Consider the following 143,774-nt stretch of genomic DNA (forward strand, 5'->3'; position numbering starts at 1 on the left):
CTTTGGGGCCCGGGCGTTTTGCGCGGCCCCGCCTCTCGCTTCCCGGGATGTGGTGTCGGCCGCCTGTGCCGTCTGCTGGCTTTCCGCTGGCTCGTGTGGGTTCGGTGCTTCGCTCGGGGTGTGGGCTTGTGCGGGGACGTCATTGGGTGGCGCGGGGGGCATAAGCGCCTGGAGCATGGTCCGGAGTTCCGTCAGCTGAGCCCGCATGGCCGCGAGTTCAGCTCGTGCCTCCTCGTCCACAGCCCGCACCGCCGCTGGGGCCGGTTCCGTTGGCGCGTCCTCGGGGGGGGGGGGTTCATCGTCCCTCCGCCGCGGGTCCGCTTCCTCCTCCGTCTGATGGGTGTCTCCGTCGTCCTCCTCCGTGTCGAGCACCGTGGGGCTGTCGCTCCACGCCCGTTGCTGGGGTGCGATGTGGGGCGCGGGGTCCTCCGCTGGTTTCGGAAGTCGTGCTGCTCCCTCCCGCGGTCGGGTTGCCTCCGTCGCCATCTCCCCTTGGGGTTGGAGCTGAGGCTCGGGTCGGGTGGGGCGGGCGTCCATGGCTCCGGGAGTCCGCGGTGCCTCTGGCCTCGGTCGGTCCTCCTCTGTCTCTTGCCGCGCGGCTCGCCCTCCTTGCCCGCGCCGTTCCGGCCTCATCTTGCTGGTCTTCTCGCCGTCTACTCCTCCCGCGGCTCGTTGTCGTCCGGTGGGGCTCGGCGAGGCTGAGTTTATGACTCTCAGCTTTATGTCATGCGCTGCCTACCTCTGAATAACGTTCAGACACTGGGTTGCAAAGCAGGCTCTGGTTTATTTCAGGATAGGTACAACGTTGTTAGAAAAAGCTGAGAGTGACAGGAGCGCGCCGGTGCGGGGTTTAAATACCCCGCGCCGGTCAGCGCCCCCTCGCTCTCGGTCACGTCACCCCCCTTTGTCCCATGCGTTGCCCTGCCATTGGTTGAGGGTTTCTAGGATCGCCCATCCTCAGGTTTTCATTCTTCTGCTGATTACTTTCAGCTGGGCGATCCTCGTGGTATTGCTGCTGATGGCTTGGGTGGCTCCGTGATCCGTTTATCTATTGTTTGTTAGCCGTTAGTCGTTGTGGGTTGATGGCTACTTAACTTGTACCCCTTCACCTATTTCCTTGTCATTGTCATGAGTGCCATTGCGCTGATTACTTTAGCTCAACGGCACTCATGACAGTTTTCTCCTTGAATTCAGCAATACTCACCCATTGAGGAAACTAGTATACACTAGCTTGCAGCATCTTAGGCATTCTGATCTCGTAATCCATAAACATACTTTCCAAACACTTCAATCTCCTGATGACTAATTCAGTATCTTGCATATTCTATTCAAATGAATTCAAGATGGATTGCAAGTGGTGCTAGCCTCTGATCAGGGGGAAACCACTTCAGGATGATGGATGTAATTAAGCCTGAGTTTGATCCCCCACATCTAAAGATTTAGAAACTATAAATTCCAACCTTCAGCGTTACACCCAACTTTTCTCACCCTTCCAAATTTTTGCATCCTGCCTGAAGAAGAGTTCTAATGCAAAAGAGTGGGTCCTGATTTTGTGTCAATTTTAATTAGGCTTCATAGAAGTATTACTATTACATATTACTATGTTTTGTTTGGGTTTTTCATTATAAAATTGCATGATTCTGAATGGAATCAACGTGAGAACTTGTCTAGGTTGCAAAACAATTGATCAGCGAGAATGAATTAAGTCTCATTAAGTTATCATGGGAAGATTGTGTTGGTGAGCTGGTCAGATATTTTATTCTGCTGTCTGTCAGATCAATATGACCTGAATTGCATTTTTAGGAACTAGCTTTCCTGCATGCTGAAGTTAACTCAAATTGCTTTCTGTGTGGGATTTTGCTTTCTCTTTGGGCAGAGTGCCAGAGTGTTTGTTCATTCACATTTACTTTATGGCAGTATCCATATTATCACATGAAAAGCTCTAAGGTCTTTGGAATTAACGGCTTTTGAGGGTTGCAATCAATGATACAACAAAGTGTTAAAATACGCACATTTCTATTTCTGATGTTTCACATGAACAAAGTATACATATATTTATAAGTGTTGGACTGCAAGAATCTACACCGATATAAACAGACATATTCGTTGATGGCTACAGACCTCTGCCTGTACCACCAGTCTATTTTTATATAAATCTGTTCAATCATGTCCGATTCTCGGAGACTGCCTGGACAAGTCCCTGCAGTTTTCTTGGCAGATTTTTCAGAAGGGTTTGCCATTGCTTTCTTCCTAGGGCTGAGAGAGAGGGACTGGCCCAAGGTCCCCCAGCTGGCTTTCTGCCCAAGGTGGGACTAAACTTTACGGTCTCCTGGTTTCTAGCCTGATTCCTTAACCACAACACTACGCTGGCTCTATTTTATATATAATTAAGTGTAATTAAAACAGAAGAACTTTTTTGGCCTGGAGACTGCACTTAATTTTTTCCCTATTATTTTGGACTCCAATGGCTGCAAGTTTCACTAGTGGGGGATTGAGTCAAAAATGTTCAGACCATTTTCTGGCTTGGTTGGTAACTGAGAGAACAACTAAATTTGTGTGTTAAGCTTCTGTAAGACAAATGTGAAAACTCATGTCACTGAAAATTGGAGATCTGGCCACCCAGAGCAATCTTGGAGTGCTCCAATCACAGCAGAATTTGGGCTATGAAACTACATGTGGCTCTGTTAGAGAAAATAGCTTATTATAATGCTAAGTGGCAGCTTCAGAATTATATTTATTTCCAGTAATGCCTTGTAAGCAATCTTAGAAAACAAAAATTGAGGGTGATTGCAGATGAATTATTTATGTCCACTGTGCCCCCCCCCCCCATGAAAGGTAGATTGTCTTGGAGGACTTAATATGGGATGGAATGCTTTGAGCTACTGGGTGAGAATTGAATTACTGTTAAGCAGGTAAAATTCCAATCAATTAGGGTAATTCCCATTTCCTAATCCACCTATACGCATCAGGCACTCAGTGACCTGAGTCAGGTCCATAGTTGCTATGGTGGCAATGAATTCCTGGGCCCTCCAGACCCTCTATCACACAAGGGCATTTAAGTAGCTCAGGCAGGGATGGTGCTGCACAGCAGGGAAGCCAGTGATAATAAATCTCTAGAAACCATTTCAACCAAAGGGTCTCACATCCAGTTATCTGCACTGCAGAACTTCTGAAAGTGGTCAGGGCTTCTGAGACCACAACTGTCACCTCACTCCCTTACCCCTGGGTCATGGCTACTGCCAGACTCAAAACTCAAGTGACCATACCTCAGAGAGGAGGCTAGCAGGTCTAGATTATCCATGCCAGGTCAGCTGCCTCATCCACAATCAAATCATAGGGTTTAGTAGCAACAGCCAGAGACCAGGCTACTCGCCCCCTCCATCTCAACCTCTCCCCAAACCCTGCTCTCCCCCTCCCAGGCCATGACAGTCCCCAACTTCATATTCCACTGCACACCTCACCTCCATCAGAACACAGCACCTCAAAAGCTGCTCCTACTTAGGCACTCAGCAGCACTAGGGATGCCTGTTATTGTAGGTTTTCCAATCACTTACTTAGTCACACAGTCCACTTCAACCCTGCTTGCTCCAAACTATCAGAGCCAGCAACTGACACAATTATACTTCTACTTCCCAATCCTCATCCCCAGTCCAGTCCAGGGTGTGTTCCAGATCTAACAACTAGGCAGGCAACCCAAGAGAAGATCCTAGCTGTCAGCACATTAACATAGAACCTCCAGGGTGATTTTTAGAAAGACATAGGTTTGGACAGAGATGATCTACACCTGGAAGCCACAAGGTTAGGATACGGTACCAACCTATGCACACGTGTCCCACTGCCCCAACTTCTCACTGCCATGCCTCAGGTCATTGTTCTCAGGTCTGCTGGAGGGCTGTATTTCAGGAGCCAAAATTCATGCTAGTGCAATTCCCAAGCAGGAAAACCTCTGTCTGGGCCTCCTCTCCTGTGATGCCAATAACTCCTGGGTCAAAGTACCATTCAGGTCCACCCAGGGGATTGCCTCAGTGCAGCCAGCGGGCTGACATATACCTCCCAGTACTTCAGCCGGGTAGGCCTCTTTCATCCAACCTCTGTTCCAGTCTGCAATAACTCAGTGCTCTGTTGTAACTTGCTCCCAGGAGAATACCACCATGATCATTTCAACCACTGACTCAGCTATCTCCACCACTATCACTGAATAACATTTAGTAACATTCAGTTCCCATGGGGCATCACCTTGAAATAATGTGGGTGTGTATGTGTGTATGTATGTATCCATCTCCCCCCTGCTCTTCAGTCAGAAAGCATTCAAGAGTAGCTTTCATGTTAATATTACGTCTTTTAGAGCCAAAGGTACGTCAGCAGGAAGATTCCAGAGGTTTCCATTGCTGTCCTTAAATAGATTAGTTTTCAGCACTGAACAACTTTAGAGCAAAACATGCTTGTTTTAAAAAATCAGTTTCTGGAGCTATAGTATTACTTGCATAAATATTGCCATCAGTGCAATTCAAGAGTTCTGGATTAAATTAATTCAACTATTATGACAGCGCTTCAAAGTTTTTGGAGTTTTTCTGTTTATTAAAATGCCCCTGCCTTTTATTACTGTATTGCTATGCTTGTAATTTGTGACTGTGTTGATTCTTTAATGTGATTTTATGCATTTGAATTTTATTAATTTGCTTATTAAACAATTATGAGAGTTTCTTTGCATACCTGTTTCATTCACTCACTGTTTAAAATATTTAAAAGGTGTTAATGAAGAAATAAATCTTGATTAAAATTCAGCTATGACATACTTTCAGGTATTGTTACTTTAGTTATCTGAAAGGATAAAAATTCACAAAAAAGCTACTTACTGTATCTGGAAGGAGCAAGTACTAGAGAGAAAGCATTGCATTTACCTGAATGCAAATGCCAATAAAGATGTCCACAGTGCATTGTATAATTTATGTCCCATCATGCTAAGAAAGTAATGCCTGATCTAATAAAGGACAATTTTGTTTGGTTGCAAACAAACAAACAATTGTTCTTCTATGTGAATTCCTGACATCCCTGAACATGCACTCCAACATATGATCTGTGCCAAAGATTCCATCAAATGGCTAGTAATAGCCCCTTACTAGAAATGGTTAAGGACAGGCATGTGGAATTACTGTCTAAATTGACATGCATAGGATTGCTCGGTGGATTTTTTTTTCCTGTCTCAGGTCTTAAGAAAATAACAAACTTAGATCACTCTGTTCAGTCCACAGAGTAACACTATTCAGAAAGTAATTGTCATGAGCACTGATGGTGAGCAGGAGGGGGCCCCTATCCAGGGGGGAAAACGCATGCGTAGTAGCGAGAATTGGAGCTGTCATTCAGAGAGACACAGAACAGACCCGCCTTGACTTTTGGGGTTTATCTGTATGGGTTTTCTCACGCTTCTTCAGTTTGTTAGGATTTTATGTCTACTGTAGCAGTAATAAAACACTAGAGACCTATTCCTCGTCTCGGCGTGGTTCCTGCTTGTTAGGACAGTAATGTTTCATTCTTTGTTGTTTTTATAATAAATAACAGCCATTTTAAGAGGCCTTAAAAGTGGCATTTCCAACTTTTAAAAAATCTAAGTATTACTAATATTCCAATCTCCAGTCCCCAATGTGATGGCAAGCCATTAATTCTAGGAGTGATGCTTCAACCCATCTGAAAGGCACAAGATTGCAGAAGGCTATGGTATTCTGTCCCCCTTCTCTATAGAACACAGTTCCATGTTAGAGATCACCTGAGAAGCTTCCCTTCTCAAAGGCTTCTGTTCCAAAGTAAATGTAACTACATTATTAAGGATGCACAGACACAAATATATACAGCTGAATCCAAATCAGAGTTTTATAACTCTAGCAAACAGGCTTAAGACACATTTCAGAATTGCTGAAATGTTGCTTTTATTCACTTGCTTAGGTGGGGTGGGAGCCAAGCTTCATCTCCTTTTTGTGCCTCCAAAACCTAAGAAATAGGGATGGAGAAAGAGAAAAAAAGTTGTCATTAATCAATAGCTAATTCTAAAATAACCTATGAAAGAATGAAATAGTAGATAAATATATTCAGCTCTATGAGCTAGTTTACAACAATATTTAATCGAGGAAGAGCCACAGCAAATCAGGCAGCTCCTCCATTTCCCTACGGTAGGGGCTGACAACCTGTTTAGGCACTACGTAATGTAAAGTGATTCTGCAAGGTGGCACAAGTGCTCAACACCCCCCCCCCAATTAAAAATGACTGAAATATGAGATTGCTAAATCTTGCAAGATTTCAGCACTCTATCCCCAAGTCTTTGAAGGTCTCAAGGGAGAATATTTGTGAGAATTCATCCACTGGGGTGGGGGAGTGATTTCTTGCTGGAAGTACTTGAGATGTGGTGAGTGCATTACTAATCCCTCCATTATACTATGCCTATGAAGAGAACAGAAGATTCCACAGCAGTTTTAGAACAAGATATACAGTAGCTTATCAGATCATCAGACCCTAACCCTGTTTAGCATTAGTGGAAAGATATCTGTGTTTTAATGTTATTACCTAGGAAATGGCTCACTGATTAAAATCAAATGTCTTGCACTATAGTTTATATAATAATGCAATCCTACATACCTCTACTCAAACTTAGTTTCACAGATTCCAGGGAGACTTATTTGCAGATAGAGGAGAATATGACTGCTGTCTCAGGGATAGAGACACAGTATATCAGCCCCTGCCAAGGATATAATCAGCATCCACACCAGCTTGCCAGCTCCCTGCACTTCACGTTCCCACTACCTGAATTCTTGAGTGTCAGTTTGACTGTAACTCCAGGTGGAAGAATTCCATCAGGAAGATAGCTATCCGCCACTACTTGTTCCTGAATGGGGAGATGCGCTCAAATCTGAAATCTCAATGGGGCACAATATGAAATCCCCCTACTCCAGGCATAAGCTTTAAGTGAATGGTTCCAGGATTACCAGACCCAAGCTGTCAAGAGTAAGGATGGCGAGCAGGGGGCTCCCATCCAGACTGTTAAGCGCATGCGTAGCACTGAGGAATTAGGTAGCCATTCAAAGAGACACAGACCAGGACCGCCTTAACCTTTGGGGTTTTTATGGCTGGGTTTTTCCCACGCTTCTTCAGTTTGTTAGGATTCCTGTTATGTACAAGCAATAAAACATTAGAGACCAGTTCCTTGTCTCAGTGTGTTTCCTGGCAGTTAGGACACAAGCATTTGTTTATTTACCAAATTTATAGGCTGCCCCAATCTGTGTGATTCTGGGTGGTTTACAAGATACAACAGTAAGAATTATAAAAACACAGAATATATAATCCACAAGAAAAGGCTAGAGAAAAGAAACTATCAAATAACTGAAACATCCCACAAGGGTTCTAACATATATTCTAGCCCAGGGCTTGGAGACAGAACCAGGTTTTAAGGGCTTGTGGAAACACTGCCAGTGGGGGCCAAACAAAACTTGTGTGGGTGGAGTAGGTGGTGATACATTACAAACCCAAACCTGGAGTAATCAAAAAAATATTTTTATTTCAATAAAAGCGAAAGAAAGGAAGAAAGGAAGGAAGGAAGGAAGGAAGGAAGGAAAGAAAGAAAGAAAGAAAGAAAGAAAGAAAGAAAGAAAGAAAGAAAGAAAGAAAGAAAGAAGGGAGGGAGGGAGGGAGGGAGGGAGGGAGGGAGATTTAACTGCAGCAAATTACACAAGGCTGAGATCTACATTCCAAAACTAGTATTCAGTAATCTGTAAATAGTTTAACCGAACAAGAAAAATAGAGGATTGAAACAGATACAAAATCAGAGAAATTGAGCAAACTGCACTGAACAGAAATAAAAACAAATCCTCATATGACTAAACTTTGCCTGCCAACTTTACAATACTAGTTTGGACTCTCCCAGAGTTTTCTAAGTTTAGGCCTGAATCCTGAAACCCTGTTGCATAAAATCTCTTTTCTTAAGGTATCTGTTTCTCTGAGAACAAAATAAATTCCTAACTTCCTCTGCCCTTGAATCTCACCCTCTTCTTCATTCTCACTGAAAAAGACAGTGACAGAGAATACTTAAAGATCTCTCAGCTAGCTGGAAGAGCACACAAAATTAGGACCCTCCAGTTTTGAATTGTTTATAGGCGACTGAAAATGGTTAAGTCCCACTAATACTGTACACTCCAAGTGATCTAAAATTTTGCACTGGAAAACTTGAGTACTCTAGACTGGATTCTATGTTCAAGATCCAACCACAAGAATCAAGTTCCAAGCAGTCATTGCTTGTTGGAGATGAATACCTACTGAACCAAGTTCCATACTCTAAAGCAGGGGTTCCTAAACTTTTTGCCATCACACCTCGCTTTGTGTAATCTTAATGTACACACCTCCCCTAAAAATCCGAACACCAAAATGAACACAAACGAACAATGAAAACAATACAATGAAACTTTGGGAAAGGTGGATTTATTCTAACAATGTCCAACTAAAAGGTTCTTCACACCTCCCCCAGACTCTGTCTGGACTTCCCCAAGGGAGGTACACTGCACAGTTTGGGAAACCCTGCTCTAAAGGATGATTTGTAAATATATGCAAATCTGCTTCTGAGATGTTAGATATCAAAGATGCAGTACAATCAGTTTAATTCAGAATTTTTGCTGCTGTTAGACTACTGGAAGTTAGAAATTTTCAGTGATCTACTTAAAATCACCCAGAGGTCTATTAATAGATCCTGATCTCCCTTCTACACATCTCTTTTGAAACATCTTTAACAATTCAACCAAAATCAAAAAATTTAGCAGCAAAACAAAAACAGGCTGTAGTAACGGCAGAGTTTCATCAGAAGGAAGTTACTGTTCAACTGATTTTCTTTTGGGTAAATAAATATAGGATAGGTTTTTGAAACTGATATTGTGCTCCAGCTGTACTCCAAACATCTATAGAACAGGAATGATTTATTTATTTGTATAGCGAAGTACTAAATCATGTACAATTTCAAAACAAAGAGAAGATTTACAAACCAGATGTAGATCCCCTACCACAATGAGAACTAGGTATAAGTCTGATTAAAAGCAGTGGGAAAAGTTACTATCATTAATCCAAATCAAACTGATTTCAAAAGGACTTTTTTTATTGGAAAGTTGCTGCTATCAGGCACCCTAATGTTAGCCTGAACAATCAAGGAGAACATGGCTTATAACTTACCAGAGGTGGGTCTTGTTTCTGAACTATAAGATGTTTTACAGCTATTTGAAGTGCCAAATGAATCGGCAAATGGAGGTGGAGCAGCTGGACCAGCCCATGTGCTGTAATAAGGAGAATACCTATGATGTGAAGGTGACCTGGAAGAAATTAATTTAAACTATTCTGTTGATCATTTTTAGTGTTTTCGCATGTGTACACATTTAAAATTTTAACAGATGGATAATCTAGAAAGGAAATAGAAGACCATTTAAGGCAAAGTTGCTTATTAGCAATGAGCAAGTAATCATAGGGCAAGTATGTAAAGAATCTGGATATATTCAATTATTCCAGTAAACTGAGAATATCTCTTCAGCAATTTTATAGTTCTATTTCAAAAGGAGTATTTCCAAGAGACATACTGATTTACCATTAAGGTATTAGGAAAAACTATAACAATATTTCAAATTTAGAAAAACAATGAATGTGCTTAGAACTACATCCAAAACTCATACAAATTCAGTACAAAAGTCATACAAGCTGCATAATATATGCAAGAAGCTAAAAAAAACTGTTTTAAAAAAGCTCACTAAAAATAAAGCTCTCCAAAAAAATACAATAAAAATTCAGTGATTCTGGAGGAATATACAGAAGAATTCTCAGGTGAAAAACGGGGGGATTTAGAAATGGAATACTTTGAAAGTAAGTAATAAAAACAAAATTCAATGTGGAAAAGAAATAGTTAAGAGGAAAAACATGATCATATTTGTATACAGAAATTTGGGAGAAGGAAAAAGTACAATACAAAGAAGTGAAGTTATATTTAACAGCATGAAAATAACCAACCTGAGCCTTTAATTCTTATATTTATTAAAATACTGACACTCGTTTCCATTACAACTATTGTCATTAAAGCAAAGATAAAGACAAACAAGACTTTAGAAAAACTTTGAAGAACAGATACTATTGAAGTAGTCACCTTAAAACTGTCACCTATTTATACCTTTATTCTCTGGAAACTGCAGCTTGTATTTTTAAGACTCTTGCAGGAGTTTCTTCACTAATGATGCAACAATAAGCAATACATGGCATAACTGAAAGAGCATTGAATGAGTCAATGACAGCCATGATCTGTATTTTACAAAGATCAATCCATTTACAGATGGTGGGTTCTGAATTCTGCGTACTCTGACAACCTACTTCTCCAATGTTGCTCAGCTGTTCTAGAAAAATCCCTAGAGATACCTACCAATTGGACAACTATTACAAATTTTTAAGGATGGGCCCAAAAATTCTTATCCTAACTAAGGGTGGTGCAGACAGCTAAGCCACCAGCCTATCTTTGTATCTGGCTCTACCCATCAATGCTGCCTGCGTTATAGAAGAGTGGGATTTTATTCTTTATTTTTTATTTCTATTTATACTATTTTTAGTGTATTTTATTTTTTGTATTATTGTGATGGTTTTAATCACTTGCTGTAAACCGCCCAGAGGCCTCCGACAGGAGGAGATGGGCGGGGATAAATTAGATAGATAGATAAATAAATAAATAATTATTTCTCAAAATATTCATAATCTATTCTTATTTGAAAAATCAACATGTAAGCAAAAGTATTCCATATTTACAATTGACAGTATTACTAGTAGCGAACAAAAAATATTTTCCCTTAGGAGAATCAATTCCCCTTTCTGTCAGTCAGGATTGTTGCAAGAAAAAACAAGATTACCTTCGATTGCCAATCAAGTATCCAAGAAGTCCCCCAGCACCTAATCCAGTCCAGAAACCTGGCCCTGAATTGGAATCATAGTTGGACCCACCAGCAGCTCCTTAATTTAAATAAAATTGTATAAATTTAGATCAAATAACTTTTGCTCTTTTATAATTTTTAAAAATTATATGTACGTAGGCTGATTGCCTCAGCAGATAACTGAAGAGTCTGACATGCTCTCCAAAGATTTAAATTAAACATTGCTGCGTAACTCTATGGAATGACTAATATTACTGGAGAAACAGACAATGAGCTATCACTTTTTATCCCCTTATTTTCTAAAGGGGCTGGTATAATATTTCCTAGATTTTAGACTAAAGGGTCAACTTAGAAACCGAAGGAGCCCTCATTTAAATGGCCCCTGGAATTTTTGCAGGCTATACACAAGAGCATGAGCTAGACCTGGCACAAAATTCTACAGAGCAATTCAGTGACTCCATTAACAATAATGAACCTCCTAAAGTTTGATGACATATCAATGTGAGTAAAAAATAAATATTTAAATGTTTTTGTTGTGACATAAAAGTTTACCTGTGAAATTTGATTTCAATCCTGGTGGAGGTGGTACTTGATAATCTCGACTATTTGTTTTAAATCCTGGCGGAGGTGGGCTTTGATAACTTTGCCCATAAGCTCCTGAATGTACATCATCATTAGGGAAATTATGTTGTCGGTTATCACAGAGGAATAGCTTATAGATGCCAAAAACAAAGACAACAAATACTATTATCAGGATCACTCCAAAGCCTGAACCAAATGAATCATGAGAAGTTGTAGAATAGTAGGTCCCAGCAAAGGTGCTAGCTTTTTGCTGCCCTTCCTTAGTTAACTCTAATGTGTACTCCAAGCCACATGATCCTTTTAAAATGAAAGGGTCATCTGGGTAATCGTAGCCTTCACAGGTTACTTCAATTTTTCCAAAGCGGTATGAAGTATCCAAATGTGCTTTACACTCCCACTGAAAATAAAAGAGAATTTATTATTTTTTTCTACAATAAAATATATATAAAATTGAACACTGACTTAAAATTGATATATTATTTTTAGTAATTTTATTAAAATATAATTTTTTCCCAAAAAGTTATAATTAAAGCCTCACAAGTAACCTTTAAAACTTAATAGAGCTTGAAAGACAGCACATGGAAACACTGCCAGACAAGAATGCTGACAAAACCTATTTTTTAAAAGCTGTTTTGAGGGAATATGGATTTACTTTAAAATTTTCTCCTGTTGGCAATGTGATTGGTGCTTCAGGTTGCTGCCCCAACTGTTTATTATTTTTAACTCCTTGCATCTCCCTGGAGTCAGAGAGTTTTCCCTCCATATCTATGATCACTCTTCTCCCCTCAAAACCCAGCTATTTAGTCAATTTGTATTTATACAAAAACATTCCAGAAGATAACACATTTTCCTTCACACAAGGAAACATACCTGCACATCATAGCCATCCCAGCCTTTGTTGTAACACTGAACAACCTCAGGGGTAGATGCCGTGCATCCAGCTGAGCCTCCGGTACACTGCAACTGGGGCACTGGAGATGTCCTCCGATAATTTGTGTATCTGCCCTGGTAGAGTGTCAGGGCTTGGACTTCCCGTAATAGGATTCTCTCTGAAAGAATGTAAGTTATATAATAGATTTAGGAACACTATGGAAGATAATGAACACATATTTTAGGATTTTTGTGAATTTATTAATGGCCAACAAAGAAGTTCTCAGAATAATTCCTGTTAAGTTGTATGATATTATGATTCCTTATACAGTAGTAATCCCAGAAGCCATTTTAACAATAATATATCTGATAAAAAAGTTAACATCTATGCTCTGTAATTAATTCTGCTTTATTGGTTCACCAAATATCCCATGTAATCAAATATTCAAACAGAAGTTTTCAGAAGTTCACAAGCAATGCATAGCCAAGCCCACATAATTCACATCTTTTGTAACCTGCCATAACCCATTGATTCTGGGCAGTGCACAACAGAGTAAAAAAAAAAGCATCAGTTAATCAAAATCCCCTGCGATGGTGACCTGAAACATTTAATCCTGGTTAAAAACAGGTTGCAGAGGTGTTGTTTATGGATTAACTTGACATGTGAACCCAGCCAGTGTGTCTTCGAAGAAATCTGCTGCATTCGGTTGCTAATGTCAATAACTACAAATGGCTTCTAAAATGTCTTCGTAAACAGGCCGATGCCCATTTGTTCATAGCATTTCCACATAAAAAGCTCCTCGGGGACCAGAAAATAACCCTTCCTCCCCAGAAAGCTGCTGTTTCAGGGGCGAAAAACCGTCTGAACCAGCCACGAGCGTCAAGCCACTGACGCTGATACGAACGACCCCTCCCCGACCCTCGTGAATCGAGAGGCAGCCTTCCGAAAGAGGTTCGCCCGCTGAGCCCATTCCTGGCCTGGCCTTACCCTGCTGCTCCCAGCCCAGCGCTAAATGAGTTCCCGTCAGCACCACCAACAGCGGCAAGAGCAGCTGCCCCAGCGACGCCTCCATTTTAGCACTTCCACTGAGAAGCGAAGCGCCACCACCCGAGCATTCTCCGCCTATGGCGACAGCCCCGCGACTCCGCCCTCGGCGACACTGATTGGTTCTCCAGATTGCCTTTCCAGGGTGAGAGACCGTTTCGTCAGCTAGCGATAAGGCCCGACAGCGCCATCTCAGAGGGAGGCGGGTTCAGTGCGCGCAGAGCTACAGAGCGGAAGGAACATCCTATCAGGTCAATGGAATTGTAGGAAAGCCTCGCTCTAGACCAGCCATCCTATTGGGTCATAGGTGAGCTGCACGACTGTTGGCATAACAACAGAGTCTATGTACGACCAGAACAACCAACAGAACTGGTTATGGATGTTTATCATCCATTTGTCTTCTTCGGGTGATTGACCGGGAGCAAAGAATGACTTAACTTCAAAGCTGTGTTGCACTTCTGAAAACAAGTTCATTGTTCTGTAGAGTAACTTGAGAGAACTTGTGTTCTCTGAACACAAACAAGAAAATATATTGCAGCCTTTTAAATTACAAATGCAGGAGCTTTAATTAGCCTAGTGAGTAAAGTGTATGATTTCGAGAGAGGTCGCGATGTTAAGATTGTTAGGGAAAATCGGTCTTATACTTATTAACAGCTGCTTGATTACAGTTTGTTAAATGAACAAAAGCCATTTATTTCGAATTGCTTTCGATTGAGTAATAGATTACTTCTGAGTACAAGGACATTACATTTTAAAAGCATAATCCTTATTTATTTATATTACAATCTTGATTTATTTATTTATCTGTTCAATCGTATCCGATTCTCAGATACTGCCTGGACAAGTCCCTGCAGTTTTCTTGACCACAATCTTTATAACCCACCCCAATTCCAACAGAGTCTGACCAGGGTACAAAAAAAGTGCAAAAGACAAAAACCAAAGTTCAATATAAACAGCTAATTTAATATTTATTTTATTTTATATCCCACCTTTATTATTTTTATAAATAAGGCAATGAACATACCAAATACTCCTTCCTCCTCCTATTTTCCCCACAACAATAACCCTGTGAGGTGAGTTGGGCAGAGAGAGTGACTGGCCTAAGGTCACCCAGCCGGTTTTCATACCTAAGGCTGGACTAGAACTTTCAGTCTCCCGGTTTCTAGCCTGGAACCTTAACATCATAGTTGCCCTTAGAATTAAGCATAGGAGTAGATGGGATCAGATTATTGCTGTTATCAGTCTGAGCTATGCATATTCACTTGAAAGTACTGTAAGCTTTTTTGGATTTCTGAGAAAATAAAGATAGGGCTGTGAAAATTGGGATAATTGCTAGATGGAAGCAAACAAGTTAGGATTTTCTGAATTTCTGTGCTGACATCTAGTGGTTATCTGGATTTTTGTACCCCAGACTTGGTAGCTCTAGTAAAGATTTTGAAACTTTCTATCCTAAGGACTGCGCTTACCTAAAAAGGTTGGATGAGTTTGCAAAATAGCATTTTACTCAAGTTTTGTTGCTTGTTTTGTCATCTGAAGCTGAAATGGACGCTATCTGGAGTAAAATGACAGTTATCCAGGCTTTCTAGTTTTGTGTCATGCAAACTCTGCTACTATGACTTGCTATCAAATGAAAATGTAATTGTAAACAGTAGAAAAAAATCAATTGACATAAGAGGGAATTGATTAAAAAAACAAGATGTAATGATGTATAGCCTTCCAACTTACTCCAACTTACTTGTTTAAAAGATCATTTTTCAATACATGTGTAGCTTTATGACTTAATAGAAGTTATAAAGCTGGGTTTGAAGCTCTTAAAAATAAATAAATAGCTACACCTTCGCTGTTTATTTCACTCTAAATTATTAGTTATACCATTTACATGCATTCATATGTTCTCTCTTACACAGTTAGAATTTGGGATTATCCTTAGAAACTAAATGAAGACAAATTTAACACTGATAAAAGGATATAAAAGGAAATACTTCTTTATATAACAGAGTTAAATAATGGGATTTGCTGCCATCAATTGTGGCGACCACCACCAATTTGGATGGATTTCAAAGAGGACTGAACATATTAATGAAGGACTGTAATATTTAATTTTTACCCCAACTTTATTTTAATCAACTCAAGGCACAGCATACATCCCTAATGCTCCTGCCTTCTGTGTTCTGCACAACCACCACCACCCTGTGAGGTGGGTTGAGCTGAGAGACAGAGATTGCCCCAAATACAGTATATAGCTATGAAGATTGGTTATTAATATGCCAGCTACTTGGGAGCAACCATAAAAGACAATTATTACTTGTGAGCTTCCTGAATACATCTGGCCAAGCTTTGTGTGACACAGAATGGTAGAGTAGATGGGCTATTGGTTCTTATATATATATTTTTTTACAAACTATATTTTAGTCACAATGATTTTACTATTTCAAATAGTTCATTTCTATAGCATTCCTTACAAATGTTGATAACGATTTCTCAACACAAACCCTAATATTTTGATTGCAGCTATTTCTGAACACACAACACCTAGATAATTTATAAAAAATATTTATGAAAATTATTTCTGTATATCTGTGTAGCTACTCCCCAAATTGTGTGGTTTGCTAGAGCAATTAGAATCAGGGTTAAAGGAGAATAAGCAGTATTCTGAATAATTGGTTGCTGAATCTAGCCTTTTCTGGATAAAATAGGTATGTGTGCTTGTACAGTTAATCAGGTTTTCAGAACAGACAAGGGCTTTTTGTGGCATAATAAATACTAGGTGAGAAAGATTAACAAAAGCAATTATGAAAGTAATTCTGGTATTGACTTAATAATATTTGGCTGTTATCTTTAGTTGCACTAATTGATTGTTTTGCAATAAAAAAACAAAAAATTAATCAGTCCATTTCTAAAATGATTGCAACTATACAGGTGCATTAATATATAGCAAATCACTGATGAAATCTCTCCTACTAGTCCAACCAACAGTAAATAAACTTTCCACAACTATTTTTGATGCTGGATATTTTGTCCAACAACCTCAAAAAAGAATTTTAAAAAGATAAGGGCCTGGTTGAAAGAAAGCAAGAAGAAAATGGAGCAGTTTGTCTCTATATGATCTAGATTCAGTATTAAGTTTAAGGACCAAATTAACTTTATATTGAAATCAAAAGGCTCTAATACTGGGAAAGGTGGAAGGAAAGAGAAGAGGACAACCAGCAGCAAGGTGGATGAATTCAGTTACATTGGCAATGATGCACCATTGGGAGACCTGAAAGACCAGGTTAGGGACAGATGTCATGAAGAATATCTATGTGGTCGCTAGGAATTGAGAACTACCTGATGGCATATAATCAATCCATGGGTCTTCCTTCTTTTTCTTAGTTCCCCCCCCCCCTTATGTTTAGTTTATTTTAATCACGGTAACGTCTGTAGGTTCTTACTGTATTATCACTGATAAGAAAAAGTAATAAAGACCGTGAAAGTCATGAATAGTACGTAGCTGGTACTCTAAGAGAACCATGTTAAAACGTCTTTGTCTTGGGGGCTATAAAACGGCACATTATCACTACCTGGTGAGGGGGGGGACTGAAAGAGAATCACTTCCACTGAATTAAAGCTCCCCGAATCTGCTTTCATAGGGGAAAACCCCGCACCAAACTCGCGACTTCGTTTCGAGCGGAGACAACAGTGACCAGCCCTCTGCGTTACCGTCCCAAGATTTTTCTTCTGTTTCGGCAAACATCTCCTCCCTGGGAGTGGGGGGAATACACACACGCAGCTTTGCCTTTTGTTCCAAAGTTACGTCCGCCCTTTCAGTGATCACGGCTCGTCGGAAGTCTTGCCGATGTCTCGAGCGCGCACTTCCGGGGCTTGTCTAGCCGCCTTTTTTCTCCTTGGTGGTTGGTTGGGAGCGGCCTGGGTGACCGTAATACTGTAGCAGCATCATGGCCGGCATCAAAGGTAGCCTTGCTGAGTTGGTTTCGGGCGAGGGCACGGGGAGGAGGGAAGCTGTTTCGGGAGGCAGGAGGGGATCCCCCCTAGGCCAGGCCGCTGGTGGAGGGGAGGGACGTCGCCCCCACCCTGACAGTGACGTATGCCGGTAATGTTGGGGGGGCGCGCTGCGTTTCCATGACAACGGCGGCCTGCCCCGGTGCATGGCTGCTCCGCTGAGGCTGGAGAGCGCGCCTGTGGAGAGCCCCCTATTGTCTCCCTTCCCCTGCCTCTGCCCGCTCAGGCCTGCCCGGTCGGCTCGGCGCTGCGTGGCGAGGCAACTGCCGCAGGGCTGACTCTGTAGCGGGGCCTGTGGTTTTCACTGGACTCAACTTTCAAGCCATTAGGTCTAGGCAGCTCTAGACGGCTGAACTGCAGTTTGTGGCCGGATAGATGTACATGATTATTAGTCATGGCAGCTTGCATAAAACTTCCGGCTGCAGAGACCTATGAGTGTCATATAGCGGCAAACGCGAAGGGTCGTCTTGTCTTCTCAAGGACAGGCTGATTGGCGGATGTTGGGAAGGGAATGAAATCTTAGGGTCGACCAGACTTCACTAAATTCGTACTCCCCAGCAGTATCAGACTACAGGACCCACCATCCCCTTATTTTTCACCTGCCTGAATGTGGATCCTGCTGTACTCATTCTTGCAGCATCCTAAGTTGAAACTGATTTTTGGTGAGATAAGCTTGGCAGGAGTAGAATACAATCTGATGAACTGTCAATGCATATTACTCTTAGTTATATTTGTGAAATAGACTAAGACAGCTACTCTTGTGGAGTTTTTCACTATTCAGTTTGGTAGAAATCACTAATAATTCTAAATAAGTACTATATGTACTTATAGTGACGCTGCGGGTTAAACTGCTGAGCTGCTGAGCGGTTTAGGTTGGTGGTTCGAATCCGCGTGATGGGGTGAGCTCCTGTTGCTAGTCCCAGCTCCTGCCAACCTAGCAGTTCGAAAACATGCAAATGTGAGTAGATTAATAGGTACCGCTTTGGCGGGCAGGTAACAGCGTTCCGTTCAGTCATGCTGGCCACATGACCACGGAAGTGTCTACGGGCAAACGCCGGCTCTTCGGCTTTGAAATGGAGATGAGCACCGCCCCCTAGAGTCGGACACGACTGGACTTAATGTCAAGGGAAAAAAAACAAGACTGAAAAAAAGATAGCACTACTGTACATTTAGCAACTGTATTTTTAAAACATATATTGAACTTTTATCTTGCTTTGTTTGATGTGGTTGAATCATTAACCATAACTATGAACACCCATAGTATTTGGGCGTGTTTGTGTATGTATGTGTATGTGTGCATGTGTGCATGGAAAAAGGCTGAAATAAGTGTGCTAAATAACAATTTAGGGGAATATTACAAGGAGGAACATAAAAATAGCTTAATGTGAAATGTCAAGGTATTATTGTTATTTTAGTTTTTTTTTATCCTGCCTTTATTACTTTTTTATATATAACTCAAGGCGGGGAACACACCTAATACTCCTTCTTCCTCCTCCTATTTTCCCCACAACAACCCTGTGGGGTGAGTTGGGCTGAGAGAGAGTGACTGTCCCAAGGTCACCCAGCTGGCTTTCGTGCCTAAGGCAGGACTGGAACTCACTGACTCCTGGTTTCTAGACTGTGCCTTAACTGCTAAGCCGAACTGGCTGTTGTTGTTGTTGTTGTTATTATTATTATTATTCACTACTTCACTGAACTATAAAGATCTCTGAGGTAATGCCTATAAAGTCTTTGTATCATAGTGTATGCTGTCAGGTGTTTATTGTCCAAAAAGGAAATGGCTGTTTTGGCAGAAGAACTTTAGCCAGGAGTGATACGATTGTATCAGGCAGAACTTGCTCAAGACCAGTTGCAAAGTTGGTGGGAGTGGGGTGCTGCAAAGTGGGTGGAACCACATCAGATACTTAGATGAGAGCATTTTGGGGGAAAGGGTTCTTCTTTTTTAACCAATATGCCTATTTTGATCTGTTTCCTTCCTCAAAATGGCAAGAAACCATGTTGTTGGTTTTCAGTTATCTTACTGAGAGGGATCTTTGAGGGCTGCAGAAAGGTGGCTTGTGGCAGCCCTGGGGCTAAGGATTGTCAAGCCTGCTGTAAAATCTAGTTGGATTCCTCCTGCTGGGAAGTGATGGCACTGTGTACAGGGCTAAACTAAAGGATAGGATGATCCTTTAAAGACTTGGTGGCGTTAAAACACTGATGAAACTGAAGCAGATGTGGTGAAGGTACTTTTTATTATCTTTGGTGGACCTGTAAGAAAGCTAAGAAATATTGGGACCAGATATGTGTCTTAATTCAAAGGATTCTTAAGGTGAATGTACAATTGAAGCCAGAAGTTTTTCTTTTGGGCCCAATGGATAAACATTTGAAAGAAAATTTGGGACTTTGTTTTTATATATGATAACAGCAACAAGACTTTTTTATGTGCAAAGGTGGAGGGACTTACAAATTCCTACAGTGCAAGAATGGATGGTGAAATTAGTGGAATTGGCAGAGATGGCAAAACTGACTACATTGATCAAAGAAAATAATTTGTCTAACTTTGTTTCTACTTGGAAACCACTTTTGGACTTTTTTGCTTGAAACTGAAAAAAATGAAGTTTTGATTTGGGGATTTGACAATTAGGACTGTATAAGAATATAGAAATAATGTTTACTATAGTTAAAAATAGAGTAAGTAGTTAATATATTTTTAGGGTTTTATCTGTACTGAAGACAGTCGGAAGTCACTTTTTTTCTATGTCTCTTTTTATTTCTGCACTTTTGAGTTTGTTCTTTTTTCGTTTCCTCTATCTTCGATCTCTTTCTATCTTTATATATTTTACTTGTATTTGAAATTCAATAAAGTATCTTTAAAAAAAAAGAAACTGAAACAGATGTAATTGTTTGTAGTCATTGGCGATTACAACAGTGAACATGAATTCCAACTGAGAATGTTTGAAGAAAGAAGCTGTATTGATTATATTTCAGCATAGCAAAGTACATACTGGATTCTATTCACTGTGTTACTTCAGAAGCTAGAACAATTAAAGTAAAAATGATCATAAATAGTTGGCTAGCAATTGGTTGGGTTACAGCTAATGTGGTATAAACTCTGTTGACTAACAACACAATACAATCCTTACCTGTCTCCTCAGATGTTAGTCACATAAACTTCAGTGACTCCAGGATCTTGCTTCTTCCATAAATTCATTAGGTAAACTCAGGCAACTCAATTTTTCTCAGTATTCCCTGACCTCCCATCTTTATAACAGAAATATAAAGATGATTGAGGTATTGTCTGTAAAGTCTTTTCAACAGTGAAAAGTTTTTAAGTTTTAAATATTCCTGTATTTATGATACTTAATGTAATATCAATTAATACACTATTTAATAAAATAGGGTATTTCCATATGAAAATCTGCAGCAGTAATGTAACCATAAAACCTGTGGCAACTTAGCAGAAATCAGGTAAATAAAAAAAAAGGGAATGGTTACAAGATCAGTTACCAAAGCATAAATGTGCATATATAAGCTAATTTTCATCTTATGGAATAATTACTTGTATAAATACGATATAGAAAATAACTAAAGTACTATCGCTGATCTAAATTATACTTTTGGAGGTAAGGGCATATTTACATTAATATGTTTTACCCTTCAAGTTCATTGGAGTTTTTTATGGTGAAAATATAAGTGTTCTATATTCTAGTTGTTCAGAGTAGTTGAACAAGTAGTAATGGGTTCAGAAAACAGAAGCAAGACATTGATTTCTCTTTTACCTATAATTAGTGTTTGTTGAGGGAAAACTATCATTCAGTTTTGAGACTGATAAGGGTTTACATCTGCCTTTACAGCTTTAATCAGCTTGTCCTTTGGGGGAGCTGTTGGACTAATGTTCCTGATGCTTGGTTGTGCCCTTCCAGACTACAGGTGTTGTATTTCCTTTTTTTCTTGCAGTTTATAACATTAAATAAACACAGAACACCAATGCTGATTTCAGTAAAAGTCTAGCAGCCCTTTGAGGCTGGGAGAGGGAGAAAGAAGGCAGTTTTTCCAAACTGAGAATAGCCATTTGCTCCTGTTGATTGGTTTTCAGATCATTATACCTAGATTATCCAGCATGTAAATTCAGAATTAGAAAGTCTCCCAGGTTGGCATGTAACAAACAAATCTTTTGAAGATGCATAGAAAAAGTAAGTGACAGCAGAATTTCAGTCTGTTCTATAATTTTCAGCCTGATCTATAATGATATGCAATTGGAAGTATTTGGAAGTATAATATTTTAATGCCACTACCTTCAATTAATCACTTCTGCTATTTTGATTGAGGGACACTTAAAGGACTACGTTCTCATCAGATTTCAGGCTAATCTCAATGTATTACACTTGCCTGCCAAAATCTGTCCTACTGATCAATTTCTTCTTTGTGCTCTCTGTGCAGTATTACATAAGGATTCTTCACCTATGGAGAGCCTATTCCAAAAAGCTACCACAGCTTGATCAGCATTTTAGGTGGGGAGCTCTGTCCCTACCCATCTATTACATACTTAATGCTGTGTATTTGTCTTTGTGTGGTATTTTTGATTATCCTAAGCACAAGTATGTTTAAAACCAGACAAAACAAGAAAAATCTTAAGTTTCTCTGTACATGTGTGTGCCCAATGAATAAACAGAAATGGAAAAATAGATAAAAATATTTATATAAGGGTAGTGTGATTTTTGAAGCAAATATAAGTGAAAGAATATCTATAAAATAAAAATGCTCCTTTTTAATTTGCTTCCAGCAAGTATTGGCCACTGTTTGTTCTGTTCTTCTACACCCTCTCTCCAATTCCATACTGCATAGCAAGAAGAGTTGTTGAAGATACAGATGCTACAAGTAATGCTTGCAAGGAACTTGCCATATTTCTTACCACAGGCATTGTTGTCTCAGCATTTGGACTTCCAGTTGTATTTGCCAGAGCAGAACTGGTGAGTAATTCTTTCTTTTTAACATGTCTTTTCCTTTGGTGTTTCATATTTGCTTCCCGAATTAGATGCACAAGCCTCCAGAGCACAGGTTAACAAAATTTTGTTAACATACGCAAACTGTACATTAAGAGTTGTAATGCAAAGAAACGAACTGTGAAAGTTCCCCAAGTTAACATTTCATAAACCCTTTGATATATAATAGTCAGTGGGGAATGGGGACTACCTGGTAAAATGGAGTTTGAGGGTACTGAAATTCAGAGGATACCAAGTTGTTTACCTTCCCATTAGGTCACTAGGTCTAAATATTAACAAATAATTTAAAAGTGGTTTGCATTAAATGGAACTGCTTTGTGAAAGTAGTTTCCCCCATTCACAGAGCAATTATGTTGGGTGTACCCTTGTAATAACGCAGCTTCTGTTTAGGTACTTGTTTATTTCTTTATGTAAATAACTCCTTCTTTCCTTTCTCCATAGATTAAGTGGGGTGCCTGTGCACTTGTCCTCATAGGAAACACGGTCATATTTGCTACCATCTTGGGGTTTTTCTTGGTTTTTGGCAGCAACGATGATTTCAGCTGGCAACAGTGGTGAAAAGAGTTGGAATGAGAACTGTCGACATCTCACGTCATTCAGTGGCCATCCATACTACAGAAAGAATGGGCAATAAAGTGAATGTACTGTTTCCACAGAGGGGACCCTAGGTGTAGGACACTCTGTAGTCACTTCTCTTTTCACAAACAACGTTAACAATTTGCTTTATTTAAACATTTTTAACTTGTTGATGCCGTCTCATTTTAATACTTTATTTTGATGTGAGAACAGAATGCTTAAATGTGATGTTTAAAATGTCTCTTTTTTGAAGAACATCATAGCTGTGTTTAAATATAAAGCTGAACTTTTGACTATTGACTATTTTAAAACTGTAATGTGCAGTTGTGAAACCAAGAAAAGAAAACAAGAAGTCGAGGACACAACCCAGTCAAAAGTACGAGGCTTTTGACTGGGTCCGAGGCACAGATGTTTGGAAGCGAGTTCCTGAATTCAGCAAAGAATATGGTTGTGTACAGAATTGTGCATATGGCCTGTTGACTTTAGTCAGAGAATTAAGCATGTGTTCAGTACTCTTAATTCTTTTTTGAAAATAAGTAAGATTCTAGAAAGCTGGACTGTGCCCTTAAAGAGCAGGTATGTATATTGTTGTGGGATTTTGGAAAAGAGCTGAAAAGAAAAGCATTCAGCAGCTGGCTGGTAGGGTTTTTTTTATTATATATGTGGCTGAAAATGTGATTCCATTTAGATGAGAATGAGAAAACTTTTGATGATAATGGGATACCTAAGTGTTCATTACTTTAAAAGTTTGTCCAGTGTAAAAATATTTTGCCAATTTTTATTTTTTGATGAACTGAAAGGGGGGAAGGTGGAATTTAAATTTTCTTTGGGGAGTGGAAGACAGGACATTTAATTTTCACTTTTTAAAACCTTTTCTGAAAACTTTGTGTGTATGTATGATGTGCTTCAACATTCTATGTCAATTCTTTTTTAAGTTTTACCAAAGGAGAGGTTAATTAAACTACTGATTATGGTTATAACCCAGCAGAAGGAAACCCTGCACCAGACATGTGGAAATAAGTGGTCCTGCTCCATTCCCATTCACTTGCACCTATTATATTTAGACAGTATAAAAAGATAATTTCTGCTTCCCTTTTTTTTTTTTACTTTATACATGATATAAAAAGGTTTTTCAAATGTAGATTAACATTTCCATTGTAGGTAACCATTTACCTGACAGACTAGTAACTGTATGTATATACAGTCAGAGCTTGGCTGCATTGCAAATCTTTAACTATGAAGATTTTATAGTAATTCTGTTAATGTTTCAGTTTATGCACTAATGTATTAAATGTTAGATCATAATGGTAGTTCTGTTAAAATATAACACATGTAATTTGCGATATTTAATATCAGTTTCATGCCACTTGGGTTTTTTGTTTCTATTAACCATAAATTACCATGTTTTGTAGATATAATTCTTTTGTAGTCATGCTTTCCTGGTAATTCCTTAGTAAGATACCTAAGTGTCTCTGTCTATGCTTGCATGTGATTTTATGCAACTAGGCAAGATTTGATATAGTCTCTTAAACATAGTCCCTTTTTTAAAACAATGTGATTGACATGGTCCTCTCCACTATCAGCCCAGTCCAGAGCGCCTTGTCTCCTCCCTCCTTGGCTGTTCAATGGATATGCATGTTTCACAGTGTGCCAGATCCATGGGATGATAAGGGACAGGCAAATGCATGTAAGGGTGCTGGACACAGGTCTCCAATTGCAAATAGCGCTTGGTGCACAGCAATATATGACATATAGAGAAAGGAAGAAAGAAGACAATGAATTAATTTGCTGATCCCTTTCTAGTGACAGAACTCCATCCAGGGAAGTAGAGCTGAATCATGGCCTACATTTTCAGACATCATAAGATAAAGGGAATGTTTACACAGACTGTAATAGTTATCGTTGCACCACTATATAAAAACACAAGGATGTCCTATGCCCTTCTTTAAAACTGCATGATACAGATTTCAAATAGAAAATTATCTCTAAAGCCCGGTAATCATTACAGCTATATCTGTATTGAATCTTCAAAAATATTTTTTTCTCTGAGAGTTAAAGACAGAAAATGGGCAATACAAGTGTATTTTGCAGAACCTGCACAATTATTTACATCCCAGTCCAAGTTTAAAATATCTGAACAGTTCACACATCAGTCTTGGGGACTAGAAGTGCAACTTCTGCTGCATGATACTGAGACTGATGCAATCACATCCCTGAAACTCCTTTGGAAATTCCTTCCACTGCACTCATGGTGGAATAGTCCTAGCCATCATATAGACAGATGTGAACTCATTTTGTGATCCTCCCAATCCTGTACTGTACCAAAATGGGTTCTCTTCTTCCCTGTACTACTCTTGCTTTGTGATAATGACAGGCTACTCTTCAAGAGTGCCAACTCTGTTATATTTTATAGTAGTGTTTGTCTGCTTAATAATTTCTGGACAGCATTGTGGCTACACAGAGCCTATTAGACATACTGCTGTCTCCAAGGATCACGTGTTAGTTATTTGAGACGTATGTTTTTTCCCATGTAATATGCACTGAGAAGCACTGCCATCCTACAGGCAGAAATTTTGATGAAAAGACAATAAACAATTTAAATATCAGATGGTTTTGGATTTTTTATTAGCACCCCTTAGTAGCAAGAGTTTTCATAAGAAAAAACTGCTTCATTCTTTAGCAGAAAGGTATTTATTTAAGATTACTATTGGTTTTATATCCGGCTCTTGACATATATGAAGGAGTATTAGGTATGTTTGCCACCTTGAGTTATTTATAAAAATAATAAAGGCAGGATAGAAAATAAATAAATAATATTCCATGTGTTTTATTACATGTATGTAATAAACCATTCAAATTCTGCTACCAATGTAGTATTAGTCAGATTTGAATAGTTTTTAAAAGATCAGTAGCAAACAAGGTCTTTCCTACAAGTTAAAAATTTAAAAAACAAAGGAAAGAGGAAAACCACTTTCAGGTGTTTTAAGTGGGAAGTGATACACAAATGTTTTTAATTGATAAATGAGAAAACAGTTTCTGCAATAAACCATTTAAGCCTAGTCCAGGAAAACAGGAGCCAAATACCACAACTCTAAGCCAAACCATGTCCCACTGGTTCGTTTGGCAAAAATACTTCCCAAAGTATTCAAAGCAGATGAAAAATGTAGGAAAGGAAAAGCCAAACATGCAAAATACCTTGTTTATTCTTCATTTTACTATGTTTACATTTTACGTAATACTAGTTTTGCTTGTTCCAATAGACAAAGGGCTCTGTCAGGTGCTAGAGCAGTGTTTCTCAACCTTGGTGACTTTTAGATGTGTGGACCAACTCCCAGAATTCCCCAACAAGCATATGCTGACTGGGGAATTCTGGGAGTTGAAGTCCACACTTCTTAAAGTCACCAAGGTTGAGAAACACTGCTAGAGTGTCCTATCTCATTCAGTAGTGCAAATTGCTTCTGAAATTTCAAATTGCTCACGAGATTCCACAGCATTCTTCCCAAAAGTTAGTATCTCAATGGAAGCTTCCAATTTAGCCACTACTGCAAGGGAAGGTTAAAAAAAAGATTATTGTTTCTTTTTAAGTTTCAAATTAACCAAGACACCTATCATGATAACAGAGCTTCCAGTCTAAAGATGCTGGTATGTATAACAAAGACCAGATTTGGGAGAAATGGATTTGACAGGAGTTTGTCTACCAGGTTAGTTTGTAGTATAATAGCCTGGGACTAGAACTGGGAGGTGGGATTACAGCAATCAGTAAGACTTCTCCCTTAAGAAAACAACAGCCTGATATCTGACTGCATGCAGTGAGAGTGTGGGATGCTGTTAGCTAAATATCCATCTCAATGCCCAGTATTTTCCCTAGGTGGGAAAAATTTAGGGCTGGCCTTGGATGATCCTAGGTTTTCCACATTTGGATTGATGGCTAGTACTAATCTCCAGAACTCAATAGAATATATTAGTGTCATTTTTGAATGCACTTGGGAACTTGGTCCTCTGTTGGATGAGAAGTCCCTGATTTACTTCACACACCGTGTGGAGCCAGATTAGCTCTTTGGGTTAACAGGAAACTGGAAGCAATGACAGTGGGGACAATGGTTAGAGCAGGAATCTATTGGACTAAACACAAACTGGAGTCTAGTAGGAGATGGACTCCATTGTAATGAATGCAAAAAAAGGATAACATCAAGTCTCCAAAATTATTAGGGGTCAGAATGGGTTACAAAGTGTGCTTTTTTCGTTTTGTTCTCTTCAGTAAAAGTTAAGTGCCATGGTTTTGCAACAGGTGCTCCGCAAAAACATTAGAAGGCTACAGATCTGGGCTGTTTTATTTTTTTTTGGAAAATGCAACATGGATCCTGCAATTTAGATAAGAAAGAAGAAATTAAAGCTGGTGACTGGATAAGCTAAATATTTTTCTAATTCCTACAGTGAACTGAACTACATGAAAATGTGATGCCCAAAATCTAAAGGGCTGGGAAATTCATTTGGCTTCATCTACACTGTATTCATTTTGTTTATTTACACAGTGTTAGGAAAACACAGCTACATAGACCCGCAGTCTTGAATTCAATCAGCTTTATTTTGTTATTTCAGTGTTGGGTGAAAAACTTTTATTTTTTAATTTATGTAATTTTCATTAAAGATTTTTTAAAAGGAAGATAAAAACTAATACAAACTAATCTAAAGTAAGAAAAAGAAAAAGAGAAATCAAAGCTAAAAGTGCAAGAAAGGGAGGAAAAAGTAAATGAAAAATAGGAAAGAAAAAAGATAGAAAGAAGTAGCTTCCGATCTTTTTTTACAGCAGTTATAAATTTACCTCTCACTCTATAGTTACAACATAACTCTCTTCTTTCTATAATCTGTCCTGTCTAATCATCAAAACCGTAAATCATGAGTTCATTTAAAATTCTTTTAATTTCCCCATTAATATTTCAATTCCCTTTAAAGGATCTTCCGGACCCAAAACTTGAAGGCTGGAGTTCTACTGCTCTTTCAGAGGCTTCCAGATTGGTGAAAGGTGAAAGGAAAGGGATCACACATACCCCCCACCCCACATACCGTATCAGAAAGTTTTCAAGGCGGAAGACGTCCAACAGCGAACAAGCCAACCCCAGCTCGCTACCACTGAGCACGCTTGCGCCGTAGAACTGCTATGTGAAATCGCGACGCGCCATAGAGAGCTGTACACGACAACATGGCTTGGACCTAGATTTATTTCCGGTGTCAAAGCGGCATGTTCAGCTGTTTCCTCTGCCTCTGAAGTTCGGTTACTTCTCTACCTCTGCCAAGATGGCGGCAGGCGCGGGGAGCGGAAGCGGCTCTGGTGCGGCTGGAGCTGCCTCAGTAGCCTCGCTCTGGAGCGAAGTGAATCGCTGCGGCCAGAATGGGGACTTTGGGCGCGCGCTGAAGTCCGTCAATAAAAGTGAGTGAGCTTTGCCGCCCCATCGGCGGTTATTCCCTATTCTCTCGAGGCAGGGGAGGATCAGTGTGGACCGGCAGCCCTCCGTTGTGGACAGTTGCAGCAACAGGAGTGGCAGTGCAATTGTCTTCAGTGGAGTTCTTCCGACTTTGTAAGGCAGATTGATACCTGTCTTTCCCTTGCCGTAGCTGGAGCAACGCCAAGGGAGTAACAGCTTGCCCTGCCTGGGGTGAAATTTAACTCGGCCTTGTTATTCTGGGCTGCTCCACGTCTCTACATTAGCTTAGAGAGATAACGCACCTGCTTTCACGCTGATCTCGTCATGAAAAAAAGCCATTGCTGAGAATGGTTGCTGGCTTCTTTGGTTTGGCCTTAGTCTATCAATACTTCTTTTTGCCCCAAGATCTGTGTCATAGGAATGATAATAATAATGAGGCTTTTGCTTTCTGGGATTTTGTAAAACTAGTGTGATAGGATGACTCCCACTATTCAAAAGCATTCTACAGTGTAAGTATTGAAATGTTCATACAGCTGGGCAAAGCGTTTGAAATGGGAACTGCCCAAAGTGTGTTAGTGTAACCTTGTGAGCTCAGAAAGCCACAAGAGAATTTGCAGAGCAACAGTTAGCTATATTTTTCAGCTTGAAACACATTTAGCCACCAAATTTCCTGTCAAAACAAAAAAGAACTATTTTATTTATTCATTTATTCCTTGTTGTATAGGAGTTAAATTCCAAAGTGCAGTGTCTATGGCCTCAAGCAAAGAGTTGGACTATTAATACAGGAGTCTGTAAACCACAACATTCATTCTTACTGTATCTGTCTCTTGCCAGCTTGCAAAACTTTTTGTCTCCACCTCACCCTGCCCACTGACCTAAGTTAAGAAAAACTCAACCATGGGGGTTATATTAAGTGCAAGCAGAGCACCTCTCATCTTAATATTAAAGCAGCAGTGTTCTTTGAAAGGCTCACATAGCCACTTCAGAGGCAGTTCCCAGCTATTTGCCAGTTTGTCTATATGGACAACCAGGCATAGCCTTTTACAGGGTTACACAAGCTTCCAAAAACTGTTGCTACTCTAATGCTTCAACAGAGAGTGCTTCATTTGTGTTAACATGCTTTGCGCAAACCCCTTTCTGTGTGTTCATCTCAAGAGAGTTCTGAAGGCTTTAACAGCTGTGTGACAGGGTAGGAATTAATTACGTCTTTCTTGTCATTGCATTAGGAAAATGCTTCCTTTGCTTAATGGCTCCTTGTTATACAGCTTTTAAAGGCATAGGGAAAATAAAGAGTAATAGCCTTTCATGGAAAATGCATCTGTAATTACTGTAACAAGCTGGCTTTTCCTCACAATTGCCCTGAACAGCCATGTGATTGTAATGCTTCCAGATACAGCTTATCTGTAATTAGGCAAAGGAAAGATTTACCAATATTTATGATGATCCCACTCCCTAATAGTATTAGATAGAAAAATACTCATTTGCCCCTTTCATCATATTTTCAGTGAGTTTAAAACACAGTTCCATTTTAATGATAAATTATTTGGGGAAAATCAAGATAGACTTCCTTTCAGTTAGATATAGTAGTTCATGAAAGACAGTAATTATGCTGTTGATGATTTTTGTCCAAAATGAACATTTTCCATCAAAAAAAAATTGCTCTCCAAAAACAAAATTGACCAGTACAAGAGCATAACTTCTTCAGAATGTTCAGCTCATAAACACAACTAAATTTACAAAATGGTAGGTATGAATAGGTAACAGGTGCAGTTTTTCAGTATCTGTTCATACTATAGCTTAATGCATTGAATTTGCTTCTAGTACTACAAATCAGTAAGGATGATGTGACTGCTTTACACTGCAAAGTGGTATGTCTTATACAAAATGGAAGCTTTAAAGAAGCCCTGAGTGTGATTCACACCCATGTCAAAGTATTAACTAGGTAAGTATTAGATATTTTTAGACTGCTGTCTAATACCTTGCTATGTTTTTTTAATTTTTTGAAATATGAAAAATTAAATAGATGTGTAAAAGTAAAAAAAGCACATTTACAGAAAACATGGTAGCTGTTCTTTCCTAGGGCTGCACTTATTTCCAAAAAGATTTGAAGGAAGTGTTGCAGAACTCACACGATTACTGTACCTTTGTTACTTGTTAAAGCAGCCTGGTCTTTTCTTGTGAGCCTTGAAAAAGAAATGGCTGCCTTAATAAATCTACTGATGAGACTGTTGAAGCAATCATGTCTTTTTTCAGGGTTGCTGAGACATAATTATCAAAACACAGACAGCCCTGTTCTCTTATAACATAAGAAGGTGTCTCAGAACTCAGCTGCAACTAGATATGCTGACATATGCTAATGCTACTAAAGTGAGTGTCCAATTGTTTTGAAATAAATCTGCTCATACAAAATGATTTCTAGAATACTAGTAATATCAATCCAACAAGGTCTTGTATTCATTAGTAAGTGTGCTAAATATTCCAGAGTTTCAGGTGCATAAAAACATGAAATTGTCCATGGGGACAGAAATATCTGATGTTATTCTCTATAGTTTTAGTTCCCCTCCCCCTGCTACAGCACACTTGTTTTAGACATTATTTTTTCCTAGCAGGTCCATGGTGACCCCCACCCCCCAACTTGTAGCTTTGTTAAAGATCAAATATAGTGATATCAGCCTTAGGAATGATGAGCTCTTTCTTTCAAATCCTTTATTTTGTAGTTCAAGAACTGTCAGCTGTCCGTTAGAGATAGACATAGTCATCCTCTCGCTAAGCCTTAGCTGTGTTAAATATGTACTTGAGTTAAGAAAGCTCTAAACTGATAGTCTTATTTATTCATTAAACACCTATTAACATCCTTTGCAAGGTTTTTAATGTATATATTTACTCTTCAGGGGGAAAACAGCCGGATTTTGTTAACTTTAAATACTTAACAGTGCATTAAAATGATCACAATTCATAATCCAGTAACAATTCCAGAATGTTGTGATCATATTTCATTAAATTAATATGCTCAACATAGAATATTTTTATCATATTAGGTTCAGATGTGAAATTGCATCAATTATAATTAATCAATTCTTATTACTATTACTTTACATGCTGCAACTTTGAACAATTCCAAAATATGCTTCTAGAATTTCAGCTGTATACTTCATTGTATAGTGTTACGTAAAATAAGTACCCCAAGAGGTGAAACTGTTAAGCGACACAATACAATATGTATCAATACTTTGGGGAAAATGAATAGTGAGAAATGACCTCTGTATTTCATTTATGTGTTTCAGTGACTTGATAGCTTTTGAGAAGGCTTATTGTGAGTACAGGTTGAACAGGATTGAAAATGCTCTGAAGACTATTCAGGGAGCCAGCCAGCAGACAAACAAACTAAAGGAGCTCTATGGACAAGTGGTAATTACTCCTTTGTTTCAAATGCAGAGGCCACCTGTTGGCTTGGTATACATTTAGTGAATATGCAAGTAAAAGAACAGGAGGTCAACTACCAATAAGCCAAATAGCTTGAGTAAGCCAAATGGCTAGGTTTACACAGCACACTAACCCAAACAAGCTCCTTGTTTGCTTAACAAAGTGCATGAACGTAGCCAATGGCAAGACCAATGTTTTGCACGATATAAAGTTACAATTGTGTAAAATATTATATTATCATGAAATTTGTGGATACTGAAGAGGAATTTATCAACTACTAACTGGTTTTTAAAATCAGCTTTAATTTGGGGAAGCTGCTTTGAAACAGGATTTTTTAAAGTTAAAAAATTAATTTCATATTATTAGTGTACATAATTTTAAAGAAAGATCCCCCCCACAGGTATTTTGATTTTTTTCACAAAACAGCTTTTTATACCGGAGTGTTTAAACCCTGCAAATGTAATTATGATCGAGTGATCTTTTTTTTCATTCAGTGTAACATCACACATTTATATCTACATGGTAGAATCACCCTTTTTAACCATAGAGCAAAGAATGACATTTTACTCTTCGATTTGCTTTGAAAAATCTTGCAGGTTGTGAATTGAGGGCAGATGAAAATTTAGCAGCTTTCAGCTAGAATTATTTTGGCTCAAAGTCAGAAGCTAGCTTTGTCCCAAAACTTGTAGAAGCCTTCTCAGTTGCTTTTGGAATTGCTAAAATATTATGCTAAATAAAATGAATTGCAGTAATAGCATATTTATCCAGTGATTTGATCTAATACATGCTTATTCTATATGTTTACATACCTGATTTATCAAGACACTAATTTTTCCTTTTCAGTTGTACAGATTAGAGCGTTATGATGACTGCTTGGCTGTGTATCGGGATCTCATCCGTAATTCACAGGATGACTATGAAGAAGAACGGAAAACCAATCTTTCTGCAGTAGTTGCTGCACAGAGCACCTGGGAGAAAGTGGTGCCAGTAAGTAAGTTTGTAGTAATGATATACAGAATATGTGAATCACCTCCTTTCATGCCTCATTTCTGTCACTCTGCAGTATATTAATTATATAATGCATGTAACAATAAAGAATCCTTAGTCACCAGGATTAAGTCATCAGATCAAATGAGAGTCTTATGCTCTGCCTTTTTATCAGCTCCATCTTGGTAGTGAAATTAAAAAGGAAAAAAAAGACCATGAACATATCCTTTTGCTGCATGAAAGTGCCACGTCTGTATAGTACCTCAAGGGATAGCAGGATTTTTACCCCCAGCTGTGGTATCCAAGAATCTCAGATCCCCATAGCCAAAGGGGAGCGACAAAACCAACCAAGACCAAAAGACCTATAGTAAACAAATTGTACCTCTTATCCAAAAGAACTATGCAATGGCTAGTTACAGTTTTTCATTGTTAATTATTTTTGCTCTGTTCAGGAAGATCTGGGCCTTCAGGAAGCTACCTATGAGTTGTGTTACAATGCTGCCTGTGCTTTGATTGGACAAGGCAGGTTGAATGAGGCAATGAAAACCCTACAGAAAGCTGAAGGTAATGACTAGTAAATTTAATGTATGCTTTCCATATTTAGAACAAAGTATTTTCCCTGTGTTTGTGCTTAGAAGTAGTGATATTCAATTCCTTTAGAAAAACGAATCTGAGAGAGTACATAACAAAAGTCATTCTTATGTTCCCAGTTCATTGATTAATTCATCTGTTTTGCCTAGTTAGATGGTAGTATGTAGCCAGTCTCAAAAATAGGTTGAGACTTGGGTGGTACCAGGGTAGAGACAACCAGGAAATTCCAGGATTTCATCAGCATTGAGTTCAATTAGAAGAAGTCTTTATTTAATGTGCTTGTTAGAGCCACCTATGTATATATACATAGTGTACATATATGTGTGTGTGCATTCATTCATTCATATTCAGGGCAAACTGGTAATTAGATAGAGAATAATGATATCAACTTTCCCAGTCCAGTACCCACCAGATGTTTTCTAATATAATTCCAATTTTTCCAGACCATTGGGTTGGATGTTCAGGTTGAGGCTGCTGCTGCTATAGACCAAAGCATACACTGAGCACCAGCTTGGGGAAATCCTTGGAATCCTGGCCTATCATGAATGAACTGCATTCTGATGTGTATAGATGGTTTGCTTTCTCATTAGTTCTTCATTATTCTTGACATTAGCATGACTGCAAAACAGCAATATCTTGTTCACATATCCAGAGTTTGATTCTTTGGATTTTTTGTTTAAAGCAATCATCTACAAGCTTTTAGCATAGCTCTGTTTCATATGAATCTTACACCTGAATGTTGTGGGGTTTTGGGGGTATGGGTGGGGTTGTAACATTTTGTCTTGTTAGCATTCTACCACTGCCCTTTAAGTCTGATTTGTGGTTTTGTCTGTTCTAAAATTAATTTGTTACACTTTCCCTATAGATTTGTGTCGCCAGTCTCTCTCTGAAGATTCGGTAAGGGTTTTAATCAAACTGAACAATATATTTCTTGTGCCAAATACGTTTGAATATTTGCGGTTTATATTTGCTACATGTATAAACTCAAAGGTTGAATGCTCTTTGAAAGCATTCATTGTGCTGGATGGAGGACACTTAGAGGATATACTTGTAGCCTGGAGGTGCTCCTGGACCCATCTTTCATATTAGAGACCCAAATGGCCTCTGGGCATTATATGCCTTTCACCAGCTCAGGATCATGTGCCAGCTATGGCCTTATTTGGGTAGACAGCACTTTACGACAGTAATTCATGCCCTGCTTGCTTTTCTTTTAAATTATTGTCATGCATTCTGCATGAGACTACTATTGGAGAAGGTTCAAAAACTAGTTAGTACAAACTTCGTACTGATTGGAAATGGGCATTATAAACTCATTATAGGTCAATTCTTTATGACCTTCACTTTTCCCAGTTGATTTCCAATACAAATTCAAGGTACTGTTGTTAATCTGTTAAGTCATTTATGGTTTAAGATCACAGTATCTGAAAAAAACTCTTACGTTCCTACCTATACCTAAGGTCATCTTCAGAGGGTTTGGTCTGGATGCCCTCCCCAGTGCTGACATAGCTGGGAGCAGGCCTTCTCCCATTAAAACTGTTTAATGTTTATTTAATTGTGGGGTGTTTTAGTCATTTGTGTTTTGTATTTTATAACATGTTTTAATATATGTTTTTATTACCTATTTTGTACCTATTTGGAATTTTAAATTAGAATTATAAACCACATCAAGATTTATTTCAATGAGAAATGGCATAGAAATTTAATAAAGAGATAAGCAATTCGTAAGAGTCCTTCCTGAGGCATTCTGGAACAGCACTCTTCCTATTGTGCCAAGAAGTAGCAACATGCCTTATTTGTATGGCTCCTTCACCAAAATGCAGTAGTGAAAATCTAGCTATAGACTTGATAACAAGGTCTTTAATAGATAAATAGTAAAAATTGCTATGATTTTACTGCTTTCTTAAAAGGTCTGAGTTATTTAAATATTATTTGTATAAAGCATAACAGTCAAATTAAATTGAAATTTGGTACCTGAGATGTAGGTGTTTTTGTAGCTTCTGTTGAGATATATGAGATCAACAGTGTAATGACTGCATTTTTACTCAAAAATAACTCTTCATGTGATTTATTCCCCAGTACATGTTTAAAATACTTGCAGTTATTGATTTGTAGCAAAAATATATCTGTTGTGTTTAAATTACAAGCTTATAGGATTTAGTTACCATAAATCATGTGTGGCATGTTATTGGCTTTAGGACGTGACAGAAGAAGACATTGAGGCAGAATTGGCCATTATTCATGGTCAGATGGCTTACATTTTGCAACTCCAGGGTCATACAGAGGAAGCACTGCAACTTTACAATCAGATAATCAAACTGAAGTAAGTGTTTCTATGTATTATGATGGTTGTTTTATCTCCTTTTAAAAATAACATACTTATGAAAGTATATATGTCCTATTGTCTGCAGACCCACAGATGTAGGATTGCTTGCTGTCATTGCCAATAACATCATCACTATTAACAAGGTACCAAATTTTCCTCGCAATATCTCAGATGTCTTTGTCAAATGATACTCTTCTGAGCTACACTGCATTTTTTAAAGATCTGCACTCTGCTTGCAAAGAAGTGAATGCAAACATTGTCATAAAGGGCTTAGGAAATATCGTATTTATGTTAATGAAGCATTCCAATCTGTGCCTTTCACAGGACCAAAATGTCTTTGATTCTAAGAAAAAAGTGAAATTGACCAACGCAGAAGGTGTTGAACATAAGCTGTCCAAGAAACAACTCCAAGCAATAGAATTCAATAAAGCTTTGTTGTCCATGTATACCAATCAGGTAATGTGTTTGAGCCAGTATGGTGTAGTGGTTAAGGCATCAGGCTAGAATCTGGGAGACCATGAGTTCCAGTCCTGCCTTAGGCGCAAAGCCAGCTGGGTGATCTTGGGCCAGTCACTCTCTTTCAGCCCAGGGAAGCAGGCAAGGACAAACCACTTCCAAAATCTTGCCAAGAAAACTGCAGGGACTTGTCCTGGCAGTTGCCAGGAGTCAACACTGATTTGAAGGCACGCACACACACAAAATAAAAAATAAAAAAATGTGATCATTTTATTTGTATAGATGCATAGCTTGACTAAGCTTTGAATCAAATCACACTTGTTATTTCACAATGCTCTGAAGAATATACAACTTAAAAATACAGGCAGTGACTTCTCCACATAAGAAAGTAAACATCCATGCACATAAGAACCTAATTCATTAAAGGAAAACTAGATAAGCAGCTTCTTCCTAAAAAGCAGGGAGTTTATGTTAGAAGGAAGCTTGTGTTACAAGGAAGAATTTACTGATGAGATTTCTATCTTCCCATGCTGAAGTGGTACAATTTTATGACGTGTAGCTTGTCCTAAATAATCCTTTTAGGGATCACTGTTAATTTTAAAAATGGACTAGAATCCTATAAATAAATAAGGATAAGCATTGTAAATTGTAAATCTGGTGCACTGCAACAATACAAAAACTTAACTTTGCAAAATGATTGCAAGCTTCAGCAAATTATTAGAAGAAGTAACCTTCCATGGGAAATGAGGCTGTTCAGATTTTGAAACTTTAATCCATTTGGGGGGTCTCTCCACCAATTTGGAACATGATTGTGAGGCCACAGAAATGTTAACTTTGTAACTAGTCGTCTTCACATTTTCTGGAAGCTTCTGCTCACACTTTATAGGAATTTAACTATCTCTACTTAAAATACATTTACATTAACTTGGGCTATTATAAAAAAATTGTTTCATTGATAAAAACACTTCACCTGTGTGCAGTTCTTCTAGTCCACTGCATTTTAAAATACCTGCAAAGAATTGTTTTCTCAATGGCTTTTCTCTCCCCAGAAAAGCCTTTTAATATCTACCATACAATTCCATGCATCGCAAAGGTCTGTGGGTCATGTTTTAAGATAGAAGTGGGAAACTTGCCCTTCCAGATGTCGCTGAACTAGTTTCTAACAACTCCATCCATCATCGCTAGTGTTGAAGTGGGCAACTTCAGCAACATCTGGAAGACCACATATTTTCCATCCCTCTTGTAAAACTTATACTTTGTCCACTGTGCTATGCATCACCATTGCAAATTTTGTTTCTGTAGCTGTGCATGGAAAATCAGCAGTAATGATAGGAGAGCTGTATTTTAGGGTGGCTGTTTGCCATAACTGCTTTCTTGCTTCAGAACTCTGGTAACTAAACCACAGGAATCCACAGATCCTGGTTAGCTATAAATAATACTGTATTCAAAGATGGCAAGCATAATCAGAGAACAGTTTGCTAATATACAGTACTAGTTTGGAAAATTATAGTGTGTGGTCTGCATAAAATTCACCAGATTCTTTATTATAAGTTCTATATGTATGTTATATTCTGTTTTGAGGAAGGTTGGGAGAAGTTGCTACAAGCTGGATGTGCTGTTGCTGTAGTATTCAAGGTGTTTACTTGTTACCTGTATGTCTAGCCTTCTTTCTATTGAGTTGATTTTCTGAATTTGCCAATTTTTAAAATCTTACCCCTTAGGCAGATCAATGCCGCAAACTGGCATCAAGTTTACAGTCACAAAGTCCTGAACATCTCCTTCCTGTTTTAATCCATGCAGCTCAGTTGTGTCGAGAGAAACAACATACTAAGGCAATAGAGCTCCTACAGGTACAGTTGGCTGCTTGAAAAAAAAGTAGAGTAAATTTCCTCCAAGGGGAAGACTCAACACTCTGATACAATTTTACCCAATACTTTCATGTAAAAAATTCTTTTATTTTGTTATTTCAGTGTACCACTGGAAAAAAAATCATTTCATTCTCTAATCATCATGGCCCAGTGCAAACATAATTCTTAATTACTGTTAGCACTTACTGTATTTGTAGCCTTATTTCTAGTAGATGCTCAAAAGAATCAGTACAGATTTAATGCTGTTAAATGTCTCACAGAGGCCTTTACCAACTGACATATTTTTCCTACCCTTGCTTAATTCCTTTTTACCTTTCTGAGAATGAGCCAGAATTATTTTTCCTGTGGCTTTTAAAATTCATGGATAGCTTTAAACTGTAACTGGTAGCAGTTGCTATCTAGAAGAACATTTGCAGTTTTGATTGATTTTAATTGACAATGTTAGCAGAAAGGTAATACTGCACTTTGGTTAGCTTCAGAAAAGGAGGGGGAAATAATGTTTGTGCTGGTCTATTTCATACTTTATTTGCTTTTATTATTTCTGGCTTAGTATGATGTTTGAACTTACCCATTAGAGCTTAACATTGTCTGTGAACCAGGTCACTGTAGTTTGTTGAAGAAATCCATGGTTTTAAAAGTCCTAGGTTAATGTGTGCGTGAAAGCAGGAGAAGGAAGAGGAAAAAGTGCTTGAATCTCCATTGAATCAAAGCTTGAAGTAATAACTATAAGTCACTGTTTATATAATTATGAACAAATCAAACCACTATTTGAGCTTTATAAGCTTACTTTCCCACAGGAGTTATATACACCAATTAAGAAAGCAATTTCAAGATCTGTTGATGTATTGCCAGCAGTGAGAGGTTAAGAATGGCAGGATAAATGCTTCATGATTATGTTAATGTGCATGCAGTGCTTAAACATAGTTAAACCATCATTTCAAAGCCACAGACAATGATTTTAGATCCTAGTTTACATACTGTATTTCATCCATAAAAATAGGTCAGGGCATAATGGAGAACCATCAGGTGGGACTCTATAAAAATATTGTAATTTAAGACTGGTAAATGACTGAAATAAATTATTACTGCTTCTTATAGAACTATTAAATGCTGTAATGCATTATCATATATCTTCCTATGTTTCCGGATGGCAGACAACCTAAAATTTGAAGCTTATGCCACTTCTTGGAACTTAGGGGTTTTTCTTCTTTCTTTCCATTATGCTTATTTTATTTATTTGTTTCATTTCAAACTATTTTTCCATAAAAGCAGTATTTGCCCTCCAAGTGAAGGAAGTTGGGAAAAGTAATTAGGGATATCTGAAAGAGAAAAAGATGTAGTAATGGGTAACTTCCATTACACTAATGTAGATTGGGAAGGACCATGTTCTAGATGTGATAAAGTCACCATATTTCTAGATACCCGAAATAATTGTGTCTTAGAACAGTTAGTCACAGATTGCCTAATTGTGGTTTAGGATCAAAAACCTAGTTTTTATCTCAGGATCTTGTCCAGGATAGAAAATGTCACTGTATTGAACCAATGGGGAACATAACCATAATGCTGCTATGTTCACTTGCATATTAATGGACATTTGCTAGAAAAACCCTTCAACGTGATCACATTTGACTTCAAATGAAAGAAAAGTTGACAGAAAGTTATAAGGGAAAACAAGAGGATCCTGCTTCTCCAGCATCCTTAGGGATTATTCAAAACTACAATAATAGATGCTCAAGGTGCCATGAAGGACATCAAAGTAGCTAGCAGTCAGACTCAAGTCTCTTATCCACATGAGAAAAAAAACTTAACTTTGGCAAAAGAAATACGATCAGTCCTTACCAAAGAATCTTGATGGTATTCACTAGCAATATCATAACAGGAGAAGAGTTAGAAAATAGCTAAAGAACAGGAGAGGAATAAATCTGAAAAGCAGACCCTGTGATAGCGGGAAAATGCTAGGAGGAGGAAGGAGGAGGAGGAGGAAATGAATAATTCGCAAATGATAGAGGTGTTCAAAGGTTCTTTTGTTGAGACCAGTATTTTTTATGTAGAAATAATTTGTAATTAAGAATAATGTAGTAATGTAGTAAGAATTAAGAGTAAGTAATAATGGTTTTACTACTGTTCCTAGTAGTAAAATCAAAAAGAGATTGAGAAAAGCTCCAAAGGGACCCTCCAAACTAAGTGAATAGGCCTCAGAATGTTAAATGTAATTCAGTCGTAGCATCAGTAGTCCACATATATATTAGTACACTCAAGAAGTGGAACTTGGGTTTATGATGGGTGTAAATGTGTAAATGCTAACTTGGTGTTTGGCTGTTACAAAAACCAAATTTCATGCTTAGATCATTAGGAAGGGAACTGATAGTATCTCCATTAATAATGTAATACCCTCATTTAAATCTGGCCACCAGAATGAAAAAAGATACTGTAGAGCGGTAAAAGATGGAAAGAAGGACAAACAGAATTAATAGAGGTACAACAGCTCCACTACATGAGAAGATCATTATATCTGGATTTTTTTTTAACTTGCAGCATAGGCAATACAGGAAGACAGGATGAAGATACATAACATTACTTGTGGTATGGAAAATGGGGATCGAAATAAGTGTTCCTCCTTCACATTTGAACTTTGAGGGAAATTCAGAGTCTGTAAAAAGAAGCACTTTTTTGCACAGTTAAGCTGTCAGTAATGTTATAAAGGCTACCATTTGCTATCAGTGGCTACCAGGCTTAACACTACTTTGCAACCTCCAAAATCATTGGCTACTGTCTTGGATACTGCTACTGGGAGAAACAGTGGAATAAATCTATTGTGAGTCTTCTGTTCATTTCATTGGCCAATGTGGGGCACAAAATGCTTAACTAGGTGAGCAATCAGCTTGATTCAGCAGAACTGCTTTCTTAGGCCTTTACAGTTAGACTACTTCTCTGTGTATTCACATTTAAGAGTTTATTATCAGGAGGTAAATATTCCCCTGTGTGATAGTCACTCATTATAAGGTTCCTACTCTGTAGATTTTGAAGCTCTTTGGAAGTCTGATTTGAATTCTTGTTTCTGACCTGTAGGAGTTTGCTGATCAGCATCCTGAGAAAGCAGCAGAGATTAAGCTGACCATGGCACAATTGAAAGTTGCTCAAGGTATTCTGCCCCCCTAAAGAATACACTGTTAGCAGCACTGTTATGCTATTATGTTGTTTTCATTCAGTTATTACTTCTGTGAAACTTATTGTTGTTTTCTTGTAAGAATAAACTAGTGTTAGAAGAAAACAGTTAACTGAGCATCTGCTTTTGGGAGACACTTAAGCCAGGAATTTCTTCCTTGTGCTTAAGAGTCAGCTGATTTCTTTGCTCTGTAGAAACATTATAAATTGAATACACTTTGTAGTTGTGCATTTTTTAAATATTTTGCATGACGGTGGTTCTGATTTTCAGGGGAAGGAATACAGAATTATATGAAACGTAACCTGCGACTAACAACATTTGTGTTCTGCATAAACCTCTTGGGCTTCTAAGATCTCAGAAGGCATTTCCTACATGTTTCTAAGGATATTTTTGCATTCTTCAGGGCCAGAAACCTTTTAATTCTTTAAATTAATTTTTGTCTGCTTAAATAATGACTGGTATTCCCAGAAAGCTGGCTTCTGCAGTATTGTGGCACAACCTGCAGTCCTAACTGAAGATTTGTTTGATGTTGCCCTCTTTCTTCTTGTTTAGATGGTAGAACTAATGTCTAGTAAAGGGCTGGATAAAAATATTGATACCTATGTCATTTGTTCTCTTACCAAAGGCAGTGTCACAAAAGCATGCATCATCCTAAGGACTATAGATGAGCTAAGGCATAAACCTGGCATGGTGAGTAATAGATAAAATTAAGCATATATGGAACTTAGTTATACATTCCATGATAAAGCAAGAAGTTCATAATGTTGCTTTTGAAGTCATTCAAGCACAACTGACAACTAATTTCTAAAAGTAGTGACATTGATAATCATGGCCAATATGTTATATTTATTTATTTGATTTATGAATTTATAAACTGTCAGGATGAGTCTAAGTAGTGTATAAGAGCAACAGTTGCAGCCAATGCAATAATAGCAATCACATAGAACAGAAATACAATATACAATTACAGTAAAAAATTACAATATTCCTTGCACTGGGTGCGCTATAGCACTCAACTCCCAAAGGCCTTCGGGATCAGCCAGGTTTTTATGAGCTTCTGGAAGTCCAAGAGAGTGGGACTGCTCCTACCTTGGTATATTATTGGCAACAACAATAATAATAATTGCTTTTTTGTTTATAAAATGTATACCATTTATTTATTTGTTTGATTTTATTTGTGGTTCTGAAGGCTACTTTATTTTCTCGAGTAATGCCATTTGATTCTATTACTCTTTGATTCATTACATTCCATTGTTCATTTTTAGATTCAATTTACCCAGTAAGAAAGTTACAATTAAAATACAATGATACTCTTTGTTTTAGTGTTGACTACTCAAGTAAATGTTATCTTTCTGTTATCACCCCTCCATTTCTGAATGGCTGTAGGTATCAGCACTGGTGACAATGTATAGCCACGAAGAAGATATTGACAGTGCCATAGAAGTCTTGGCACAAGCCATTGAATGGTATCAAGAATTCCAGGCAAGTTATAGAGTGCAAATGTGATGCAAGAGATAAGCTGTGCAATGTATCAGAGTGAAGGGCTTCTTTTCAAATTAAATCCAACTATTTCTCTAAAATTGTAACCCCCCCAGGTGTTTGAATGGACTCTTCCCTCCTGACTTTCAAAAGTCTGCAATGCCTTGGTTACTCCATCAAGCTTTGGGGGCAGATTGAATGTAATGTGTGATCTGGAAAATTCAGACAGACAGCAGAATTACCTGTCACTGAAGAAGTACATGCAGAAAAGTACAGTACTTTCTTTGCATAGATAGATGAAGTGTGCAGTTATAATTAATATTTAAAAATATTGATTAATTTAAAAATATCCCTCAATTACCAGATGTCTTAGAAGTGCTGTTCTATGGCCTGGAATTATGCAGACTATATCCCCATCTCAGTGGATTTTTTTGTTAGGTGTTGGAGTAATTCCACAAAAATAAGTGATTTTTTTTTGGTAGCTATCGAATAGCTATAGCTTTGTTGATTTGGCACAGAATTGCTGAGGAACAGAAATGTGTATTCAGAGAAAAGATTATTGATAATTGGGAGACACTGAAATCAATGCATTATAAAAAAAAAACCCTCCTATCCAATAAGCTATATAATTCCTTGACCTGCTATCATCTGGTTTAGCTATTAGTAGAAACTGCCTGCCTGCTTTCTCTTGAACTTCAGGATTAAAAACTTGAGTTTTCAAAGGTGCAATTCTTCTCAGCGTTCTATAGGCTACTGCATTAAATATTTATGTATGACGAAAATTATATTCAGCCTTTGTAAATCCTTGCCAATTTATGCCAGCTAACAAGAAGTTAAATGTAAGTATAACCGAAGAAGATTAGACATGAACTTCATATTTGCTGTTCAGATAGATACATAACTGACTTTGGAGGCCCCCAAAATTCTGAAAGCCAGAGCATGCACCATTTCACATCAGCATGTTAATTACTTTCAAATTAACTGTAAACAAATGCTGCATTTTTTCAGCCCAAGTCTCCAATTCTTTTGTCACTAATAAGAGAAGCTGCTAACTTCAAACTAAAGCATGGCCGAAAGAAGGAAGCCATCAGTGACCTTGAGGAACTGTGGAAGTAAGTCTTTCTGAAAACCCCAGAAAAAGAGGTTTACAGGAAGTTGCTGATATGCAGAAATCCTTCCTCTGGTGTCAGTGGAAAAAGTTATTTGATTAATTCAGCTCTTTATTTTCACAGACAAAATCCAGATGATGTCCATACCTTGGCTCAGCTTATCTCTGCCTACTCACTGGTTGATGCTGAGAAAGCCAAAGTGTATCTTTCATATGTGGCTGAGGAAGATGGGACTACAGGCGTTCTTTGGTCATTCCATCAAGTAGACCTGTTTGTCACAGTGATGCTTTTTATTATTTTCCTTCCTATACACCAAGTTATTTTTCAGATTATTTACCTTCATGTTCTTTGTTTCATGATTTAAATGATCCTGTTGTTTTTATTTATTTTATCCATTGTTGTTCCTAAACTCTTTCCTTGCAACAGTCTTAGCAAACACTTGCCTTCTTCAGACACAATGTCTTTGAAAGTAGATGTAGATGCGCTGGAAAACTCACATGGAGCGACATACATTCGGAAAAAGGGCGGGAAACCCACAACCGAGAATCAGCAAAAAGAACAAGGGTAAAATAAGCTTTCTAAAATGAATTATGATCTCAAGCAAAGGGGATATGGAGAAGACCAGTTCCATAACCAGAACAAATACATTGGTTAAAAATTTCTCTCTCTTTCCCTCTCTCATTCTAAGTCAGAGTCCTAAAATTCTTCTCTTGGCAACCATTAACTTCACCCTTTCTGATGCATTCCATTTCAAACATTTTCTTTCTTTTTCTAGACAAGGGGATGTTAAAAAGAAGAAGAAGAAGAAGAAGGGTGAGTGTCTTGTTGCTATAGCACTAGCTTGTTGCAAAAAATGCTTTTGGGGACTTGGCTAGAAGGGTCTAAACACTTGCCAGCTAAAAATAGAATTTAAAATTGTACAGTACATTTGATTTGATTTTATAATGCAGCATTAGCTGACCAAATTATTATTTGGAAGGTAGTACATTTCTGAAGTCTAATTGCTGGGCTAAACAAGGAAGACCTGCTGCCCTGCTTCCCAAAGGCAGTAGTTCAGCCACAATTGGAGACAAGATTAGATAGATTTTTGGTAGTTTTTTATGTGTCCTCTGAACTTTTAAAAAGATTTCCATGCTTGAAACAAAGCCAATTTTCACAAGCCAGAGTTTCATTTTGTATAGTATGTTAGTTGTAGTAGTAATTTTTTTATTACTGCAGAAAGGGATTTTAAAAAACTGTGTACATGGCCTACAGTAACAAAGAGTCATTGTCCCATACCTTGAAACTGTCATACAGTTTTGGGTTATATGAGTTTTGCAATGCAGCTATTCTCAAATGGAGCATAAAAGTAATTGTTCCATTCCAAATACTATTTAGGAAAACTGCCAAAGAACTATGATCCTAAAATGACACCTGATCCTGAACGGTGGCTTCCAATGCGAGAACGCTCTTACTATCGCGGGAGAAAGAAAGGCAAGAAGAAGGACCAAATTGGGAAAGGAACTCAGGGAGCCATGACAGCAGCTTCCTCTGAATTGTGAGTAACCAGTTATCTAAACTTGTGGACTTCCATTTTGGGCCTGCTGCAATTCAAGACCTAGTAAAGGAGGATCAAAGGATAGAGACGTCACATTAAGGACAAGAGATAGTTATTCTTTGCCTTGATAAACAGGCACAGAGACCAGGAACCAGAAATAGTTTCACTTTACATATGTAGTTGCACATAGTTAGCATATAGCTAACTACAGTATATGCAGTGGATTGAGAAGAGGAACGGAGAACGAGGGGTTTTATGCTGTAGAGAAGGGGAAAGGTAGGTAATGAAACAACAAGCTGCTGTTCTGAGTTACTTCCTGGAAGTGTTTCATTTGCATGCATAGGTTTGCCACGGAGTACTGGATGGCTACGTCTGTACACCATACTGTTACACATACCCATCTGCAGATGTACTCTTTTAAATACATTATCATTAATGCTATCCAAAAATCGCTTTGCACTGTCCTTGAAAACAGGAGGTAGGGCAAAAGTGTTGCCATTAATATCCACTGACACTTTGCGGCATGAAATTGCTGAGGGATATGATGCTGCCAGTTTGAGATCATTTAGTATGGCTTCCTGAAGATATTTTGTCTACAAATGCACATAATAAAGCAGATGAGGCTTTTGAGAGTTTGCATATTGCCTTTTCAATGTCAGAACGGGGAAAGCAGGAGGACAAGTCTTTATAGAATTCATTGTTCCCAAAGTATGAGCCTGTGAAGGAGGTTGCAAAAACAGAATCTGTGAATGTTTTCACTGCCTGACTTTCTATTCATACACCCCTTATATTTCTATTTCTGCAGCTATGTCTGCTTTCTCCTGAGCAGTTCTGGCAGAAGTTGGAGAGAATGGAAAAATCAACAATTTTTACCTGTGGGGAAAATCTATAACTACCTTTTACAGGAAACTGCATGGGAAATTTTGCTTTTTAAAAAACTTGGAAAAGTTTTTGATGTGTTGAATGGTAGCATCATACCCTGAACTAATCTCCATCTTTAATCACCTCAGATAATGGGGCAAAAACTGCAACGTAATTGGCTCAGGAGCAAAGGATCTGTAAGAAACAAATTTGGCATAACAAGCAGCAGACCGTCACAACTATCCTGTTTACTTTCCCACCTCTTGGTGGGCATTATTAGTCAAGTCTTGTATGTCTCTGAGATAAACACTCTACAACTTAATAACAAAGTTGTTTAGAGGTTGCTTGATTAGATTTGGAACTCAGATACAGATTGTCAAAGATAGTAAGTTGCCAGATAGCTTCATGTATAAATACACTACGGTGCAGCTGGATGGAATTTAATCCTTGGAAAATAGCCATGGCTACTACTTATATTCTTGTCAACCTCATAAGGTAGACTACACTAAGAAACCAATGCCATATTGGTCTAAAACTTCTTTTATTACAACAGCTGTAGTAACAGAATTTTGCCAGTCTGATGGTGCTTCCCTCCTCCTTCACTTTATCTTTGTGTGAATAGGGAGGGACCTGTGTGAAGCGTTTTCTCAAGGTAGTTTCTTGGAAAGGACTCAAGTCCCACTTTTTCGATTGTTGCCTTGGTATCAGCTCTTCCCACTGTCTTTCAAGGCCATTCTCAATGCCCTCTTTGGTTCTTTTGCAAGCAAAAGTTAGAATTCATATGTGGTTTATATATCTTAAATATGAGAACTGTAGTTTCTTTACATGTAATGTGCTGGAGTCTGTTCACAGACTATAAACTAAAAATACACTTTATATCTGAACTCTGACAATTACCCTTCTTCCCCTTTTTTGCAGGGATGCTAGCAAAACTGCTAGTAGCCCACCTACATCTCCACGGCCTGGCACCATAACAGCTGTTCCATCTGCATCAACAAGCAACATGATACCACCAAGGCATCAAAAGCCTCCTGGTGCAGCAGCAACAAAGAAGAAACAGCAACAGAAGAAAAAGAAAGGTGGGAAAGGAGGCTGGTGATCAGGAAAAGCAGCTGAAATTGCTATATTTTTTCTTCTTATGAAAGCTATGAGCTTAATAAAGGTCAAACAAAAACAAGGTGAATTTTTCAAAATTGTGTTTGGTTTCTATAATTTTACAGAGAAAATTCCTTTTTTGTTTTTGTATTAGAATCCATTGCTTTATTTTTGGGTTAACTGAGCACTTCAAAGAGATATTTAACTAAATGAGGACTGAAAGCAATGCTAAGAAGGGGATTGGTTTCTGATTTTTTTTTTACTAAAGATATTTTTTAAATAATCTCTTCAGCCGACTTTTGTGCAAGTTGGTTGGCCAGTAGCAACCAGCATTGATTGCTATCCACCTATCTTTATGGCACTGCGTGAAAAACAAGGAAGCAGGGGACTCACACTGAGATTCCATTCTTTCCTATGGCTAGAACAATCAAAACATTTTGAATTTTATTCTGATTATAACTTTAACCTATTTCAAGTTTTATTTCACTGAATGCAGCCAACTTAGAACATTCTGACAGAACATTTAGACTGCAACTGTTTTGTTCCATGCGCAAAACAAAATGTATTTTCTGTTTTGTGTGCTCTTCTAATTTTTGTTAATATTTCATTTTTTTCATTTTGTTTTATAGTAATACAGAATAGACCTAGAAAAGTGTCTTTCTTCTCTGCTCCCCTGTTAAATACATTTACCTAGGAATAACTTCCACTTAATTCAGTGGGATTTGCTTCTGAATATACATTCATAGAATGTTATCATTCATCCATTAAAGCATTTGTTGATCTACCTAAAATTGCAGTCCTAATTTAACTATACACCTACTGTTTTCAAAGAGTTAATCGTGAAAAAGGACAAACTTAAAGGGAAATAAGATCGTAGGATAATGATGTATATTCATTCATCTGCAGGTCATAGATTTCAAAGAACGGAAGGGTTCAAAGTATGTTTAAGCTCTTCATTTGTTTATTTTTATTGGACATGGAACTAGCATTTCTACTGCATTATTTCATTTTCCACCAGAGGAATTTTACTATACTTCCATTATACTTATATGTGAATGGGGTGAATTCACATATTTGGTATTAGATTCTTTTTTAGCAAGCTAATAATTGCTCCCTAATCATCTGGTTTTCAAGAAGCATTTTTCATTTGGGTCATAGATTTAACTAAATCACTACATACTGCCTGTGCTGAGATAGCAAGTACAGTTTTTTTCCCCCAAGACTTCATTCAGTTTCTCTCTTGGGCTAAAAGTTTAAACCTGATAAACTATAAAAAAGAAGAATCTGGAATGACAGCTCCTTCCAATTCTGTCTGAATCTTTTTTTTTTCCATTTACAAATTAATGGCTTGGGCATAATTGTGTCAACTCCATCACTGAAACTTAACATTTCTCTTCGCCCCCCACCCCAATTTTTTGGGGCACTGTACAATTGTTGCAGCTGGAATCAGAATGTTGCAGAGCTAGCTACACAGGAGTACAACAGATATATGCTGCTAAGGGGAAAAGGTGTTTCTCACCTCCAGGACAGAGTGGTTTATTTATATATCTCCATAGAACATAATTTTTACAGTGTCTCACATATTCAAGGGATGTGGTGGCGCTGTGGGTTAAACCGCTGAGCTGCTGAGCTTGCTGATCGGAAGGTCGGCGGTTCGAATCCGTGTGACGGGGTGAGCTCCCATTGCTAGTCCCAGCTCCTGCCAACCTAGCAGTTCGAAAACATGCCAATGTGAGTAGATTAATAGGTACCGCTTCGGCGGGCAGGTAACGGCGTTCCGTGTAGTCATGCCGGCCACATGACCACGGAAGTGTCTACAGACAAACGCCGGCTCTTCGGCTTTGAAACGGAGATGAGCACCGCCCCCTAGAGTCGGACACGACTGGACTTAATGTCAAGGGAAACCTTTACCCTTTACCTCACATATTCAAGGCTATAGTTGATCTTTGTATAAAGTATGGCCCACTACATTTAGTGATTTGTGCATGCATTAAGAATGAGATATAAGCTTTTATATAAAATATATCTATATAGAGATATATGGTATGAGAGAAAAATGTGCGCATGCATTAATAATGAGATATATGGAGAGAGAGAGAGAACAAACAAGTTGACCTGTCCATAGCTTATAGTAATGTTCACTTTTGTGAACTGTAAAACACTTTAAAGTTCCACTTATTCAGCTTCTATCTTGAGTGTAAAACTTCCCTGAAAACACAAAGTCTCCTGGATATCACATTTTCCAGTATTTTGGTCAGTTGCAACCCAAATCTCAAGCTATCAATTGTTAGATACTACTAAACTACAGAAAACTACTTGCATACCTTTAATAAAAAAGAGAGTCAAAACTGGACACTGAATTCAGATGTCAAATACTCAACATTTGACACCAAAATGAAAAAAATACAATAGATTCCAGCTGTAATATTGACATCCAGCATTTTACTGCAGTAACATTTTAAAGTACTATATCGTGCTTTTCTTCAGCAAAGGATCGTTACCTTGTCATGGTGCTGGAGCTTGAGCACCTCAATGATGCCATGAGCTAAACCGTGAAGGGCTACCCAAGACGGGAAGGTCATGACAGAGAGGTCAGACTAAATGCGATCCCTGGGGAAGGTAATGGCAACCCACCCCAGTATTCTTGCTGTGAAAACTAAGGAATATGCAGTGGAGGTGAAGAATTGATTTAAGGGACTGGACTTAGTAGATAGGGTCCCGGAAGAACTCTGGACAGAAGTTCGCAACATTGTTCAGGAGGCGGCAACAAAATACATCCCAAAGAAAGAGAAAACCAAGAAGGCAAAATGGCTGTCTGCTGAGACACTAGAAGTAGCCCAAGAAAGAAGGAAAGCAAAAGGCAACAGTGATAGGGGGAGATATGCCCAATTAAATGCAAAATTCCAGAGGTTAGCCAGAAGGGATAAGGAATTATTTTTAAACAAGCAATACGCGGAAGTGGAAGAAGACAATAGAATAGGAAGGACAAGAGACCTCTTCCAGAAAATTAGAAACATCAGAGGTAAATTCCAGGCCAAAATGGGTATGATCAAAAACAAAGATGGCAAGGACCTAACAGAAGAAGAAGAGATCAAGAAAAGGTGGCAAGAATATACAGAAGACCTGTATAGGAAGGATAACAATATCGGGGATAGTTTTGACGGTGTGGTCAGTGAGCTAGAGCCAGACATCCTGAAGAGTGAGGTTGAGTGGGCCTTAAGAAGCATTGCTAATAAGAAGGCAGCAGGAGATGATGGCATCCCAGCTGAACTGTTCAAAATCTTGCAAGATGATGCTGTCAAGGTAATGCATGCTATATGCCAGCAAATTTGGAAAACACAAGAATGGCCATCAGACTGGAAAAAAATCAATTTATATCCCCATACCAAAAAAGGGAAACACTAAAGAATGTTCAAACTATCGAACAGTGGCACTCATTTCACATGCCAGTAAAGTAATGCTCAAGATCCAGCAAGGTAGACTTCAGCAATTCATGGAGCAAGAATTGCCAGATGTACAAGCTGGGTTTAGAAAAGGCAGAGGAACTAGGGACCAAATTGCCAATATCCGCTGGATAATGGAAAAAGCCAGGGAGTTTCAGAAAAACATCTATTTCTGTTTTATTGACTATTCTAAAGCCTTTGACTGTGTGGACCATAACAAATTGTGGCAAGTTCTTAGTGGTATGGGGATACCAAGACATATGCCTCCTGAAGAATCTGTATAACGACCAAGTAGCAACAGTAAGAACAGACCACGGAAAAACGGGCTGGTTTTAAGATTGGGAAAGGAGTACGGCAGGGCTGTATACTCTCACCCTACCTATTCAACTTGTATGCAGAACACATCATGCGACATGCTGGGCTTGAGGAATCCAAGGCTGGAGTTAAAATTGCTGGAAGAAACATTAACAGTCTCAGATATGCAGATGATACCACTCTGATGGCTGAAAGCGAAGAGGAACTGAGGAGCCTTATGATGAAGGTGAAAGAAGTGCAAAAGCTGGCTTGCAGCTAAAAGGTAAAGGTAAAGGTTTCCCTTGACGTAAAGTCCAGTCGTGTCCGACTCTAGGGGGCGGTGCTCATCTCCGTTTCAAAGCCTTGGAGCTGGCGTTGGCTTGATTGATAACTGGCAAATAGAGGGAGAAAATGTAGAAGCAGTGAAAGACTTTGTATTCCTAGGTGCAAAGATTACTGCAGATGCTGACTGCAGTCAGGAAATCAGAAGACGCTTAATCCTTGGGAGAAGAGCAATGACAAATCTCGATAAAATAGTCAAGAGCAGAGACATCACGCTGACAACAAAGGTCTGCATAGTTAAAGCAATGGTGTTCCCCATAGTAACATATGGCTGCGAGAGCTGGACCATAAGGAAGGCTGAGAGAAGGAAGATAGATGCTTTGGAACTGTGGTGTTGGAGGAAAATTCTGAGAGTGCCTTGGACTGCAAGAAGATCAAACCAGTCCATCCTCCAGGAAATAAAGCCAGACTGCTCACTTGAGGGAATGATATTAAAGGCAAAACTGAAATACTTTGGCCACATAATGAGAAGACAGGACACCCTGGAGAAGATGCTGGTGCTAGGGAGAGTGGAAGGCAAAAGGAAGAGGGGCCGACCAAGGGCAAGATGGATGGATGATATTCTAGAGGTGACGGACTCGGCCCTGGGGGAGCTGGGGGTGTTGACGACCGACAGGAAGCTCTGGCGTGGGCTGGTCCATGAAGTCACGAAGAGTAGGAAGCGACTAAACGAATAAACAACAAAATCGTGCTTTTGCATTTGATCAGTTTCTATATTACCTAATGTTATTTTTACATACTATTAAAAGTGTAGTTGAATTATGTTTGAATAAGGTATCCATCCAGTTTATAACAATAGTGTGTTGCTCCTGGCAAGTTCCAAGCAAACAAAAAAAGGGAGGTGGGGAGGACAGCAAAACGGACAGACGTTTTTCAAGTGCCAATGCACCCTGCAATTGTTATATCAGTAAAAAACAAGGTGAACCTTGCAGAAGTACTTTCAAAACTTTTAAATGGCAATGGCTGCTTCTTGGGCAGAAAATGTACTCCGAAGGTGTTCAGAGAGAGTCTAGATTTATGTTCTGTATTCGCGCTCAGGCGGTAGCGTTTCTGGAGCTCTTGAATCAAGCCGCATGGAGATTCCTTGCCAAATCAAAAGAAAAAAAAAGGGAAGCTGCATATAGCTACTGCACAGATGGAAAGCCAAACGCCATCTCTTGCCAGCTGCAATCCTTTGGCTGCCCAGAGCACCAGAGAGGAGTGCTCCCTCTCTTGAGGGAGATGGGCGGTGACGAAATGTGAAATTTAAATAAATAAGTAAATTTTATCACAGACCCATCCCGCTCGCTTCAGCGGGGATAACTGCTCCGCAAACGTGCAGAGAGGATAGCACTTTGGCCGCCAGCTCCCGCCCGCGCGTTAACACGGAATAAGACCGTCCCGCTTGAAAGAAACAGAGTAGGATCCCGCCTTTTGGCAGCGGCTGCCGTGGACGCCGCGGGGCGGAGCCCCATCGAGAGGGGGCGGGTCCTGGAGTCGGGCTCTGCCCCCGGGCTGGCGCTGGGCCGGTCGGGTTGTCTCAGGTCCCGCCTGAGCTCTCTTCTGCGGGCTCATGGCGGGCAGCCTGCGGCAGGTCGCGCTGGTGGGCACTGCGGTGGCCGTCACCGGCGGGGTCGCCTACGCTCTTTGGCAGAGTTACTTTTCTTCCAAAGGGCCTCCGGGACGCGAGGATCAGCAGTCTGGGCTGCGGCTCGGCGCGCAAGAAAGAGGCGCGGGCCCGCCGGCGGGACAGGTAAGGAGCGCGTGGGAATTAACTTCAGAGTAGAGTCCCGTGCATTTAGGCCCAGTTCTGGCCAGTAGAAGTCGAACGGGTAAACTCTAATGATTTGTGATTTTTTTTTAAATTGTCCCTAAAGTGTTTGCTACTTTTCTCTTTTTCTCAAAAACTGGGTTAGGGAAGAGTGGCTGTGATTATGGAATGCAGTTGTGGTATTTCTGGGGAATCTTCGTAAGACTAGAAGACCTCCAAGGTGCCTTCCAACCCTATGATTCTGTGATAATCGCAGTTTCCTGTACTGGTTGGGAAAGAGGAAAGCCTTGGGAACAAACCAATTCAACGGCTGTTTTCTGGAAGGCCTGGTAAAAGGTGTTTTGTTTTGTTTTTAATGGCTGTCGGTTTAAAATTTGGTGCTGGGTTGAAATTTGGGACCTTGGCTCCTGAATAAACACAGGTGGGATCAGCCCACACTGTCATGCAAGGTTTTAAAAAGGAGTAATCAAAACAAATCTTGCTGTGTCACAGGCTTACAATCAGCCAATTGATTTTGGTTCCAGCGGACACTTGAAGCAATTCCTGTAGAGGTTTTTGTAAGGTATGATTGGCAGTTTTAAGGATTTCAAGATGGTAGGAATGGCTGGTATAGATCTAACTGGGGAATTGCAGCAAATGTGGCAACATACCACTTCCTTAACAGAAGCGCTCATGTTCAGGATGTCTGCCAATTAGGTCCAGCTCTAGAACAACTGTCAAAAACTGAAGCAAGCAGCTACATCTCAACCCTGCTTTTCCATTATTATTTTCCAATGGGCATATTGCTTTCTGTTACTGCTGGGCGTGCTGAATCCTCATCTGCTTGTGAATTGTTTGGGTTTTGCCCCTGGGCTTTGGAAACCAAAAATAATTCTTCCATCTCAGTGTTCTGCCAAGTGTGGTCATAAATACACTGAGGGAAAAAAGTGGCCAGGGATCTAACTCCAGATTTTCTAACCTTCTGAAACTCTCTAATTATCTGAAGGCAGGCATAAATCTTAACCGTACAGACTTCTTCAGCTCTTTGAGATAAATGGAAGGCTTGGATTAAAATCAGTCAGGTAGAATCCTATTAATGCAGAGCAGAAAGAGATAAGAATAGAAACCCTCCAGATCAGTGTTTCTCAACCTCAGCAACTTTAAGCTGTGTGGACTTCAACTCTCAGGATTCTGGGAGTTGAAGTCCACACAGCTTAAAGCTGCTGAGGTTGAGAAACACTGCTCCAGAGGGCTAGCCCTCCACCTTTATTTTACCTTGGTATCTTAACAATTTGAATTCCAGACCAACTTCGTGGTGAGCCATTTGGAATGGTTTGTTTCACTGCTGTTGTGTACTCATATCCTTTTCTTCGCTTGGTAATTAATGTTCTTAAGAACTGGAATAAAGAGCTGTCCCAATTAAATGAAGCTCCAAAAGTTTAAACTTATATACATGTAAAGAAAGGTGGGATAAAAATATATTAATAAACAATTTTTGATGACTTTTGAAGGAACTTTAACTGACCTACTGTTTGGATGGAAAAAGTACACACTCTGTCAAAAATAGACAAACAAGAGTATTAGCCCAATTGAAAAGCTGGAGATGCATTTTTGGTAGAATTGATGACAGCATCTTCCAGATTAGTGAATAAATTGCAATTTAAATAATTAAATTGAGTCTTCCTAAAAAGGAATTGTAAATTGAATCCACCATTCTTCTGAATAAGAAATCAGACTGTTAGTCTGATAATTTTAATAAAATGACAAGTGCTGGCTGCTTTGTTACCAGTTCAAGAGTATCAGTGCCTCCTTTCTATGCAAGGAAAAATAAATCAAATAACAGCTGTAGCTCAGAAATAGATAGAAGCTAGATTGAGATCTATGATAGTTCCAGACCAAATTAGCAAGAGTTTTCCACCCAGCTTTGTTCAGTTGCTTAAGAAATATGAAAACAATTATATATTTTCTTCTTTGTTAGGTTTTTTTAAAATGTTCTGCAATAACTGAGAAATAATTTTGTATTTGCATGTAAACAAGCCCAGTTTATTGTTCATGAGCAGCTCTAGGTAATTGAGTATGTCTTTATTCCTGTCTTCACTACTGTTTTGGATCTGACTTTACTAGTAGATCTCTAGGAAAAAAAACAGAAGTTACCATCATCAGGTGGCTATCCATACCTCCTGTTTTTGCTGATAGAGGGAAAAACAAAAATCTTTTCTCTTTGTTGGCGGGTACATGCCATGAGGCAAATTAATGATGGAGGCCATCTTTGCTTCAGTTGCCTTTCCATCATCCTAGCATGTTTTAAATATCCATTCTGCATACTTTTATGATATTTGCACTTACTGACTGGGGAGTATGGGAGTTTGACTTAAAGACATATGGAAGGTTATAGATTGAGAAGATTGGTCTGTCTGTTTTGGTGTGAATTGCTGATGGATTTGGTAATCCATTATATTTGGGTGGGAAACATTTGACCCTCTAGATTTATTATTATTTATTGGATTTGTTAAGGTGGCCCAACTCCAAGGAGACTCTGGATTTGCAGAGCTATAATTCGTAGCATCCTTGGCTATATTGGCTAAGACTGCTGGGACTTGAAGTTTAGTAACCACTAGAGGACCACAAGGTACCCATCCAACTGTAAAATTGTTAGCACTATAAATGATAATAACAGTATAATTTTCAGAATACTATACATATTTTAGATAGCTGTTTATAGACTCTGTAATTATAGTCACTTTTGTGTAGTTCTCTAATATTAAGGTTTCCAAGAGAACATTTCTGCCTTCGCTTGTCTGCTGAGAATTCTGAGCATCTGCCCTCCCCCCCCCAAAAGCCACAATTTAAGACTAGAAACAGTCAACTACCATTCAAGAACTGCTATTGCAACATTTGGAAAAATAGCTGTCTCAGTTACTAAACACCTTTTGCTACTTGTAATAGTTTTATGCTGAATTAGCCAAAACAAATCTAATTAAAAAAATATGGATAGGTACAGTATTTATACTGAATAATGTTAACTATGCTGACCTGGAATTCTGGGAGTTGCTCTACCATTTTTTGTATAGTCAATCAGTATAGTGTGTATGGTTAGTCACTAGTAAATGAAGATTACCACCACATTGGTTTTACTCATAGGTCCATGATTTTATTTGATCAAATGTTGTCTTTACTAAATATTAAAAAATGGTTTCATACAGGTTTTATTTTTAATGTATGTATTTGTCTTTACTGATAATTGTTTGGTCTTATATTTTGTAGGAGAAACCGTCCGGCAAGCAAATCTTGGTTCTAGGCTTGGATGGGGCTGGAAAAACCAGCGTTCTCTATTCACTAGCAACTAACCAAGTAAAACACAACACAATTCCCACCAAAGGCTTCAATGCAGTCTGTGTCAATACAGAAGAAACAAAGATGGAATTCCTAGAAAGTAAGCATATATATCTTTATGAGAAATATTTTTTAAAATCAAATTTGAAGGATTAAAATATGGAATGAAAAAAATTCTAGAAAAAAGATGATTTGGGTCAAACAACAAGGAGAAACATATATATGTTCAATTTAAAAGTTGCTTTGTTTTAAGATCCATCCCATTTCTCATTAAATAGAACTCTAACAATATTATTAATTTTTATCCTATTAATAAAATAGAATAAAATTAATTCTGCCTGCTCTGACATCACTGTTTTCCTGCATTATATTGAGTTGTGCATGATAACTGTTGGGAAGATTTTCTATCATGTACTTCAGCTTTTCTTTAGAGTTTCCCTGAAATCAGTTTGAAACAGCTGCCACTTATTGAAAGTTTTAGTAAACAGTTGGGAGTTTTAATTGACAATTGCTGATTCATTGTCTTCCTATATTATTGGTTTACAGTTGGGGGCAGTGAGTCTCTAAGAGAGTACTGGAAGATGTATATGCCAAGAGGCCTGCTGCTGATCTACGTTGTGGACTCAGCAGATCATGAGCGCTTCCCAGTCGCAAAAAAACTTCTTCATCAGTTGGTCCAGAGTAACTCTACTTTGCCTGTAATGATTCTAGCCAATAAGCAGGTAAATATAAGCTGTGAAACCTAGAGCAGAAGTGCTAGTGGTAGCTTCCTGGTGAGTGTGTGTGAAATCCTAATGCTGTAACAAAAGTGTCATTCAGTAATCCCTGTAATTGTTCACTGCAGGAGAAAGAAGATCAGCTTCACCTGTGACATAGAGTAGCAGTCTTTGATTATAATACATTTGTCTTATTAATGACATCACATCATTTATGCTGCCTTTCCTGTAAGCAACGTTAATGGTTTGGTTAAAACAATGACCCTCTGGGTTTCATTTTTAACAAAATATCAGCCCAGCTGCTCTCCATCCAAGTCAGCACTCAAGCTTCTATAGTACTATCTAGTGCTGCACTAGTAGTATATAATGGTATTTTGTGTTTGTTTTGTTTTGTGCTTTCAGGTCAGTCTTGACTCCTGGCGACTGCCTGGACAAGTCCCTGCAGTTTTCTTGGCCAGGTTTTCGGAAGTGGTTTGCCATTGCCACCTCCTCAGAGCTGAGAGAGAGGGACTGGCCCAAGGTCACCCAGTTGGCTTCGTGCCTAAGGCGGGACTAGAACTCCCGGTCTCCCGGTTTCTAGCCTGGTGCCTGAACCACAGCACCAAACTGGCTGATTCTGCTTTTGTTGGCTGTCGTGTAGTTCATAACAGCCATCAGGCAACTCTGAAATACCAGGAGAGCCTCTCCTGATTCAGATGGCCAAGAGAAGTAAGGGTTTAATGTTATCTGAGAACTGATGACATTGAACTCTGAATATCCAAATTAGCATCTCAGCAGCTTCTTGTAGCTGGTGAAGAGTAGCAGAGAAAGAATAGAAACTTGTGCGGCCCCACAGTACAAATGCTGAGTAGAAACTTCCTACTGTCGCTCTGTGGTGTCACTGCTGCAGGTAGGAAGGGATCCATCCTCATCATCTGTATTGTTTTGGTGGGATCCACTGTAAGGGTTATTTATCTAGACTAATTTTCTCTTTAGGAGAATTGCTAATCAGTAAAATTTTAATAGCTGTAGAATCAAAACGTAGGACCTCAAGCAAATAATCAAGGCTCACTGTAGTATTTATTAAACAGTATGTACTGGAGGGGACCCCACCGAAGGATAGTGAGAGATACCCCTGCAAACAAAAGAAATGCACTAATATTTATACATTTAAAAAAAGGAAATGATGCAAGCATACATATTCATATGATGATGCAGGCATATTCATAAGTAAAAGATCCCAAGTTACTTCCTGCTGTTCTGCTATCTACTTCAAGGAAAGCCACTGTCTTAGTGAAAAGACCAATAGAAGAGAAGAAAAGTGAAAAGAAACAGATCAAAAGGAGACAGTTTAGGGTGCCGACAGATTCATGGGTTGCTATGGGAATGTTCTGATAAGAGTTACAGCAAGCTGGCGTGAACTAGATGCTAAACTAGCTTCAAATTATTTTGTTTCAATTTGGCTCAAATGTTCCCATTCATCTGAAAACTTATTTTCCTCACAAAGCAATATGCTAAAAGCAAATCCATCATATCAGGTCACTTCACATGTCATCAAGCCAATAAGTGAAGCAAGTCACCTATCACTTACAAAAAGTCTTATACTGTACTATCCGTAGAAGATTGATCAGGTTTCTCACTTCGGGCTTAGTTTCTCAGCCTCAGAGGAACAGCAGAAAAGGGCTGCCTTTTTGTTTTATAGGTAGGCACAGTGGACTTAGACTGGAGAGACCCAGGCAGATAACCTTGCTCTACCCTAAAGTTTGGTGATTGATCTTATCTGTAAGGAATGCCTAAGACTAAATAAAAGACTCAGACTCTAAATCAAGTTTAAGCTCTGGCTTTTATTTAGAATAGAATGCACACCAGTAGAAAGCTGAGAGTGAGGGGAGCGCGCCAAAAGTTGAATTAAATAGTCTCGCGCCAAACCGCGCTCCACCCCCACACTCCTCGGGTGTGCCCCACGAGTTTCACGGAGTGACAGGTCATCCAGGCTTGCTAGGTGAGAGGTCGTCCAGCCCCATTCGCCCCGGGCATCGCCCCGTTTATCTTCCTGCGAGGTAATGGTCCATTACCGGGCGATTAGACTTCGATATTCCTCGAAAGTGCCCGGACGCGCCCTTCCGAACCTCGCCCTGATCATTTCTTTGGCAATGGTGTCAATGGTCGATTATCGGGTGATGAGTCCTTGTAGATCTCCCAAACCCATTACCTTCTTTGTCCAGTTTATCGCCTGCACCTCTCCAGTCATTGACACGCCTCCGCGCTTTGTCATGTGAGCTGTTACTATGTCGCAAACATCGCAACGGCGATCATGACATACCACCCCCCTGAAGAAAATCAAGCCAAGGGCTTGGAGGGATATGCAACATGGAAGTTGCAGACTAGCTCGGGGGCCTGAATGTCACGGGCAGCGACCCACTCAGGGTGGGGAAAGTGTTTCCAGCGCACTAAGTATTGGAGAGAGCTACGAAGCCTGCGGGAGTTGAGAACCTCCTTGACCTCGAAGTGCTGCTGTCCGTCGATCATGACGGGTGGAGGGGGGGAGTGCGTGGATGCCACCGGGAGGGGTCACTGGCCGGCTTGAGTAAGCTGCAGTGGAACACAGGGTGCAGCCGCTTCAAATTATGAGGTAGATCCAAACGTACTGTGACCGGGTTGACAATTTGTGTAACCTGAAAGGGGCCAATAAATTTGGGGGCCAGCTTCCTGGAAGGCTGAGGTGACTTGATAAATTTAGTGGAGAGGTAAACCAGGTCCCCTACTCGAAAAGGCGGCTGTTGGCGCCTGTGCTTGTCAGCCTGAAGTTTGTATGCAGTCTGTGCCTCCTTGAGAGCGTCCTTAATGACTGGCCAGGAGTCTGCAAGTTTAGCACCCCAATCACAGGCCGCCACTACTGGAGACGGGGGCTGTGGAAGCTCGGGAATGGGGACGAAGTCCCGACCCGACACCACCCCGAAGGGGGTTTGTCCCGTGCTTTGATGCACAGCGTTATTGTATGCAACCTCCGCAAAAGGGAGCAAATCCACCCAGTCGTCCTGGTGGTAGTTGATGTACGAGTGGAGGAATTGTTCAAGGGTGGCATTGAGGATCTCAGTAGATCCGTCCGTCTGGGGATGCCAGGAGGTTGACAACGCTTGCTCGGTGCCAATTAATTTCAAAAAAGCCCACCAAAACCATGAGGTAAATTGTGTGCCCCTATCGGTCACCAAGCGAGAGGGGCAGCCGTGAAGGCGGTACACGTGCACCAAAAAGAGCTTCGCCAGCTGTTGCGCCGAGAGGATAGAAGCACAGGGGACAAAATGAGCTTGTTTGGAAAAGTAGTCTTTGACTACCCAAATGACTGTTTTCTTTTGACTGGGCGGTAAATCCACGATGAAATCCATAGAGATTTTGTCCCAAGGGCGTGAAGCGTTGGCCACGGGCTGCAGCAGCCCCTGGGGTTTACCAGATGGTTGCTTAGACATTGCGCAAACAGGGCAGGATGCCACATACGTTTTGACATCCTTCCTCAGCGAGGGCCACCAAAATTGGCGTCGGGTCAAGTGAAGGGATTTGAGGAACCCGAAATGACCAGCCTGTTTGCTGTCATGAGACCAGCTGAGGATAGTTGATCGTTGCGAGTCAGGGACGTATAAACGACCCTCCACCCAGGCGAGGTCTTGTTCCACGGAGACCTTGTCAGGGTTAGCCAGGAGCCAGGGATCAGACTTTAATGCGAGGGCAAAATCTGCACGCAACCCACCCGGCATCTGTGGTTGCCTGCGGCCCGGAGCGGGCTGCGCTGGAGTTGTTCGTGGGGGGGGGGGAGGCTGTTCCCGAGCGTGGCTCCGGGTGACAGCAGCCAAACCCAATTGAGACTCAGAGAGCACAGTCCCCACGACATTGGAGACAGGCTCCGCATCCTGGGGCAGTCGGGAAAGTGCATCTGCCAAAAAATTCTTCTTCCCTGGAATAAACTTCAGCTGAAAGTTAAACCGGCTGAAAAATTGAGCCCAGCGAATCTGCTTAGGACTGAGGCACCTCGGCGTGCGAAGTGCCTTGAGGTTGCGGTGGTCTGTCCAGACCTCAAAAGGGCAAGTCACCCCTTCTAAAAGGTGACGCCAAGCCTCCAGTGCCGCTTTTACTGCAAATGCCTCTTTTTTCCAGACGTGCCAGCGCCTTTCCATCTCAGAAAATTTCCAGGAGAGATAGGCACAGGGCTTCAAGAGTCCGGCAGAATCCTTTTGCAATAGGATAGCCCCAATTGAAAAATCAGAGGCATCAGCCTGAACGACAAAAGGCGGTTCGAGGTCGGGATCGGATAGAATTGGCTCCGCGGTAAAGAGAGCTTTCAACCGGTCGAAAGCAGCCTGACAGGCGGGAGTCCAATTGAGCACGGCCCCTGGGTTTTTTAACTTGCGCGTCTCCCCGACGCCTTTGGTCCGTAACAAATTAGTCAAGGGCAGGGCAATTTCTGCGAACCCTTTTGCGAAGGATCTGTAGAAATTTGCGAATCCCAGGAAACTTTGGAGCTGGCGCCGGGTGTGCGGGCCTTCCTAGCTCAAAACAGCCTGAACCTTAGCAGGATCCATTTTGATGCCCTTATCTGAAATCCTGTAGCCTAAGTAATCCAGGCGCGACTTGTGGAATTCGCACTTGGAAAGCTTAGCATAAAGTTTAGCATGCTGGAGCTTGGTGAGAACCTGTCTTACCAATCTTTTGTGTTCTCTCTCAGTTTTGGAGTATATCAGGACATCGTCCAGGTAAACCAGTACCCCTTTAAACAAATGGTCATGCAGAACCTCATTAATTAGTTGCATGAAACCCCCCGGGGCCCCTGCAAGACCAAACGGCAGTACCTTATACTGGAAGGAGCCCAAGGGACAGTTAAAAGCTGTTTTCCATTCTTCCCCCTCCCTGATGCGAATGCGGTAATATGCCTCACGGAGGTCAAGTTTGGAAAAAACCTTTCCAGTCGACAAGTGTGCCAGCATGTCTTTCACGAGGGGGAGGGGGTACTTGTTTGACAAGGAAGCTGAATTTAACCCGCGATAGTCTGTACACAGTCTTAGGGTACCGTCCTTCTTTTCGCGGAACAGAATAGGCGCTCCAACCGGTGAGTTTGCCGGTTCGATGAAGCCCCGTGCGAGGTTTTTATCAAGGAAGTCCCGCAATGCCGCCAATTCCTTTTGTGTCATTGGGTAAATCTTTGGCTTAGGCAATGGGATATGAGGGAGCAGTTCGATGGCACAGTCCGTCTTGCGATGGGGGGGTAACTGGTCCACCTCCTCCTCCCCGAAGACGTCCGCGAAGTCTGCGTATTGTTCTGGCAACCCCTCCATGGGGGAAGCGTGAACTTGAGGTTCAACAATCTCCGCCCTCCCTACAGTCAAAGTAAGGGATTTCCCCTTGGCAGGTGCTTGGTAGAACCCATCCTCAAACATTATTGTACAGGTCCTCCAGTTAATGTAGGGATTGTGGCGAGTTAGCCAGGGGATTCCCAGAACCACTATAGACTTGCCCACCGGGGTGACCACAAATTCTATGGTTTCCCTGTGTGTGCCCATTTGTAGGGTAATGTTCCCTGTACCCTGGGTGGCCGGCCCACCCCCCACCGTGGAACCATCCAGTTGTTGGAAGATCAGCGGCTTCGGGAGCGGGAAACAGGGTAACTTTAGCGCAGCGACTAGGTTGGGGTGGATCAGGCATCTGGAACACCCGGAGTCCACCCAAGCCCCGACTTCGATGGTCTTGGAGCAGTAGCTCAGTTCAATTGTTACGGCCAGGATGGGACAGTCCGCACTCACCCTGGTGGTATCGCGCCCATTCTCCACCACCTGTCCAGCGGCGCTGTTTAGGACAGGTGGAAGGCATTTTCTGCCGGCTGCTTCAGGGCGGCCAACCCGTCCTCCGCGAGGTAGACGTCCTCTTCTTCGTCCTGGGTCGCTAGTGCCGCTGTCAGCCGTCGGGGGGGGGGGGTTGGGCGGTTTCTGTGGAGCCTTCTGCGTCGGTCTAGGTGGGTGATCCGCCGTTCTAGCCTTGTGGTATTCTGCCGTACAGTGACCAGCCTTACCGCATTTGATGCATTGCCCACAGGCAAAGCGACGTTGTCTTTCAGCATCCTATGTTGGGCCCGACTGTGGCACTGGCCCTTTCCTGCTGGGAGGAAGCCTGTCCCTCTTAGCCGCTAGCATGAAGGTGTGCTGGGCGTGTTCAGCCTTCCCAGCAAGACAGATCCAGTCTTGCAGTGAGTCTGGATCGTCTCTGTACAGCGCCCATTGCAACACCTCTCGATTGAGGCCATCCTTAAACATGTCAATCAGGGTGGCCTCTGACCATTCAGGGACCTTCCCTGCCAAGACCTTAAATTCTAGACTCACAACTCCCCCTTCCATCGGGGCCCTCCACTCCGTGCTGGGGCTCCAGGCTCCAAACTGGGGTGCGGTGTGGGTAGGGAGGGGGCTCGTGTCCCATCTCGGGAGCGCCGATTCCAGAAGCTGTCTGGTCGCCTCCCCCCCTCACGTTGAGTCCTTCGCGTCTCCGCTCTGAAGCATCGACTCCAGGATCGTCCCCGGTTCAGTCATCGCCGCTGCTTCTCTCGCAAGAAAAAAAAATATTTTTTTTGGTAGAGGCTGGCGAGGTTCGTTCTTGAAAGACTCTCAGCTTTATGTAAGGAATGCCTAAGACTAAATAAAAGACTCAGACTCTAAATCAAGTTTAAGCTCTGGCTTTTATTTAGAATAGAATGCACACCAGTAGAAAGCTGAGAGTGAGGGGAGCGCACCAAAAGTTGAATTAAATAGTCTCGCGCCAAACAGCGCTCCACCCCCACACTCCTCGGGTGTGCCCCACGAGTTTCACGGAGTGACAGGTCATCCAGGCTTGCTAGGTGAGAGGTCGTCCAGTCCCATTCGCCCCGGGCATCGCCCCGTTTATCTTCCTGCGAGGTAATGGTCCATTACCGGGTGATTAGACTTCGATATTCCTCGAAAGCGCCTGGACGCGCCCTTCTGAACCTCGCCCTGATCATTTCTTTGGCAATGGTGTCAATGGTCGATTATCGGGCGATGAGTCCTTGTAGATCTCCCAAACCCATTACCTTCTTTGTCCGGTTTATCGCCCGCACCTCTCCCGTCATTGACACGCCTCCGCACTTTGTCATGCGAGCCGTTACGATGTCGCAAACATCGCAACGGCGATCATGACATTATCCTTGCTGACACCAAAAATCTGTAAATGGACAGTACCACTTAAGATGCAGATGTGAGCTAAGTTGACACAGTGTTCCATTGTGCACAAAGAAAAGGATTGTGTTAAGTACAAGGCCCTTTGAGGATGGGGTCAGTTGCCCCAGGCTTCAGAGACGGAACAGATGGAATATTACTTGAGATGATCTGATACTGTTCAGCAAAGGACAAAGTAATATTACAGCATTTTAATCTGCCAGGATACTCAATTATAGATTTCAATATTGCTGTCTTAGAATGACCAAACCTCTCCAGCATCATAGGGCAAGAGGCTGCTGGATTCATATCTGTCAAAAGGTTTCAGGCTATCTCAGAAAATCTTAACAAACACAGTGGGTTTTTAACCATTTTTGTGTGCATGCTTTCAAATCAGTATTAATTCCTGGTGACTGCTTGGACTGGTCCCTGCAGTTTTCTTGGCAATTTTTTTTGGAAATGGTTTGCCATTACTTCCTTTGTAGGACTGAGAGAGAAAAGGTGCCACCGCACTCCTGATTTTTGTTCATTCAGCAGTAAAGCTAATAAATTTGAACACCACCCTGAGAACTATTTCAGTATGTACTGTCTTTCGCAAGTTCAGTGGAGAAAAAACAATGGGGAAGATTCCATTATAAAAAGATTCCATGTACAGTACATTGATCTTATATGGGAAAGTTAAGCAGAGTCGGATCTCGTTAATAACTGGATGAGAAACGATCAAGAAATCCCAAAGCTGCAAGATGGAAAAAATAATAATGGAAGAAGACAACTGTTTCCATATTGCTTCTGTACCTAAGTGGGAAACAGATATGATAGCTAAGGTTTGGAGCAGCCTTCCTTCAGGTTTGTTGAATTTCTTACACATTTGCAACAGTCCTCCTACAGATCTCCCCCAGTGGGTGCTGTGACAGTCATAAATGCAGATTGGTTGCCAAGCACCCAAATCATGGTCATGTGACTGCGGGGCGCTGCAACGGTCGTAAGTGTGAGGACTGGTTGTAAGTAGTTTTTTCCAGCACCGTTGTAAGTCCAAACCATCACTAAATGAATGGTGGTTAAGTGAGGACTACCTGTACGTGGTGTGAAGGACCCAATTCAGGAAAAGCTTGTATAAACACTGTTAATTCTTTGCCCCAAGTAATATTATTTTTTTATTGTATTACTAGGTGCTTTTATAACTCTATGAGGGAGATTGCAATCCTGCTTTGCAAAAACAGAATGGAGTAGGTTAACACACTTCATTTTTTTTTTTTTGATAGGATCTTGAAGGCGCATATTGTATCACAGACATTCATGATGCTTTGGCTTTATCTGAAATTGGAGATGAAAGGAAGATATTTCTGATTGGTACACACGTGGCAAAAGATGGCTTAGAGATCTCTTCCAGCTTGAAAGATACCCGGGAGCTGATTGCACAGCTGGTGTCAGAAATTCTGTGAGAGGAGCTGAAATGGAACACCATAATAGGACATACAATAGCAACTATGAGTAGCATCACTTCAGATCCTGGTGGCATCCATCCTCAGATACTTGCTATGAAAATTATTTTGAAATTGAAAGAAATCATTTTTTGTTTAAATGTGTTTTAGCAAAAAGAAGACCAGTACGCTCTTGGATTTAGTGCATCTATAGGGGCCCAAAGTTTGTACATCTCAAAAAAAAATCGTATGTATTTCTCTTAAATTGATTTTTTTTACTAGGTTGTTTCATATTTGATCACTCCTTCAATTTAAATGCATATCCCTGCACCAACTTTCTTTTTTTTTAAAAAATACTATTGTGTAGCACTTCAGAGGAGGCCAGAGTTGCTAGGCCTGGCTAAATACTGATTTCCTCTGATATACAGGGCATAGAGAAAAGATTATACCTTTTAAAAATGTTTTAGGGACTAGAGATTTTATATTCAAATAACTATAGGGGTACTTATTTCTTACCTGTGAAAATTTGATGGAGGACATATATAGAGGTATACCTATTCCTGATCTTTCCTTAGGATACTCCAAGGAAAAAATAATTGAACAGAACTACTCTACGGTTTTCTTAGTATTATCTCGGTTTTGTTCATTAACAGTATTGCAGAATTCAATCCTGGCATTTTAAAAAACAGGAGAGTATTGATACTTTTGAACTTTGATGTTGGAGAAGACCTCTGAAAATACCATGGTTAGCCAACAAAACAAACTAATGGATTACAGAACAAATTCAGAGACCTCACTTGAGGCCCAAATTATCAGGCTCAAATCACTATATTTTAAACATACTATATGAAGACTTGGTCTCTTGAGAAGACTATAATGCTGGGAAATGTTGAAGTAAAGAGAAGAGGATGATCAGCAAAGTGGATGGTCTCGATTACAGAAATGATGGGTGCACCATTGGAAGGTCTGAATGTTAGGGACAGAACATCCTGGAGAAGGTCTAGGAGGTATGAGCATCTTAATCTCCACTAAATTGCATGTTCACGTTTCACTGGCTTTAATGTGTGATCAGTTAGACATAGCTTCTCCTTTAAAAATTGGTTCTACCAATTTCTTCATTAATGTTTGTTTACTCCCTCATAGTCATATTTCTCAAATCAACAAGGTTGGGGACTGCCTTGAAAACTGGCTTTTCAACTGAACAGGTCTCCAAGCCCAATATTAATAATAGCAGGTGATTTTAATGCTAGGATAGGAGCCAACAATGAGGCCCTGCTCCAGCATTTTAACATCCCAGGCTTCTCTCTAACTGGGTTGGTTCATTGGACATCTAAGGATAAAGACATTAATATGGGGAGTGGGGATAGAGTGGAGATTGCTTTAATTGGTGGTAAAATTTGGCCTGAAAATTCTCAGTAGATCTACTTCAGGTGACACAGAGGGTGAACTCATCTTTTGGGGCTCCAGAGGAACTTTCATTGTAAACTATATGCTAATTTCTGAAGATTCTGTCCCATATTGCTTAAATTCTAGTATTAGCTTCTACCTTGACAGTAATCATTTACCATTGGTAGGCTCCTTTTCCTTAAGACTACAGAGCGAGGTCAACCACCTATCAGTTTTGCCCCTTATCTGATAGATACCATCAACCAATATGGTCTAGTACAGTGTTTCTCAAAGTGTGGTCTGAGGACCGCTGGGGGTCCCCCAAGACCTTCTCAGGAGTGTGAAATCAAAATTATGTGCCACCTATGTGAAAAATAATACAATATTAAAATCCCATCAAACAATCATGAGAAGCAGTATTAGCAGCAAATGCATCCATTTTTAATTTTTAATATAGAAAAATATCAATAAATGTAACCCATATAAACAAAAGCTCCTTTGGGGTTCTCCATAATTTTTAAAAGTGGGAAGGGGTCCTGAGAGAAAAAAGTTTAAGAAGCACTAGTAAAATGTTAACTACTGCAGCTTGATTTCTTGAATCTTCATAGGTCAACCATTTGAAACAAATTTTTGGTACAATCGATACGAAATTTTTGCCACTGTTCAAGTTCACTCTACTGGGTGGAACTTTTTTCTCTCAGGTTTTTCTCTCAGGTTTTCCTTATCTATGAGGAGGCAGTTTGATTCAGCTCTAACGTACTGTGGCATCTCACTCCAGTGGGTGTTGTCTCTTGGCCTTCATTAAACTCTGACCAAGAAATTATACTCTTTCTTCTGCAAGACCTAACTTGGACAGCCACTACAAAAGTTGCCAAGTTTCTTGTAATAGCTGTGGCTGGCAGAAGCCGGATGATATCCTCTTCTTGTTATTGTCTCAAGGGTTTTTTGTTGTTGTTGTTCTGTATCTTAAATTTTAAATTTGAGTTTATTTGCATACTTTAAATGCTGTATTTGTATGTTTTATTGGTCTTGTTACACACACAAGCAAGCTGCTCCCAAGGTTCAGCTTATAATTAGGGAGACACACAAATCACTTCCAACCGAACACTGAGGCACAACAGGTTCTTTGTAATACATGGAGACCCAGTGAATCTTAAAATTTTAACAGCAAAATTTTACTGGTTGCAAGGTACATTTGCTCCTTCTCACGCACGCACATGCTCATCCACACTTACCCAAGGCCTTCCCACCTAGGCTGCCAGGCACTAGCTAGAGAGACGAAAGCCGCCAAGTGTGGATCCAAAGAGGACTCCAGGAATGGGCAGGCTTTGGGACTCCTTCCTTTAATCCCCCAAAGTCCTTGCTTTGTTAATTCACAAGACTGGCAGCTAGTCTTGCCTTGTTAATCTACAAGTTTAGTAGCTGTTGATGGGATGGGATGGGTGGTTTTCCATGTGCTCAGGCCCAGCTTCCTTTGTCTGGTTCAGGTGACATTTTTCCTGTTTTCTTAACGACTTGCCTCCTCCTTATCCACCTCCCTGAAGGGATCTTTTAGACAAGATTCCTGGCTTTTGTCCTCTCTGCTCACCTGCCTGCTTCATCTTTAGTTATAGCAGCTTCAGCCTAGGTCTCACAGTCTGAAGGTCTATTTATGTGGTTGCTAAGAATTAACACTGACTCAATGGTATATAATCAATCAGAATTTAATTCAAAGAATCTTTCTACAAATAGGGGTTTCTTGAAGGATTTATACAATGTGTGATTATTGTGTAATTTGCCTTCAAGTCCTGAATGAAGTATATCCTTGCTTCTATATTAAGACTCGGGATGCGGTGGCGCTGTGGGTTAAACCGCTGAGCTGCCGATCGGAAGGTCGGCGGTTCGAAACCGCGCGGCGGGGTGAGCTCCCGTTGCTCGTCCCAGCTCCTGCTCACCTAGCAGTTTGAAAACATGCCAATGTGAGTAGATCAATAGGTACCGCTTCGGCGGGAAGGTAACGGCGTTCCGAGTCGTCATGCTGGCCACATGACCCGGAAGTGTCTATGACAACGCCGGCTCCAAGGCTTAGAAACGGAGATGAGCACCGCCCCCTAGAGTCGGACACGACTGGACTTTACGTCGAGGGAAACCTTTACCTTTTTAAAGACTGTAATAAGAAAATTATATGTATTGAGAAGATAGGAAGAGGCAAAGATAGTCACATCATTTGTTTCAGTGAAAAGGGAATAAGAGAGGAGAAGAAAGAATCACTGCAAAATTTGCCCTGTTGCTTTATTTGTGGATATGTGGACAGTTGAAACAACGCAATTTATTTGCTGATGAAAACTCAGTAGAATTTTTTACATGACCTATTCTAGGCTGAGGAGCAGAGACAATTCCTCTTTGTATTTGAAATCTCCTACAGACTGATTGCTTGACTCGAGTTTCTTTAACATGTACTGACATGGAAAATGCTGGACACTGGAATTTTATATCAGTGGTTGCCTAGTCATAATTGGCAGCCAAGAATTCTGACAAAGACTTTCAGGATAATGGTTGAGCTGTCAAAAACTATTTTAAAATGTGCAGGATAGCAGCAGCAACTACTTCATTCCTCCATCATCTTTTCACATGTTCCTTTCCAGCCATTGGCAGGCACCCTGCATGTCCCCAGCATACCACCTCTTTCTTTATATCTAATTCAAGCACCTTTTGAAAGGGTGAGAGGGAGGTTACTAGGCTGAAAGCAAATGTGAGTGAAGGAAGAAAAAGAGGCAATTGAGGATGTAGGCCATGTTTTATTATACTGCAAGTTTTACAGGGACCTACATGCCATCTCAATACCTCCTCTGCTAGATCATCTACCAGGAAGAGAAGATAAGCATCTCATCTGGACCAATGTGACTCAATAGCTAAATTTTGTTCTGCAGCTACAGTATGAAAATCCATGCTTGGCTGACACCAAGACACTGAGGCAGTTGCCAAATCTATACAGGTAGTCCTTGGTTAACAATGACAACTCCAGCACTCACAGTTGCTGTCATTAAGCTAATCACCATGGGCTATCCATGACGACATGTGGTCGCCATTTGCAACCTCCTGCCTGCTTCCCCATTGATTTTGCTTGTTGGAAGCCGGCAAAGAAGGTTGCAGATGGTGAGCACAGAACACTACAACGGCCGGAACTTGGAGAACCGGGCGTACATCCCATTCGTTCAGTGCTGTTGCAAGTTCAGTCAATGAACGAGCAGTTAAGTGAGGAGCACCAGGAACGTTCACTAATCGTCAGTTATCCTGCTTTGTTCCATTTGTAACAAACCATATAGGTTTGGTTCCACACGTATGCCTAGATAAGCTCCCATTGGTGACAGTTTAGTTTAGCTTTACAACAATATTAACAATTTAATTAGATTTTAGACCTTAGCTGGTAGATATATTTTAGATAGCTCATATGGCTTGTATCTCCTAATTTTATAATGTGTTATATAATTTATTTGTTGTGTTGTCTCATGTCTTTGTATTTCTGTTTGTCACATTGATTGGTCATTTAATAATACTAATAGTCTTAGTATAAATTCCCAGAAGAATTGAGATTATTTTGAAAAGTTTAAGTATCGCGCATAACGCTGGGATAGTGACTTTATTTTTCTTCTGGTGTACTTCTTGTTTTTAGTGTTTTTATTATTGTAGTAACTTTGTAGTCCACCCAAAAAACTTGTGGCCACAAGCTGTCTGTGAAAAGATGTGGCCTGGCAAGAATCTGGCTTTGGACATCCAAGTTTTCAGCCAGTTCAGATGTGATACCAAGAGCATCCACAAGCACCTCCCTTTGCCAGTTTTTACATAGCCAGCTCTCACTCTTAAAGCATCAGCCAGAATGACACAAGAGACCAAAACCCTATCTTCAAATATGGGTTGTCATCTTTTAAAATCGGGTGGAAATGCTGTAAAACTGTTCCTCCACCCTGTCTTCCATCTAAGACCAGAAGCCTAGATATTTCAGAGTAAAAGTGGCCCCGGGGAATTGGGGGCAGGAACAGTTGGTGGGAAAGGTCTCAGGGGAAACATCAACAGTGGAGGAAGGTGTTGGTGTTACCCTCTCATTCCTTGCTTCACCAGGTGACATCCTCTTTCACAACTTTCAAGAGTGATGGCTTTTGCCTGGAGAAGCAAGGTGGTCTAATTCCATTCAGTATGGTTGCAGTTTTCACAATAAGAGATACTTTCAGCTCCAGCAACACAACAAAATTCTTTCTCCTTTAAGAAATCTTTGGTGGTGGTAGTAGCAGCATGTTACATTGACAGTGGCAAGAAAAGGCAACACAAGCAGCTTTTTTTCACATTAAAAAAGGGTATATACCTTTCAAACTTTTTGTAAGAATAAAAACTGTACCAGACTTTTGTAGAAATGTTTTCTGCTTGAATGTTAAAACTTCGTTTTATTAAACCAAAATATTTTATCCTATTTAATTGTGCATTTTATGTACATAAAAGTATTGTACCATCTTCTCTGCAATGATCACTTGTTTTTTTTCACTAAGTTAAGGAAGAGTGGATCCTCAAGAAGGTGGTAGAAATGTTTGGCTTCCTTTTCTTGTTTTCAGATTTTTACAGCTGTGTTTCTCAACCTAAGCAACTTTAAGACATGTGGACTTCAACTCCCAGAATTTCCCAGCAAGCATGCTGGCTGGGGAATTCTGGGAGTTGAAGCCGCTGAGGTTGAGAAACACTGTTTTAGAGCACTGAAAACAGAACGATAGTGAATCTTCATATTAGATATAATAACAAAGGAAAGGAAAGCAGAGTCGGTGTTAGTAATTGCGTGGGATCGTTTTGAATAAGAAAGCAATTAAATCGAAGGCCCAGCCGAAGAGAATTTTGCACTGTTAAGAATAGCACCTGCGGATCCTACGCGCCCTCTCGCGGCACAGGAAGTTCAGAGAAAGGGAAACAAACGGGGGTGGGAGGAATTCCCCAAGTTGCCGTGGCGACGGAAACAAAGAAGAACGCCGGGGACGATCCGGATCGCCCGCTTTTCCACAACTGCAAGCTGCGGCGTGAGCTAGGGGAAGCAGGGTCATCCTCGCGCAGCATGGGCGAACCACAGTCAGGTGGGGAAAGGGAAGACCGCATGAGCTGCCCTCGTCTTTCCGGGCGGGACCTGCCCTCTATTGTGCGTTGCAATTATGGCAGCCCGCAGAGAGGTTCAGCTAAGCACAGAATGGATTTCGGCGGGAGGAGAAAACAAAGGCATGATGTCTGACTTGGTTTGAGAGAAAGGGGCTTGAAGGGAAAACTACCATCACGATCGTGCGCTTTGCCTCTACCTGGAAGGGGCTAAATAGGTCACTCAGCTGGCAGAGACCGTTGTCGGGGCGGGAGGGAATCGTGTAACGTTTTCTTCTTTGTTTTAAGAAGTAAGAGAAACAATTGCACTGCAAGGGAGCAGTTTGCACAGCTGGATGGATTTTATGGAGACTTCATCCACCTTTTGCTCTACCGTTTGAGCGAAAATGTCATTTCTCAGTGTTTACAAATTGGGAACGAAAGAAATGCAACAAATTAAGCAGTTGATGTGTTTAACGCTGAACTTAAAAAATTACCTAACTTTCTGAAAATCCTTCAGTAGTTTGCTTATCAATCCATGCAATGCTCAGTTATTTATATATTACTCTTACTGAACTTAGGAGGGCCAGGAAGACTGCTAATGCTTCTGGGCAACAAGCCCTTGTTCTCTGAAATCTAGAGACAACACCTAGTCTTTTTATCTCTTTTGTCTTATTTATACCCATGTATTTTTTTTAATTGTTGCAACAGCTAGAATTCACATTTCACATGGAACTGCCTTTGTCACTTGCCACCAACTTGTATAACTAAATAAAATAGTCCCCCGCCCCCATGGGGCATTTGTTATCCAGAAAATCCTTTAGAAAATGAGTTTATTGGACCTCACATTTCAAAAACAATACTGGAGGAGAGATTTGTGGTGGCCAAAAATCAGGAGACTGGTAGCACCTTTTCTGACTTAACAAATTTTATTAAAAGGCGTAAGGTTTGTGTGCTACAGCTCACTGCAGAATTATTAAAGGAATAAAAACAGTAAAAACCAGAAGAAAAATACATCATTCATAGAACAAAACCACCATCCCAGCATTATGTGGGATACTTGAAAGTTTAAGGTGATCCTAATTCCTAGAATCCCAGAATATGTTATTGTTGTTGTTGTTACTCAATGATCAGTCAGTGTGACGAACAGAAATACAATCATAATAGACAGCACAACAAATAAATTACGTTATCAAACTAGTAACCATGCCAGAAAAATTGTACAAAGGGCACAGAGACAGGGACAGAGGGCTATGGCACTTCTCATGGCCATACATACATGAATCCATAGGGGATAATATGCCTTTTCTTGCATTGTACAGTATGTCCTGTTTACAGTGCTGTATAAGGGAGTCGTGTTAGTCTTTGGAGCGCAAAACCAAAAGGCTTTTTGGTGCCTTAAAAACAAATGATAATCTTAGTTATGATAGCTTATGCAAGAATGTATTTCTTGGCATTCAAGATGCTACAAGAGTCTTGGATGTTTAATGTAAGAAGACCTGGTTGGGCCCTTTGGTCCTCCAAACCCAGAAGTTTCCATGCTGGCCAAGTTCTAAAGTGTGCAATGCCATAAGAAACTGTATAGTTAAGCAAAGCCACATTTTGAGCCCTGTTAGCACGTAGTAGGGATTTTCATCGCTAGGCCTGCAGTTCCTGGTTGCCATTTTGGCAACATTACACACAGGTAGAAAAGGGGTGGAGATTGCATTGTGACACTCCATGTGCCACCTTGCTGATTTAATCCCCCCCCAAACATTACAGAACTACTTACAATATATAATTAACCATGGAATGTGGACATAGGTTTCAGATCAATCTGTCCTTTTTTGCTTCTCTTGCAGCTACTTCCTATGGGTTTAATTCAAGTGAAAGGTAAGATAAAATCATCAAGCCCTCACCTCCGAGTAGCTATACAAATTCAGGAATTCCAGGGTGATATCCAAAGTCAGACATTCAGGCTTCAGTTTACAAAACAGGACATTCCTCTCCTTTTCTGATCTCCCCAATATTTGCTTCAGAGGGTTTATGGAGCTAAGTTTGAGGATATGTAGGGATTCCAAAGAGGACAAAAAAATCATGTTCCCTCTTCTTATGGCCCAAGCCACTCTATTGGTGTGAGAAACTGTGAAGGTGAAAGGTCCCCTGTGCAAACACCAAGTTGTGTCTGACCCTTTGGGGGGACACTGCTTTTGCAACGTTTTCTTGGCAGACTATAGAGCAGGGTGGTTTGCCATTGCCTTCCCCAGTCGTCACCTTCCCCAGCAAGCTGGGTGCTCATTTTACCAACCTCGGAAGGATGGAAGGCCGAGTCGACCTGAGCCGGCTACCCGAGAGAGAATCCAGCTTCCACTGGGATCGAACTCAGGTCGTGGAGAGAGTTTCAGCTGCAATGCTGCTCCCTACCACTCTGCACCACATGAGGCTTGTGAGAAACTAACAATGCATTTATTTATCTTCTTGGGTAGACAGTGGGCTTTCCAGTATGTATGATTTCCATTAACGGTCAGAATTAGTCAATCACTTGCAATTGTTTTTCAGTATCTGACCTGCAGATTATTTAATTTCTATGAAAAGAAATTAAAAATGAGAAAACTAATAAAATACAATGACACCAGTAAAGATATACCAGTAAAGATATACCCTAATATATAACGGCATTTATATGGGTTAAGGAGGTTGGTGATGACTCCACAATCTTTTTTTCGTCAACAAAATGCTCATAGAAGTCAGTCAATGTTAACTGAGCATAACAGCCATTGTAGCAGAAACAGAACTGGAGAGAGTTGCTGACAGTCCTTCTCCATCATTGTCAGCTTATCCATATTTTCCTCTCCTTTAGCTAGTTTATGCATGTGGGACAGGGAGATAGCACAGGAGAGTCAGAGACAAAGAAAAACTATCAATTTCAATATTAGCTTTTAATCGGGATACAACAGCCATATAATCTGTATAAGGAAGGATTCACAGTATCAGTCAAAGCAAAGGGAATGTCAGAATTAGGACCCAGTACCTGTTTGACATAAATTTGGACTTAACTTTAATTGCATAGGTGATCTCTTTGCAATTAAATTGCTGCACGTAAGAAAACCAGAAGAGCTTTCTCAGGTTTAGACATTGGTCAATCTAATTCAGTCTTTTGGTCTTTTGAGAAGCCAGCTAGACGCTATTGGGAAACTGAAGCCTGTTAACTTTGGTTTTCTTCTTCTAAAGACCAGATGTCACTGACAACAGCATACTTTTATTTGCAACAAACAAAGTTTGGCCTAACCGCCACTCTACTATAATGCTCAATATAGTATCTGGAGGCCAACAAGATGGCCAAGAATTTGTCCCAAACAACTGATACTTAGAACTGTATTCCTTTAAACATGAAAGTTTTACCAGGCTATCATAACTGAGGGCTGTTAATAAACCCGTGTGGTATGACTGCCTAACCATTTAAAAAGTCAATCAAGTTAATGGTCATTTTCTTACCTTATGAAGTAACTTACTAGAAATAAGTTGCAGGATCCAGAAGTTTCATCGAAATGATGAAACATGCATAGTGTCATCACAAGTCAAATCCTGTTCTTCATATGTATTTGTACACTATCGCAACATGCATGCAAAAGAGGGAAGCTTACTTTGTGATGTCACAATGCACATTTCATCATTTGCCTCCTGTGGCCTCCTGTGGATGCCCGTGTTAAAAATTTCAGCAAATCCAATAGGGTCCCCAGATACTTCCCACCCAATTATTGTGAAAGAATATTACTGTAATGGAAGGGAATTCTCTGCTTATGAAGCCCTACTATGTCTTCCATCCTTCCTCCTGGTTTTCAGGAAGGCCTTTACAATATAGTTATTCTATCAGGCCTTGAAGACTGGAATGTTGTGATTCTGTTCCCGTTGGTACTGGAAGGTTTTTTTTTTTGATCCTTAGTTATATAGATGATTCCTTGTGGTGCTATATGTACTGTAGGTTGTATGATATTCTTGATGTGTTTATTGTATTATTTTAAATCCAATTTTTGGAGGTTGGGTGTAGGCAATTCAGAATCATTCACAATTGCAGCAGCCTGTAAGTCCAGGAACAGGAAGGAAGGAAGGAAGGAAGGAAGGAGGGAGGGAAATGGCCTTCTATTAGCCACTGAGTTTCAGCTTAGAGGCTTACCCAGGCCAAGGGTTAAGCCCCTGATTGGGCTACTGCCCTTGTAAACATGGCTGTGAAGAGTAGTACAGTTTCCCGGCTTATGCAGTTTTTTTTTTTTTCATTTATTTTTGATAGGTCTATCAATCTGGAAGATCTCCCCTCTTTCTCTCTCTTTTTTTAAATCAAGGAGATTCATGGTCCAATGCAAAAATCTTGTAAGAGGGCAGCATAAACTTAATAAATGAATTTTACTTTTTTTCCTGGCTGTTGTACATAGAGGCATTTTAGAGAGTGGACTTGCACTTTGGGGGTGAGAGATAGTTGCATTTTTGGTTTCTGCCTTTTTTCACATTTTGTACAGCAACTCTTGGTTGTTTTTCCCATTGGGAAGTGATGCTGGGTGGGAGGGAAAAGAGCAAGAGGGAACCCACCAGGGGCTGCTCTGAAACTGTTCCATATTAATATTTGTAAGACTGCCTAACCTTGTTGCTGGAGTGCAATAACACTCATCCCTGGGAGAAGTGCACTGATGTCAATAAACTTGGCTGCTGACTACAGGATGGAAAGTGGGTGTCCAAATGTGCCCTAAAAGTGAGCAACAAATCCAATTCCTTCATGCACTGGAGTGTCCCACATTGTTCCCTGTATTTGATATACAGCCAGGAGCTGCAAGCTTGGCTAGGCCTGATATAAATGCTTCTGACACAACAGCACACCTTTGTGCTGTTATGCCAACAGAGAGACACCCTTAGCAACTAACCATCACTTGCCCTAACTTACTGCCTACGCAACTAATGGCTGAAAAAGGAAGATCTTTCTCTTTCATGATTTCTATCACTGGCTGGGAGAGAGATTCTTCCTCCTCCCATGGTAGTTATTCTCAAGCTCCTCTCTGTTAAGAAAACATTATGAACTTGAGGGTGGTGTTTGGCTTGCAAAAAATGCTTGTCCTTGAACATGTCTCAGCCTGAACTGAAGGCCTACCACCCCAATGCATTAGTGCCTCTCAATGAAGCTTTTGCCTAGAAGCAAGTTTTATACATGATATAATAATTTTGGAGATTAAATGTAATTAGCTAAATGTATTACCTGGGTTTTTGCATCTATTAACCTGCAGTAATAAAACATAATCTCCTTGTCACTTCTCTCTCAGTGTTCCCAGGGCAGATCAGTAGTAATGGAAGTTAAAGATCTGGAGGAATGTAGCTGTGGCATTTACACTTGAGATAATTAGATGCAATGCATGGTTGGAAGTTACTCAGTGAAATTGGGAAGGTTTGTCAAGCTGTAAAATTGTACAGAATTAACTTTCCCTGCACAGGAATTTTCCCCAACAGCGTGTAATGTTTTAAAATTCACATTTTCCAGGTTACAAGAGCTTGCAAAACCAAAGCCAACAAAAGATGTATGGAATTTTCATCGGTGAGCTGAATATCAAGATAGAGCCTTTATAGTGTGTTCTAGGTGAGATAGTTAGAACATTTGACATTTTCCCGTGACTGAAATGGCTGTCATGGGGTCTTGCCTATTCACAGGGTAGGTGTGGCCTAGAGAGAAAGCTCTCATTTATCTGCAGGCAAACCAGTAAGGCTGCTCCTTGTCATGCTTCTGGCTCCCCAGGTTACTCCTTACCACCCCAATTTACTTCTGTCTTTTTTCAGAGCACTCTTGCAAAGAAAGCATTGGGCTTTGTCATTCACTATTACCATTTTCTAAAAGTGGTGTTAGAGTCTATATCTGTGTTTTTCAACCTTGGCAACTTCAAGATGTGTGGACTCCAACTCCCAGAATTCCCTAGCTAGCAAACATGCTGGCTGGGGAATTCTAAGAGTTGAAGTCCACACATCTTAAGGTTGCCAAGGTTGAAAACCACTGGTCTATATGGAGTTCAGATTGCATTTGAGACTGAGGCTTGATTTTGCAGCATGCTCACACTCTTATTTCATTTTAATTAAAAGAATATAAAATAAGGATACAGAAACATGGAGTAGAGAGCTTGGTGGGCATCAGAATAACATATGTGAGCCCCTGGGTGACTGGGGTTACCAGCTTGCCTATCCCTACTTTAGTGGGTACAGTACAGAGCAATTCAGATGCTTTATTCAGTTGTCTCACTTGCTCCCTGCTGAATAATCTATTCAGCTATAAAAGGCTATTTCCACTAGTAATATTGAGCACCAGTAGCAAACAAGCTGGTAGCTACTTCTCCTGGCAAGCTACCATCTTAGTGCAAAGAGTAAGACTCATCAATCTTTCTGCTAAGATGCCTGTTTCAAGACCCCTGCCATCTTGCAATGGCCTCTTATTAGTATAAACAAAGAAAAATAAAATTAGGGTTTCAGTATATTAAAATTTAATTTAGTGAAGCTCCTTATTAGTACATCTTCAAGATCAGTTCAGATCGGTTATTCCAGCGTAAACACAGCAAGAATTGTTTAGTTTATTAGTATGTGGAGATGAATCATACAGTGCTATTGGCAGTTGTTGCTCTTCCTGTGGTCCCTTTCATTTTGCATGATTGCAATGTCATTGACAGGTCTGCTTTTGTGAAGTGTGGGCAGAATTTAACAACTCCCAATTTATGAGAAAGTCTGTTGCTGCTCTAGCCTTTATTGCAGTGTTTTTCAACCTTGACAGCTTTAAAATGTGTGGACTTCAACTCCCAGAATTCCCCAGCCAATCTTGTTTTGTGGGGAATTTTGCTTTGAGGCCAGAATTTTGTTTCTGCCTTAAAATAATATTTTTGGTCTGTTTACATTTTGCTAATACTTGTATGGTGAGGGGGTTACATAACATTTATGAATGAGTGTACATTAATTGTGAGCTGTGTTAGTGAATTTACAACTCACAACAAACTAACCTCATCTTTATACATATCTTTGCCATATTCTCTGCCCAAATAGTTTTAATTTACAGGTAGTTTAAAGAGGAATAGTTACAACAGCATGTAAGTAAAAACACAATCTAAGGATATATATTTTTAATATTGAGGGAGGTAGTTGTAGGTGTCAGGCATAGATCTTATACTCCATAATAAATATAGTATTAAATTACTGCTTATTATTTGTATGTTATCAGAGTATATGGTTGTGTACTCATTTTGACTGGCATTTGCATTTTGAATTCATAATAGCAAGTTAGTCGGGGGAAATCAAGAGACAATATGGCCCCTCTCCTCAAGGACTTTGCTGAGACGGCCAAGCTCAAGAGTCCTGGCTCTAGCAAGACCAAAGGAAAAAGCTGGTAACCAGCAGAGGTTTGTTTTTATGTCTGTCTCTCTTTGTTTCTCTTTCTGTCTTGATTTCCCTCCTTCCACGCCACTTAGGTAAATGCTTTAGTCACATTTCCTAAATAGTAACTAATTAGAAGTAGAAGCAGATGCCGAAAGAACCAAGCAAGAGACTGACTCTCGTCACCCTTTAAACGGATATGCTCCTCCAATTCGTTGACTTAAATCTAGAAAGAGCTTTATGGCAAGAACTAAAACCCTAGAGGGGCCCAAGGAACAGAATCGAATAAGTAAATGGAGGAATGAGCTCACCGATTTAAGAATTCTACCGAAGGAAGAAATGGCCGCAGGAAGCACTCTCCATATACAGTTTGGAGGACAATGGTACCAAAGGGTAAGACGAATTTATTTAAGTGGGGGTTGCTGGCTGGTGGCAATATATTATGTTAATGAGGAGAAATCCGAGATCCAGCGCATCTGATGGTGTGCTGATTATTGCCGGAGCCTTGTACTGTCAATGACCTACAGCAGGCTAATGACACAGTTGTGGCAGTGGCTAAATTGTAGCAGAGCAAAGTTTGATCTGGACATTAAAATAGATAGATAGATAGATAGATAGATAGATAGATAGATAGATAGATAGATAGATAGATAGATAGATAGATAGATAGAAACTGCTTATAGTATATAGCAAATTCCTTTTGAAACCAAGGAAATGTTATCTTTGGTTCAATAAGGACCAAGGCAAGTTCCTGAAATGCAGCCTTTGAGATGGAATGGAGACTGCACAAAAGCCAAATATTTAAGAATTGTGATCTTGCATTCCATGTCCCTGTGTAGCAGAACACAAGGTGGCTGCTACTTTTCTTAGCTGATCTCTTTCGGTTCTACCTCCTCCTGCCCATTGGGGCAATCAGTGGATCAAAAACCACTGTGCAGTTATTCCATTTTTCTCTCCTTAATGGAGTTCTTTGGTGTGTAGAAAAGGGGGGGGGAAGAGTTGGAAGAAACAGTGGAAAAACTGTACTATTAACAAATGGAAGACAACATTATCTAGATCAGCCATTCTCAACTTTTTGACCCTGGAGGAACCCTTGAAATATTTTTCAGGCCTTGGGGAACCCCGGCACATTCAGGCTCAAATATAGGCCGAAAGTTACAAAATGATTACATTTTTTTCATGTGTAGGCCTCCATATATGCACTAACAGTGTTCTTAAACTAAAAATAAAGAATGAAACTTACCTCTTTAATGTGAAGTTGCCCAAATTTGAAATAATTTTTAAAATAAATCCTGATCTCCCAGGGAACCCCTAGTGACCTCTCGTGGAACCCTGGTGGAGGAACCCTGCTCTAGGTACTCCTAAGATTCTATGAGAGATGGAGAACTTCTGTGGAACCACTGCAAGATCTAAACATGACATGCAGTAGCCAGGGAAGGAAGCCAGCAGGAAAGGACCAGGTAGAAGAGGGCACTAGGGAATCCAGTGTTTAGATGCCAGACAGAAGAGATTGTTTGAAATAGCTCTTTAGGGTCACAGGAACACCATATCAGTTTGTAGATTGGGGGATTTAATAGATTGGGGGATATAATACAAAATCCCACATACAAAGGGAATACTTTCCTGCTTCCTAGAGAAAAGTGTCATACTCCCTGATCAAACGTTCCCAGAACATCTTATCGGACTCGCATCCATCTTGGTCAACCCGTGTCAGCCCGTTTCAGCCTGTGAGTCTACTAGTGGGAGGGGGAGCCAGATGGAGTGGGAAACATTTCGTTTGGGCTGTCTTCAGCACCAAGGTCACCACCGTTACAACCATCTGCTGACACAAGAAGGAAGGGGTGCATACCTAGGAGGGCAGTGGGGGGGGAATTGAATCACGTAGTGCTTTTACTTCTAGAATGCATGCGACTTTTCCATTCGCAACTTTTTCCATGTATTGAAACGCTTCGCCCCATTAAAATAGATTTCTAAGCGAAAGCTTATGAGTTGTGATTATTGGGAAGTCGAGCGTGCCAGATCATCACAAAAAGGTTCTTGGCTAAAAGGTCTTGGTAGAAGGATACAGCTGTTAATTAAACAAAGTTACAACTACTAGGTGACTATTTTTTGTTAGGAACTCAGAATGATTAGTTAATGTTTCATCGTCTTTCATCACTGTCTTATTCTTTATTCTTATCATGAGAAGGGCTTGAATAGGGGTAATCAAATAATAAGCTATATCAACCAGCTAGCATAACAAAACTCACTGTTAGTTCAATATACTAAGTTGGATACAGAAGGAGGTACTTCTCAATGAACAGATGTCCCTCCATATAGGACATGGCAATTAGCATGCTGCTTTTTTGCCTGCCCAGTGCTGCATCCTGAGCATGATACTTAAATTGAAGTCAGAAGGACTGGCTGGTTATTTAGAAGAGAACTTGGGCAGCAGGAGCCACACCAACTGGTTAACAGATCGCCCAAATATGAACCTGATCCAACTTAGTGAGGGCCTGACACAGTGCAGTCACCACTGCAGAGCTCCATGGCAATCAAAGAGTGATCTATCCATGCCAAACCTGAAATCTGGGTGAGCAGATTTCTGAAAGAACTCCCTCTTCCTCCCCCGCCCCACCCAGGTTTCAATAAATAGGCCAGGTTTAGTGCTGAACTCGCACTGATTTCAGTGAATGAGCAGTTTAAGCATGAAGTAACCACTCCCCTACTGAAATAATTAGGACTAAAACATCCTTTGGTGTCCACTGTTGTGCATTTGTTTTGTTACGGACATTGGAGGTGTCGGTAGCTTTGCTTACTGTTGCTTCCATTCAATAAATATTGTGTTTGGCCCTAAGCAGATGCTCCTGACATTGCTTTTGTGCTCAAATCAGCATCTATTTTTTCAGGCTACATCAGCACTACTAATTTAAAGGGCAAACCTATCTGAAGTTGGTCGTCACATTCTTTAGGGAAAGACTTACAATATCACTCACCAGTCTAGATATTGCTAAAAAGATTACGATTATCACGTGGCTTTATTTATTTATTTATATTTCAAATTTCTGTCACTGCCCATCTCCCCCCAAAGGGGGACTCTGGGCGGTTTACAACAAAATAAAGAAATTAAAACCATAAAACATAATTTACAATACAGACTATCATTATAAATAGATAAATATAAGATCCATTGTGGCGAAAAGCTCTCATTCAATGGGGAGGGCTCTACAGCACCAGCCACCCCCAGGAAGAGCTGTTGCCCTTCCCATCCCAGGCGAGGCGGCAGAGCCAGGTTTTCAAATTCTTCCGGAAGGCCAGGAGCGAAGGTGCCTGCCTCACCTCCAGGGGCAGAATATTCCAAAGGGCGGGCACCACTGCAGAGAAGGCTCACCTCCTGGACCCCGCTAGATAGAATTCCCTTGCTGACGGGGTCCGTAGCATGCCCTCTCTGCATGACTGGGTGGGACGGGACGAGGTAATGGGGGTGAGACGGTCCCTCAGGTAACCTGGCCCCATGCCATGTAGGGCTTTAAAGGTGATAACCCACACCTTGAATTGGGCCCGGAAGCAGACCAGCACCCAGTGCAGCTCGTGCAGGAGTGGTGTCTCATGTGCACAATAACTACCCACATGGCCACATTCTGGACCAGTTGAAGCTTCTGGAAGCTCTTCAAGGGTAGCCCCATGTAGAGAGCATTGCAGTAGTCTATATGGGAGATGACCAGGGCATGAGTGACTGTTCGGAGGGCCTCTCGCTCCAGGAAAGGGTGTAGCTGGCGCACAACACAAAGTTGTGCAAAGGCCCTTCTGGCCACGACTGCCACCTGCTCTTTGAGCAGGAGTTGCGAGTCCAGGAGGACCCCCAGGTTCCGCACTGGGTCTGAATGGGGCAGTGCCACCCCATCCAGAACTAAAGATGACAACTTCCTTCAACCCACAGCCACTCCATCTTACCAGGGTTCAGCTGAAGCCTGTTGTTCCCCATCCAGGCCCCCACAGCCCCCAGGCACTTGGAGAGGGCAGACACCGCATCACTTACCTCATTATTGCTATAGTTTCAGCTGCCAAGTGCAAAAAGTTGGGAAATATTAGTTTTGATTAAAGATAATGAATTTGTTCAATATGTAATACAGTTTTGGAAAATTGACAGGCAGCAGGGAGGATAAATGAAAAGGGTGTAGGCTAGTTTCGGACCATAACAATAAAGTTTATTATGGTTAACAAAAAGGGTGTAGCATTTATGTTGATTGCCAGTGCCAGCAAGACTGATTCATCAAATAAGCATCTGTTTATTCTGGAATGGCCGGATGTTTTAATTTGAATTCCGGGTCTGACGCTGAATGCTTTTGAGTATCAATACATGTAGCAACAATGGAACAATTCCTGAAAGATTTAAACACAGCTCTGTGAAACAAACAAACAAACAAACGAAGTCTTGGACTTTCTTCTAAATCTCCTATTTACATTAGGGGGCAGAATTATGAAATATAAGTGTATGTATGTATATAACATATATATGTATATGGGACGCGGTGGCGCTGCGGGTTAAACCGCTGAGCTGCCGATCGGAAGGTCGGCAGTTCGAAACCGCGCAGCGGGGTGAGCTCCCGTTGCTAGTCCCAGCTCCTGCTCACCTAGCAGTTCGAAAACATGCAAATGTGAGTAGATCAATAGGTACCGCTTCGGCGGGAAGGTAACAGCGTTCCGTGTCGTCATGCTGGCCACATGACCCAGAAAATGTCTACGGACAACGCCGGCTCTAAGGCTTAGAAACAGAGATGAGCACCGCCCCCTAGAGTCGGACACGACTGGACTTTACGTCAAGGGAAACCTTTACCTTTACCTATGTATATAACATGGGACGTGGTGGCGCTGCGTGTTCAACTGCTGAGCTGCTGAGCTTGCCGATCGGAAGGTCGGTGGTTCGAATCCGCGTGACGGGGTGAGCTCCCGTTGCTAGTCCCAGCTCCTGCCAACCTAGCAGTTCGAAAACATGCAAATGTGAGTAGATTAATAGGTACTGCTTCGGCGGGCAGGTAACGGCGTTCCGTGTAGTCATGCCGGCCACATGACCACGGAAGTGTCTACGGACAAATGCTGGCTCTTCGGCTTTGAAATGGAGATGAGCACCGCCCCCTAGAGTCGGACACGACTGGACTTAATGTCAAGGGAAACCTTTACCTTTACCTATGTATATAACACTAACTATATGCATGGCAAGGTGCTTGCCACAATTCTGAAGAATGGCATAAAAATGTACCCGTCATTAATAAGCCCAAATTCAGGTTCTTCAGGATGTTTGAGTAAAAGATGAAACATTAAAAGTAGTACACCTGTAATTAAAGTGCAGCATGGGTAGGTTGGTGAAAAGCATTTTATTTAAAAAAAATTTATTTTCATTTAGGAAAAGAAATTATCGATTCTTTTTAATCCATCCTAAAGGGGTATAGAAGGCTAGACTAATCGCTCTTTTCAGCTAATGAATCACAGCAGAGTAGCTTTCCCCAAGCCGGAGTCCTACAGATGGCAATAGGACCATTGTGACCTTGAATGATTGAAGTTGCACTCTGAAGTGCCTGGAAGGCCCCGTGTTGAAGAAGACAACAGTAGAGCCAAGAAGAACATAAAATGGCATTTCTACTTTGGACTTGCAGTTTCTGTTACTGTCTCACCCGTCCTTGTGGTTTTTCCAAAGGTCCCTGTTCTTGTACAGCTGTGGTCAAATGTCGGAGATTTGGCAACGTTCTTCAGCAGTGTATTCTGTAATGCCAACAAAGCGATTGCTGAAACTAGCAGAACCTAGGCCAATTTCAGCAACTTTTCTGAAACAAAGGTGAGGCCGTAACACTAAGGAGCTTTTTCTAATTGCTGTATTCCGCTTCGATTTTCAATATAGAATTCAGGCAAGAAAGACTTTGAAAAGTGGGCTGATATTCTAACATAGGATCAATTCAGCTCTCCATATTCCTGAGGTCTGGTCTTAGTAGCAGTTCCAATCTTTTAAAAAAGGTATAATCCAACAAATTCCTGCCCAATTCATCTTTTTAGTATAGTTAGTAAAGAATACACTAAATATCTTATTGACTGACTGAATGATTACAAGGGTTTGGCTAAGCAGCAAGCTGAATCTATACTGGGACAGTCTACATCTGACTTGTTTAATTTCACTTTGTGAACTTTACGTTCTTTAAAACTCTTTACTTATGCAAATATTTATTGCTGTTACTCTCTGTACTGTCTTCACTTGGTATGCTTATTCTTTGACAGCTGGTCAATGACTGTAAATAAAGCTAAATTAAACATTTCATCAGGTGTTAGAAATCTGCAGAATTTCTGCATTTTCTTGCAGAATTGCATGGCAACACAAGACACTAATAATTGGCTTCTGAAAATACCGTGTGGGAGATTCCAGGTATATGATTCCTTAATATGCAGAGTGCAGCCAGTTTTCCAGCCGGGCAAAGTTTGAATGGAAAGAAGCTATGTAATTAGTTGTAAATGTTGTGCTACAGTAGTGTTTCTCACATTACTATCTGTATGTGAGTGGGTCTGTGAAGATGGTGATAATGGAAGAACCAAGGATGATTTTTTTTGAAAAATTCTTTAACATTCTGAATTAACATAATTCAGGAGAAAAAAAATCTATTAGGTGACATGAATGGATACGTGGGAATGAAAGAATAGAGTAAAAATTACTGAGAGCCCAAAACTGAATGTGAATGGTGATTTAGATTTGGTGACCTACTTAGAAAAGGATCTGCTTGTTTAGAATACGTGGTTTAAGCATAACTCTATCCATACATTTGGTAAATAAACAGAAAAAATATGTTACTGATTTGATTATTTATGATGAAAGATTGAAAGAACCTGCAAAGGTTACAAGCGTTTGGGAGATTCTAAATGTGGAACAGATTACTATTTGGGAGTGTCAGGAGTTGATCTTGAGGAAAAATCATGTGGAAGAAAAGAAAAAAGTGGTGAAAGAAACTGGAGTAAATAGCACATAAAGAGAATGCAAGGCTTACATGAAAACATATTTTGATATAGACTAGACAACCTGTGATCTGTTGGGTCATCATCTCAGAGATATTTCCTTACCAGATTCCTCAATGCCTTCAACAATGGAAAGGTTCATAAAAATTCAGGGAGATATTCAGAGATGTATCTGCCTTGAAAATAGCCCATGTCATTCATACTGACCTGTATAGCACAGTCAAACATCAGGAGCTGATCACAAGAAATGTTTTATGGCATTTTGTGTTATATCATAAAATGTTTTATGATAATTGTTATGTCATAAAATGTTTTATAAAGTTTGCCAAATTTCTATTCCATGGGAGTCATGGGTCCCGGATGTTGGACACATTCTGTAAGTTAGCCCATTTGAGGTACCTTGGTTCAAAAATTGTTGCCCTACAATGTATTGTTTTGCCCAGTTAAAGGTTACACACAGACAAACAGGAGAGTTTTAGTAGTATATACATTAATTTCCAAAGAGGGAGAATGGAAAGTTGATGGAAGGAAAGAGGATATGGAGCAGTGGTGTGTTGGTAAATGTTTAGGAACTGGTTCTGCTGGCTCTACTGCTGCCGCCACACTGTGCCATTGGCTGTGGAAGAGGCGATTGGTGCTCTAGGCATGGTGGCTCAGCAACTGGCTTGCAAATTTAACAATCAGGTCCCATGAGCCAGTATGAGCCGGGTCCAGCACACCACTGATACGAAATTACATTACAAACTACCATGGAAGCATGTGGAATTACACTAATGTAGAAATGTGAAAAAGGACATTTTTGCAAAATTATGAAGTGAAAGAGGCTGGGGATGAGAAAAGAAAATAATATAAGAGAATGATTGCTGTAAAAAATAAGGATGAGAAAAAGTTATTGTATAATGTATGCAGAGGAGAAAAAAGCTAACTGCAAAGAATGTGGTCAAAACAGAACCCAAGAAAAGGTTAAGATGAAAAATGCAATGAAAATGCAGTCATTTTGATAGAATTTTTTTAAAAAATATTTGGAAGTGGGTGAAAAGGGCTAAACAAAGAACCTTGAAATTAAACTAAAGATAAAAGTGATGATTTGAGATGAAACTGAAGTGAAGGAATGTTGGAAGTAGAATTTTGGAGATACACATGGGAATGATAGTGATATGTTGAATGGAATTGCAACAAATGCTTTCAATGCTAGTATTCAAGAAAAAAAATGATATGCAATTTAAATAAATACACCATGAGAATATTGACAAATGTTAAGTCTAACTGTGAGGACAGTACCAGGTATTTTGGCACATTTTAGCCACATTTTACCGCAAGCATGCTCATGCTCTTCTGTGCAAGCTTCGAATCTTGACAAGTTGCCATGTAAGCCAACATGCTCTTGGCTACATCGCACCATCAAGAAGGGATCTGCAGCCTCTGACATTGTCTTTACACGTTCAATAAAGAGATACATTCAAGGACCGTTTGAAAACTGGGTAAATTATTGTCAGACAAAACTTAACTTCCCAGGCATGTGGTCTAAAATAGTTACAGCATCTATGTCATGCACTTTAATTTAAAATACTTGAGAATGAGATAAATAGGAAATAATCCCAACAAAAACAGTTTTACATGCTGAAGAGAAGAAAGTGCGTTCATGTTAACAGAATGCCAGAGAGATATTTGATAAAGTCTTGGAAAATATTGTGAATTTGATAATATAATTTGGATGTGGTCTATTACAATCTGAGAAGCCTCGTGTGGCGCAGAGTGGTAGGCGGCAGTATTGCAACCGAAAACTCTCCCCACGACCCGAGTTTGATCCCAGCGGAAGCTGGATTCCCGGATAGCCGGCTCAGGTCGACTCGGCCTTCCATCCTTCCGAGGTTGGTAAAATGAGGACCCAGCTTGCTGGGGAGGGTGACGACTGGGGAAGGCAATGGCAAACCACCCCGCTACAGTCTGCCAAGAAAACGTCGCAAAAGCGGCATCCCCCCAACGGGTCAGACATGACTCGGTGCTTGCACAGGGGACCTTTCACCTTTTTCACTATTACAATCTACAAAATGGCCAAAAGAAGTTTGGACGTTGGAACCTCTATAAGCAGGGAGGTCTGGTGTGAAGCTTACTGAAGCTGCTGTGTGGTAAGTGAACTTGATCCCAGGATGTGGGCAGTTCCCTCAGTTGGGAAAGTGGACTGTCCCATGTGTGGCAAAACCACAGCAAGAGCTTCCTGACCAAAGCTGGATCATCCCAGTTCAAAGAAAGTCATATTTACCCTGTCTGCAAAAACAGTGGACGGTAGAGACCTATAAATCAGATCTGAGACCTTTTCAGCATCATGAACATGGCCAATAGGAAACAGAAAAATCACAGTTGCCGTTCTGTTCATTTGCAGGCCACGGAATTCCCCTGTATGGCCTGTCAGCTCCTCAGCACTTTGTTGTGACACTTCCCAGCGGCTTTTGACCCTTGCTCAAGCAAGAACTATCCATCCACAGTTTAACTTTCCAGAACAGGTAATTATGAAACAAAATCAAACAGCAGAAATGATTTGAGTACATTTTTCTGCATGTATGGTGCAGAGGACTATGTTAATTTAATTTAATGCTTTTGATTCATCCCGGGGCCGGGGGGAGCAATGGAAGGGGATATGCACAACTGCAAGTTCTCTTCTCAGTTCTTGATCTGAGTCCCTCATCCTTAAGAAGTGTGTGGACCAGAGACATCTACAGGTAGTCCTTGTTTAGCAACCACAACTGGGACCGGCAACTTGGTAGTTAAGCAAAGCAGTTGCTAAGTGAAACCACGATTGGGCTTACTTCAGCTTTCCCTTGCTTTACAGACCTGTGAAGGTCATAAATGTGAGGATTAGTCACAAAGGTTTTTTTTTCATCACCATCGTAACTGTGAACAGTCATTAAACAAGGAAGTTGCTAAATGAGGACTACCTGTTTATTTAACCTCTCAGGTTATTATAGCACAGTTCAGTGCTTTAGCCCTACTGGAGGGGAAATTTGATAGTAACCTGATTGATCAAAATCCTAGGCCCATCCTACGTAAAGTAGATTTAGTGGGTTAAGTTGTTCCTCCATATTCTACAGGATATTCCAGACAATTTCTCTCTTTTCTTCCTACATTTTTTACAGTCATTGACAAGCATTTTATATAATCTATATAAAAAGGTTACAAGACTCAAATAGATTATTTCTATTAGTCATCTAGGAAATCTATTTGAGTCTTGTAACCTTTTTATATAAATTATATAAAATGCTCATCAATGACTGTAAAAAAATATAGAAAAAGAGAGATTGTCTGGAAGTGGTTTAGACTACAAAACACTACAAATATGACTTGTATAATACTAAAAAATCTAAATGCTTAAAATTATAAAACTACTCTGTGAAAAAAAATTGTAAAATGCTGAAGTAAAGCTTGAGTCTTAGATTCCAGGATCTGATCATAGTACACTATGAGTCAAGATTAAAAACAACTAAATTAAAATTCAAAAGTACGCAAAGGGTATTGATCAGAATAAGAGAGAGCTTATAAAAATACAAGATTTAACCCACAGAATAGACTTTTGAAAAATAATTTACCTCCTGATATTGAAGGCTGAAATTTCTTGCCTGCTTTTTTAGAACAATGCCTACAAGATTCTGTTACACTTTCTTCAGATTTTGATTTAGAGCTCTGAGATGCACTTGAGTGAACATTGCAGGAAGTGCTGCTCCTTTCATTAACTTTGCAAAACTGACCATCTGAGAGTTGGTTGTCAGAAAAGCATGAGAAATTTCTGAAATTCAAGAATCACAGCTTTCAAATCTTCACAGATATACCATCTTCTGTGGTGCCTTTAAGGAAACAGTTTGATCCAACATGTATTTTAGGCAAAGAGAAATCTCCTAAGTTTTTTTTCCTCCTGCAATTTTTTGCCTTTTAATTAATTAATTAATTGATTGATTTCTGGGCAGATCAAGCATTATATAATTCCCAAAGAGGCTCTGGAATTTCTTATGATGCAATAAATCACACTGAGTTCTTTTTCACAAATCTCTGCCATCCTTTTGCATAGCAACTATGAGGTAATAATTATTTTTTTCAATGGTGGGCAGATGCTGGGTTCAATGCCTATCATCTTTCCACAATACAGTCAATGGTTTATATACTTTTTCCTCTTTTTTTGGTTGGTAGATAGACATCCTCTGTTAAGATTAATACTTTCCTGGCATTTCTCTTCCTTTTTTTTTTTTTGTTTCTCTCCATGGCATTTTTCATTTCAACCTTTATTTTAATTTATGTAATTTCTTTGACAAGAGCCAGTGTGGTCTAGTGGTTAGGGCATGAGGCTAGAAACTGGGAGACCGTGAGTCCTAGTCCCGCCTGTTGGAAGTTCTGGCAAATCCAGCACGCCTCAGTTGCATGTGAATTAACATGTAAATTAAGTTGTCCCACAGTGCAACTCTGAGGAAGCTGTTTGTTGCCACTCCCACTTCCTTTCTCTCTCTTCCTTCCTCTCCACCAGAAGCAAGCACATGGACGTGTGCTGCTCTCCTCCATTCTGGGCACGTTGTGGTGGGCCTGGAATTCCCCTTTCTTCCATGCAGCTCTTGGCAAAAGGCTGGGGCTGAGAGTTTAGGGCAAAACTTAAGTATTTAGAAAGAAAAGAAGAAAAAAGGAACTTCATCTTTTCCACCAAGATGGATGTTACACAAGCAACAGTAAAGTCAGAAATTCTTTTACTTACCTCAACCTAATGTGTCTAAGTGTGTGAGTCTTTATGCTTGGGAGGGCTGAGTGTGTAAGATCTATAACCTGTATTTCTCTGGCATGCTCATTGAATCTATTTTAAAGATAATCTTTTTCTTTGTCAGCTTCTCAGCTGTGTTATAAGCTCTGCTCCATTTCAGTGGTTCTAGCAGGCCACTAAACTGGCTTCACTGCCTTGGGCACAAAGCCAGCTGGGGACCTTGGGCCAGTCACTGTCTCTCAGCCCCACAAAGCAGGAAAGAGCAAACCACTTCTGAAAAACCTTGCCAAGAAAACTGCAGGGACTGGTCCAGGCAGTCATCAGGAGTCAAAACCTGACCCGAAGGCACACACCCACACAACAATCTTTGGCAGTGTTTCTATTTGCTCTGATGGTTAGGCATAGATGAAGATAGCATGGCTTTTTATTTTGTCTTTTTTTCCTTTTAGAAAAGTGTAGGGCTCTGTTTGTTGGTTATGGTTATATTTGGAGATATTATTTTGTGATGTTGATGCTTATATTGAAATATATATACAGGTGTACACACACACACACACACACACACACAGACACTTTCTATCAGTCTATCTATAGGATTCTTCCTTTCCAGTCTTGTTGTAATACAGTAGTAGTAATACTACTAGCACTATTGAAGCTCGGGAAGGAAGGAGCGGGGTTAGGTGGTGAATAAGTCTTGGAAGTCATTTACTTTGTTTTTGTTTTATATTTTTTCTTTATAATTTTCTTTTTTTATATTTAGATTTTTTAAAAAATTCACCTATCTGTTGTCATGGTTAGATTGATCAGAAGGTTGATATTTATGGTTGTTTTGTATTTTGCCATCAAGGGAAGGTTTCAGTATGATTTATACTTCTTGGATTCATTTTTATTACACTTTAATGCTTATTAACTGGAATGTTAAATGTATGTATAATATTTTTAAGCATAGAAATTTGTTTTGAAAACTATACAGCAGAATTAATTTGGCCCAAACAGTTGCCCAATTACTGTATGGGATTCAGCTTGGCCCATACACAAACCTAAAGGCTTACGAAACCATTCAATCGCATTTCCTTAGGTCTTTGTTCGGTACCCCGAAACATACCCCCAATGCAATCTTGAGGCTTGAATCTAACACGCCAACTATTAAGGCTCAGGCCTGGATCAGGATTCTAACTTCAGGACTGAAAATCTTGTTCGACCCTACAGGCCTGATACCTCTGCTGCTGTCAGACAGCTACCAATCCCATTGGCACCATACCTGTACACAAGAACTTTGCAGTCTTGGCCTCTCTCCTGAATATTTAGGCTAGTTAACCTTGGAGAAGGCCAAATCAATAGTAAAAGAAAGAATTAGGGACATTGATCACCAAAATGATATTACTGGTGTTCCCGAATTCTGTCGTCAGATTCTAGATAGCCGTGGGGTATCTGTACAATCTAACCTTGAGCAAATATAGACGGGCCTTTTCCAGAGCCTGCATTGATGCCCTCCCTTCAGCACTGCTGGCAGGAAGATTTCATGGGATGGGACTCCTTATTCACAGAGACTTTGCCCTTGTGGATCCAGGGAGGTAGAAACTCTTGCCCGTGTCCTCATATGGCATCCTTTTTATGATGCCCCAAGATGTGCTATGATCTCCCCAGTCTTCTCTAAATTTGAGGGTCATACAGATTTTACATTTATTTCTTTTTAAGGGATGCTGACTCTGCACTCACATACCAGGTAGCCAAGTATTTTTATCAAGTTATACAACTCTGCAAAATGTTTAATTAGATATATTGTTTCACTGTTTTATTGTTTTTCTTTTCCCTGACAACAAATCGTTAAATTAAACTATTTTCTTTTATTGAAGAGGCTGGTCAAAGGCCATAATAAAGCCATTCATTCATTCATTCATTCATTCAATATTGATGTTATATTTTTACAGGGGTCCCATATTCTACATGATGAAAAATCCCTTTTGTTTGATATTGGTTGGTTGGATTAATCATACATTGGTGGTAATAGTTTTAAGACCATTGAGGTCAAGATTTTATTTAATGAATTTATAAATTTAGCTGCCCAGAATCACTTTTATAGTGAGATGTGCTGTGTATAAATTTAATAATAAATAAATAAATAAATAAATAAAGATATGGTTTAAGAATGCTTAGGTAATGAAGGATATTTCATTATTCTTTGTTTGAAGATATTTGATTGTCACATTCCTATTTTAAATTTTTATGGTATGGCCCTACAAAAATAATCTAGAACATGCTGCCTGGGGAATTCTGGAAGTCCAGACATCTTAAAGTTGCAGAGGTTGAGAAACACTGATCTAGAAGCATGTCAAAGTTTTCAAAATTGTTTACCATGTCTTTTGATCATTTGATTGTTGCTGTAGACATAAATCTTGTTATAGATTTTCAATGTATTTACAGTATAATCAAACTTGATGCAAACTTACATGCAAGAATTTAACCTGAAGGATATTTGGGAGGTATTTCATTCTGTAAAAAGAGAGTATCCTTTTATTTCCTATGCTCACAGGACCTATTTTAGACTGGATTATGTTTTTACTTCTTCTTCTTTCCTTGACAAAGTTTCCAGTTCAAAAATTAATTCTAGATATTTTCAATATAACCCAAGATAGTTTGAATTCTGCTGCATTAGTATCATTGGATGCTGGAAAAACTTTTGACATAGTTCAGATGAATTATTTAAAGAGAGTTATGTCTAGGTATTAAATGGATTGTATTACTCGCAACCAATAACAAGAATAATAAACCATTTAATTTCTGAACCAATTGAGTTACCTGTCAGGGTTGTCCACTTTCTTGGTTGTTATTGATTTAATTCTTGAACCATTAGCAATCATTGTTAGGCAATCTTGCAATACCAGTGGAATTACAATGGTGGACTGAATATAATTTTTTTTTCTATGCTAATGATATCCTGGCAATTCTGGATATTTTTTCTACATCATTGCCTAATTTGAAATGGGTGGTTCAACAATTTGTAAAATATTCAGGTTACAAGTTTAATTAGGAAATACCTAAATTGTTTCCTTTGGGATCTGAGATATCAATAGATCTTAAGATGTAGGGATTTGTCATATGCGCAGAATATATTAAATATTCTCAAGATTCCCTTTCTCAAGAGGCCTTTCTTGGACCTGACCATATTGGACAACTTCCATCCATTTTCCAATCTTCCCTTTGTAGGGTTGAGAGGATAGGAATTGCTCAGCTCCAAAGGGCGCTGGAAGATGCTTACCCAGTCCCTGGAGGCTGTGAGGACTCTGGGTTTTTGGGTCTCCTGGATCTAGAAAGTTACCATCTTTGACTTGACAGGGTAGCACTCCAAGGTTGACAGAGAGCCAAGGTATTAAAAGGTTGTTTGCTTCTTGAAATTGAAATTAATCCATCAAAAGTCTATTGGAATCCTCAAAGAATGTATCAAAAAAGATGGATTGTAGATTTTCTCTGCTGGTGATGAAAGAAATCTGAGGGTACATTAACTCATATGATTCAGTCATATCCAGTTTTGGTTTCCTTTTGGAAGAATATTGTCACATGTATAAGTAGATCTATAACATTTCCAAATGACTGATGTCAATGTGTTATTGAATTATATTCCAAAATTGTGGAATCTGACTGTTTTTGATGGGTATTGGTTATATTGCCTGTGGGAAATAGCTAAGAGAATTATATTGAAAGATTGGAAAAGTAATATTACCCTGGATATCAAAGACTGGATTCAAGAAAAGGCTATTTTTTTTCTACTAATTAAAAAAATGACGCAATACATTTCCTTTGGGATAGATTTCATAATATTTTACAAAAATAGACAATTTTTATGCACAATTTAATATTAAACAATTAAATGAGGATGTGATATTGAGGTTATATCAATTTAGTATATTATTTTAAAGTTTTTTTCTGTTTATTTTATTTTTTTCCATTTTTGTTTTGATATTACAATTCTATAACTAATGTGTTAGGTATTATTGTTTTTGTTTTAATTTGTTTTTGTATATTGTTTTCCCTGTATTTCTTTTTTAAAAATTGCAGTTCTTTTTAAAAAAATTATTTCAAGGACATCAATTGGGGAGAGGCAGGCAGCTTGTGCAGTTGTTAAAGAAGATATCCATTTGAGATTCTTCCTCAGGACTTTTGCTGCCCATCCAAAGGTCAAGGTTATCTTTCAGTGATGGAGAGACAGTGCCATTGAGGTCTGGCCATTTCCTTTTTGGCTTTAATTTAGTCATTGAGGTGTATTAAATGACTAAATTTAATTTAGTTTTCATTAAGGGGCACTGATGCCGCAAGGGTCTTTGCTGTCTCTTGGATTGACTTGACCACTTGTGCAAGACCTTCAGTTTTGGATAATACCTCTGACTGTTCAGCTTTAGCCAAATTGCTGTGAGAGTTATTTCCTTTTCAAAAGAACCAAGTGGTCTTATTCTGGAGGAGTGCTTAGCTAATCTTCCTGCAGTCAAAGACAGGGATAATAAGAGAAACTTGACAGTTGTCTGAGTTAAGCACACCGTTTTGAAGTATGTGACCTGATGTAATATTATTTAGGAGAGGTCTCATCTTTTGATCAATAAATACCTGGATGGAGAGAATTCTAAAGCATTCAGGAAGATGCTCATTTTTAGGAATATAGATGGTGTTATTGAGTTGCTGAAGAACAGCTGAATCCTTTTGCTGCCATTCCTATTGCAAAGCCAGACAACATGAACACCATGCGGCTGGCAGTGAAGTATTTGGCTTAGGGAAAAGTGAACATAGGCTCTAGAAGCCCATCTTCCTGCACTGATGCTGTTATTACGAACAGAGAGAACTAGTTTGTTACGTAGGTATGTGAGAGCAGAGTTCTTTTTGTTATCTGGATGTGAAGGAGCACAATCATTACCATTTTCAACCTGTTATCTTTTAGTAAAGCATCTGACTGAGACTCTTCCTAAAGGTGATGTGCTTTCTGTTTCTCTCAGAAGGATCCATTATAGGCATTAAATCATTGAATCATAAAGTTGGAAGTCTTCCAGTCTAACCCCTGCCCAAGTCAGGAATCAGTATTTCCCTCAGATCATCAATTTTTACAGAAATAATTATCAGTTGATCAAAAAGGCTATTCAAGTCTGGGCAGTTACAAGGGAATGTTTGGCCCCAAGTTCTAAAGATTGTTTTATAGTTAGAATGTTACTTAACTCATCAGTGGGAACATTATTAGATTCACGGGTACAAATGGGATCTTCTAAGTGAACAGTGCGTATATCGGAAACAAGCTTTTCTTAGAAGCCATCACTCCATAGGAATCGAACGTCTTCACTGGGGAAGGTAGAGTTTGGTGGATCATCACATTGCCGGGATAACACTTCAGATCTGTTCACAGAATTCATAGAGTTCCAGGAAATTAGATCCTCGGTAGAAGCCTTTGAGGTGAGGAGATTATTTTTAGTTGTTTTGCTGCCTTTGCTGGTTTCAAGGTTCTAGGGTGGATTCTGTGCCTTGTTTTGCTTGACCATAGCAACAGGAACATTATGTTGCAGGTCAGAAATTTAAATTCATAAAAGTAAGCGAAATAATAAAATAAAATAAGGGGTCAGAAAGAGGAAACTGTAAGAAAAAACAAATGAAATAAGAGCTTATACAGGGCTTGCTAAAGAAGGTATTATTGCAACACCACGTTGTTTAAAAAAAACCCGTGGCATATTTATATAACTTCTTTAATAGAGATTTTGGGAGGAAGAACAGATGAAGCATGTATTACCTATATCCTTTCAAAGCAATATATGGAAGTTACCAATTATGTTGCTAGGATTTGTCTGCTGGCTTTGCATATATAATAGAGGTTACTCAAAATGCAATAGATGTACGAACATGTCCAGTGTTCAGTTGTGGATTATCCTCTGTAACTTTTTCTTCTTTGGATTTTAATGTGATTATGAATCATGTTAAATTTTACCAGCATGGGGGGAAAAATCCTTGTTCATATCTGGTTTAAAATATTAATGCTTCTATTCCTTTTAAGTGTATAAGAGCAGCTTATCCTTTTGGCAGTATGAAGTCTGAAAAATTGTTCCAAGAAAATAGAAACAAAAAATTCTTTAGCATTCTATCCTCTATTGTGTAGATGATACAAAAGTGAGAATCATCACCAAATCCACATCTAATAGAAATGTGGAGGGAGGGAGGGAAAGAAGGAAGAAAGGAATAAATTAGGAAACAGTGAGGCAGATAGCATCACCAGTCTTTTTTGTTTCCTGGTTTTCCATTCTCAAAAGGTTTGATCTGCTGACCTGCTGACCTGCTGTACCTTCTTCCCTCCCTAGTGAATTTATGCAGTGCCCACGAGCACCAACAAGCACCTTTCTCCTCCCCTCCAGATTCAGCAGCTTCAGTAAAACATTACACATACACACGCACACCCAAATAGTAGCCGTAAAAAAGAGAAAAATTAATAGAGTCAGTACATTTATTAAGCCAACTGAAGGTTTACAGAATACTGGCTTCAAGTGGTCATAAAGCAAGAAGCTCAGAAGCTATGCTGCTAATTTCTGCACCCAGCCTGCATATTTTTTCCTTGCAGCTAGTCTTTCTGTTTCCAAATTTGGTTGGTACGAAAACAGAATTGGATTTCTGAAACTCTGACCTTCCCACCTACCTCACTACTATTATGTTTTGAAATCTGGCATTCCCTCCCCTTTACTGTATTAAGACTCATGATGACTGTTGTGTTGTTGCATTGAGTGTTGTATGGAACTTCCTTTTTAATTCTGTTGTGGTTGATTGCTGACCTGTAGTGCTTTGGCATCACTGAAAGTTACATGATGTGTCTCCCACAGAGTCTTCATAAAAACTCCCACTTTTGTTCACTGACTCATAATCATTGCCTGTTCTGTTATAATGACTAGCATCCTGTCAGTTAGACTGTTAGGTAAGATTTATTGCACTTGCTTGATGTTACTTAGCTAGAGATGGATTTTATTTATAAACACCCATATGTAAAAAAAAATCAAAATATTACACAATGGATTACCAAAGCTTTTTACTGCAAGCATGCTTAGGTTTTACCCACCCTCCCTCCCTTTTCGCCCAAGTGTGAGGTAGCCTGCTAACCTTTTGTTGAGGACCTGTCCTGACAACCAAGCTACCATCTCAGTGCCAGCCTGCCACTGAGGCAGGCAGAAGTTGGATCAAAGTGATCTAGCAGGCAAGTGGTTTTCCCGGTGGAAAACACAATAAAACTTCCTATGCATTCTGATTTGCAAGGAGTAGGGTCTTCAGGGAGGTCAGCAATGTGCCGGCCCCAGTCAGCCAGCTGCAAGACCATCCCTGTCCATGGCCATTTCTGCTTGGGCTGCCAGAGAGACCAGAATCTCCTGGACAGCCAACCTTTTCTTTTTTTCTTGTTAGATTCAGGTAGGAAGAGTAGCCACATGGAAGATATTCCACAAGGATGGGGCTCCCCAGAGTTTCCTCCTTTTTCTCTTCTCCCTCAAGCCTCCATACTTGCTAGAGAGGAAAAAAACCAAGGGACACAGGAATCCTTTGCCATCTCTGCTCCCTTTCCTTGCACCTCTGCTTCCCCCAAGCAGCCTCCAGCACCTTCAGTTCCCACCACCTACCCACCCACCCGCATTTGCTGGCCTCAGCATGGAGGTGTGGCAAGAAGGATGCTCTGGGACAGGATTTTTTGAACTGGTGTCTCAAGAATAACAGGAAAGCACATTGCTGGGCCTTTCTTTTTCTCTTGGGAAAAAGACATAATGAGAGAAAGGGAACTGGGAATAGCCATTTCCCATTGTGTTGAGAGTTGGCAGTGCCTGAGGCACCAAGTGTGGCAAAGGCAGCTCTTTTTTCCCCATCTGTGGCATCGAAGAAACAAGCTATTGCTCATAGACCTAAAAACTTTCACCTATTCCTAAGGCTGGGAAAAATATTTTATTGAGATAGGCACCAATTTTTAAAACGGCTTTTTCTGCTTCTCCCTTCCCCTTGGGGATATGCAGCACCTTAGATCCTACACCCCCAAAGCAGTAATGGTTGCAGCCAAAAGGTTTTCCTAGACTACAAGCTCTTCATCTAGGTTTTGCTATGCCCAGGAGGCATTGGGGAAGGAGCAGGGATTGCCCCCAGTGGAAAATGGGTCCTCCCATAGGCTGCAGAGCTTCTTGAAACTGAGAACCATGCTGTCGGCAAGCAAATGCTGATGGTGGGAATGGTTTTCCTTCTTTAGGGGCTGTGGCAAAGGAAGGAAGAGCCATATAAATCCTGTATTACAGATGGAAGGAGTACAACACCCTGAAAACCCAACATTAGATGGAGCATTTTGCTGGGAAATTAACACTTCTCCCTGGAAGCATGCAGGGTATCTTTAATTTTTTCTAATGTAAGGAATTCAGTGGTGGATTGTTTGAGTTATTACCTGCAGACCGCAGAAAAGAAGGCAAACAAAGTATTTAAAATGCTTTTTTCTCCAATATGCTGTGGATTACTTTGGAAACCAGCTTTGTTTTCAGTACTCAGTTCTGTCATCTACAGTATGTACTTCATAAAAGCCTGGTCAAACATGGTTTTCCTTTCAGGAAACATTGCCAACCAGAGAAGCCATTAAAATACCTTAAGTGCTAGAAGCTATATAAATAATTTAAGCACCAAAGCTGCAGGTTGTAAGAAATCAATTTTAAAGTTGGGTATCACTGTGATATGTAACCATTTCTTTCAAAGACAAGAAATAAGAGATTCAGGATCAGAAGTAATATCTGTTGGCAGAGTAGGTTTGCAGGCCACTGGCTGGAAGTTGATATCCAGATGTGACAGAGATAGGACTTAAAATCTGACCTCCAAAGCTTCTCCCTCAAAAGGGAAGAAGACAAAGTACTAAAGAGTCAATGTTTTTAAGCACAAACTTGCAGGGATTTTCCAGCGATCCTCCCATACCCAGGATGGAAGTTGGTTTGCAATTCAGATTGCACCTTGCAAAGGTACTCTATCCTTGGTCTAGGCTGTCTGTGCTGAACATTCCTGTTTTCGTGTTCATGCTCAAGAACCTGCTGTTTCAGCAAGTTGAAAAAAATCTTTCATACTACTTCAGCTTTCTGCCTTTGGCTCTGTCCCTTGTGACCTCCCGTCTGGACTACTGTAATGCACTCTACATGGGGCTGCCCTTGAAGAGCATTCGGAAGCTTCAACTGGTGCAGAATGCGGCTGCACGGATAGTAAATGGTGTCAGGTACTTGACACATGTAACACCACTGCTACGTGAGCTGCATTGGTTGCCGGTGTGCTTCCGGGTGCAATTCAAGGTGCTGGTTGTCACCTTTAAAGCCCTTCATGGCTTGGGGCCGGATTACCTGAGGGACCATCTTCTCCCAGTTGTTTCTGCCCGTCCAATTCGATCTAGTAGGTTGGGCATGCTGCGGGTCCCGTCAGCCAGGGAGTGTCGGTTGGCGGGAACTAGAAGGCGTGCCTTCTCCTCCATAGCGCCTGCCCTCTGGAACATCCTCTCTCCAGAAATTAGGATGTCGCCAACCCTGTTGGCCTTTCGTAAGGCCGTAAAGACCTGGCTTTGTGCCCGGGCCTGGGGCCTCGAGCATGTGGATGGTCCCGTCTCTTGGCTGTATTAACATCCATGCATTGCTCGCTTGGCAGCCATATATATTTATTTTGTATTTATTTTATATTTTAACTGTTTTAATTATAATTGTTTAATGGTTTTATGGTTTTATTGTTGTAAGCCGCCCAGAGTCACTTGTTGAGATGGGCGGCTATAGAAATCAGACAGACAGACAGACAGACAGACAGACAGACAGACAGATAGATAGATAGATAAATTTTAAAAAGGGATTTTCCAAATACATCTTGGGTGTACTATCATGACAGATGGCATAGTGGTGCCAGTTTGTACTATAAGATTTGGCTTTATTTTGGGAAGACAATATTATTTTCAGTGTTCAAGAAACCTCCTCTCTCGCACAATTTTAATACGCAGCAAAGCAAATCTCTAACCAAATATACCAGTTGAAGCCAGAACTGTCGAGTAATGGGATGATAAGATGAACAGTGAAAGGGTGGGTTTAATTCTGAAGCTCTGAGATGAAATGATTGTGAATAAGAGAAGAGGTTAGAGAGATTTTGGCCTGTGTGGCTCCTACTATTACGATGAGTCTAGTCTTGTCCTGTATTTACCCATCTCCCTTGATTATTTTTTCTAGAAAAGGATGTGTTTTTTTCTTCTGGAAAGAGGCCTAAATTAGAAATATGGCAGAGGGAAAGACGTGATGAAAGGCAGAAGAAGGTTGAAGAAGAAATTGAAGGGCTAAGAATCTACACTCGGATGCTGGACATATTGTAGACAGGAGAATGTTGGGAACAAAACACTAGATTATTGGGGCAATTCACACCTTTCTGTGGGCATTGCTAAGAAAGCTTGGAGCAGTAGGGCCAGTTACAGTTGTGATTTTGCTTTTCTGCCCAAATCACATAACTCTGCAAATTGCAAAACTGATCATGGGGCTGGGGGAGGGGAGGGGAGGGAGGAAAGCTGTAGGTAATCCTTGCCCAGGGCTGTAGGACTGGCCCTGACACAATTATCCCACTGGGGAACACATTTACACGGGATATATGGATACATTTGCCTATGACCTACTGATTTTTGGCTGTATGCTAGCATTTTGTATTTTCCAGATGGGCCATTTCCAAGATGATCGGCCTTGAGGTAAAATAGAAGTTTGCCGATCTGTAAATTTCCATTTTCAGAGGTGGGGAGATGAAACAGAACCATGCAGTTTTGACATTGGTTCTGTTTAGTGTACTCTCATATGGGCATGACAGTTTGGCCCATTGCGTACTCAAGAGGAAATGCTATTCCTGATAAGAATGCATTTCCACATGTCCCTCCCAAAATTAAAATGTGCAAATAAGCAGATTTTCTTGTGTATCATAACTACTGGCACTACTTTTGTTGATGTGTAGGTCCTTAGTGGTCTGCTATGTATAGATTAAAGATGTATCTGCTTGGGTTGAGATTAGATTAGAAATCTATATCCAGCCTGCTCTTTCCTCTTCTAAAGGATCCTTGGGAAATATTACTGGGGAGAAAGAAATGTCTTTTTTTCTTGGCATCTGACCATACTTGGATTTTTTGTTTGTTTGTTTTGTAAAAATCTGATAAAAAATCAAATTTATCTTATTATTGGTTTATTTTTCCTATCTAGCCGACAAGAGAGGTTTCAAGGGCTGCAAGAAGAGCTGAGGCCAGCCCAAGGTTACAGCAGCTTTCACAGCCAGTAGTTAGGAAAGAAATGGAGTTCTATGAAAACATATACAAGGAGGTCCCAATCCGCCAAGTAATTTTTATTTTTACTATGATACCTTGGTGTTGGTGTAAGGGCTGAGACTGCAAGGTAGGATCAAGCAGTTGCCAGGCTGGAGAGAATCAGATGTAAACAGATCTCAACAGCCTCCCAAGCCATCAAGAGACTGGCTGAGTATCTGCTGACATGGAAGGGTGGGAGGAAAAACCTTAATGTTTAAAAATCAGAGCATAGATCTACAATATATGAAGGCCCTGACTTCTTTTCCTTGCTACTGTGGTGGGCAATCTACTGTTGCGTTTAAGACTTATTCTTGTTCGCAATAAAAGTTTCTAATTTAGCTGAGTTGCGTCTGGGAATCTTCTGCCAAGTCAAGCCAAGGGCTGAATAAAGTGTCTAAAGTCTAGAGAGCTGTGATTTACTGCTGAGCCCAAGTGTGAAGCCTGACAGCTGGAGAGATCCTTTAATATCTGGGTTAGCTAGGGGTTAATGTGTATCATTACAGGGACGCGGTGGTGCTGCGGGTTAAACCGCTGAGCTTGCTGATTGGAAGGTCGGCGGTTTGAATCCGTGTGACGGGGTGAGCTCCCGTTGCCAGTCCCAGCTCCTGCAAACCTAGCAATTCAAAAACATGCAAATGTGAGTAGATTAATAGGTACCGCTTTGGCGGGCAGGTAACGGCGTTCCGTTTAGTCATGCCGGCCACATGACCACGGAAGTGTCTACGGACAAACACCAGCTCTTCGGCTTTGAAACGGAGATGAGCACCGCCCCCTAGAGTCGGACACGACTGGACTTAATGTCAAGGGAAACCTTTACCTTTACTAATGTGTTTCATTACATATACAGAAAAACTCTGTTAAAACCTCTGTATAATGGATCTCAATGTAATGGCCTAAATTTTCCTGCCATCCATGCCACCCCATGCCTCATCGCCACTTCTGCCCCTTTCCACATCTCACTGGCTGCTGCCACCATAGAACCTCAGTAAGAAGTAGCTACGCAACCACTTCCTCCTCTCACCATGCCCTGTTCAGTGCCATTGCCAATCCCTTCCTGTTCAGGCCACCTCTGAATAGTGCTCCTCATGCCATTGGCACCCTCCACCTTCCACACCCTCATTACTGGTGTTTCTATAGATGCCCAATGAACAGCATCTGAGTGAGCACCTCCTCCTGCCATGCCCATAAAATGGATCACCACCAGGGTCTTCCACCCTCTGACCCAGGCCATCTTGATGCTGTATTCCTGTCTACCAGGACTTAGGAAGATAACCCATTTCTCTTTGGAGACCCAGCAGATCTTTCTGAAGTGATCTTATTCATCTCAGGATTTGACAGAATCCTACATTCAGCTCTTCTTGGAATCTTTTCTATGCGAAACTTGCTCTGCTCCTCAGAAATGTTACGTAGATACCATCAGAAATGTACCCCACAAAAAGAGTCCCTTGGACTTCATTGGATATTTCATTCTGCCCAAACTGTACTACTTATTGTGTGAGAACTCTGGGGCTACAAGAGAACATAAACAGCCATTCACCAAGTGGTAGGTAACTTGCTGAGTTACTTCTACAACTGTTGGAAGAGATGATTTTCAGTAACTTCATCTGTGTGGTGAGGGTAATTGTTTGCCGCCCGATTTACACCCTTCCTTTCTTAGTCCTTTCTCTCTTTGGGGTTATCACAGCACCACAGACAATGGCCAACAGAGCCTCTTTTGCCTGACCCCCCCCCCCAAATAATCAGAGCAGCCTATCTGTCCCAGTCACTTTGCTACCATCGCCATAAAAGTATTTGTTGTATTGAGTGCAATTTGAAGAGAGATTGCCAAAGAGGTCGAGACTCCAAAGAGGTCGAGACCTCCTGCCAGGAGGTTTGTATGGCACTCTGTAGCTTAGCATCTCCTTTGTTTTCAGAGATCATTGAGGGGCAGGGAGGGTTCAGAGGTCCTAATCCTTCGACGATGCACTTACCTTGTAGCTTAGCTTTTTCAGAAATATTCTGGAATGAATCCTATGTTCAAAAACCAGCACCTCTGTTCCTCTGCAGGTACCCCCGGCTGCCCTGCAAGTAGTCGCAAGTCCGAGGCTAGTTGAGCTAGCTAAACCAAAAGCACTGTCTTCTGAGGGTGCCGTTGACCGTTCCCCCCAGTGGCCTGTGTCAGTGGCAGCCAAGCATGCAGTAGCTTCCCCTCGACTCAGCGAACTCGCTCAGCCTCCCAGCAGGTGGGGTTTCCCAGATGATTTGATGGCTATGTCTGTGGTCTGACCAACTCTCCAATTGAGGGAAGGGATCTTTGAGTTATCTTGGCCTGAAGATAACTTTTAAAGACTCAGAGAGATCTGAGGGCAAAAGGTTCCTCTGAGCACTCAGAGATCCTACTGTTCATTGCATCTCATGCCAGTATCTTATTTTTTCCGTTGTTTTTGTCCATTGAAATTAGTGATCCAGTAAAGAGGAATGTGTGGGGAAAGTTGTGAAAATGTATTTGTTACATCATCTTCATTTGACAAACTCAGCAATCCTTTGGAATGGACTCCCTTCTATATATGGAGCCCATAGAAATTGCAGCCATTGCTCGCCTCTCATAAATGCCCTGAGTGCCTGATTTTTTTGCTTTATATCACCCATTGTTGCCTGTGCTGGATGTATCTTTCTGCAACATCTCCAGTTATCTGGTTGGCAGATGAATAAATAACATTCGTCCCATTGACTTCAGTGGGAGCCACTGAGTTCATTGAGAACCAAGAGCCTCCTGAGTTGGGTTGTTGGTGGAAAGTCTACCATTTGACAAGTATTTGCCTTCATTGCATATAGAGGAGGTGAGACAGACAGACTGTTTTACCATAGAAGATCTTTGTTTCTATTGTTTTCCTTTCTGCTGAAGCCAATGGGACAAAAATAGCAGGAAACATGGGGTGGTATCACAGTGGTATCATGATGATAGGGACGAGAAGCTAGTAACAAACCATACATTATGACATTACAGCGCAAACCCCACGACTTACATACAGTGTCAGGACACAACTGCAAGAAGATGTGGTTTGTGTTGCGACAGCCTGACACATGTTTTCTCTAATGTTAGGTTAGCAGAAATTCAGAACTGATCCAGGAAGGTTATTACCCTATTGACAGAGCAAAACAAAAACAGCACGGACCTTAATAGTGGTTTTTTCCCCCCATCTAGCATGTGAAATTCTGAACTTGGATTCTTTTGTTAATCTTGCAGACAGCTTTATAAAAAGGAGCAGCTTTGAGGCTAACAACTCTTTTAAAATTTCTTTTGTCAGGGCCCCAACCAACCTTGTGCAGTTTAATCCAGATGCCTTTATTGTAAAGGAGTCTGCTAAGAAAGCATTCTGTACAGAAAGAGTCAAGCACTTAGCAGAACCAATTACTCGTTGGTCACATTGATCGTCCACATCTTTCTGTGGCATTTTCAATAAATTAAGAGAACTACAGTGGCTTGCCTTGTCTGCTTCTTTCCACTGTTGTGTTTTGACTTCCACAAGACCTTAGTAACACCTGAGAAGTATCATGAACTGAACTAACAACATGGTTATTCACATGTAAGCGGGAACCTGACTTTTAAAACATTAAAGTTTGATCTGTCTTTTCATCTGATCCAATGTTTATTACATAGCTTTCATAAAGCTAATAACAGAATTTAAATCTTGATAAAAATCAATATCCAGCAAGAAACAAAGCAACAATAAAAGATAAACAGAAATACTGTAAAAATAATACCATAAAAACAATATATTTATCATCAAAATGGTAATATCCTTACAACAGAAATAATGAAACAGTATTATAAAAAGTTAAACCTAAATAACTAGAACCCATGCAAGAACTCCAAAAAGTTTGCCCTTGCTCTAGGCCTGTATGGAACTAACATATTCTGCTCCTCAAAAAATAAGGACAGATGCCAATTCTGGAGACATCTAGAGGTAGATTTCAACCAATATCAATCCAGTAACAATCCCAGCTGAAGGCATTTGGATAGCATGAGCTCCTGGATATGTCAGCAATATAATTCACCACAAGGATGGAAAAAGTGGTAGGATTTAGTTCAGGAGTGTTGTATAATCTGTAAGGCAATTAAATCATTGTAAATGCATGTAATTCAGTTCCTCCTTACAAAGAGAGGGTCATTACTAAACTTGTGCACTGAAGAAGGGAATCTGAAGCGAAACAAGTCTACTGTGTAGAACCAAAAGGTTCTAGGCATCTCCAGGGTTCTAAGTGGTGCTCTATCATTTTCCACATCTCACTGGTACTGAACTTGATTCCAAACTGTTGACTGACTTCTACAGTAACACTTTCCATTTAATATTATGTGTATTTGTTTGATTAAGAGCACATACCTATGAACTCACTACGCCAGCTGCATGTAATGTCTGATTACATCAGTGTGGTGCAATCAAAATAATACACAACCTTTGGAAACTCCTTGCCTCCTTCACCACTCCTTCACATTCCTTGTTACGTGAATGAAGTAATGCCTTAGTATTCATATTCTCTAGGGAATGTCCAAAAGCTGAGAGTTACAGTTTAATCTGGCCAACACCTGATTAAGGAAGGGTAGTTTAAAACAATACACCTTCCACAAACTCTCACTGACCTTGGCTGATCTCCAAAGCTAAGCAGGTCTGGACCTATTCATACTTTGAAATTATAAGACAACCTCATAGGTGGCCTTGTGAAAGATCAGGAAATCCTCAGGCTGTAGACTAGATTTGGAGGTCAAAAAATTTCTTGGATGAAGGCATGACAACCTCTTCTGTCAGGGAAGCTGCAGAGGTGCACCTGTGATGTCACAAGTAGCTGAGTTCAGTTAAAAGGAGGCTACTTCTGAACTTTCGTTCCACTGAGATCTATTACATCCGGACAGCAAGCAGTATTAGAGGTACTCATGATATAATGTGAGAGTTTCACCAAGAGTTTCATAATGTCCAGACAAATTTCTCTATTTGAGTGAAACATCATATCCTTATAAAAATCCCCAGTTGTGAAATGTCAAAATTGTTCTATATTTTTCCTGTTCTTGCAGAATAACAAGTAGATACTCATAATCAGACTGCTGATTTATCTAGCCATTTCCTATTTAAAATAAGCAGCAGCAGTTCTCCAAAATGGTAAACGGATTTATCTGGAGAGGTCAGCAAGCCCTCCAAGAGACCTGGGGCATACAGAGAGACTTTCTCGGCTGAACTATAGACCTTCCCATGCACTGTTCGGATTCTGTTCTCTGCTACGTGGCTTGCTGGTTTCCCATAACCGATTGATGTCATGCTGCCCCTTTTAGATTCTTTTCCCAAAGACTTCTCAGCTAAAATGTGTGCTTCTAAATTAGATAGTTCTTCAATATACATGTTGAAATAATGTATTACGCAAAGCTCAGACCCTCACTCCACCCATTTCTACCTACCAGGTTTGAGCTATTCATTAGAATCCCTGCTGTGCACCTCCAAATGCTTGAACTTTGTTGACTTCTCAGAGAATTATAAGTAGAATAATGTATTTGCTGTCAGCACAGAAGACTTCTCTGAGCACCCACCTCTTGGTTTACTTCCCCCTTCTCTCCCCATTGTGTTGCCACTGAAATCCATCACTTGGTAATGTAAGTATGTAGGGAAACAAATTACTAAAAGAAGTCTTGAGGTTCTATTTTCACTGGTTAGTTTTGCTGCCTTGAATGATTAAGCACTAATTCCTAAGATCACTTCATATACTGACCTATCCTTTGGACTAGCTTTCTAAGTGTAGAACCTGATGCCCTTGCTTCCATGCTCCACGTGAAAAAAGGCCCTGTTTGCTGCATGTAGTTGTGGTTTGGATAGATCCTGTACATAGAATTGAATGCATCGGGCAACTGTGAAAGAGAAACAAGTTCTTATCTCTATAGATCCCACGTAGGCCTTTCCTTGGAACTGGCTTTTTCAGAGATAGAGCAATGAAATCATTCAGACATAACACACACATCAAATCTGAGTAAAATGTGTGATTAATTAACATATCCAGAGAAACATACTCTTTTTCATGTACAGCATGGAATACGCCCCTTATATTCATTTAATTATGATGACACCTAATGAACGATGGACATCAACCAGTCCTTTTAGTGGAGTTGGGTAGTCTCTCTCTGCTGAATGCTTTCCACCAGATATCCAAGACTGAGGGATTTTTCTAAGCATTATGGACAGCAGTATGTGAGGTAGAGGAGAGGCAAGGAGAAAGAAGCAAGCTGCACTGGCGTATTTTTATTCCTATCCTTTTTATGTACCACACAGGTTCACTTGTTGGGTCTTTACATGATCTGGCTGTAAACAGGCTGTGCTAGTGGGACTCAGGATACTGTACACTGCTCAAGATTGCAGAAGGATGTTTCACAGTGTGCACTGGTGTATCTGCCCTGAATTCACAACAGGTTGTGTGATTTTTCTGTGTACGTAGGAGCTGAATGTGGACTCAGGCAAGTTGTAACTTGTCCTCTTGTTTGTGTACACATCAAAGCCTTCACAAACACCACAAGATGGATCATGCCCCAACTTCTTTTTTTATCAAGTTCCCGTAGGTTGTTAATAGATGTGGTTGATTCTAGATTTTGCTTTCCTGGGCTCTGGTGCTGAACCCATTTCTCATAGTAGACAAGCAAAACATATTTCAATCAGTCTGCTTCGGCTCCTTCCTATTAATGTTGCCAGAATTAATGGAAATATTTAACCAGGTCCACTCCATTATGTTATCAACGTACCTGCAATAGGCGTGGTTTGTAGCTTTCTCTTTGTAAGTTTCATAAAAGACTGCATTATAACCAATATGCATGATTTTATATACTTATTTTCCACCCCTAGTTATATACATTTTAAATAAGCAGCAGGTTAAATAATAGGAAAAAGTATTTTTGACAGTGACATTCCACAGAGAAAGCAATAACTGAGCTGCTGTCCATTTTCCAGAGCTGTCTCCACAAGGGGGGCTTTAGTCAATCTCTGACAGACCTACATTCTGAAGGTAGCCCCTCCGATCTCCTCCACTCTCCCAGGCGCTTCTTGAACCATTCCTGGAGAAACAAAGGAATGTTGCTCAATTAATAAAGAGGAAAGTGGGCTACCTGGCACAAGACATTGAGACTTTGGTAGGCAATGATAAAACGAGTGGTGAGCTGCCGAGAGTACAGGTAGTCCTCACTTAATGACCACAATTAGGACTGGAATTTCAGTTGTTAAGTAAAGAGGTCATTAAGTGAATCCAACCCAATTTTACAACCTTTTTGTGGCAGGCATTAAGCAAATCACTGCGGGTGTTAAGCGAACCATGTGGTCATTAAGCAAATCATGTAGTTCCCCACTGATTTTGCTTGCCAGAAGCTGGCTGGGAAGATTGACAATGGCAATCACATGACCACGGATGCTGCAATGGTCATAAATGTGAACTGGTTGCCAAGTGCCCAAATCGTGATCATGTGACTGCGGGGACACTGTGTCAGTCTTAAGTGTGAGGACCGGTCGTAACTCAGTTTTTTCAGCATCATCGTAAGTCCAAACCATCACTAAACAAATGGTTGTTAAGCAAGGACTACCTGTATAAGTTTCATAAGAAAACAAAAAAGAATGGACATCCCATCTGGGGAAAGTATGTGTGTGAAATGGACCTTATCATTTTGACCAACAGGTAAAAGAAAAGTTTTGAATACTCAGTGAAAAGAAAGAAAAAAAGCTTGCCATCAAAGAGAAAAATGCTTCCTCAGTCCATTCCCTCCTGTGCTTGTTTTCTGTATTGAGGGAGGATTAATTAGGTTTTTTTTAAATAACCAGCAAGACTGAGGTCTCTGACCTGTAGCCAGAAGTGCTGTAATTCATTCTACCATCTCAGCAGCATTCTGCCACTTCGTTCCACTGTACTCAGATTGCACAGAGGGTTGGTCCCATCATAAACGTCCTACAGACAGATGGTCTCCTTCCATCGGTAAGAAGATTTTGATTCCTCAGAGGGGATTATAGGTTGATTCCCACTCCCCCCCCATATGTTCTGGAAGGCTAGGCACCCTTCAGCCCTAGCAAATGTAGGGAGGAGAAAAGCAGGAATGATTCATTGGGAAAGTGGTACATGCAAGAGAGGTGTTAACCCTTCCTGTACTGCTTTTAATATTACAAATACCTCCAAGATTCCATAATATCTATGATTTTCTGCAGGTAATGCTGTGGAAGTTTGAAAAGGAAAATTGCTCATTGGCTGTTAAGACAGCAGGTTTTGTTTTTGGAAAATTAACATTCAGGCAACTGGATACTGGAAACTGTGGGTTATTTAGAAAAGTTGGAGAAATGTGCAAAAGGGGGAAAGGATAGCAATCGATGCAGAGGTTAAGAAAATAAATGCAGTACAGCTCAAAGTTTTGTATATTTCAGATAGTCATCATTATAAACTATGAAGGCTGATGAAAAAAAAATCTGGAGCTTCCCTGATAATGCTGAAAAGCATAGTTGTTACACGCATGATCCCTACTTTGCGGCACTGAAAAATTAAAACAAGTACCAAAGTGCATTAAGAAACCTAGATCCCATTGCTTATCCTGGGTTCAGTTTCTTCTGAAGGAGGTCACTGATAGCAGTTCTACCTCCTTATGTATATAGGTGGAGTATAAGTTGAAAGTGTGCAGCACCAGTCAGCACCACCTTTTTAACCTTCTTCTTCAGACCTAGTACCAGCAAGATTCTCTTGTATAAACATGGATCTGGCTTCCCCTCTCTTTTTCAGATAACATCAGGAGGGAGGGGGAAACAAAAGTGAGTCTTCTTGGCCCATTACCTAGTCTTCTTGAGCCACTGAAATAGGATCACAAGAGTATTGCTGGCCATTAGAAGCTTTTAGACATTTAGGAGGCTCCATCTCAGGACACCACCCTGAGATTGTTAAAAATATTAGGAGTCAAAATTTGGAAGACAGCCTGGGATCTATAGTCAGTATAGCACCTTTGTGTTTAAGCCCTGCCCTCATCCCCCCAGCCAAGTTATTTGCTTATTGCTTAGATTCCTGCCCATCACATAAAATCCTCTAAATCTCAGTTAACACAAGCACTAGAGAAATCAGAAATTACATGGAGTGTAGGGTTCATTCTACTGAAGAAAATGGCGGCTGTGAGTAGAAAATTCCATCACAGAGGTATCATATTCTGTTGGCTAGGCTTTGCCCCATGCAATTTCTCATGGATTGGTGGTCCAGAAATGAACAATCTCCTCAAGATGCAAATGATTGCATTGAAGGCCAAAGCCATAGTTACTCACTAGCACCTCTTCTACTGAGAGCCCTGCCTCAGCAGCAATGAGGTCAAGGGTAGCACGATCAGGGTTCTTGCTGATTCGGGTGAAGTTGTACTCCAGAATCTCCACCTGGTCTTCTCTGAGTCTGATCGCCTTTTCCACAGACATTTTCACTTCATACACGTTTGGTAGCAAACAGAGAGCTAGGAAGGCACAACAACATAAAGCATTAGATTCTGTGCAGAGGTTACTACTTGTCTGACCCCTTTGATACAATTGCAACAAATGTTTTTGGCAAAAGTTCCATTTGCATTTTAAATATACAATCCTTCCATCACCATTTCCATGCAGTCCTCTCTCTCAGCCCTGGGAAGCAGGCAAAGGCAAGCCACTTTTCAAAATCTTGCCAGAAAACTGCAGGGACTTGTTGTCAAAAACTGACTCAGAGGTACCCCCCCACACAAAAAAGAGGGTTTTCTTTTGGCAGTGGTCAAATAGGAAACCTGACAAACCATCCATTGTGAAATGCAATCCATCATTTTATGCCAATGATCAAATGCAGTGAACTACTAAATAAGATTACATGTCTGCCAAACTCTGAAATACAGTCAAAAGTTAATTAGTTTTAGGTGCCAGCTTTCACATGCTGCCATGTTCAATTCCCAAAGGTTAAATGTTGAAAGTAAGTGCAACTCAGTGCAAATAGTAATATTAAATGCTCTGTGAATATTCACAGTGTAATGATGTTTTTATTGATTATGTGCCATCAAGTCAGCATCAACTCTTAGTGACCAGAAAGACCACCTCCACGATGACCTGTCTCCAATGTGGCCCTTCCGATCTTCCAACAAAGATCCATTAAAATTAAGTCTGAGGAATTTTGCAATGTAGTTGGGATGGAATTCATCATAAATTGATCCGACATTAGGACTATAATTAGGAGATTATAACCCTAACATTTTACAAGGTTCATAGGGATTGTAAAAAGAGGTTATGTTTACTGCTAAAATTGACATTTCCAGAAATACCTTAGCTACTAAAATTTAGTGAATAGTTTCAAATTGTGCAAAAGACAAATCAAATCAAGCCATTTTATTAATTTTAATAGTATTAAATATTCATTAATAATTTCCCTTCCAATAGATCATGCTGTCTGAACAAGTATCTTTATCTCAAAAGTCCTATACTGTTTCAGCATCTTCCAAAAGTTTAAATCTCCAAGATTCTTTGGGAAAATAAAATAGATATAAAACTATTAAGTTTATAATAGAAGGCTAGAAGGCCACAGGGCAATGGCACACTGTCCGTGGTAAACTGGGGAGAGCTAGTGCCTTGTTTTTGCTTTATGAATTTTCCTGTGTTCTGACTACCTGGTCGACATGACATAGTGAGAGAGCTAACGTCCTTTATTCACTCCCCACTTCTTATTCTCATTCTCCTGATATTTTGAAGTGGGTGCTTCTCAGACTATTTCAGTACTGCCTAGTAGCTGCCTTTTCCCCAAATTTTCAGGTTGAAATTTCAGTTTTTGAAAAAGTATGTGCAGCACATGGCAAAATAATTAAAGCTAAGCTTCTCTCTCTCAATACAGTTCTAGATCCATCCATCAGTCACATCAATCTCAGCCATGAGACTAGACAGCCAGATTAAAAAGAAATAGAACTAGCACTGGGAAAAAACCCTAAATGTTAGGTACTTGGGAAAGGAGATTTCTCAGATCCAAGAAAAGGCTTGCCTATTGTTGAGGGAAGTGCGGAAAATGGAGAGATGTTATAGCCTTGAAAGTACCGTTCAGAATGGCCAAAGGAAGGCACAGGTAATGGGGTGGAACGGTTTGAATCTCCTTATATTTTCTTCTCTGTCAGTTGTGTTCAGATGTCTTTGTCCAAGGAAATTCAGTATTACCAATCTGAACTTATTAAACAATCTGTGCTGACGAACAGCAGCTGGGGAATGGAGTAGAAGTGGTAAAAGTGATCAGTGCTTGCAGCTGCTGGCTCTTTCTCTCTCCCTTGGTCCATAATCTTTAAAGGTGGTTATAAATACCCAGAAGCGCTACTGCAGAAATTGCTGCATCCTTATTGTATTTCAGACCAAACAAGATTACACTGCAGAAATGCAAAGTAACTTTCAGAGAAGAACAAAGCCACAAAAAGAAATCAATTATTTCTGTTGTCTCCATCTAAATCACCAGATCGAATGCAACTTGGCAATATCCAACCCATTGCAGAAAGGCTACGATGGAAATAATGCTATGGAAACTTTTGGTGCCATTTAAAGAGGGACTTCACCTCCCACAGGAAGAAAGGGTGACACCTGTGGCATGAGAGCATCACGCAGTTGTCGTGACTTACATACTTGTATGAGACGTTGTGAGGCGAAAGCTTGAGTGTGGCGTTTGCATGGTGACATGATCATGCATATGTTCTCATTTTAGCATCACAGTTTGTTATGGATGCCAGTGACCTCAGGCCCCAATATATGCACACCTTGTGGCATAGTGCTAACAGAAATGTTGGTGTTAATGTGTGTTAAGTGACCTGCCTGACTTACACCTAATTTGAGATGTGGGATGCCACAAGAAGGGGAGGTAGCTGACCCCTTGCTGCTGCTTCTGCAAAAGGGAGAAATTTAGAGCAGGTCTGCACTCTGTAGTATAGATCAGTGTTTCTCAGCCTGGCTGGGGAATTCTGGGAGTTGAAGTCCACACATCTTGAAGTTGCTAAGGTTGAGAAACACTGGTATAGATAGAGTTTGCCCCAGACCACAAATGTTGGGTGTCATAGAGGGAGTATAGCTGGTGATTCTTCCTGGTTCTGCCTTCTATCCAATTACTGAGAAAGCTGTTCAGCTCCCTTCCCTGAATGCTTTTCAGCAGAGGCGGGATAGCAGAGGTGTGCAAAACATTTTCAGTTCAAAACATTTCAAACCGGAAACATCCTATTTCAAACCCATTTTGAGTCTGGAACAGGTATTCTGATTTTACTAGAAGTGTTCTGGCAAAGTTCTAACCATTCTGGAAATGTTCTGAGCTTGAAACAGCCTCATTTCAAGTTTGAACCAACCATTCCAAATTTAAGGTAGGAGTTGTTTGCTCTACACACTTTTTTAATGTTCAAACATTTCCAGTAGGATCATAGAAGGCTTTTCAAACTCAAAGCAATAATTTCACACCTCTGTAGGACAGCCATGAGTCAGGGAGATTTTAAATGAGATTACTAAATGGAGCTGGAGGCTGGATTTCCAATTCTTTGATCCTATGTTACCCTCCAGTATTATACCCAACACCAAAGCCATATGGGCTACATTCACATGACACACCAGCCCATACATACTTGAACTGTATATATCTGAATACAAGCAGCCCACTTTCCTAGATTTGAACAACACACTGAATCCTGAATTAGCCCCAGTCTCTGGGTTTGCACAACACATTAGGTTACAAATTGTTGGTGGTGATGGTAGTGGTAATACAGGGTATTGTGCCAACCTGGTTTAGTCAGGTTCTAACCTCTACATGGACTAGGAGTGGGGCACCATCTAGTCTAAAATACCTCGAGCAGCCAGTGTCTGTGCCTGTCCTTTTTTAAACAGCATGGTGAAGCAACCCTATTTGGGCTTTTCCACCTGAAATTTTTATTGTACTTGTTTTTAACCGATTCTTCTATCAGGAGAAATACATCTTTTTTAAAAAGCCATTTGGGGAGGAAAGGTGCCGGCTGGTAAGTTTTGGCTCTCTCCAGCCACCCCCTCATGCATCACTTTATATCAGTGTCATTCATTTATTGTAGCAGTCTGCCTGCCAGGAAAGGAGATTGGCCATCCAGGTTCATATCTATAATGGTATGTGCAAATGACCTTGGGAGACAGGAGGCAGAGCCACAGACTAGACAACTGGTGTAAAAGATATCTCGGCCCACAGGAAGGAAGGCATGGGAAGCATTTCAGAAGGGACCCTTCCTAGTTTTCTGGAGAGTAAAAAGAGAGGAGGGGAGAAATATTTTCAGTCTTGCAAGTTTCTGATAATGTAACCTTACAATAAAGATAGAGCTAGTACCTCTGGTTGTGCTTCTTGTCTGGACTACCTCGCAGGGCTAACAACATTTTGACATTATTATACATTCCAAATATGAACCCCCATCAAAACCACTACAGGAAACAGCTCTGTAGGAAATCTACAGAATAGGAAATGTTCAAAATATCACCAGATAAGAGGTTGTGACTACCAAAGCATCACAGTTCCTATGTAGTCTCATCACAATTCCAGATTCCCATTGAAATAGCTATTTGAATAAAGAGAGAGACAAGAGCATTGGCCCATGGAGATGCAGGAAGCTGAGAATCTCCCACTACATGTGCCACCATGAGGCCATTTACATGGTGGCTTCAAAGTAGTTCTAGAAAAGAGGGCTGGGAGGATTTTTGTCCTTCCTGTGCCCATTTCTATACAAATGTCCTGGTATAACATTAGGGCATGACTTTGCTTAGATAGCTGAAAAGCATCTAAAGGCTTAAGTGAGATGCCACTACTTGGAACCAGTTTTACTAAAGGAATCCTTTCCTATGGAAGAAGTCTATAGACTAACCATTTCCCTCAATATTCCCTCCTCCTCCTCTTTCCACAAATGGTACTGTACAAGTATATAATAACATCCTCATTTGAAGAAGTAGTAGGGAGATTGGGACATGGCAGAATGGGGTCATGGCTACAGGGAAGTTAGAATCAGATAGTTCTCTGTGACAGGCTTATCATGGCCAAAGTAAATCTGATGACCTTTGCATTTAAGATACAGGTGTTTACGAAGCCAAATAGCTAGTACAGTTTTAAAATATGCAAATAGCTGTGCTGAGCTCAAAGCAAGCACTGAAGGAGCCTTAGCTTTTTTCCCTCTAGTGCAGTCCTAAAACTGTTGGAAGCTATGATTTGTGCTAGGAGAGATGCCCTCCCCCTTACAAAGACCTAAACATGATTTTTCCCAAGACTGCAAGGAAGTGGATACATTCCCCCACTTGCTACATTTACTACCATCATCAATTGCTGTCCCCTCTCCTGGTGGTATTTGCAATTTTTTTAAAAAGCGCACATCAAAGGCAAACACAATTTAATGCAATATCTACTTTAGCTTCCATCTGTAGCTATTCTGCTTTCAAGCAAAGGGCAACCAAAATGCTGAAGGTCTTACCTAACCTTTTGCTGGCTTCTGAGTCCTGGCCAAAGATCCTCAGCTCCCTGTCACAGAAACCAGCTGCCTTGGCACTCCTGGGGATGCTGGGGGGAGTACACAGGGCCCATTCACCAGATGCTCTTTTGGGGTTGTTCTGTCCCAGTTTTGTATAGAAATGTAATCCTAGTCCAACTTGTCTTTCAGGGAACACAGCTTTGTGGCTTGCTCTTGTTTGCTTTGTTGGCATCCCTTGTGTCCTGGGTAAAGAATGGGTGCTTTGCTATACTAACAACAGCCCTCACCCTTGCTTAAAAACATGACTAGGCCAAGTTGGGCTCTGCATATTGATTTGTTGAGTGGTGCCTGCAGAAAGGGCTGGAAATGGGTCAAAGCTTCTTCCAATAAAGCCAACTCAGAGATCTGTTTAGTTAGCAATGAAGGACTGGGAGGTGTGTGGGTAGTGAAGCATTCTGTTGAGATGTTACTATCAGAAGGTAGAATGACCAGTTCTGGGTTGCAAAAATCCTGACATGAGTTAGGTTTTCTGTATCTTTTTGCTGACTTCTAGAAGCCATCCCAATTTTTGTAGCCCAGCTCTGGTAGCCCTATTATTACATATTAATTTATGGGCCAAGACCAAACAAATGAACAGTAAAACCTATTGTTGTTGTTTATTCGTTCAGTCACTTCCGACTCTTCGTGACTTCATGGACCAGCCCACGCCAGAGCTTCCTGTCGGTCGTCAACACCCTCAGGTCCCCCAGGGACGAGTCCGTCACCTCTAGAATGTCATCCATCCACCTTGCCCTTGGTCGGCCCCTCTTCCTTTTGCCCTCCACTCTCCCTAGCATCAGCACCTTCTCCAGGGTGTCCTGTCTTCTCATTATGTGGCCAAAGAATTTCAGTTTGGCCTTTAATATCATTCCCTCAAGTGAGCAGTCTGGCTTTCTTTCCTGGAATATGGACTGGTTTGATCTTCTTGCAGTCCAAGGGACTATCAGAATTTTTCTCCAACACCACAGTTCAAAAGCATCTATCTTCCTTTGCTCAGCCTTCCCTATGGTCCAGCTCTCGCAGCCATATGTTATCAAGGGGAATACCATTGCTTTAACTATGCGGACCTTTGTTGTCAATGTGATGTCTCTCCTCTTAACTACTTTATCAAGATTTGTCATTGCTCTCCTCCCAAGAATTAAACATCTTCTGATTTCCTGGCTGCAGTCAGCATCTGCAGTAATCTTTGCGCCTAGAAATACAAAGTCTTTCACTGCTTCTACATTTTCTCCCTCTATTTGCCAGTTATCAATCAAGCTGGTTGCCATAATCTTGGTTTTTTTGAGGTTTACCTGCAAGCCAGCTTTGGCACTTTCTTCTTTCACCTTCATCATAAGGCTCCTCAGTTCCTCTTCACTTTCAGCCATCAAAGTGGTATCATCTGCATATCTGAGATTCAATTTTAACTCCAGCCTTGGATTCCTCAAGCCCAGCTTGTCGCATGATGTGTTCTGCGTACAAGTTGAATAGGTAGGATGAGAGTATACAGCCCTGCCGTACTCCTTTCCCAATCTTAAACCAGTCCGTTGTTCCATAGTCTGTTCTTACTGTTGCTACTTGGTCGTTATACAGATTCTTCAGGAGGCATACAAGATGTATCCCCATACCGCTAAGAACTTGCCACAATTTGTTATGGTCCACACAGTCAAAGGCTTCAGAATAGTCAATAAAACAGAAATAGATGTTTTTCTGAAACTCCCTGGCTTTTTCCATTATCCAGTGGGTATTGGCAATTTGGTCCCTAGTTCCTCTGCCTTTTCTAAACCCAGCTTGTACATCTGGCAATTCTCGCTCCATAAATTGCAGGATCTTCAGCATTACCTTACTGGCATGTGAAATGAGTGCCACTGTTCAATAGTTTGAACATTCTTTAGTGTTCCACCTTTTTGGTATGGGGATATAAGTTGATTTTTTCCAATCTGATGGCCTTTCTTGTGTTTTCCAAATTTGCTGGCATATAGCATGCATTACCTTGACAGCATCATCTTGCAAGATTTTGAACAGTTCAGCTGGGATGCCGTCATCTCCTGCTGCCTTGTTATTAGTAATGCTTCCTAAGGCCCATTCAGCCTCACTCTTCAGCATGTCTGGCTCTATCTCACTGACCACACAGTCAAAGCTATCCCCGATATTGTTACCCTTCCTATACAGGTCTTCCATATATTCTTGCCACCTTTTCTTGATCTCTTTTTCTTCTGTTAGTCCTTGCCATCTTTGTTTTTGATCATACCCATTTTTGCCTGGAATTTACCTCCAATGTTTCTAATTTTCTGGAAGAGGTCTCTTGTCCTTCCTATTCTATTGTCTTCTTCCACTTCTGCGCATTGCTTGTTTAAAAATAATTCCTTATCTCTTCTGGCTAACCTCTGGAATTTTGCATTTAGTTGGGCATATCTCCCCCTATCACTGTTGCCTTTTGCTTTCCTTTCTTGGGCTACTTCTAGTGTCTCAGCAATTTTGCCTTCTTGGTTTTCTCTTTCTTTGGGATGTATGTTGCCGCCTCCTGAACAATGTTGCGAACTTCTGTCCAGAGTTCTTCCAGGACCCTATCTACTAAGTCCAGTCCCTTAAATCTATTCTTCACCTCCACTGCATATTCCTTAGGAATATTAGTGAGCTCATATCTAGCTGATCTGTGGGTCTTCCCTAATCTCTTTAGTCTGATCCTAAATTGTGCAAGAAGAAGTTCGTGATCGGAACTACAGCCAGCTCCAAGTCTTGTTTTTACCGACTGTATAGATGTCCGCCACCTTTGGCTGCAAAGGATGTAGTCAATCTGATTTCGGTGTTGTCCATCTGGTGAAGTCCATCTATAAAACTGTCTCTTAGGTTGTTGGAAGAGAGTGTTTGTTATGCAGAGTGTGTTGTCTTGGCAAAATTCTATCAGCCTATGTCCTGCTTCGTTTTGTTCTCCCAGGCCATGCTTACCTGTAATTCCAGGTGTCATTTGACTGCCCACCTTAGCATTCCAGTCTCCTGTGATGAAAATAACATCTCTTTTAGGCGTGTTGTCCAGTAGGTGCTGCAGATCCTCATAGAACTGCTCTACTTCAGCTTCTTCAGCATCTGTGGTTGGGGCATATATTTGGATCACTGTGATGTTAGATGGCTTGCCCTGAATTCGAATTGAGATCATTCTATCGTTTTTTGGATTGTATCCAAGCACTGCTTTAGCCACTTTACTATTAATTATGAAGGCTACTCCATTTCTTCTGTGGTCCTCTTGTCCACAGTAGTAGATCTGGTGGTCATTTGATGTGAAGTGGCCCATTCCAGTCCATTTCAGTTCACTGACGCCCAAAATGTCTCTTTAATCTTGACATCTCACCAATAACCACATCCAAGGTGCTCATAGATCTTACATCCCAGGTTCCAATGGTGTGTTGATCCTTAGAACATCAGATTTGCCGTTCACCACCAGCACTGTCGGCCGCTAGCTGTCCTTTCGGCTTTGAGCTAGCTGCGTCATCACATCTGGGGCTAGATGAACTCATCCTCTGTTCCTCCCCAGTAGCATTTTGACCATCTTCCGACCTGGGGGTCTCATCAATCTCTGGTTGTACTGATCCATTTAGTTTTCACGGCAAGAATACTGGGGTGGGTTGCTATTACCTTCCCCAGGGATCGCATTTAGTCTGACCTCTCTGTCATGACCTTCCCATCTTGGGTGGCCCTTCACGGTTTAGCTCATGGCATCATTGAGGTGCTCAAGCTCCAGCACCACGACAAGGTAACGATCCTTTGCTGAAGAGTAAAACCTATACAACAGTTAAAATGCATTTATAAAAACTACATGCATTGTATGCTACAAAGGGCAAAGGGGCCACATCTACAATTAAATACTGCTCCCTCAGCCAATATTAGATTGGATTATTAGTAATCCAGTGTTAGATTGGATTACTAATGTTAGACCGGATTACTAGTGATGACACTTACACCTGTGGTAACATTCTTCCCACTTTTGTAACAATGCTGATTTGTTGGAAAATTTAAGTAAATTTAATTTAAATAAAAGGATTTGAAATTAATATATTCCTATTTGGTAGCATATAGCTGACAACGGTTGGTATCTGCTTAGAAGAAGCTAAGCAGAATCAAAACTGCTTGAAACTGAGATGAGAGAGCATGAGGATATCCAGAATAGTAGGTTACATTGGGAAGTCAAAAGATGCCAGGTAGAAGTGCTGGCAAACCATTTCTGTTTTGTTACCAAGGAAATCATGTCAATGTGCCCACATATCTTCAGGAGCCACGCTTGTCTTGAAGGACTCTAGACCTAAATTTGGAATTCTGGAGCAATCGACTGGGAAGGGGTTCACCCAAAAGAACCCCTCTTTTCCTTTCCAGTCACCCTCTTTTGAAATTATTTTTCTTTTGACATTGTATGTTGCCCATACTTGAATGTAACATAGTACATAATTAAGTCATAAAATAGATTTAATTATTTTTCCTTCCTGGAGTGACTGGGGAGAGTGATGGGGCAAAACAGAGGGTAGAGTTCTGAACAATGTTCATCCAGTTTCCAACTTTCTCTTCTTGGGGAAGATTATTGAGAAGATGGGAGCCCTGCACCTTCAAAGTGCTTTGGAGGAAGCAGATTATCTGGACCCATTACAGTTGGTTTCATGACAGGATATACAGAAGATGGAATTGATCGCACTTGTGGATGGCCTCTGGTGGGCCTCTGGTGGTGTATCCATCCTGGCCTTACTTGATCTCTCAGCAGCTTTCGATACCATCAATCATGGTATCCTTCTAAGATGGCTGAGGGGGTTGGGAGTGGGAGGCACTGAGCTTCAGTAGTTGTCCTCCTTCCTCCAAGGCTGGTTGAGGTCGGTGCTGGTAGTGGGATTTTTGTGGGGTGCTGCAAGACTCAGCTCTCCCCACTAACATCTACAGTACATGAAACACTGGCTGAGGTCATCCATCAGCATGAGGTTAAGTACCATGCTGAGGATACTCAGCTGTACATCTCTGCCCTGGGCTGCCCAAGTGATGTGATAGGGGTGTTTTCCCAGTGACTGGAGGCTGTATGGGCCTATATGGGCAAGAATTGGTTTCACCTCTACCATGACAAGACCAAGTGTCTGTGGGTTTTGGGGTCCCCCATACGTAGTGATTTGCCAACTTTAATTCTGGCTGGGGTGACACTGCCCCAGTCAGAGCTGGTACAGAATCTAGGCGTTGTCCTGAATTCATGGCTCCTCCTTGAAGAGCAGGTGGCAGCTGTGGACAGGAGGGCCTTGCACAATATATCTTGTGTGCCAGCTGCGCCCTTTCCTAGATTGGGGGGCACTGCTCATGGTCACTCATGCCATAGTCACCTCCCAATTGAATTATTGCAATGCCCTCTACATGGGGCTGCCTTTGAAGAACATTTAGAAGCTGTAGCTGGTCCAAAATGCAGCAGCATGGGCAGTAGTGGGCATACCTCAGTATGACCATATAACACCACTGCTGCATGTACTGCACTGGCACCCAGGAGGCTTCCGGGTACAATTCAAGGTGCTGGTCATCCACTTTAAAGCCCTACATACATGGCATGGGGCCAGGCAATTTGCAGGACCGCCTATCTCCTATGGTTTCTGCCTGGTGAGCATGCTCTGGGTCCCCTCAGTGAAACAATGTTGCCTAGTGAGGCCTCAGAAGCATGTCTTCTCTGTAATGGTGCCTGCCTTATGGAAGATCCTCCCCTGGAGATACAGATGGCTCTGAACCTGTTGGCCTTCAGGAAAGCAGTGAAGATCTGGGTTTTTCTCTAGGCACTGGGGCCAGGATGTTGATGGCACTGGCATGGGGTCGTTGTGATGAATGCAAGTTTTATCAGAGTCTCAACACTGTCTATCGTTTTAATAATCATTTGCTACCCAGAGTTCCTTTTGGTAGATGGGCAGCTATATAAGTTTGTTTAATAAATAAATAAACGATCAGTCCCATGAAACTAATTCCAAGGTGGTTTCAAGAGAAACCAAAAGAGGAAAATGGGGATATTAAAATGCCAGCTTTGCCAAAAAAAAAAACAACAACCCCCCCCCCAAAAACCCATGGCGTGACTGCCTTCTGTCCCTTTTTGTTAAGCAAAAGTTATAGAACAAACTTTTTTATGGCATAACACTAGGCTAAATGAAGCTTTGTACGGCATCAAGCTAGTAACCTGGCGATTACAACAGATCAGGCTGCTGATAAAGGGACATCAACAGTCTGGTTTTCTGCAACTCATCCTCGGCCTTGTTTTCCAGGGTGGTGATGCCCCCACAGGTGTTTGCTTGCCTCCAAGGTGGCTGGGGGTGAACCAGCAAGAAGCCACACAGCTGGGGCTGGCAGGTGAGGCTCTTGACTAGTCAGCTGGCTGCAAGCAAGAGCGATTCGTCCTGTAAACAAGCATCCTTCCATCACCCATTCAGGAAGGGGTGGAACACGGTACAGCAGGAAACAATTGTTCAGACAGCACAAAGCCGCCTCCCTACAGCTTATAGAAGCAGTATGAGTCTTGTCTGAGGACTCCTTACAGGGGAAAAGAGCTCTGTTGGATTTCACACACAGACACATAGCAACTGGTTTAAATGGCCATATTCATACAGTTCAGCTGGCACAATATCTCTGTTAACTACAGTAACAGACACCGAGACCAACCAAAGAGACAGCGTGGGGAGGTATCTCAAGCACCCACATACACACAAGTGTCTTGGAAGATTTGGAATTACTTCCCGAAAAGCAATCAAATCTCAAACCAAATTATTGGCTTTAACCACTGATGTTGATCATCATCTGTTGACTGAATTTGGGGAGAAAGCTCAAGGGCCCTTGAAGAGGAAACGCAAGCAGGTAGGAAGGCACTGGGACCTGCCAGCTCCTCTTTGAAAATGTCTTTTTCCAGACAATCCTCCAGCTCCCCTGAGACAAGCATACTATTAGCTTTGGGACTGGTTGAAGAAAATAGCCTATGGCTGTATGTGTGGGGGGAAATGTCTGGGAACTAGCCATTGACGCATCCTTACAAATGCTCTACACTCCAGGACTGATTCCAACCCCCCCACCCCACCCCCCAATGAGAAGTGTTTCAGCCTAGTAATACCCTGATTATGAACAACAGATGTCAGATTATGATGGAGGACAAAGAAAGGGTGAGCATCTCAGGAGAATTTCTTATTTTCCAGATATGTTAGTGGCAACTCTGAACAGGGCTCTGAAACCTGGCTCTGAAGCTGGCTCTCCAGCTGCAGTCTGCACAGGCTAGGGCTCCTTACCTGGGCTGGATGATGACTAGAGGGCAGAAAAAAGATATAAAAATCTCCAACCTTTGTTTCCAGGTGGTGTCTTTGGGAGTTTTGCAGCCCCAGTCTGGTTGTCCTATCATATCCACCCAGCAGAGACTGGCAATTTTGAAATAAGATCTCTAATCCTCTCAATTATGTTTGCAGAAATCCCTGTACACTGCCCTGCTGTCCTCCACTTTCCTCATTAACCCGCTTCTTACGTTTCTCTTTTTGGTCACCGCTTGGGGAAGCGGCCCATGGACAGGAATAAGAGCCTCCAACAAATATTGCTGGTCAAAGGACCTGTTTGACTGGCATGTATTTAGCAGAAACAATGGTAGGATTCTAATTTCCCTAGGAAGCAAAACCATCTGGAGATGCTCTCTCTCTTCTTCTTCTTCTTTCCAGAATCAGGAGGAGGCATGGGCATGCCTGAATAAAACAACTTTCTCTAAGGTCGCCACCTCCCAGCAATCATCACAACCTTTCAGTGGTCTGTGGATCAGGCTGTAACTCATTGCTCCAGCTGCTCTTCTTATCCTCTCTTTATTTCTTGCTCTTTTACTCTCTGCAGAGCAAATTCTGGCCAGCGTCGTCATTATGAGAAGCTTTATACAGAAATACATCAATTTCTACCATATTACTACTGCATGGCCTTTCTTACTACACAGCCTATGGGGGATCCCTCTTTTCTTTAAAGCAGCACTGACTAGGGTGGCAAAAGCATCTTCTTTTTGCGTGCCGAATGATCTCACCATTCAAAGGTTTTGAATAGCCTGCAACGTGGAGGTGCTAGCTTACTTAATGGCATTTGATGGCTGGTGGCTACTCATAAGTAAAAAGTGTGCCATGCCACAACTACATAGCTAGAGAAAGAAGTTTGAGTTTTGCAAAGAAACTTTTGGAAAGAAGTTGTGGTTGACGACTCCTGTATGGGGGGGTGGGGGTGCAGGACTCATATGAGTTTTAGGTCGCCACAATCTTATGACTGTCAGTGCAGTGTACAAGATTAAATGGCCCATATAATAATATACTAAAAATATAAGACGTTCATAACACAGCATAATCATTACTTTAACATTGGAAAAATACAATTATAGTAATTAAAAATCCTTATGGCACTATCCTAGCTCATTAAAAACAGCCCTCCAGAAGAGCTCTGTTTAAGCAGAGGTCAGCAGGGCCAGGGCAAGCTGTACCTCCAATGAAAAACTATACTACAAAATGGGGGCTCTGAGATTATCATGGCTGTTTGCTTTCCTAGCCTGCTGCCCACCTCAACCAATTCCACATAAAGGAACCCTTTTTGGCCAACGATGCCACCATGTTTATCAGTTCTTTTCCCCAGGGTAAAAGGCTGCCCTGATGTTGCCAGGGGAATAGATAACACCGAGCAGAATTCTGGAACTGACCTGAATTCTCAATTATATAATGGCAGATTTCTAATTTTGCCACTCAAATATAATTGGCTGAAAAGAAGATCCTTGACATTTTGAATTAAAAACTGAAATCCCTATTTTGAAATGGGGATTTCCTTCTTCAAATGGGAATGCTTTGAAATTGTTTATCTTTGCAAACATCAAATACACAAAATTTTCTAATATAAAGAATCACATTAATACCCTTTCACGTCAGCCCTAAAATACATTAGACACTAAACATGGATACACATGCAGATGGAAAGAATCTGTTGGAGTAATCCCAACCAGTAGTTTTATAAAAACATCCACAAACCTCTCCCTTTCTCTGCCCTTCGCTATCCTCCCCTGCATTACTTCACCCATTGTCAAAACTGAACTGGCAAAGATCTTGGGACAAAACCTGCATTGGTTTCCTTTTTGTTTTTACTATGCTTGTTTCATTTTAAAAAGGCCAACAGTAGCAGCAGTAGCAGCAAACATTGAGAGGGAACAAACTCCTCTTCTTGGAATAGCTGCTTTGAAATCCCTGAACTTGCTTCCCTTCCTGGATCCTCCTGCAAAGAGGTGCCCAGGTCTCACTGCCCGGGAGAAGTAGGAGCAGAGACAGTCTGGCCTCCAGGTCATCAAGGTCTGCTGTTTAATCTGGCACTTACCTGGGCCCAGGGAGATCTCCTCTGAGCAGCCGAGGTCCTAGACGAATGTACCTACGGAGGCAGCAACCTCAGACGGCACCTTTATCCCTAGATGTGTGTGAGTCTGTATGAATGAGAGAGAGAGAAAGTGTGTGTGACAGGCAGGTGTGTGTGTGTGACTTGAAAAACCTGCACCACAGACAGGCTGAAACTTAAAGCAGTTGCTTAGCTGTTCAGTCCCTTTCCCTGCTGGCAATTCAGGTTTGGCAGTCAGCTTGTATATGTCAGGGGGAAAAAAAAGGATCTCCAAATTGGTCTGCTGAACTCCTCTGAGCTGCAATTCCCTCACTCTTTCCCTACAAAGCAGACTTGCTTTGGAGTGGATGAAAGAGCAAGCACAAGGGGGCGGGGGGAGATTGTGGGCTCCCCTCCCCGAGAGCAGAGATGCTGCAGTTCTTCCAAGAGTGTCCGGCTGCTGCTGAAGTCAGTTTCAGGAGTTGGACTTTTGCCACTGCCAGTGTCATCCTGCCAGTTGCCTCACGAAACCACACGTCGCTTCCCTTTGGGGATGCAACGTTCGCTTGCCAAACACAGAGGGGAGGCAGGACTGTTGCAACTTCAGTTCCAATGCAAAAATGACTTGCTTAGTCCACACCCAGGATCTGAGCAGAGCTGCTGGCAAGAGGCTTGCTCAGAAGTTATGAAGGCCCTTCCAAGTTGGGCAGGGGAAGGCCCTTCTCACAACCAGTCCCACTCCCCCAAGGCGGAGGAATGCCAAGCAAGGTGGAAAGTGGGCTGCTTCAGAGCACTGGCTTCAGTTCCAAGTGGGATGGGAGTAACGCTGTCAGGAGACAACTTAGAAGAGGCATTTTGATACAGAGTCTGGAGCCTTTGCTAGCCATCTGGAAAATCAGCTATTTTATTCCACACATTTTATTCCACACTTTCACAAGTTATCTCATTGGTTCCTCTAACCTGGCATTGTGTGTCCTGCCTGGGAGAGTCCCTCAGGGTTTCAGACGTGGATCTTTTGCAGACCTACTTGGAGATGCTGAGGGATTAAACCTCCACTTTCTGTCTGCAAACAGGAGCTCTCCTACTGAGCTACAGCCCTTAGGGCTGAAAGGTTGGGCAGCTGAACTGTGAATTATGTATTGGGAGGTCAAATGATTATACTCAAATAGTGCATATATATTCAAGCCACATTTCACGTAGAGAGTATTATGTAAGGGAATCACTTTAATTTACCTGGGATAGGCTGAAGTCCGAAAGCGATGAGGAACTGAGGAGCCTTATGATGAAGGTGAAAGAAGAAAGTGCAAAAGCTGGCTTGCAGCTAAACCTCAAAAAAACCAAGATTATGGCAACCAGCTTGATTGATAACTGGCAAATAGAGGGAGAAAATGTAGAAGCAGTGAAAGACTTTGTATTTCTAGGTGCGAAGATTACTGCAGATGGAAATCAGAAGACGCTTAATCCTTGGGAGAGGAGCAATGACCAATCTCGATAAAATAGTTAAGAGCAGAGACATCACACTGACAACAAAGGTCCGCATAGTTAAAGCAATGGTGTTCCCTGTAGTCACATATGGCTGCGAGAGCTGGACCATAAGGAAGGCTGAGAGAAGGAAGATCAATGCTTTTGAACTGTGGTGTTGGAGGAAAATTCTGATAGTCCCTTGGACTGCAAGAAGATCAAACCAGTCCATCCTCCAGGAAATAAAGCCAGACTGCTCACTTGAGGGAATGATATTAAAGGCCAAACTGAAATACTTTGGCCACATAGTGGGAAGACAGGACACCCTGGAGAAGATGCTGATGCTAGGGAGAGTGGAAGGCAAAAGGAAGAGGGGCCAACCAAGGGCAAGGTGGATGGATGATATTCTAGAGGTGACGGACTCGTCCCTGGGGGACCTGGGGGTGTTGACGACTGACAGGAAGCTCTGGCGTGGGCTGGTCCATGAAGTCACGAAGAGTTGGAAGCGACTGAACGAATAAACAACAAAAGGCTGAAGTCCAGGATTTCTGACTCAGGATAGTGGTCAAGGCAATCCTTAAATGCCACAAAACTGGTTTTCTACCTGTTCAAATCAGTTAAATGTTCCGCATGACTATGCGGGAAGGGCTGGCAACTATGATCAAATTGCCTCCCTGATGCCATGGACTTTTTTTCACAGGGCTGCAGAAGTGAACCCCTTTGCCTCTGTCTCCTTCTGGAGAGTTGATGCCTTTCCCTTTCCCAGTGGAGTTACACTGCAAACATGTCTGTAGGTTGCTGCACTTTTGAAGCAACACAGAACATACAGATCTCTGAAGCCCATTTAAGGCAATGCTCTCACTAGTTTTGAATTCTAAAATGGTATATCTAGTGGAAATGGAATTGCACAGATGCTGCTCCTGATCCAGCATCATCGCAAAGGCTTGGATTGTACTTGTGATTGTAAAGCAAAAATGCTTCCTGCAGATGAATGGGGCACTGACCCACCCACTGATGGATTTCTGCTCATATAGGTAGTAGTCTGCCGTGTGAGATGAGTGACAGATACCAAAAATTGCAGGTTCTGGGAAATCTTGTGTGACATCCACAGTTATGAGTGTAAGAAGGATCAACAGAATGATTACCACTCTTGCAATGAAAGCAAAAAACCAGGGAATGCTGCAAACTCCAGGAGATCCCTAGCTAACAAACTGCTCTCAAGAATAGCTAAGTTTGCCATGCAGAATAGCAGTTTTAATGAAGCATATTTCTTCCATTGCACATATATTGTTGTAACGCTACTGTTTAAAAATTCAGGTGTTTATTCTGCTGAAATAATGTGAAAGAATATAAATCTCTGTTTTGCAGCTATGAAGCAAACCCTTCAGCCAAGTTAAAACTCCAACTTGTCTTTGCAGTTGATCGTAAGCCAGCTGTAGTGCTACTTGATTCATTTACTGACAGCCAAAAGGATTCATGTTATTTTAGCAGAAAGAGGCAAAGTATGCAGTTTATACCAGGGAAATTCTAAAAATCTCTTTTCCCAGCCTCCCAAACTTTTTCCAGCTTGAGATCTGCCCCTTGGGGCTGAAAGATTTCAGAGACTGATTTAGCAGACTGCACCGTACTTATATTTGGTTCATTTTACTTGATCCCATTTTGCTCCCAAGCACTGAGTCACAGCAAGGCAGATTTTTCCACCCTAATTTCCATGTGCTAATGTTTAATGCTACCTGGGTCTAGGCCTAGATTCAGGTTGTTTCTCATTGTACTACAAACAAAAAACAGAAGTTGTCACTTCCAGGTTTTAAGGGTAAACGCACCTATTTTTCTTTTTTTTTCCTTTGCTTCTTCCAAAAATGATGCTAAACTTGTTAACTTCTGCAGTACTTTGCTTGCTATTGTCTAAAGGGATCTTTCATACTGAGGTTTTTTTTTTTAAGTACTGTTTCAGACTGGACTGTTAAAAAACACTGCAATACAGAAACTGAACCAGTCAAGAGTTTTAACACATGCATCTGTTTCCTTGGGAAGGTGCTTATAGTGGAAAAGCCTTTTAGAATCACCTGCCTCTTTGGCAGAAGGAATTTTGTGGAATGTTTTGCTGTCGCTGTAAAACAGCAGTTGCTGCCATGTTTCCTATGTAAGCTGGCAGGTAGATTTAAATGAGGGCATGTGCCATCATGCCTTCCTAAGTAACGTGGGGTTCAGCCCTCTAGCAAAATTCCAGTCCCGTGACTCTTATTTAGGAGTAATTCTGGACAACTAGAACAAGTCTCCTCCCTCAGAAATATTTGGGAGGCTCATTTAATGGTGATAGGAAGTATTGCATAAATGAATTGTGGTTTCTGGGAAGATGCAGTAAATGCTGTTCCTATGCTGTTCCCACATAACTACCAGTTTTGTGTGAAAGCAGTATAAATAATGATAACTGCTTGCTTTTGACCCTTGTAGGCCTGTGCGTGTGTGTGTGTGTGTGAGAGAGAGAGAGAGAGATACACCTGGAAGTAACTGAATGACGAACAACAATCACCAGGATCTCAAGCATAACAAAGATATTTCAAGAAGGGATGTTTTCACCCTTTGTGCAAGATAATTCTAGGGTTGAGAAGCCCTGGAAGTGCCATTTAGTACTACTTTTTTTTTTGGTAATGATTTTAATTAAAGTTTACAATTAGAAAAAATAAAAACTAATACAGACTCCGAACTACAAAAAATATAAGAATAAAAAGAAAAAAGAAAAAGTGTATGAAAGAAAAAAAGAAAAAGAAAATAAAGAACTATATAAAGAAGTAACTTCCCTCTTCAACACAAGTATAAACAATTTTAGTAACTTATCACCATCTCTTAAAGTACAACAAATACTCTCTTCATCCCCTATCTCATCTCTTAGCAATAGACAAAATCCAGAAGCGTCATTCATTCCTTATCAGCAAATGTCCATTAAGGGTTACCAGAAATAACTACATATTTATTTTCTATTTTAGCCTTGATCAAATAAGCCAACTCTATATTTCTTCCCTGTACTTTTAACAAACTTTGTTTTTAATCTTTTCAAATAAAGTCTTAGAACTTGATTTCTTTTCATTTTTTCTTTATCCCTTCTCAGAGAATCCTTCAAGACTTTAACAGATCTCTTCTGTACATCCAATAAGAAAAGGTTATCCAAATCACTCTTCTGGTTTGATACTTAAATGTCCCCTTTAAGTATTAAGACATCAACTGGTTTTATTTGTATGTCCAGTATATCATCTTTTTCCATATCTTTCTCGTAACTTGTCATATTTAAATCCACATTCAAATCAATTTCAGTCTTACCCAGTATAGCTTGTTCTTCTGTGTCATCATTAACACACCATCTATCTATGGTATCAGACATTCTTAAAATTAATTTCTGAGACCATTGCTCAAAAATGTCCTTCAAAACATCCACCGTTAAAGTATTTTGCTCCATTCTTGTTAACAAGTCAAATTTAAGTATTCTCCTTTAATTGTAATCTTTATTTTCTTCTAGTTCCCTCTAGTGTCCAACCTTCAAAGTCCCATCCTATCATGTTTTTTCCCAAAGATCCCAAATGACCAGTTTCCCATAGGAAGGATTTTTATAATTAATTTCAATTTTTTATTCCAAATCCATCTGGACCCTTAGTCTGTTTTTACCTTTCCACAATCAACACTCTAAACATCCTTTTCCTATTGAATCTCCACCAAATATTTTTTCAAGTCCTTAAAATTGTATTTAAAACTTATTTCTCTAAGGAGAAGAGACACAGTGAATGCAATAAAAAATTGCCATTCCAAAGGGTCTTAATATTTCCAAAGTGATAAAAAGTAATTCCAAAGATGGTTAAGAAATGAAACTCAGTCAAGCTTTTTGTCCATAAAAGTCTGCATTACGACTGTGAACTTAGATGGTATCCCTCGATTCCCAGCCGCTCAACTCATAAGCTGATCACATAAACTTGATTTCTGCAGTCTATTCATGAGGAGTAGCTGTCCAGAGTGTCTAATGATCTCTCCTTTTTCTGGAGGGATTTTGTCAGTCAGGATCCAACATCCAGCTGCTGATCTCTGCCGTAAATGCCATCCTGCTTTGGCAGGGACATTTAGCTCGCCATGGTGCTCACCAGAAATCTGCCATTTAGTACTTCTGAGGAATTTATTTTGATGATAAGCTAGCAGCTCATCCAGGCAGTTACTTCAGCTTTTTTCTCCAGATAAATCCTTGTAGTTGAGCTGACTTCTACAAAACAGCCACGGTGTTCTGGCCAGGATCATTTTTCTTTCTACAATGTCTAGAATTGATGTAGCATCTGGGACTAAAAAGATTGATAAAGTCAGAAAGAGCACTAAAATCTAGAAGGCTTACTGAAGGCTCTCTTGAGATGTGAGACCCTGACAACCGCATCTGACAACAGGCTACCATTATCCTGGAGTAAACATGTGCTGATCTTTCACCCTTGTATGTATCAGATGTGGACTACTGTGGTGCTTACATGGGCTCAAGTAAAGAAAAGCCCAAATGCTCGGGATAGTAGTATTTCTCAAGGATTAGTCACTTGTAATCTGATAGTTGTCCTCTGCAACTCCTTGCGGTGTCCTAAAGGAATCCTGAGTCCATTCATAGGTAAGTCATTTACACAGTCCGATACATCATTTGTGCCTCTTCATTTGGAGAATCATTTGGAGGTATTCCCAAGTGGCTACCAGTTGCTTATTGTCTAAGCAGAAAAGACTTATAATCTTGGAACCATGGAAGAAGACTTCTGCAACAATTACACGCTTGAAGTCCAGATCTAGAGTATCTTCCAGAGATGCCTGTCCAATTACAATATTCATTGCTTTGGTATGATTGCATTTTTCAAACACATTGGAGATAACAAACTTTTGAATATTGTTATTACCACTGTGTTATTATTGTTTATTATTTCTATCTCCATCAATCATTCACAACTTACCACCAATATTTAAGGCATCTGAGAATAGTAATAGTAATAATAATAATAATAATAATAATAATAATTCAATTTTTATCCTGCCTTTTTTACATATAATTGAAAGTGGCGAACATATCCAATACTGTGATACTAAGTAAGATTGAGTACACACAAGAGTAATCAAAATTCATGTTTAAGATTAATAAAAGAATAGGTACATTGTGCAATGTTGCCTTATCCATTTAGAATGAAAGATATTTTCCAAGTGACACAATTGCTTCTCACTGACTTCATGCTTAAATTGTAGTGCTTCTCAGCCTCTATTCCAATAAGTGCTCAAATTTCTCAGATGTTGATGCGCTTTCCATATGAGAGCTTGAAGCTCAGCAGCAGGGCGCCTATATGTCCTCAGCTATTTTTATCTCCAGATTTTACCTCCCACTCCAAAGGCAATTCTTGCTTTATTTTATAAATTACAATCAAACCATTCAAAGCTGAGGTGGGTAACCTATTACTGTCCATCAGCTGCTCTTGGCATGTTTTCTGGCTAGGAACTGCTGTAGCTGAGGCCATGATACAAGACAGAGTGGGGCCAGCAGCCAGAAACAATAAAAACAAAAAAAATTAAAAACACAGAGTGGCATGTAACAAATTAAGGGCAAAAACAAGCAGTTCAGCTGCCAAATGGCAACTTGCTGCTGATATTTGTCAGCAGATTGTGCTACCAAATTTGGGCAGCAGACTTTAAACTGCTTCCAGAGAACAAAGAAAGGAAGGTTTGGCAAAGGTTACATTGATTGTCCTCATTGCATTGACCATGGGTTGCCTGCCCTGACTTGAAAGGTAAAAGCGGCTTGTAAGCTTTGCTTTTCACTGCCACACCACAGGACTAATGCCTAGTTTGAAGGAGTGTTAGACAAGGACAGGGGGTGGGGCGGAGGGGCAATATTTTGCTCTTCCCCTGCAAGCCTTCATGGTTTTAAATCAGTGTTTTTCAAACTTGGCAATTGTAAGATGTGTGGACTTCAACACCCAGAATTCCCCAGCCAGCATGCTGGCTGGGGAATTCTGGACATTGAAGTCCACACATCTTACGATTGCCAAATTTGAAAAACACTGATTTAAAGCTTGCTGGCAAGAAGCAACCTTAGCAGGACAGACAGCAAGGTGGTGCTGTTGAAAGACATGACTGATGCAGGGCTCGACCAGATTCTATGAACTGCTCTCCTCCAGGTATATTGGACTTACGTTTTCCTAAATATACACTAATATTTGCACAACTTTCCCAAGGGTAGACTGATTCATTTCAACTATTTTTAGCTAAGCAGGATGATGACATCAGCCTCCTTTCAGTGCTGCCATCTACGCCACAGCACAGCCCACAGTGGCAGATTGTGACACTTAAAATAAATCCAGGATAGATTCCTTTTACACCTCTGTCTTTTGTCAGATCTTGAAAAAGAGTCTTGCAGTCTGTAAAGTAGGAGAAATGGCTGCTATTAGTCTATATAATACGATGTTCTTTTAATAATAATAATAATAATTATTATTATTATTAAAAGAACATCATATTATATAGACTTATTATTATTATTATTATTATTATTATTATTTAAATTTTGTTACCACCCATCTCCCCCAAAAGAGGGACTCTGGGCAGTTTACAATAAAATTAATACTGTAACGATAAACATTAAACCCCCCTAAAAGTAAAAACAAATTACAAATGTAAAAATACAATATGAATAAATATAGAATCCAAGTGGCTATAACTTCCAATCTGGTGGGAGGGGCGCTAAGGGGCTAATGTTTTTTCACTCACCACCGCAACTGTGAAAGCTATGGAAAAACTTTGTGTCTCCATGAAAAGTTTGGTAAACTGTATTGCCTTTGCCTCTGAGCCACTGTGCGTGAGAGAGACTTTTCTTAATCCATCTCTTTACTACCTTCTATGGTAACAAAAAGAAATTTTCTGAAAGGAGGAAATTGAAATTCCTTCAAAGGCCATCAGAACTCTTTAAAAGTCCTGTTGCAGGTTGTCATGTTCATCGTTCCAATGGTTTACATACATCGTAACGTTTCGCATGTCATGTTTCTGATCCGTGTCTATCATCTGCGGGGTGGGGAATTCCAGCCCTGCCAGGGTGTTATCTCTGTGCTGCTCTGAAGGAATGTGTGTTTGGGTTATGAAATGTATTCAAGGTTACTTTCCCAGGCGGATGTGTGACGCTTGCCAACGCTGGGAGGGGGTGGTTGCGATGCTGGGGTGAGGGGCGGGATCGGCTTGGAGGCGAGGGTTTTTAGTTTGTATTTGGGTGCGCTTTTGCTTATTCTCAGCTTTCTTCGTATATGCATACTATCCTTTCAATAAATCAGTTTTATTCACTAATCCCTCGTGAGACTGAGTTCATTGGGATAAGGCAATCATTACATAAAGCTGAGAATCATCAACAAATTTATCCCGCTAGCCCCTAGCCAGGTTACCTGTGACGGGGAGCGCTAGCGATGTCTGTACTACGAGAAGCAGAGTGGATTGAAGAGGAGCCGGACACCACGGCAGTGAGGGTGGCCCGGAGCACCCGCGCAGAGAGGGTGGCACGCCAAGAACAGCTGGGTCTACAACCTGGCGAGCAGTTGGTAACGTCGGAAACGACAGGCACATCAGGGGCCGAATATAGAATGGGGGACGAGGACGAGGACTCCGCTGTAGGGGACGCCCAAGAGGTCCAGAAGCCAGGACCTCCGTTGTCACCCACAGTGGTAGTGGTAACCGGTGCGGCCGAAGAATCGGTCACCCCCGCGCACATGAAGGCTTTGGAGGAGAAGTTGGAGTCCTTGGCAGTGATGCTAAAGGAAAGCCGTAGAAAGTCAGGGTCGGCTGAGGGAAGACGAAAGGGCGCTAGGGATCAGAGCGCTAACCCTGAGTCACCACCCCCATCTCCGCGGGGAAGAGGTCGGGCTCGGTTCCGACAGTCAGCGAAAGGGAGGAGGACCCTAGATGTTACTGGAAAAGCCGAACCTCTGGAGGTGGCGAGACCCCCCCCCCTTTCCGGTGAAGTTTGATGGCGACCCTACGAAGCTGTCTTTCTTCATTACCAATGCTAATAGCTACATGGAGGACTGGGAGCAGAGCTTCCGCTCCAAGAGGGGGAAAATCAATGCCATTGCAAATAGGCTAAAGGGGAGGGTGGTGGATTGGTACGTCCAGCTGTGCCAAGCAGAGGCCCCAGAGTTAGAAGACTTCGAGGAGTTCCTGTGGGCGCTAAAACAACACTTTGAGGACCCTCTGGCACAAGAAAGGGCGAAACGGGCTCTGAAGAATCTTGCCCAAGGGTCACTTTCAGTGGCAGACTACACGTTAGAATTCAAAGCACTGGCCGGAAAAGTTGAGGATTGGTCCCAGTCTACCCTAGTAGAGCTGTTTAAAGATGGGCTAGAAACTGAGGTCCTTCGGTGGGCTCTGGGGTGTGATGACCCAAAGACTTTGGGTGGATTCAACTAGCGGGCAGTGCTGAAAACGCTCTGGAAACCTTCGCTCATCGCAAGGCAGTAAAGCAAGGCAAAACAATCAAAAGCGCCCGCGCTCCGCTCTCTTCAGGATGACCCAGCCAGCGTTCGTGGGAGGAGGAGAGGGAACGTTGCTTTGCCAAGGGGCAATGTCTGCGCTGTGGGAAGGAAGGACACTGAGCGGTGGTGTGCCCAAAAAGACGAGCCAAGGATCGCCCAGCTAAACCGGCTGGAAAATCGCCATCCCTACCAAGGAAGATGAAAGCCGCCTTGGCCGAGGCGGAACCTGAAGGCATCCCCTTCTTTGGAGAACAGAGGGGACAGGAGACCGAGGAGCCGGCGGGAAACGCCAGCCACCTGCTTTAAAGGGCGCTGTGGGGCAGGTGGAAGGAGAGGAAGATGGGCGCGATCATGTTTCGGTGAGTGGGGATTTCCCTACCCTGACCGTTAGGGTGAAGTTGGGGTCCAGCACCCGAACTATAGAACTGTGGGCCATGATCGATTCGGGGTGTTCACAGTCCTTGATGCACCCCGACGTGGTTACTGCGTTGGGGTTACCCACATTCCCTTTAAAGCGGCTGATGATCTTTACCCAGTTGGACGGGACCATGGCAGGGGGGAAACCAGTTACCCACTCTACCGGGATGGTTGCATTGCAAATGGGCAGCCACTGGGAAAAATTACCATTTATTGTAGCACCGGTAGGGGGACCTTTGGTCATCTTAGGGATGCCCTGGTTTATATGGCAAAATCCCTCCATAAACTGGGTGCATCGAATGGTGACGTTTGCAGATGGATTTTATAAAGCCCCTGCTAAGGACCAACTAGACGACAGCGAGGTGGGACGGGCAGCAACCACTTCTCTGCAAGTCCTCGAGCTGCTGGAAGGGCTGCCGGAGCAATACCAGGACTTTGCAGATGTGTTTGGTGAAAAAGAGGCGGACCGGCCGCCGCCTCATCGCAAAACTGACTGTGCCATAGAATTTGTTCCTAATGTGAAATTGCCTAGTCCTAAAATTTATTCTATGACCCAGAAGGAGCTGGCAACACTACGAGAGTTCATTGACAAAAATCTAGCTAGGGGTTTCATTGAACCAGCCAGCTCTCCAGTGGGCGCACCTGTACTGTTTCGACCAAAGAAGGATGGCACTTTGAGACTGTGTACGGATTTCCGTGGGCTCAATGCAGTATCGATATTAAATAGATATCCTTTGCCCCTGATAAAGGATATGCTAACACATCTGGCAAAGGGGAAAATATTCTCTAAGCTGGACTTGAGGGAGGCATATTTCCGTATTCGCATACGGGAGGGGGATGAATGGAAAACTGCGTTTAATTGTCCTTTGGGTGCTTTTCAATATAAAGTGCTACCATTTGGATTGGCGGGAGCGCCAGGAGTTTTTATGCAACTGATCAATGAGGTCTTGCATGACCACCTATTTAAAGGGGGGCTGGTGTATTTAGATGATGTTTTAATATATACTGAAACGATGGAAGAGCATGTATATCTAGTCAGACAAGTACTGAGCAAACTGAGAAAGGCGGAATTGTATGCTAAACTGTCTAAATGTGCATTTCATAAATCGCAAATTGATTATCTGGGCTATAGGATTTCAGATAGGGGAATTGAAATGGATCCTGCTAAAATTGAACCCATTTTGGCATGGGAGCCGCCACGCACGCGTAGGCAGCTACAAAGTCTCCTTGGATTTGCAAATTTCTATTGGCCCTTCATCCAGGGGTTCGCGGAAATAGCGCTACCCCTCACTGAGTTGCTCAAAACTAAAGGTTTGGGAGATACACGGAGGGTGAAAAATCCGGGAGCGCTGCTAAAATGGACACCCACATGCCAGAGGGTTTTTGAGACCCTTAAACAACTGTTTACATCCGAACCTATTCTGCAACATCCTGATCTGGACAAACCATTTGTAGTACAGGTGGACGCTTCTGATTTCTCTATTGGAGCTCTGTTATTGCAAAAGGACAACCTCAGACAGTTAAAGCCATGTGCCTACCTCTCCCGTAAATTTTCAGAGACAGAAAGGAGATGGCACATTTGGGAGAAAGAGGCTTTTGCTGTTAAAACAGCTTTGGAAAGCTGGCGTCACTTATTGGAGGGGGCTACCCACCCTTTCGAGGTTTGGACTGATCATAAAAACCTGGAGGAACTGACTGCGTCTCGTAAACTGAGCCCAAAACAAATTAGGTGGGCTCAATTCTTTAGTCGTTTTGACTTTAAACTGAAATTTATACCAGGGAAAACCAACTTCCTGGCTGATGCACTTTCGCGCCAGCCTCAGGATGCCAGTACTGTGCCAGATGTAGTGGGAACTCTCTGGACAGAGCCCCAAATGAGTCTGGCAGCTGTGACTCGCAGCCAAACTTGTGCGCAGCGAACAGACGCTTCAGTTTCACCTCGCTTGCCTGTTCCCTCAGACTTGCAACAACAGTTTCTTTCCGAACTGAAAACTGACACTTGGTTGCAAGCAAACCTCAACGAGGTCACTTTTAAACAGGCTTTTGCATGGAAGCATGATCGTCTCTATGTGCCTGAGGCTTTACGCAAAACCATTCTGTCACGATCCCATGATGACAGATTGGCTGGGCATTTTGGGTTTGGCCAATGCTCAGGCGCGACATTAAAGAATACGTCAGTTCCTGCCCAGTATGTGCTGCTTCTAAACAAAAAGTGGGAAAGCCCCAGGGCTTGTTACAACCTGTGGCTAATCCTTCCCGCCCCTGGGAGGAGATCTCTATGGACTTCATCGTTGATTTACCTCCTAGCCAGAGGAAAACTGTCATTTGGGTGGTAAAAGATTTTTTCTCTAAACAAGCCCATTTCATTCCATGTACCTCCATCCCATCTGCGCAGCAGCTGGCCTGCCTCTTCATTGTACACGTGTACAAAATTCACGGATGCCCCGCCCGCTTGGTGACGGACAGGGGCACACAATTCACGTCCAAGTTTTGGCGGGAATTTATGAAATTACTGGGTACTAACCAGGCATTGTCAACTGTGTCGCACCCGGAGACTGACGGAAATACGGAGGCGGTCAATTCTACACTTGAACAATATTTGCGTGCTTTTGTCAATTATCAGCAAGATGATTGGGTTGACCTCCTACCATTTGCTGAAGTTGCCTACAACAATGCCGTTCATCAAAGCACTGGCCAGGTGCCTTTCCATACCGTTTTTGGCCGTGACTTTGTCCCGATCCCAGAACTGCCTCAGCCAGCATCCCCCCCTTCGTCACCTGCTGATTGGGCTGCACGCCTGGCAGCCGCCTGGCCAACAATACAACAGGCACTTACTGATGCCCAAGCCACCTATAAACGGCATGCAGATTCCAAGCGGTCCTCCTCACCATCTTTTCGAGTGGGTGATAAGGTATATCTTTCCACCAAATTCATCAAGTCTACACAACCTTCAAAAAAGTTGGCACCTAAATTTATTGGTCCTTTTTCTATTGTTGCTCAAATTAATCCTGTTACTTTTAAATTGGATTTGCCTGCAAATCTTAAACGTTTGCACCCTGTGTTTCATTGCAGCCTCCTTAAGTCTTTCAACGAATCAGCCCGCTGGCATCCACAACCTCCCCCTCCTGCACCTATCATGATTGATGGTCAGCAACACTTTGAAGTCAGAGAAATCCTGGATTCCCGACGATGTCATTCTGTGTTACAATACCTTGTTCGCTGGAAGCATTTCCCCCATCCTGAGTGGGTTGCTGCCCACGATGTTTATTCCCCTATTCTAGTTGCCCGTTTCCACGCTGCTTATCCCGATAAGCCTGCTCCTTGATTTCGTTTCGTTTCTTTAAGGGGGGCGATATGTCATGTTCATCGTTCCAATGGTTTACATACATCGTAACGTTTCGCATGTCATGTTTCTGATCCGTGTCTATCATCTGTGGGGTGGGGAATTCCAGTCCTGCCAGGGTGTTATCTCTGTGCTGCCCTGAAGGAATGTGTGTTTGGGTTATGAAATGTATTCAAGGTTACTTTCCCAGGCAGATGTGTGACGCTTGCCAACGCTGGGAGGGGGTGGTTGCGATGCTGGGGTGAGGGGTGGGATCGGCTTGGAGGCGAGGGTTTTTAGTTTGTATTTGGGTGCGCTTTTGCTTATTCTCAGCTTTCTTCGTATATGCATACTATCCTTTCAATAAATCAGTTTTATTCACTAATCCCTCGTGAGACTGAGTTCATTGGGATAAGGCAATCATTACACAGGTACAGTTGTTTGAACAAACTTCATAGAGCAATAACTCCCAATTATAGTGTCTACAATCAGCAGAATGAAGTAATAAAGTTTTCCATGGACAATACAACTTTAGTCAGATATTTCATATTCTGGTCTGCAGATTAAAATAAATAAATAAATCTGCAGATAGAAATGTAGCAAATCAGAGAAAAGGGTCACTCCAGTCCTCTTCCTTGAAACATTATGTTCCTATAACATCATAAAATGTAAGAAGAATACTGCTGGATCATGTCAATAGCCACCAATTCTAGTATTCTGTGTCCCAAGATGGCCAGTTGGATGCATTTGGGAAGCTCAGAAGCCTGGGCTGGAGACTGAACAGCCCAGAATCGTAGAAACACAGTCATTTAGGTCATCACATCCAACCCTCTGCTTGGTGCAAGAATCCAAATGAAAGCATGCCAGACAGATGGCTATCTTCTTCAATTGTTATTCCCTAAAAGCTGAAGTTAAAAATATACTGTCTGTTGATGAAAGAGCCATTAGGGTAAGGGTTAACCTTGTTGGTTTTTAGCTGGCTATTCCATTTCTAAACAACCCCCTCAAGGCTGCTGATTTGCTCTTCCGATCATCCTGGCAGGCATATAGCAGTTGAGAGCTATGACTTCAGTGTAACAGACTCTTCCACTTCTGCCAAATATCACAGAGCCAGAACTAATCCTCTTTGTGCAGCAAAAACAAACCCCTTCCAACATAAACCTCCCCAGCCGGGTCAAAACTCAGACCCAGTCCCACTAAAAGAACCAAATTCCAATGTCAGTCTCGGCCTTTCATTCCGAGGGCTTGAAATCTTCACATTGTTCTCTCTTAGCAGCATGCCAACCAAAGCAGAAGAAAACATTCTTTGCAGCACCACAAGCCAAATATGCTACTGATGTTTCACTACAGTGAGCATCTCAGAATAAACCAATTGGGGGGATAGAATTCTGCACACATGGCAAAGTGTCTGGAACTTCCTGTGTGGATGTAGAAGACTCAGATGCAGACCCACAACTGCAGTGGGGTTGACAGTAATGTTTGGGTTTTCATGAACAGCATTATATTCTGCAAACCTACAATTCCCTGGCGTGTGACCACTGCATTTTGAAGTCTTATTATCCATTTATTTACTGAGGAAAATACTAGCTTTTCTTCTTTATTAGTTCTTACAAGATTAATCAATGTCATTCATTAAAAGTCCATCCTTCTTCTTTCCTGACGTGTTTGTTCTTCTAACTGGCAATTTGAGAATTATGACTCATTTTAATCTTGTCTATCATGTTTTTTGTTTTTCTTAACATTTCTCCTGCATGGCTGCAGGGTACACTTGTTTTTGCGTGATGCTGGCCTAGTTCTTACAATGAAGCTATCAATGCATGATGTGCAAGGAATCTTTTTCAGATTGCTTGTTGTAGAGCTTGACACTGATTTGGGCTAAAAAGGAGTGACTGCCTCAGGGTCACCTGGCTGACTTCTGCACCTAAGGGAGAATTAGAACCTGGGCCTTGTTATTCCTAGTAATCACTACACAATGCTGGCTCTCATTAATCCTGTCCGTCTTTTTAAAGATAATTTCCTATTTTTTAAAAAAACCTCTGGATATGTTTATTTCTTGTATGGTAGTAATGAACTATAAAGCAATTTGTGCAGTGAAGAATAAAAGGAATATGCTATAACAATCCAGAATTTAAGAAATTGATTTTAATATTTGATACTGAACATGAGACACTTTTGTACTAAACTAAGAAATAAATGTCTTGCTCAACAATTATTGTTCCAATCTGGTTGTCCTCTTTTCAGTTCCTATAGTCTAGGCTTTACTTTTTTGCTGAGGTAATGGTAAACCACTCTGCTATTAAAATACAATGAAATAATATGAGAGTTCTCTCTTAGTGGGGAATAACTGAGCCAGTTTTAAAGTTAATAGATGAAAAGCCAAATAGCAAAAATTTCAGAGGCTTAATAAGACAGAATGACACTACTGCAGCTTCTGGATGTCTTTATGCCTATAACCTAACATTATAACATATAGCTACTCATTAAATGCTAATGATAGGAAGAAGGAATTTGGGGAGGGAAGAATTGTGTGACATTAATACCAGCAGCAGAGTATTTATATCATAATTGCTGAGCAGGAACTGTCAACTCGAAGACTTGTAATCCCTCAAGATTTGTAACCATGCTTAACTAATTCCTGAGGAGCTGTAAAAACGGGAGCCTGCCTTGAGGGTAAAAGTGAGTAGCTAAACCATAGAGGATCATTTCTCAGTGTGCTCATACTTTTATTTTTACAAGAGGGCATGTGCTTGCAAGCCTAAGCAGCCAACTGTAAACCTCAAACATTGTTCCCAGTTCCACCAGCATGGAAGAATCTGAACTCCATCCTGTTGGATATAAAAATCACGAAAACTGGACCAGAGAGTTCTGAAAAGGAACTTACTTTATTGAGCGGTTTGCAAAGCGCGGTGGGCACCTCAACCAGGCTACGCAGAGTCTGATTGAAAGGAGAGATGCCACACCCTTTTCCTTTGTTTGGACCCTTATATACATTCTTTGGTTGCTCTTTCCTGCCCCGAGATAGGTGGGTTCACAATCTATAGGTCATCCCTTTGCCCGTCACCTTTTCCCTAGCCTGATCTCCCATTGATTGGGGGTCTCAGACGCACAATCTTCCGACCGCCTCATCCCCTGGACCCTCACCCTTATTTTACATGTGTTAATAGACATTCTTATCTTGAGACATCCTGGACATTCCAAGGCCTTCACACATTGAAAGCTTTAATTGGGTTAGCTATTATCATTTGATGAGTTTCCCACTATCTCTTCCTGACTTGTTGTTAGTTTAAATGTGTAACATTGTGTTGCTCACTAGTTTAAACTTTTTACATATATTGCTTCCCCCCCTAGCTTTAACTAGTATTAGTATTTGCACCTAAAAATCTCCCCCAACTAAGATCTATATAATATTGCTTTATATGGTTATATATATAGATCTTCCTTATTTACAAATTGTATTTTTCTATACCTTACAATTCCCCCCTTTTAATTTTTATCAGTTTGTTCAATTTGTAACTCGAATCCTTTTAATGTTGCTTTTGCCTCCCAGTATCCTTGGGTGTCTTGGTTTTCCAGGCTCTGATACATTATTGATTTTGGAGGCATCATGCTTTCAATAGTACTTTGAACAATGTTTTTGATTAGGGGGATTATACATGG

At 40.9% G+C, this 143,774-nt stretch overlaps 6 protein-coding genes across 8 annotated transcripts; 4 read left to right on the forward strand and 2 right to left on the reverse strand.

The window, feature by feature from the left end:
- Nucleotides 1-5,844: 5,844 nt before the first annotated feature.
- On the reverse strand, nt 5,845-13,523 carry SARAF (store-operated calcium entry associated regulatory factor). Its single transcript, XM_063294733.1, has 6 exons — nt 13,363-13,523; nt 12,375-12,553; nt 11,475-11,901; nt 10,902-11,001; nt 9,199-9,335; nt 5,845-5,985 (listed from the first exon to the last, which is right to left on the reverse strand). Exons 1-6 carry the CDS (start codon nt 13,445-13,447, stop codon nt 5,960-5,962), a joined length of 954 nt encoding a protein of 317 aa, XP_063150803.1. The 5' UTR covers nt 13,448-13,523; the 3' UTR covers nt 5,845-5,959.
- A 3,741-nt stretch (nt 13,524-17,264) lies between these two features.
- Nucleotides 17,265-25,585, forward strand: LEPROTL1 (leptin receptor overlapping transcript like 1). Its single transcript, XM_063294761.1, has 5 exons — nt 17,265-17,370; nt 21,255-21,330; nt 22,184-22,370; nt 22,845-23,156; nt 23,188-25,585. Exons 1-4 carry the CDS (start codon nt 17,355-17,357, stop codon nt 22,959-22,961), a joined length of 396 nt encoding a protein of 131 aa, XP_063150831.1. The 5' UTR covers nt 17,265-17,354; the 3' UTR covers nt 22,962-23,156; nt 23,188-25,585.
- Nucleotides 25,586-28,250: 2,665 nt separating this feature from the next.
- On the forward strand, nt 28,251-47,395 carry SRP72 (signal recognition particle 72). 2 transcript variants are annotated; one of them, XM_063294746.1, is made up of 19 exons: nt 28,251-28,407; nt 30,224-30,344; nt 31,687-31,810; nt 32,669-32,812; nt 33,265-33,376; nt 34,269-34,300; nt 35,599-35,723; nt 35,812-35,869; nt 36,051-36,182; nt 37,904-38,032; nt 41,120-41,192; nt 41,842-41,906; nt 42,603-42,698; nt 43,704-43,807; nt 43,928-44,005; nt 44,231-44,368; nt 44,580-44,617; nt 45,182-45,341; nt 47,121-47,395. In XM_063294746.1, the coding sequence occupies exons 1-19, from the start codon at nt 28,275-28,277 to the stop codon at nt 47,299-47,301; spliced, it is 2,043 nt and encodes a 680-aa protein (XP_063150816.1). In that variant the 5' UTR covers nt 28,251-28,274; the 3' UTR covers nt 47,302-47,395. The 2 variants fall into 2 exon arrangements, with proteins under 2 accessions (XP_063150816.1, XP_063150817.1); XM_063294747.1 differs by having other exon boundaries at nt 44,580-44,607; nt 45,181-45,341.
- A 5,490-nt stretch (nt 47,396-52,885) lies between these two features.
- ARL9 (ADP ribosylation factor like GTPase 9) lies at nt 52,886-66,094 on the forward strand. Its single transcript, XM_063294735.1, has 4 exons — nt 52,886-53,108; nt 56,370-56,538; nt 56,985-57,160; nt 65,601-66,094. Exons 1-4 carry the CDS (start codon nt 52,929-52,931, stop codon nt 65,778-65,780), a joined length of 705 nt encoding a protein of 234 aa, XP_063150805.1. The 5' UTR covers nt 52,886-52,928; the 3' UTR covers nt 65,781-66,094.
- A 6,036-nt stretch (nt 66,095-72,130) lies between these two features.
- On the forward strand, nt 72,131-106,068 carry SPMAP2L (sperm microtubule associated protein 2 like). Of its 2 annotated transcripts, XM_063294751.1 has the most exons (9): nt 72,131-72,235; nt 74,072-74,102; nt 77,731-77,784; nt 79,496-79,618; nt 85,267-85,404; nt 88,948-89,068; nt 102,510-102,641; nt 104,657-104,832; nt 105,898-106,068. In XM_063294751.1, the coding sequence occupies exons 1-9, from the start codon at nt 72,217-72,219 to the stop codon at nt 106,019-106,021; spliced, it is 918 nt and encodes a 305-aa protein (XP_063150821.1). In that variant the 5' UTR covers nt 72,131-72,216; the 3' UTR covers nt 106,022-106,068. The 2 variants fall into 2 exon arrangements, with proteins under 2 accessions (XP_063150821.1, XP_063150820.1); XM_063294750.1 differs by lacking the exon at nt 72,131-72,235 and having other exon boundaries at nt 74,017-74,102.
- A 1,980-nt stretch (nt 106,069-108,048) lies between these two features.
- Nucleotides 108,049-126,721, reverse strand: HOPX (HOP homeobox). The gene is made up of 3 exons (XM_063296677.1): nt 126,420-126,721; nt 111,895-112,073; nt 108,049-109,673 (listed from the first exon to the last, which is right to left on the reverse strand). The coding sequence occupies exons 2-3, from the start codon at nt 112,036-112,038 to the stop codon at nt 109,596-109,598; spliced, it is 222 nt and encodes a 73-aa protein (XP_063152747.1). The 5' UTR covers nt 112,039-112,073; nt 126,420-126,721; the 3' UTR covers nt 108,049-109,595.
- Between the last annotated feature and the right edge of the window lie 17,053 nt (nt 126,722-143,774).

Source organism: Candoia aspera, chromosome 2 (genome assembly GCF_035149785.1).
Source record: "Candoia aspera isolate rCanAsp1 chromosome 2, rCanAsp1.hap2, whole genome shotgun sequence".
Classification (NCBI taxonomy): domain Eukaryota; kingdom Metazoa; phylum Chordata; class Lepidosauria; order Squamata; family Boidae; genus Candoia; species Candoia aspera.

Coding starts and splice junctions, on each gene's coding strand:
- SARAF (XM_063294733.1), bottom strand. CDS start 13,447: ATGGAGGCGTCGCTGGGGCAGCTGCTCTTGCCGCTGTTGGTGGTGCTG. Junction 11,902..12,374: donor GGGATGGCTATGATGTGCAG/GTATGTTTCCTT, acceptor TTTTATTTTCAG/TGGGAGTGTAAAGCACATTT. Junction 11,002..11,474: donor ATTGAAATCAAATTTCACAG/GTAAACTTTTAT, acceptor ATTTAAATTAAG/GAGCTGCTGGTGGGTCCAAC.
- LEPROTL1 (XM_063294761.1), top strand. Junction 21,331..22,183: donor TGTGCCCTTCCAGACTACAG/GTGTTGTATTTC, acceptor ATTTGCTTCCAG/CAAGTATTGGCCACTGTTTG. Junction 22,371..22,844: donor TATTTGCCAGAGCAGAACTG/GTGAGTAATTCT, acceptor CTTTCTCCATAG/ATTAAGTGGGGTGCCTGTGC.
- SRP72 (XM_063294746.1), top strand. CDS start 28,275: ATGGCGGCAGGCGCGGGGAGCGGAAGCGGCTCTGGTGCGGCTGGAGCT. Junction 44,618..45,181: donor GAAGAAGAAGAAGAAGAAGG/GTGAGTGTCTTG, acceptor AATACTATTTAG/GAAAACTGCCAAAGAACTAT. Junction 45,342..47,120: donor ACAGCAGCTTCCTCTGAATT/GTGAGTAACCAG, acceptor CCTTTTTTGCAG/GGATGCTAGCAAAACTGCTA.
- ARL9 (XM_063294735.1), top strand. CDS start 52,929: ATGGCGGGCAGCCTGCGGCAGGTCGCGCTGGTGGGCACTGCGGTGGCC. Junction 56,539..56,984: donor AAAGATGGAATTCCTAGAAA/GTAAGCATATAT, acceptor ATTGGTTTACAG/TTGGGGGCAGTGAGTCTCTA. Junction 57,161..65,600: donor TGATTCTAGCCAATAAGCAG/GTAAATATAAGC, acceptor TTTTTTTGATAG/GATCTTGAAGGCGCATATTG.
- SPMAP2L (XM_063294750.1), top strand. CDS start 74,017: ATGGAATGTGGACATAGGTTTCAGATCAATCTGTCCTTTTTTGCTTCT. Junction 79,619..85,266: donor AAAGCTGGTAACCAGCAGAG/GTTTGTTTTTAT, acceptor GTTTTTCCAAAG/GTCCCTGTTCTTGTACAGCT. Junction 104,833..105,897: donor CTCGCTCAGCCTCCCAGCAG/GTGGGGTTTCCC, acceptor TTCTTTTGTCAG/GGCCCCAACCAACCTTGTGC.
- HOPX (XM_063296677.1), bottom strand. CDS start 112,038: ATGTCTGTGGAAAAGGCGATCAGACTCAGAGAAGACCAGGTGGAGATT. Junction 109,674..111,894: donor TCTCAGTAGAAGAGGTGCTA/GTGAGTAACTAT, acceptor TTGTTTCTCCAG/GAATGGTTCAAGAAGCGCCT.